This window comes from Oreochromis aureus, linkage group 12, assembly GCF_013358895.1.
Source record: "Oreochromis aureus strain Israel breed Guangdong linkage group 12, ZZ_aureus, whole genome shotgun sequence".
NCBI classification, from domain to species: Eukaryota; Metazoa; Chordata; class Actinopteri; order Cichliformes; family Cichlidae; genus Oreochromis; species Oreochromis aureus.
The window spans coordinates 785622-894813 of NC_052953.1; the positions used below are offsets into that span (position 1 = coordinate 785622).

The window sequence follows — 109192 nt, forward strand, 5'->3', positions numbered from 1 at the left end:
ACGTTTGTAGTTTTGATCATTTCATTTCTTCTCACCTGTGTTGTCTGCATTTCTGACCTCTGACCCCTCACTGAAACAAGCTTCATCAGTATCTGACCAGTGGGGCACTGGGGGAGCCTGGGCTGCAGACTGGAGGACCCGGGGATTGAACCCTCAACCTCTGAAACAATCAAAACAAACAAAAGTACTACAAATACTGCTATAAATACTACTACCAGTACTACAAAATAACCGGGGGACGGTTCGTGGTCAGTGTCATGATATGTATGAATAGTTACTGATTCAGATGTAGTTCATGTGGAAGCCCGGTACTCAGATACTATGATGTACAGCTTCCAGTAACACAATCCATTGATGCTTCCAAAAGTGGCCTCGGTGCTGTCTTACTACAAGATGCCCATCCAGCTGCTTACCCATCGCACTCACTGACAAACTGAACAGCGTTACGCACAAAGAAAAAAAGAGATGTTAGCAGTGCAGAACGTTTCCATCAGTACGAATATGGAAGAGAAGTGAACGTGGAGACGAATCAGAAACCACTATGTACAGTCTCATTAGGAATACACAGACTCCTAATGAGGCTGCAAAAATATCAGGTACAGGTTCAGTACAAGCCAGGAAATGAAATGTACATCACATGGGGGGTGGCTGTAGCCCCTGGAGGAAGGGGCAGGTCACCTACTGATCGGAAGGTTAGTGGTTCAGTCTGCATGTCAAGTATCCTTGGGCAGATACTAAACCCAAGTTGCTCTGTGTCTGAATGGAGTTAGGAAGCACTAAGTATAGAAAGAAAGTGCTATATAAGAATCAGTCCATTTACCATTTACATCACAGACACGTTATCCAGAGAGTATCTACCAGTGACCAGTTCACCTGATGATGACTTAGAAGCTCAGGTGAACATGATGATCTTACCTTTGTCAAGTGCAAAACTAGAAGAATTCAGAAAGGAAACAAGGAGTGATATGATTCTGACTAAACGTACAGAGACAGTTCTGGATCGATGGCCAGAAACACAACAACAAGCTGCAAAAGAAATTCAGTCATATTGGAACTGCAGGGAACAGATTTGAGTAGTGGGTGGAGTTCTGTTCAAAGGAGAGCAGGTCAGCGTTCCTGCAGCACTGAGAGCAGAAATGCTAAAGCACATTGTTTATTAAAAGCTGCAGACACAGAGCGAGAGAAGCACTGTTCAATCACAATAAATCACAGAGTATCACTGAGATGGTGAACAGCTGTGATGTGTGCAGTACTCAGAAGAAACAACAATTCAATTCAATTCAATTTTATTTATATAGCGCCAAATCACAACAAAAGTCGCCTCAAGGCGCTTTATATTGTACAGTAGATAGCACAATAATAAATACAGAGAAAAACCCAACAATCATATGACCCCCTATGAGCAAGCACTTTGGCGACAGTGGGAAGGAAAAACTCCCTTTTAACAGGAAGAAACCTCCGGCAGAACCAGGCTCAGGGAGGGGCGGGGCCATCTGCTGTGATTGGTTGGGGTGAGAGAAGGAAAACAGGATAAAGACATGCTGTGGAAGAGAGACAGAGAGGTCTATTAACACATAGTGAGTGTGCAAATTCCCTGCTGACTCGGCCTCAGGATGGCTAGAGGCAAGAATCAAGCGCACCCAAATGAGCGCATCATTGATCATGTGCGCATCACGCAGAGGGAGAGTGAGAGACGAAAGGTGCAGCGACAGAGCATGGGAGTTGTAACGCAGTTTGTGTGATTTCGTGTGCGTTAATGAATCTGTAAGTTTACCTTTGTTAACTGGTATGATAACTGGTACGATAATAGTCATAGTTGTTTGTGCATGTTTAAAGCTAAAGTTATGCCTCGGTACACTGATATCACGTTAGTAGGTTTATTTAATTATTTAGTTAATTTGCACTACGTTCATACCAGTGGCCAGAATCTCCTCCAACGATTACATCCCGCGGTTAAAGGATTTTTCTGTTATTTATTGCTTAGTTTAGCTGTTGTTAGCTTGCCACATTCTTGCCTTGGTACTAGCAACTGGGAATATATGTGCTATTTAGCCAACTTGTGGTCTTACAGTGACCCCTTGTGGACATTGTAAAATATTGCTGTGTCTGAGTGGATGATATGTTCTGATTGTTGCTTAGTTATTTTTGACCCTGCTAATTATAGTATTACCTCTTTCTGTTTCCAGAAAACCATGCTGATAGTCACCAATACTGCATCTGCCACAATTATAAGTGCATATCTGGCTGTACCACAGTTGGACTTATCATGGCAAGCCCTGCTGTAACCAGTTCTTCTGTGAAGTTTCATTAAAGACAGTGAACTAAAAACTCCTGGACTGCTGCAGTCTTTCTGACCGAAGACTTAGGCCAGACTCGTATACACCGCCCTTCCCGTATATATATATTCTACAGTGAGTGAGAAAGGTGACTGGAAAGGAAAAACTCAATGCATCATGGGAATCCCTGGCAGCCTACGTCTATTGCAGCATAACTAAGGGAGGATTCAGGGTCACCTGGTCCAGCCCTAACTATATGCTTTAGCAAAAAGGAAAGTTTGAAGCCTAATCTTGAAAGTAGAGATAGTGTCTGTCTCCTGAATCCAAACTGGAAGCTGGTTCCACAGAAGAGGGGCCTGAAAACTGAAGGCTCTGCCTCCCATTCTACTTTTAAATACTCTAGGAACAACAAGTAGGCCTGCAGTGTGAGAGCGAAGTGCTCTAATAGGGTGATATGGTACTACAAGGTCATTAAGATAAGATGGGGCCTGATTATTTAAGACCTTGTATGTGAGGAGCAGGATTTTGAATTCTGGATTTAACAGGAAGCCAATGAAGGAAGCCAAAACAGGAGAAATCTGCTCTCTCTTTCTAGTCCCTGTCAGGACTCTTGCTGCAGCATTTTGGATTAACTGAAGACTTTTCAGGGAGTTTTTAGGACATCCTGATAATAAAGAATTACAGTAGTCCAGCCTGGAAGTAATAAATGCATGAACTAGTTTTTCAGCATCACTCTGAGACAGGATATTTCTAATTTTAGAGATGTTGCACAAATGGAAGAAAGCAGTCTTACATATTTGTTTAATATGTGCGTTGAAGGACATGTCCTGGTCAAAAATGACTCCAAGGTTCCTCACAGCATTACTGGAGGCCAAGGTAATGCCATCCGGAGTAAGAATCTGGTTAGATACCATATTTCTAAGATGTTCAGGGCCGAGTACAATAACCTCAGTTTGATCTGAATTAAGAAGCAGAAAGTTAGCGGCCATCCAGGTCTTTATGTCTTTAAGACATTCCTGCAGTTTAACTAATTGGTGTGTGTTACCTGGCTTCATGGATAGATAGAGCTGCGTGTCATCTGCATAGCAGTGAAAATGTATGCTATGTCTTCTAATGATGCTGCCTAAGGGAAGCATGTATAATGTAAACAGAATTGGTCCTAGCACTGAACCCTGTGGAACACCATAATTGACCTCAGTGTGTGAAGAGGACTCTCCATTTACATGTACAAATTGGAGTCTATTAGATAGATATGATACAAACCACTGCAGTGCAGTACCTGTAATACCTACAGCATGTTCTAATCGCTCTAATAGGATATTATGGTCAACAGTATCGAACGCTGCACTGAGGTCTAGCAGGACAAGCACAGAGATGAGTCCACTGTCAGAGGCCATAAGAAGATCATTTGTAACCTTCACTAAAGCTGTTTCTGTGCTGTGATGAGCTCTGAAACCTGACTGAAACTCTTCAAATAAGCCATTCCTCTGCAGATGATCTGTTAGCTGTTTGACAACTACTCTTTCAAGGATTTTTGATATGAAAGGAAGGTTGGAGATTGGCCTATAATTAGCTAAGACTGCTGGGTCTAGAGATGCTTTTAAGTAAAGGTTTAACTACAGCCACCTTGAAGGCCTGTGGTACATAGCCGATTATTAGAGATAGGTTGATCATACTTAAGATTGAAGCATTAATTAATGGCAGGACTTCTTTGAGCAGTTTTGTAGGAATGGGGTCTAAAAGACACGTTGATGGTTTGGAGGAAGTAATTATTGAAGTTAACTCAGAAAGATCAATTGGAGAAAAAGAGTCTAACTTAACATCGATGGTACTAAAAGTAGCTGTAGATAATATTACATCTGTGGGATGATTATTGGTAATTTTTCTCTAATGATAAAAATTTTATTTGTGAAGAAGTTCATGAAGTCATTACTAGTTAACGTTAAAGGGATTGTTGGCTTAGTAGAGCTCTGACTGTTTGTCAGCCTGGCTACAGTGCTGAAGAGAAACCTGGGGTTGTTCTTATTTTCTTCAATCAGTGATGAATAGTAAGATGTTCTGGCTTTGCGGAGGGCTTTCTTATGAAGCAGCAAACTATTTCTCCAGGCTAAATGATGATCCTCTAAATTTGTGACACGCCATTTCCTCTCCAGCTTACGAGTTATCTGCTTTAGGCTACGTGTTTGAGAATTATACCACGGAGTCAGGTACTTCGGATTTGAGACCTTAGTTTTCACAGGAGCTACAGTATCCAGAGTCGTACGTAGTGAGGAGGTAACATTATTAACAAGATAATCGACCTCTGTTGGAGTAGCGTTCAGATAGCTGCTCTGCTCTATGTTGGTACAGGCCATTGAAGATGATAACAGTGGGTGGATTATATTCTTAAACTTAGTTACAGCACTTTCAGAAAGACATCTACTGTGATAAAGTCTACTCTCCACTGCTGTGTAATCAATTATTGTAAATGTAAATGTTATCAGGAAATGATCAGACAGCAGAGGGTTTTCAGGAAACACTGTTAAATGTTCAGTTTCTATGCCATACGTTAAAACAAGATCTAGAGTGTGATTAAAGTGGTGGGTGGGTTCTTTTACATTTTGAGAGAAGCCAATTGAGTCTAATAACAGATTAAATGCCATGTTGAGGCTGTCATTTTTAGCATCTACATGGATGTTAAAATCACTCACAATAATTATTTTATCTGAGCTGAGCACTAAATCAGATAAAAAGTCTGAGAAATCAGAGAGAAACTCTGTGTAAGGCCCAGGTGGACGATAGATGATAACAAGTAAGACTGGTTTCTGAGTTTTACAGCTGGGGTGGACGAGGCTAAGCAACAGACCAAAGATCCACGACATCCACACAGAAACACCCTGGCAGGAGATACGTGTGGACCTTTGACCTCCTCTCAGTGGATTACTATTCCAATTTCATTGAGGTTGAGTGGCTGAAGTCAGACACAGGAAGTGCAACAGTCATCACTTATGTTAAGTTACAACTGGCCAGACAAGGAATTCCTGAAACAGTGATTTCAGATAACAGACCAGAGTTCAGCTCCCGGGAAGACTTTGCAAAAGAGTGGGAGTGTCTCACAACACAACAAGCCCCCACCACGCACAGTCAAACGGGATGGCAGAGAGAGGAGCACAAACAGTTAGACTCTTGTTAAAAAGTCAAACGCTGAGGGAACAGATCATTATCTGTCCTTACTCTGAGGAGAAGACTGTTGGAGGATGTTGGAGCGTCATCGGCCCGGCTGTTAATGGGTCGACACATGAGGTCAAGACTTCCAACAACATCACAAAGGCTGAAATGCTCACTAACACACTGCAGCAGTTATTAGAAACAAGGCAACAGAAACTGAGAGAATACTTGAATCGAAGAACCAGAGAAGTTCAGCAACTTCAGATTGGCCTCAAGGTCAGAATGTGGCCACAGAGCGTGTGGAGTCCAGCCCAGGTGTGATGGCTGCACCTACAGCCACACAGCGGTAATATCCACCATGTTAGTGTAGAGGCTGATACATAACACTGCATTCTAAAATAAGTGTGTACATTTTAGTTTACACTGTTATGTATGATTTAATCTTTGTTTTCTGAGGTACCTTGGTTGCAGCTGCTCCAGTCCCTTGACTGAGGAGCCAAGAGGTGGAAAAGGGGCAGAGCGAGCCTTGATGGAAAGCTGCAAATTGGGTCATTCCGTAACTCTTGACCATGGGGGGGAATTGGAGTTCATTATATATGTTTTATATATATAATGTTCATATATGTTCATATGTTAGTTTCAGTTAGGTTTTTTGTGTTTTACCCCTTTTTGTGGGCTAATCAGCCACTATTTAAGATTCCCTTTGTCTTGTTAAGTGAGGTCAGTTTGTTTGTTAACTTTGAGCAGAGCTCTGTTATTTTGACCTCTTTTACGGGCCCAAGATTTTGATCCTTTTTGCATGATTTAACCAATTATGTTTTTGGGTTAAAAAAAAAAATTCTTTTTTTGTACTTTAACCTGTGCCTAAGTTTGCTTTGCTGCTCGGTCCATCACACCAGATAACGGGTCTCTCTGAACATCCAAGATCCCGTGTGGTTCAGATGCCTGATGGACAGCAGGAACAGAGAGTTTCTAAAGCAGTCAGGGCAAAGAGGAACACATCACAACGCAGAATGTGTGTGTTAGAGCAGCAGGAAACGGTGAGATGGACATGCAAAGAAACACACAGAGATGTCAGTCCTACAGCGCGTGGACGTGCTGTCTCACTGAGCAGTAAAATGAACATCATGTTTGCAGCAGTTGGTTGAAGTTTGAAAAAAAGGAAATGTGTTCATGCCAAGCAGCTGTTTTCTCTGTTTCTCTGCTCACGCACACTGGGCTGTGACGTGGGTCACTGGGTCAGGTGTAGTTCATGTGGGAGCCACAGCAGGGCGTGGTAACGCATAGAAATGAAAAGTGTGGCAAACCCTGAGGACACGGTCTCACATCAACTCGGTAAAGTCAGTCACGAGTGTTTAACGGATCAATTATTGGCTCACGGTGACGTGACGTCACTGTCCTCTGTTATTGATCAGATAGGAGGCACGCCCACAGCGCCCACGTCCCTTCACCTCGGTTTTTTCACCTTTTAGGGAGCTTCCGTACTGCGCATGCTCCGTGTGACACGGTTAGCGTCCCGTTACTATAGCAACGTGTCAGTGCAACTCCGCAGGACACGGAGAACACGGAGCGGAACTCAGGTGGGTGAGATGATGTTTTTACCTCAGATTTAACCTTCGACACACACACACAGACACACACACACACAGACAGAGACACACACACAGACACACAGACAGACACACACACACACACACACACACACACACACACACACACACACACACACACACAGACAGACACACACACACACACACAGACACACACACACACAGACACACACACACAGACAGACACACACAGACACACACACAGACAGACACACAGACAGACACACAGACACACACACACACACACACACACACACACAGACAGACACACACACACACAGACAGACACACACACACACACACACACACACACACACAGACAGACACACAGAGACACACACACACACAGACAGACAGACACACACACACACACAGACACACACAGAGACACACACACACACAGACAGACACACACACACAGACAGACACACACAGAGACACACACACACACAGACAGACACACACACACAGACAGACACACACAGAGACACACACACACACAGACAGACACACACAGAGACACACACACACACAGACAGACACACACACACAGACAGACACACACACAGACTGTTTCTGTAAAATTTCTTCATGTTTTCGTTCCTCAGAATCAAATCTTCACGCCTGCTTTGATCTTCATCCTCTGACAGGAACCATGTCATCATCACCGAGGGTGGGTGTGGTCAGACGCTCGATGCTGACTGACCCGCTGCTAATCAAGGTAAATGGGGGGGAGGCTGGGAGGTCAGTGATTGGCTGATCCACTGCAGGCTATTTTTACTGATTCTGAACTTTTTCCTGTTCGGGTCGCTCAAATACTACAACTACAAATATTAATAACAATAACAATTTTCTAAAGTTTGATCTGAGAAACCACAGACTGTAACTAATAGATGGCTGTAGTGTCCTCAAACTTGCATTCATGTTAACACCAATAGAGGGCGATGCCTCTCATTTAGTTCCTCCCCTTTATGCAAATATGGCCATGTCCAGTTTAAAGGAAGAGCGCTGATAGAAAACATGATGATGTCATCAACCTTCTTGTGTGCAGGCGCCTCTTGGGCGCTCGCGGTCCAAAGGTCTCGCCGCTCCTGGTCCGGACTTCACTTTTGGAACCAGCAGTAACTTGCTGAGGGATGGAGGCGTAGCCGAAGGTAAGCCCCACCCACTATAAACACACTACAGTATTAGCACACTGACAGTTATAGAGTGTGTGTGTGTCTGTGTGTAGGGCTGTGCGATATAACCAGAATCTCATATCCCGAAATGAGACACTTATCGCCCCGACAACGATATATTTCACAAATATTTTACATTTTCTGTAAATTCTGTGAATCTCGGGTACCTCGACCTGTGTGATGTGTTTCCAGCTAGTGTACCTGGAGTCGAGTGGTTTGACCGATGCGTGAAACGATACACTTTCTTTGTGAGTATTTGTTACACGGTGTGCTGCGGGGAAAAGCCTGTTCGTTTGACTCTAAGGTGTATTTAGAGCACCTGACGGCTCTGTTTTGCTTCTCTTCCATAAACTCTCTCCGTACTCTGTCACATGACTCTTGTGTAGGTGGTAGAAAAGTTTTCTGGTCCGTGTCAGACTTTTCATAACCAAACCATGTCCATGCTACAGAGGTAGCCCCTCGTCAGGAATAAGGTCCTCGATGTGTTTGGACTGGTCCTTCTGTTTGCCGTCATTTCAGTTTATTTTGAAAAATCTCAACAGGATCATCAGCTTTATTGTGAAAGGTTTATGTGGAAAATAAACAAGCGGATGGCAGGGGCCATGCGCTGGGTTTACCGCCGTTGTTGCAACACATAAAAACAGTGGCTTGTCCGTCCGTAGTGTGGTTATTTTAAGTATAAGAGAAAGAGAACAAATGAATACAGCCACTACAGTGACCATCAGAACCATGAAAAATGTCGCCGTAAACAGTTTATTTTGCAACACAACGAAACAAATGATAGACGTTTTCATATCGTCATCAGACATATATCGTCATAACAGCCCTATGTGTTTGTAATGCTGGCTCTCTTGGTGGTCAGTGTTTGTGTCATGAAGGACAAATGAGCGCCGCCTGGTGGACACTGGCGGAACTGCAGCTTCACATCCTAATTGGCTAAAACCAGGCTGAGTGCTGAGGTGCTGGGATTATGCTAACAGGAGGGGTGTGTGTGTGTGTGTGTGTGTGTGTGTGTGTGAGGCAGTCAGCTGTCAGAGTGTGTTTGCATGAAGTTAACATGCCTTCAGGCTGCAGTCACTGCTGTCAGTCAAACACACACACACACAACATAAGACCCCTCTCATCTGTCAATCACACACACACACACACACATACACCCACACACACACAGCTGTCTCTGTATTTTCTGGTGGTTGGAGTTTAAAATAAGGAGCTGAATCACTGATGCTGCATGCCCACTAAATACAGTCCACCTCGGGTTTTGCCCCTCTGTAGGCTTCCAGAGGTTGTCCATTGTGCACAAAGTGGGCCTTTAGTGATATAAAGAAGGATTATTTTGAACTGTGACTCATGCACAGCTGAACCGCAGTCCCTCGTCACAGACAGAGACAGGTGTGTCAAAGTGGGACTTTGTGTGTCGCTGTATGATTGAAGCTGGCTGATCTCACCCCGACCCAGCGTCTCACCTGTCGGGTCCGAGGTTTTGGGCCCATGGGCATCCCCTTACCCGTCACCTGTGCTCTGTCAGCTCTTTCCAGCTGGAACGTTCAGCCGCGGCAGGAAGAATCTGCCACTCAGCTTGCAGACTTTGTGTCACTGAACCGCGAGGCGGTGAAGTCCGGCATGGTGACGCCCAAAGAGCTGAGTCAGTACCGGGCTCAGAGGGCCCAGAGCTCTGCATCCGAACTGCGGCATGGCCGGCTTCCACGACGCCGAGATCAGGTTCCTGACATCACGTTTGGAGTCAGAAACAGGTGGGAAAACCTCACGATGATCAAATGATATCTGATCGATAATATTGAATGATCGGTGACCAATCGATGTCTCCATCAGGCCGTCGTCTCCGATGTCGGATGTCCTGTCTCATCAGTACGTTCAGCGCTGGCTCCATGATCAGCTGAGCAAGAATCAAACCAACAACCTCAAATGCAAGGTAAGAGAGAGAGAGAGAGAGAGTGAAGCTCGAATGCCCACAGGGTGTGTGTGTATTATCTTCACACTGTGTGTGTGTGTGTGTGTGCAGATGAAACCAGGGTGTATTCCTGACACGAGAACCACCCTGCTGAGGAGGAGTAAATCTCTGCCGGTCATAGAAACACCACCCAAACCAGCTCGCTTTGCACAGGTAACACACACACACCTGCACACACACACTCACACACCTACACACATACACACACACCTGCACACACACAGACACGCACAACCCCATTCAGCTATCTTAGTGAGGACCTTCATTAGCATAATGCCTTACCCTAAACCTAACATAACCTAATTGTAACCCTGACACTAAAACCACATTTTGAGCATCAAAAAGGCCTTCAAACTTGTGAGGACCGGGTTGTGTGTCCTCACAAGTGACTGTTGGTTCTCACAAGTATGGTAGAATGCAGATTTCGGTCCTCACAAAGATAGCTAGACAGGAACACAGCTGCACACACACAGACACACACACACCTGTATACTTTACCGGCTCTTCTTTGACTCTGCGGTTTTTAGATGATCTTCATCGGTTGTCATTTCTCTGTGTGGAATTAGCGTGTTGGCGTGGTAACACCTGGCTGACGTCTTTACAGACATGCTCAATGACAACATCGTCTGATGCTCTCTGTGCTCTCTGCAGGTCGGTCCGGCTCTCGACACCTTCAGGGACCAGGAGACTCGTGTGCGGGCGTTTGGGGCTCGTCGCTCCAGCTCTCAAACCCAGCGTTCAGTTCTGAGGACCGCCCGTCATGAAGAACCTGGTGGAAAACGGGCGAAGCCACTCTGAGGATGTTTTCAGACAAATGCAAATAAAAGATGAAAAGTTCTCACAGCAAGACGACTTAAAGTTTCCTCCAAACAACACGTGGTCAGAGAGGAGTCCCCCAGGGCTCTGTACTGGGACCCGTTCTGTTCTCCTTAGAAGTAAATGCTGATGATACTTTTCTGTTACCAGATAACTTGAATAAAATGTTGAGCTGTTTCTGCTGATTGTCAAACCCAGAATCGTTTCACAGAGCTGAGGTAAAACCCTCGATCTGTCACGGTCTGTGTTGGCAGACCGTGGGGAGGTGGGGAAACAGGACCCAAACGCCGGACTCTTCAGTGCAACAGTGTTTATTTACAGAGTGGTGAAGTACGAAACAATAAATTCCCCAGTTTCCCAGACTCCCGTGTTGTGTCTTCTTCCCAAAAAGTCCCTGTGTAGTGCTCTCTGCTTCAGTGTCCCTGCACTCCCCGTGCTCACTGCTCCTTCTCATCCCACATTCCTCCTGAGGGAAAACAATAGAGGCAGTCGTTACACACTTTATCCAAGCAGGCATACACTCACTTTCTCTGACTCTGATTGAAGACTGACGTGAAGTCAAACACAATAATCCAGCGTTGGTGGAAGCTCCATCTCTCTTCTAAATAGCTCCCCCGACGAGCCCAGATGAGGAGCAGGTGTGCGGCAAGGACTTTAGGTGTGGCCAGTCCTCAAGCCAGGCCACGCCGCTCAGGCCTGAAGGTGCCTGTAACTTGGCCACAGAAAACAGCAACACACACACACACACACACACACACCTGCCTACATACGTACGTGGACAGAGATAAGAGGCAGTGCAGAAGACACACCGAGTGATAATAATCATAATGCCAATAACAATAATAATAATAATAATAATAACAATAATAATAACAACAACAACAACAGTCATAGTCCCCACTGCCCACGGACCCCGAGTCCCCAGAGCCGGGTCCGTGACACGATCTGAGTGTTGAGTACTGGAAAAGAAGCCAGCTGGACTTTTGTACGTCTGTGAAGACGTTTTAAAAGCAACAGCTACTGAACAATCATGGGGGGGTGGGGGGTCCTGACTCATTATCCTCTGTGAGACACTGCCCCGCCCACCGTCCTACGAGGACCAGAGGTCACCAGCTGTGATCTGATCTCAGGATTGCACTGTAGGTGGCTGATAGGTGGTGTCATAGGCCACCACCTCAGTTCACAGTGCTCTTTTAAGAAGTTCTCCTTGAAGACCAGTATCTGCAATGAGTGATCTTTGACCTTTAGGTGCAGGTGTACAGGTATAGTTAGGTCCATGTATATTTGGACAATGGCAAGTTTTGTCTTTTTAGCCATTTACTGAAACATATTCCAACTACAGTTATATAATGCACATGGACATAATGTGTCGACTGTCAGCTTTCGTTTGAGGGAATCCACATTGAAAGAAAGTAAACACAGAGGGTTCACTGCAGGGTGCAAGCCACCCGTAAACCCCACGAATAGAAAGGCTAGACTGGACTTTGGAGTCAGCAGTCAGCACAGCTCTGGACCAACATCAGCCTCTAGCAGAATGATGGAAGAGAAAAGTAACAAAGAACACACATCATGTGTAACACACGGGGAGGCGGTGTGATGGGCGTGGCTTTGTCTGATTACTTCAGAGCGCCTGACATAAGGAGGTTGTGTCAAACACGTTTTAGTTCCAAACATCGTCTTTTTGTTTAACCCATTGAACGTGGCTCAGGGGGTTGGGAAGGGCACCTGTAACCGGAAGGTCGCCGGTTCGATCCCCGGTCTCTCTGTCCTGGTCGTTGTGTCCTTGGGCAAGACACTTTACCCTACCGCCTACTGGTGTTGGCCAGAGGGGCCGATGGCGCGATATGGCAGCCTCGCTTCTGTCAGCCTGCCCTAGGGCAGCTGTGGCTACAACCGTAGCTTGCGGTTGTGTGAGCGTGAATGAATAATGTCATTGTAAAGCGCTTTGGGTGCCTTGAAAAGCGCTATATAAATCCAATGCATTATTATCATTTCATTTAAAATCCACTGTGCTGATGAACAGAACCAACATCAGAAAAAGTTGTGTGTCCACATATTTATGGCGCTGACTGTCAGTGTGGTTCTGCTGTTGGAGGGTCGGGTGGGTTCTTCAGGTGGGTTCTTCGAGTGGGTTCCTCTGCTGACTGCCTTGTGTTTGGGTGGAGAGCTGAAGACGCCTCGTGGACGACGAGCAAAATATCTTGACGGACGTCTGGTTCCACACGCTGCCCTGACCTCAGAGCTGCTGATGGTTCATGGACTGAACACAGGGACGGCGCGCTCCAGGTTAAATCTGGTCTGACGCTCACGGACTTTTAAACGACGCCACCTTCACACCGTTACAGAGACACAACTTCCTGTTTTCTTTTACAGACGTCTGAATGTGTCCAATCAGGGACGAGCTCACATCTGACGAAGAGGGAAAGTTTAGCACCAAGCTGCTGTTTAGAGGAGGACAGAAGGGGGAGGAGGACAAGAGGAGGTGGAGGAGGAGGAGGAGGAGGACAGAAGGGGGAGGAGGACAGGAGGAGGTGGAGGAGTAAGAGTGTAACTCTGTCTTGGCGCTGAGATCAGCTGCTGATCAGTTTCCCTCGGATCAATACTCTGATTACTCTGACAACTTTATTTTAAACCTGTTTTTTTTTTTTTTTTTTTTTACATAAAAATGACGTCAGAGTCAAACTAACGCGTTTCCGGCTGCTGTGGCTCCACACCTGCCTGGTCAGACACACCTGAGTCCGGGCGGAGATGGAGGTGTCCGCCTCCGGCTGCTCCGGGTTCCGGATCGACTCTCTGCTCTCGCTCGGGGCGCTCCTGCCCCGGGCAGACCCTCCGGAGCTCAGCCCGGGGAACAGCAGCGGCTGCTCGGCGCCTTCATCCCCGTGGAGGGAGCCTGCTCCCCGGCTGGAGCCTCCGCTGCTGCCCGCTCCGCTTCAGCTGCGCTCCGCCTGCTCCTCCTTCCTAATCCGGGACATCTTAGCAGACTCTCACCCGGGACAGGTCTACTCTGAACCGGGACAGCCCGGACTGGAAGCCGAGCCATTCCGGTCCGGACAGGATGAAGATTTCCAGGATAAAAGTCTCAGCAGCTCATCTTCAGACAGCGAAACAGGTAAAAACAGAGAAAATAGTTTAAAGAAGGCGAAAGTAAAGTTTCAATCAAAATAAAAACGAGAATAACGCGGATTTTATTTTCATTAAAGACATCAGAAGGTTATTTTCTTCTTTCAACGAACAAGAAACCAAAAATATTTTTCACTCATGGACAGAAATAAAAACCAGATGAATAAAGTCAGTGAAGGCTGAGCGGGCTCAGTCTGAAACCTTGAAACAGAGAAACAGTCTCATTGTTACAATTTTTTGTGTTTTAATTTAGAGAAATCAATCCGAGCGTTCATTTAATTATTAGTCGAATTATTTTAAAGCGAAAATAAAGCGTCTGAGCTTCTGCGTTACATGTTTTTCTCATTTTGAAACAGAAATGAAATTCATAATCTTAAAGAGTCTTTATCATAACTTTTAATCGGTGATCGGGGTATTGATGATGATCTGGAATATCTCAGATTCTCTATCATTAATCAGTGAAAACACAAAGACATATCTGCAGCAGCCTCCTGCCCGCTGACTCTGGATCATTGCTTTTATTTTATGATGCGTTAGAGGACCTGCATGTTTGGTTGGACTGGTCTTCTTTCTTTCACTCAGTTGAAACCGTGACTGATGGAGTCACGGTGATCCCGGAGGAATCACATGAAGTTAAAAAAGCAGCTGTGCACTACTTTACATCCCTGCTCTGAAACGCACAGACAGGTCTGATAAAATGTGTCTGTACTCAGGTACGTGTACAGCTCATGCACGATGTTTAAGCAGAGAGGATACATCAGACGTGTGCAGTTTTTCAAAATAAAAGTTAAATCCAGGTTATTGAAGCTTATTGGTCAAATTTTATAATAATTGAACTCAGGAAATGTCAGCAGAGTTGTTGTTTGTTTTTGTTTGTTTGTTTTTGTGACCCATACAGAGAAACACAGCCTCATCAGCACCGATTAAAATCACGCAGGAATCTCCGTCACAGCGTCTGAACCTTGAAACTTTTAACCGGCTTCAGTCGCAGTGAGCTGGCGCTGGCGGAGCCATCAGACCTGTGGATGGTTCATATTTTTGTCTTTGCTGCACAGTTTGAAACGCGGCTTCGTTGTTTTGTGTTATTATTGTGTATTTTCAGGGTTTTTGTTCAGCTGCTAATCTCAGCAGAGTTCCCGTGGGTGTGGGTGTGGGCCACATGAAAGCACCATTAAAGTCAGTTAACTTAAAACATTGTATTTGTTCATATTTAGTTTTAAACGTTGAAGCAGCTCCTACCTACTAAATATTACTAATGCCCGTTATCACTGCACGTTTGTCGACGGTCACCGTGTTTCATCATTAAAGCTGTGAAATGAAATTATTCCCACGCAGAGATGCTTACCTCAGTACAAATGATACTCTGACCATATTATCTTCAATTCAGTTCATCTTTAATTGTAAAACTCAAAATCATATCGTGGCAGTTTCATTAAATTTGGCAGGCGAATGCAGACCGAGCACATGTGATCACATGATTCAAAACATTTTTAATCTGACAGCTCTGACGGAGATAAAACCATGATTGAAATCATTTAAGAAGCACAACGAAAAGAAAGGACGGTAAAGAACAGCAGGCCGGGTTCGGTTTATTCTGCAGCCTTACGGTCACGTCTGATACTTTTATCAGTTTCAAACCACAGACACAGACTGTGGTCGTGACGGACCTCGGGTAAGCCCAACACAACAATCTGATAAATGCTGTCAATCAATATGAGCTTTTTTATTGATCACTTTCATCTGCTGCTCTGATTAAAAACAAGAACCTCGGCTATGGGCAGAAATCTGTGCCATCAGAAACTGAATTTGAATAAGTTAAATTTTAATTTTAATTGCTCAGATTGAATCTGAATTGTAACTTGAATAAATGCTTTTGAAAACTGAATTTGAATTAGTCTAATTTGAAATTGAATTTATGGTTTGAAAATGATCATCACTAAATTGAAATTGAATTTTATATATTGAAAATGAATTCATTTGCTTTGAAACTGCATTGGCCACCCTCTTCCATGTTACTGTGTCAGCATCTATTTGGGGTTGGGAGTGGAACAGAAAGTAAGGAAATCCAAAGTGCCATTAAAACCAGGAGAGGTTCTTATATTTCAGAAGAAGGGATTAATTCAAAAGAAATGACCTCAATGCCATATTTTATTTAGGAACCCTAGAGAGCACTTTGCAAAATAACACATTCTTATAATTTCACCCTCAGATGAGCCAAGCTACGACTGTCAGGGAAGGTGACGTAGGTACAGAGCATGTGAGAGTGGTTAATGTCTCTTGTCTAGATGAAGGCGTAGAGATTCAGTATCTTCAGTCTTCAGTGGACACTCCATTTCTGGCACAAAACACCTGTAAAAGATGGTCGATTTAGGAGGTGACCCGACACCTTCAGCCTGTCAAACATAGCAATGGAGCAGTATGTTTAAAAAAAACAACTAATTAAGCATGCACTCAGTACCCTAAGAATTATTATGGTAGTTAAACACAGTGATAGTCACATATCATATCACTTCAAACAGAGGTGATCCAGTAATGCTGCACTAATGAATTAGACTAACTATTCACTTTAGCTAAAGTTATTAAGTTAGCTAAAGAGTTGGGATGCTGTGTAAGACATAAATAAAGCTCAAATACAAAGGTTTGGACACTGTTTTGCATGTTTCCTTACTGTAGGGGTCTCTGCAAGCATACAGGGCTCTGACAGGGTACAAGATGACAACTTTGGAATTCTACTAGAAACAGTCGATCATGTTTGTTTGTCAAAGCTGAATCCAGGGCAAACTAGGCTAAATTAGCGTTTTTAGCTAACAGCTACAATAAGCATAAAAGTTACTGTACGGCTATCAATTGTTAACATGACGCTTGTTCTTATACATGTAATACATTTATTACCAACCTGAGAGTTTATCCGCTGGTCATTCGACATGACGAATGACTTCTGAAGTCTTAATTCAGCTCCAGACGCTGTAGATTCCCGTCAGTAACACTTTCGGTCCGCTAGTAAAACATAGTCCTATTAATCTGCGCTCGTTTACTCTTGAACCGGAACCGGATGTAAGTTCCAAAAAACTGAATTTTGGAACTGAAATTGAATTGTGAGAGTGAAACTGAAATTATTCGAGAGCTGAATTTTTAAAGGATAAAATGCAGTTTCAAAGCAAATGAATTCATTTTCAAACCATAAATTCAATTTCAAATTAGACTAATTCAAATTCAGTTTTCAAAAGCATTTATTCAAGTTACAATTCAGATTCAATCCGAGCAATTCAAATTCAAATTTAACTTATTCAAATTCAGTTTCTGATGGCACAGATTTCTGCCCATACTCGGCTTTTAAAACAGAAACTGAATCATAACTAGAAAGTGCATTTTCTGAAGAAACTGCAGTGTGAATGCTTGAATCTGAATGTATGCACTGAAATGAAATAATTGCTGAATTTTAAGTTAAAAATGTTGAATGAGATGAAAAATACAGAAATTTTCACCTGAAAACAAAAGTGCAGAACTGCTAAAAGCTGACATCCACACAGAAGTTGGAAAATAGCTGAAAATGTTTTAATTGTAAATTAGAAAAACCTAAGAAATGAGAAAAGAAAATTTAGAGTCAGAAAACATCTGAATGAATATTAAAAGTTCATATTCTTTGAATCCCTGAATGACTAAAATGTGATCCCTCCACTTGGATCCACAGAGTTTTAAAGGTTTACATCTCTGAGCTTTGAAAGACACGGTGTTGGAAACAGAACAACGATGGCGACGTTTTGAGGGTAAAATGATGGCTGTAGAGCAAACACTGTGGACACAGCAGCAGTTGAAAGACAAGTGTTTAAGATGAATCTTGGCAGAGTGAGAGACAGAGCTCGTTAGGCAGGCAGGTGTGAGCCTGGTTGCTATAGTGACTGCACCCAATGGCTCCATACACACGCGCACAGACATGCACCTCACTTTTGCTGCTTAAAATGAACAGAAAAGTCAGCCCCAAACAAATGGTTCCCAAAAGAAAACGACAACTTGTATTGACAAAATTCTTTCACCGTGAGCGGCAGCAATGTCTAGTCTACTGAATTCTCAGTTTTCATGCCTGTGGAGTTTATTATATGGACGTGGTGACAGTGTAATGACAGCCTGTACTTCTGATTTTCAAATGAACCTTCTGAGCCATTTTAACATTAGAGTCTATGGAGGAGTTGGAGGGAGGAGGCTGTGCATTGGTGACATTTATGAAAGAACCATAACACCTATTACAATAGTAAACACACTGGATGAAAGAGGATAGCGATGGCTACGTTTTGAGGTTAAAATCATACCTGTAGAGCAAATGCTGCGGACACAGCAGCAGTTTTAAGAAAAGATTTTAAGATTAATTCACCCCCTCCTCTCACTCTAGCAGTTGAGCTGTCTCACTCTAGCCCCAACAGTCCGTCCCATACACACCCATTATAAACTCTGAAACGGCTGAAAAAACATCATGAAACTTAAACTGGAACTGAAGAAAAAGTATAACAGATATTGAAAAGATAAATACAAGTTGAATAGTTGAATGTCTTGGCTTCGTTTTAAAGTTTGAATGGTGGCTCTATGTCAATGTATGTGGAAGTAGAGTTGAAAGAGGAGTGAGTTGAAGGAGAATTTGAAGGGTCTCCCCATTGAAATACATGGGACATTTTTGTAGAAAAAAGTTGACTAATTTTAAAAATATAAATGTTAAAAATTAGAAAAGTAGAAGCAGTCATGTCCAAAAGAAGAGGAATCTAACGGTGTTTGAATGGTTTTTCTAAGTTGAACGGTTTTGAAGGAATTAGATGCCAAAAAACGTACGGAAAAGAAAATAATAAAGAGGCAGAAGAACAATACTGTGAACGCTTTTCAAGCATTCACACTAATAAATGATCATCATGAATGACCGACCAATCAGCTTACAGGACTGATGTGATGTCATTCCTACCTCAGTGCAGAGCGGTGGCTCCGACTCGGTGACGTCATGCCTCAAGAAACCTCGTAAGGCACGGACGGCGTTCAGCGACCAGCAGCTGGCGAGGCTCGAGAGAAGCTTCCAGAAACAGAAATATCTGAGCGTCCAGGAGCGGATGGAGCTGGCGGCTTCGCTGCAGCTCAGCGACACGCAGGTCAAGACCTGGTACCAGAACCGCAGGTAAATACACACACCTGGTACCAGAACATGAAGCAGATTAACGGTCTTCCTGGTCCTGGACTCGTGGTTGGTCATTATTTTGTTTTCTTTATTAAAAAACTGTAAAGTTCACTGACATGAAAGTTGAACCTGATCACATGACCACGATGTGAGCGCAGACTGTGATCATCTCAAGGACGAAGACCGCGGTGACCCTGTGAACGAAAATCTCAGCAGCCTCAGTTTTTTTCTACTCTCCAATCTTTGTGATGTCATAGAGGGGGGGCAGAAACCTTGCCCACTGTTCTGTTAGTGAGGGGCAGCCAATCAGATGACAGCTGTCTTGAAGGAGCTAAGATGGCTAGTTTCAGAAGTCGCTCATGTGTTTTGGGCGTTAAAGCCTGTTACGCAACTGGAGGAACATCTGCTTCCTGTCTGCAGGTTCTGATCCAATCGGGTCGCCTCATGTCTGCTGCAGTCTTTGCGATCATCATAGACTCACATGTGCTTCGGGTCAGCTGGAATCAGTGATGGATGGAGGGAATTTTACTGCACATGCGCTGACACGTGCTGATTGGTTCAGATACAGTCACATGACAGCAGATTGTGGTAAGGTGTGTTTGCGGTGAGTAATGTGTGCTTCATTTTTCCTGGCAGGACCAAGTGGAAGCGTCAGTCTGCCGCCGGCTTGGAGCTGCTGGCCGAGGCCAGCAGGATGTTCCTGCCCACACACTACCTGTACCCTCCTGCCCCGCCCACAATGAACCTATACCTGTATTGAAGCCACGCCCACCAACACCACCCAGCACTGCTTCTGCTACCCCACATCCTCATCCACACTCAGCCCCTTCCCCGCTGACTAGGACTGGTTCCCTCAGGAACGGACTGCTGTGGCGGTGCCGGGGCTCAGGAGGTGGGGCTCAGGCAAAACGTCAGAAAACACAACAGTGACGTTCACGTCTGGACAAACCAGCGAGTCCAGGCAGGAGTGTAGAGCCGTAGTCGAGCCACAAACTTCTCTGTGCGTTTCTGTAGCTCTGACTTCGTTTTTTACATTTTCAATAAAGAAAATAAAGATTCTTATTGTTGTTTTCCTTTGATTCAAAGTGAAAGCGATGGCTCGGATTGGTTCCCAGGCTTGGTTTAGAGCAACTCTGTCTGATGAGCAGGCGGCACTCTGCTGGTTCCGACTGGGACCCACCTACCCATCCTCCTCCTCCCAGCTGGACCTGAGAGCGGCTCTCCTCTGAGCTCCTCGCCCCGCCTCTATGGCTGAACTGGCTTTGTTCCAGCAAGTAACCATATGTGGTCGAGATCAAAATTTAAACCTCAATACAATAGAGACCCCGTCCCACCCCATGTCAGAGTGTAAACATGTTTATTTCTGCTTTACACTTTGAACATAAGAGTCTGTGGGACTGACTCACGTGTGTGTGTGTGTGTGTGTGTGTGTGTGTCCCAGTCCCACTGAGGATGTTTGGAATATTAATATTGATGCTGTTAAATTGATGACACATGAGGCGAGGGAGCGAGTGCTCGGCTCGTGCAGCTTCAAAGCTTCGTCTGCGCCGCCGCTCACCGAGGACACTGCTTTGTCTGCGAGCTGCGCTGACACTGAAGCGTTACCAGGCCGACGAGGATCTCGTCTGCTTTGCTTCAACAGTGAAAACAGCTGGAAGAGCACATCTGCACACAAACATCAGCACATAAACATCTGCTTTTATTAGCACAGGTTCATGTTGGGGACGCAGTACGGTGGCTCCTAAGGACAAATGACACAGATGCAGTCAGGAACACAGCGGGGAGTCGGGGGCGTGTCCATGAGCAGCACTCGGGTTTCAAACTCGCAGCCCGGAGCGACAGAAACATGCGTGAAGCGGTGAGGGTGGAGCGGGCTGATGGTCGTTACTCTGCGACCGTCTGAAACGCAAACATCACGTCACAGACCGACGAGCACAGCGGCCAATCAGATGCAGGAGGAGAAGCTCGCTCACATGTCTTCATCATGTTCCATAAATTCACCATCGCTGCAGCTGCTCAACATCAGAGTCTTCTTCATCACTCCTCCTCTCCTGACTGACTGAACGCCTCCTTCTTCTTCTTCTTCTTCTTCTTCTTCTTGGCGTCTCCGCCCTCCAGCCCGCTGGAGAACTCTGAGCGGAACAGCTGGACCTCCCTCTGACCAAACCTGAGACACAGAGAGGAAGATGAGGATGAAGGTCGCCATCAGCTTCTCTTAAAAATACTAAAACTCCCCCCGTTGTCATGACAACAAACACATTAGTTTTATAATGTTTTATGTCTTTATATACGTCACACACACACACACACACACACACACACACACACACACACACACACACACACACACACACACACACACACACACACACACACACACACACACACCCCCCTACCTACCTACCTTTGACCACATGACCACAGACTGTATATGAAAGCTGGACATCGCCGTGGCGACATCGTGCTGCGTCGAGGCCTCGCCTGAGCGCTTTTACTGTCGCCATCTTTGTGTTTGAAAGCGCTCGTGCTTCCTTCGCTTACACCAAGCACGTCGGGGCCGTGTGCTGACAAACGGCCCCCGCCTCACTGTTTCTGGGCTGATACGCCGCACCCTTTGACCTCCTGACACGCTGTGTGTCTGTGTTCTCTCACAGGCTTGTCTAGAAGCCGTTGAGCAAACTTTTGCTTCAGCGATGGAGTCGTGGAGGTGAGCGTGCGCTCAGCTGGTGACTGCATCACTTCAAACAGTCACACCAGCTGGTCCAGGTGTGCAGCGGGTCCATCCCGACTCTGTGTGTGTTTCAATTAAGGTTAGGACCCTCGGCTGCACATTCCTCACTCACCTCTTCTTTCCAGTCAGCTTCTTCTGGTTCTGCTTCCGGGCCTGGTTCTGGTTCTTCCTGTGGCCACCGGAGGCCCCGGGACCGGCGGCGGCACTCAGACCCTGCGGAGCGTCTCTGAGGCCGAAGCTCTTGGCAGCGTGGCCCAGGTGGAGCGAGCGGATGTGGAAGATGTGTTTGAGGTGAGCGGGGTAGGTGGTGTACGCTCGCAGGAAGGACTGCAGTGCTGTTGACATCACAGTGACAGGTTAGCCAATAAAACAGCAGCACGTTCTCATCACTCTCGTCACGGTCTCGGCGTCGTTACCTTTCTTGGCAGCCTGTAGTGACCGAGCGTCCGCGTGGACAAAGTTCTCAAATTCGGTCTGAAGGACGGTTGCTCGCTCGCGGACTTCCTGCTCCAGAGCTTTGGACGAACTCTGACAGGAAGAAGAAAAAAAACATGTCAGACTCGCCCATGCTCCGGAAATCTGCCGCCTGCGCCTTGAGCTCCCTCGCCTCAGCGCTGGACGGGTTTAATAAAGCACCACATATGACCAGCGGGGGGCGCTGCAACGGAACGAGCCTATTTTTATCATGGACAGCTTTGATTTTCAGTGTGGTGCAGCGCCCCCTGCTGGGCTGCGTGGTCTGTGATGTCACTCATTGCTCTGACCCGTGTCAGGTGAGGACTTCAGACTGGGGTCATGGGAGGGGCTACTGTAAGGTGCAAACCTGCACAGAGGGCGCGCTCGTCACAGCGCTGCTGACACTGAGCATGTGTGAGCTGTGCAAACACAACAAATGATTATTTTTAGCTCCTGCGGGTCAAACGTGCGAGCGCTCACGTCCCTCACTGATTTACTCCTGTTTACTCCGACAGAGAAGAATCCAGAATTCCTGAATTTGGCATCATTTCATTGATGTGTTCAGACTGTGTTTGACTCAGCGGCTCTGCTCCTCCATCAGCACGAACATCGTCCCCACCGCAGCGTGCGAGATGCACCCACCTACCACCTGATGTCTGCTCAACAGATGTTTAAATAAAGGTCGACGTGGAGAGAGAGCAGCTGAAATCTGTTCTGACAGCTTCAGCATGACGACACAAGCATCAGGTCGTCGCAGGTCACGCGTCATGGAAGCGGAAACATCAGAGGCTGAACCCGCTTCACACACGCTGTCGCCGCGGCGCTTTTGACTGGCTGACAGGAGCGACTTTAAAGCGGCGCACAGCAGGCGGTCTGGGCCAGGGTCACACTCTCTCAGAGTCCTAAAGCCTTTTAAAAATACTACAAGAGCCTCATTAAAAACACAGCGACACACAAACGGGGATCGCCCGGCCGCCCCCGCAGGCGGGCTCCAGGCAGAAACGACACGCTTCCAGTGTCTGCAGACTAACGAGCAGGCTGGCGCCTCATCATCAGGGCACGATCTGCTCGCTGCTAAACACACCTTGTTTTTTAACCACAAGCGGTAAACTCCTGCTCACGCTCGCCTCACAAAGCTGCGGCACCAATCGCTAAGCCGATACCAGCTGGTCGGCTCGGACTGGTTGTTGTGGAGGATTTCTTTGGACAAAAACCAGCGACCAGCTTCTGAAGCAGGTCACAGGTGGAGATCGGAGCCGGTGCTTGACTCAGCATGCCCTGCACCGCGCGCTAACAGCATCAGAGCTGATGGAGACCTCCACACTGTCCACATGGCCTAACAATGCCAGGTCTCCATGGCTACACATTCAGAGTCCATGATGGGAGCCTACATCCAATAACGTCAAAGGAGGCACCGCCTGCTGGTGCTATTCAGCTATTACAAGTTACCAGAGTTAAGTAAGATGCAGAGCTTGAATTGCTCAAGATGAAAAAATGTCAGAAATAAAAAAAAGATTTAGTGTCTCAGCCAATCACATCTGATCATCCAGCCTGACCTGCAGCCTCCTGACAGAAGTTTTCGGAAGTGACCTACCTTGCTATGGTACTTGCCCCGCCCCTTGTAGACATCATCGAACATCAGACTGGACAGGATGTCCTGCAGCTTCATCTCTGATAGGCTGAAACACAGAAAGCCCCACCCAAATGGTTAAAACCAGCACTTATACCACCCAGCATGACACTGCATGTCAGCAAACCTGATGTTGTGATTGGCCAGCTCGGTGATGAAGGCGGTCTCAGCGGGGGTGAGGAAGAGGAGGCTGCTTCCTCGTGCTCCAATCCGAGCTGTACGTCCGACGCGGTGAACATACTCAGCCGCTGCGGTGGGAGGAGTGTACTGGGAAAAACCAAAAAGGTTATCAGTCATGTCCTGCTCGCTGATTGGCTAGATTCATTATGTAGGTGCTTGAGTATCGCGATCTGAGCCTGTTTATTCTGCACGCTTCCTCCTCCCCTCTGCTGTCTCGCCGCTCAGCAGCAGAAGCAGCTTCTTGACAGACAGCTTGTCTCCATGGAGATGACACCGTCTCTACTGAGCTGACCGGCTTTACGCTCAAAGCTCTACAGAGCAAACACTTGGCGGCCATCTTTGCGGCACCTCTGAGCAATTACTTCAAAATTATTTCTGCATAAAACCCCTAGTGGACATTAAACAAACTGCAGTGCTTATATAAGCCAATGATCTGGCTCCTTCACTCATCAGACTCGCACAGACCAGGAAACCTGGGTTAGCGTACTTGTTTACAAACCCCGTCTTCTGCTGACAAACGATTCAAATGACACGTATCCGCCCCACACATGACCTCACTGCAGAGCTGCCACCCGATTGGCTACATCCACAAACCCATCACCACAAATTATTAATAAAGGCTCATCATGTAATCTGGAATCACAACCCCTGCTAACCCAATCTTAAGTCTTACAGTCGTGACTCACTCATGCCATCCTTCTCAGACAAAATAAATCACTCCCCACCTGCTGCATCCTTCTGATTCATTCAATAACATAAAGTCACCTGAATAATCCAGGTGACCTGGGGCAGGTCCAAGCCCCTGGCTGCCACATCCTGAAACAAAGAGCACACAAAGGAAGCTTACATATGTATTACATACAGTGTTGGGGAGTAACGGAATACATGTACCGCCGTTACGTATTCAGAATACAAAATATGAGTAACTGTATTCCGTTACAGTTACCGTTTTAAAAGGTGGTATTCAGAATACAGTTACTTTGTTGAAATAAATGGATTACACGGCGGTACTTCCCTGTTTCATATTCTCGCGGGTCAGGATTGTTTGGGTTTGTTTGACAGCTACGTTCTGTTGTTCCAGGCGGCAGCATTACGGTTGCCATGGTTACAGGGTGACGCGCTCTCTCTCTGCGTGTTTCCTGGGTGAGAGCGCGCTTTTTTGTTGTTGTTGTTGTGCTAAGCTAAAAGGCAGAATGCTACAGGCATAGCTCTAAAGAATGTAGCATCATGGGCAGTGTAGTCCGTGCTGCAGGGAGAATGGACTACCATACACGTTATGTGTCTGTGAGCGAGGGAGGGAGAGAAAGGAAAAGTCCGAGCTGTCACGGAGCAAAAACGGGAGCTGGAAGCATGTAAATATAATAACCACTGCAGCCAAGAAGAGTGCCTGAGGAGCCCATTTGTAAGTAAGCTATTAAGACTCAACTGTACACTGTGTTCGTGTTTTCCTCCGGAAAAAATAAGTTCCGTTGGAGAAGCCTTTCAACTCCCGCAAGCAAAGTTGACCCAGACAACAAAGTAAAGCTAGTTTTCGGCTACCAGCCCGACACGGAACCCACCGTATTAGCCAGAGGTCCCTTTACTACGTTTCGGAGCCGCGGACCTTCAGTAACAGTAATAAATCACAGCAATAGGACATTCACGTAGTTGTAAACAGCATGATAATATATTAAGTAATCCAAAGTATTCAGAATACGTTACTCTCATTGAGTAACGTAACGGAATACGTTACAGAATACATTTTGGGGCATGTATTCAGTATTCTGTAGTGGAATACATTTTAAAAGTAACCTTCCCAACACTGATTACATATATGTACAGTCATGTGTTGTGTTTAAAATACAGTCTGCCCCCTGGTGGTCACAGCACACACTGCAGGTTAAAGGATACCGACCGTACAGAGCAGCACTCCCGACTGTGACACCGAAAACTGCTGGAAAGCCTCTGTGCGCTCCTGGTGGGGAAAACAAACACGCATTTCACACTGAGAGACTGACAGCAGCAGAAACGGCAGCAAAACGGCGGCATTACCTCCTGCTTCATGTTGCCATGGAGACGCAGGAACATCAGTGGAGGTTTGTGATTGGCTGAGGGCCTGGAGAGGACAGCGATGAAGAGAGAGTGGAGGAATTCGACAGCCTCGCAGCTCGAGATGAAGACGATGAGTTTGTCGTTCTGAGAAAACTGAAATGAAAACATTGAGGACCAATCAGATTTTAGCTTTCGCTCTTCAGCTGCACATTCGGCGTGCCTTGTAGTTATCGTTACGACCACTTCCGGACTGTTCACCTTGCATTTGTCCAGTATGAAAGCAGCCAGGCAGACCAGTCTGACCTTACTGGGAACCACCACCACAAACTGCTTCAGAGCCTCAGGCACAGCAAAGCTCTCTGATTGGCTGGCTGCTTCGGGGTCACATGTTACAACGGAGGTGGTGGTGAGGTCAGATGAGGGAGCGCTGGACACGTGGATGCTGACCGGGTTATTTAAACACACGTCTGCTAACCGCGTCACACCTGAAACACACAGAGGAAGTTATACCGCCCTCTACAGGCCGAGAAAGGAACTACAGGAGGGGCAGCACAGCAGTGGACTTGCCATTTGTGAGCGTCGCAGAGAGTAGCACGTTCTGTCGGGCTGGTCCCGTAGAGTTCAAGCTGTTTAATATGACGGTCAGGTCCTTCTCAAAGCCGAGGTCCAACGTCCTGAACGCACACACGGACATAAAATTAAGCCCACGCTGCAGGAGGGACCGATCAAAGGGAATCGGAGTCAACTACGCCTAAGGGTTACCGATCAGCCTCGTCCAGGACCAGCCAGCGGACGGCGCTGAAGGCGATGCTCAAGGTGTGTTTGATATGATCCACCAGACGTCCAGGAGTCGAAACCAGGATGTTGATTCCTTTACGGATCCTGAAGACAGAATAGTATTGTTACCACAGCATCGCTTCAGACGCCACAGAGCAGCTGAGAACAGACTCCAGCAGCCCCGAAAGCTTCACATCTCTAAAAGCCTGGATCTGAGCTCTGCTGTGGTTTCACACATCTGAGAGCGCCACACAGCTTTGCTCTTTTTCCAGAGCTGATGGACGAACGTGCTTTGTGATCATACCTGGCCTTCTCTGCTTTCCTCTTCTCTCCTCCCATCAGGACACCTGGGACGATCCAGGTAAACGGCTGCAGAGAGAGAGACACACACCTGAGAGAGCGGATCACGCAAAGCTCTCGTTTCTCTGTCAGCTGCTGATTTTTATATCCACATGCGAAGCAGGAAGTTGTTGGTGCTACAAACCACAGCAAGCACACACCTTTGAAAAACGCAGAGCTGGGGCCGTGAAGTCATTACTGAATTTTCAGAGCCACTGATTCTGGTGAATATTTGGACTTTGTGCTGGGTTGGTGGGACAGCTGTCCCTCAGGAGTCTATACTGGGACCCAGCCCTGCTTTGGGATCTATGCTGCCATATTCTCTGCACGACTATGCTGATGCATTTACTGTAAATGCAGTGAAGGATTTCCATAATCACCACATCCAAAGCACTATTTCATTCTTACAAAATGAATGTGGCCTTATCCCACAGTGACACTCACTGGCTGACCCACCGCAGTGACGCGAGCACTTCCCGAGGCCTCCGGCTGTCATTCCTGCTCCTGTGTGGACGTCAGGAAACCAACCGCTGTGCAAACATCGACTGCAGCGCTAAGCACACTCAGGTTTGTTTGGCTCGTCCACATATCGGGCGTTGCAGGGTGGTAAGCTACGCTGCACACTTCCTTCATTACTTTGGTCGACAATTGAAACAGAATGAGGAAAATCAGCTGGTGTGACGTGCTCTCGGCTCAGCGCCGCAACCTGGAATTTAGCCCGATGCACAAACCACATATTTATAAAAATCTTTGTAATGGCCACCGCTCCCTCGGTGGGTTCTCTGACGTTGTACCGCGTTCTAACGTTTGACTCTGTTTGGTGGGTTTGCTGTGTCTGTGGTGGGACTGGAGCGTGTCCATGTGACAGAGGTAACACCTCGTTTAGCACGAGCGCCTCCATCTGCTTTAGGGACTTTAACCATAGAGTACAATACGAAACAACAGCTGTGAATACTGTGTTACCTTCAGAAGTTTCTGGAAGGTCTGGAAGGTCTGCTGGGCGAGCTGACAAACAGAAGAAGAGCCAACCTTCAGCGTATGAACAGGCAGTCACGGACGACACTACAGTGAAACGTGCTGATCCGACCAAACCTCTCTGGTGGGGACGATGACGAGAGCCAGAGGACCATCCGACCTGCTGACCTTTGGCTGAATCGACTGAAGACTCTGGACCAGCGGGACGGCGTAGGACAGAGTTTTACCTGCACACACGTTTGGGTGGCTTTCATTAGGACATGTTGCTAAATGACTTTCCTCACAGTGTAATCGAATACAAATCTTCTTCCTCGTTACCAGTGTTGGGCAAGTTACTTTGAAAAAGTAATTCAATTATATTTACTAGTTACTTCTTCAAAAAAGTAACTGAGTTACAATATTCTAAAAGTAATTAATTACTTGAAAAGTAACTATTGCGTTACTTTAAAAATAACGTTTAACCCCCTGGGGTCCAGGGTATAATTGGCCATTTTTTTACCACTCTTGATTTTCTCTCCACATTTTACCTGTAAAAACTATTTACTTTGCCTTGTTTGGTATCATTCTTTTTAGCACAACCTCGCGTGCCTGAATTTACAGTTATGTTCTCATTTTGTCATACTGTATAACCAGAATTGATCTAAAATCAGACAAAAAACATAAAATCAGAGTAGAAAAAGTTATATTTTTACTGTAACAACCACAAACATGTTTAATAGGGATGGGTATCGTTTAGGTTTTATCCGATACCGGTGCCAAACAGGTACTTTTGAAACGGTGCCGGTGCTTAAACGGTGCTCAAACCGGTGCTTAAAGAATGGAGAACACAAAATTGGTCCAAAAACCTCTCATGTTTAACTGTTTTCCACTTTTTCTTTGGTCATTTTAGCCTTTTTGGCCAGGGTGAAGGGAGTATCTGCCATCAAACAAGAAGACAGCCGCATGTAACTACAATGGTGTTTGCTAGTTCACCTTACATGCATTAATGTAATAATGTGGTTAGCGTACTCAACGTGAATTACACACGAACAACATGAAGCTACTCACGCAGAGAAGAACGGCTGCTGCTGCCATCATCATCCTCATCATTTCTGCTACGCTGACAGGGCTAGGGGCCAGGACTCTACTCTTCGGGGTTTTGGGGGGATGTTGCTAACTCCGGGTCCGATAACAGGCACCACACCCGCAGTAGATGTGCACGGTGTGAGGTCTCGCAGCAAGCTAAATACGGCGCATTTCTCGGCTTTAAAAAAAACGCTATGCGTCGCCAGGTGTTTCATCGGATTCGAGGTGTTACCTCCTTTGACAGTATCACAGTATCAGCTTAAAGCACTTGTTGCAGGCTGCTGAGTTTGCATCTTTTGCTGTGAAGTACAGCCAGACTTTGACCGCTTCGTCTTTTTTAATCTGTAGCTCTGCTCTAAAAGAACGTACGTACCTGAGCCCGCCTACTTTCCTCGGAAACGTAAAATGATTGGCTAGAATTGGCTCAAGAAAAAAAAAGCACCGAAATAAAGCACCGAAATGTGCGCTGCTTTTCGGTCTGGTTACTACCGTTTATGTCAGAACCGGTGCCATCATGGCACCGGACACCGGTACCCATCCCTACTGTTTAATGAATCATATTTCATAACTTCAAATGCAAATATTAATTGTCAATTTTAAAATCCTATGCACAAGTTTTGCAAACAACAAATTTATTTGCATCCATTTACCTTTTACCCTTTTTTAAAATAACCATTTCAAACTATTTACAGAACAATCAGCTGTTCTTCAATAAGATGCCGCACAAATTATTTGTGCCACTCCAAAAAAAATCATTTCTGTCCACTATAAAGGAGAACATCACAGCCTGATACCTGCAGGTCTGACAGCAGCAGGTGTATCACTGCTGTTTCTACCTGGAGACAGCAGTCGCCTTATTGTTCTGACACACAACACAAAACTATCCACAACACTACACACTAACTACACAAGACGACACATTAACTACACACTCCAAACACGCTAAACGTCACAAATCTCACATCTCAAAACTCGCTCTCTCTCTTTTCCTGCTCTCTCTCTTTCTCTCTCTCTCGCCCTCTCTCTCTCTCCCTCCCTCTCTCTCTCTCTCTCTCGCCGTCACTCCTAAAAGTTTTTTTTGTTTTGTTTTTTTGCTCATAAGCAGAGAGTGCTTGCTAGCGCTAACGTGACAAAACTATTGAGGAAAAAACGCCGCGTATATATTGTTGATCATGACTCTGGTTTTACGTGGCCGATCAACACAGTTTATAAACTGGTATATGTCACCTTGTTGCTTTGTCTTTAAGTGGTCATGTGATTGACTTACCACGACTACTTTAGTCTTCCTCAGTCAAACAGCAGCACTCGATTGTTTTGCCTCCTGAGCTCCAGGTGTTGTGCTAGACCAGGGGTGTCAAACTCAAATACACAGTGGGCCAAAATTCAAAACTGGAACAAAGTCGCGGGCCAACATTAATATTTATTGAAAAAAAAAAAATCTTCCTCCAGATATAAGAATGAATCTTTTCTTATGGACTCAAACAAGTTTTGCTGAAAAACTGAATATGGAACAAGCAAAGCTTAATACTAAAAAATATTTATATTAGCTGTATAATACCAGTAGGCCAGCATTAATAGTAATTTGGTATGGCTTCGCGGGCCAAATGTAATTAGGGGCCAGAGTTTGACACCTATGTGCTAGACAGTGCTCGTGATTACCGTCCGCGGGAGCGCGCAGCTGCTTAAAGCTGTAGCGTCCAGATTACTTACAGCTGCTTCCTGCAGCTGATATAAGATGCGGTAAGCTGAACACAGCTTCAACCGTCTGTTTGTTGAAAAATAGTAACGGACCGCGTTTCCTTGTTAGTAACTGTAACGGTGTTGTAACGATAGGAATAGTAATTAGTTAGATTACTCGTTACTGAAAAAAGTAACGCCGTTACTTGTAACGCCGTTATTCCCATCACTGCCCGTTACAGAGAGTAATTCTGATCCTGCATGTTCATGTTTGAACATGTGACCTCCAAAAACAACACGACGCTTCAGGAGCTAAACTGGGCTGCATCGATATGCACGTACAATAAACACCCACAAAAGGCCCGCAGACACACGCATTAACAAGCCCGTCGGTCATCTGACCACAAAATCACCTGGACGCCTCCTGGCTCAGGTGACGTGTTTCATGTCCACCCAGAAAGAGACCCTCTCACCTGAGAAAACCTCAGTGTGACTGATCGACCCACAGAGACCTGCTGCAAGTCTGGCTGTATCAGGTACGACAGGTGACTCACCTGATCCTGTCTGAGAGCGGACCACAGCGTCACGTCCCGCCAGGAGAGCTGGGATAGTCTGCTTCTGTACACTGCACACACACACACACACAGTAAACAGCAGGACAACGTTAAATCACTATGTGTGTACTTGTTTAGCTATCATTGTGAGGACCGACCTCTCTGTTGCGGACATGAGACGCCTTATGTTTAAGTATTTAAAAAACAAACAAAACAACAACAACAACAACAACAACATTGCAATGTTCCTTTGAATAGTTTATACTTGTATTTCTGTTACTGTGGGGACTCAGCATCTTCTCAGGTCCGCACAGTGTTGATCATCAGGTCACAGTCAGGTGTAGGTGTGTGTGTGTGTGTGTGTGTGTGTGTGTGTGTGTAAAAACCAACCTGGTGAGTGTAGAAATATTCATAACTTTGTTCAGAGTTGCCACCTAGAAGAGAGAAACAGTCAATCAGAGCAGCTGACAATGAAGCAGCGATGCTGAATGTGAGACAGACGAAAGTGTGTGTGTGTCTGTGTGTGTGTTACCAAGTGAGGGTGCAGGTCGAGGTCTGAAAACAAGTCAGAGGTAAAAATCTTCTCCTTCAGCTGAGCGACGGCTGGTCTGAAGGAAAGAAGACTCCGAATTACTGATTACTGATCATTCAGGAACGTTCTGCAGTCTGAGCCAATCAGAACCAGCCGAGAAGCTGGTTCAATGAGCCAATGGGAGGCGGAGCTGCACCTGTGGATGTCTGGGATGTCAGGGTTGTGTTTGAACAGTGAGGAGGTCTTGATGCCGCCACGTCCTGTTTCCTTCGCTCCATCCTTCTTCTTCTTCTTTGGGGTCCCGTCTGTCCCGTCACTGGGTGGAGCCTAAAAAAAAAAAAAAAAAAAATATCAGACAGTGCAGGGAACTGCAGCCTTTATTCTGTGGCTCTGTGTGGTTGACATGAGCGAAGGCTGTAACTAAAAAGTGAGGTTAGCGGGTTAGCAAGCTATGATGTCATGAAGGCAGCTTCCGTTTGACCTGTTAGATCACCATGGTAACTGCTTCTGAGCACATCACCTGGTTCAGAGTTTGCCTCTCAGTGTGACAATGTTTCCTACATGAATCGAGTCACTAACGCCACTGAATCAGCTGTTCCTCTGATAACAGTGGGCGGAGCTCTGCTGACGCTTTTAGTACAGAAGAAGAGCGAACAGTCCAGAGGCTGAAGCAGAAGGGCTTAACAGTGTCAGCGGTTTGGATTTACTGAGCCGGCTAACAGAGGACACCTGGATCAGCACCTGCAGGCTCCTCCTCCTTTGCTGCCACCTGCAGTATGAAGGTGCTCGTCGGAGGAGGAGCTGAGCCTCCTCTTCTCTGCTTTCTGCGGCTCCTCAAAGTCACAGAAACATCAAATGAACGCACTGAGAGAGAGACAGAGAGAGAGCTCACCCATGGCTGCTGAGCCTTCTGACGTTTCCTTCTGCGGGATGGCGGTGATGACGTCACGTCGCTGGAGATGTTCGGACACAACTGTTCATCGGATGATGACATCATCAGAGGTGTGCGTGTGTCCACAAACTGCAGGTAAACACAGAGCTGTGAGTCACTCTCACACCAAACGCCATTCAGAAACAGTTTGAAGAAGAGCTTCTCTTATTGGTTCAGCTGCGCAGGAGTTTACCTTCCGTCAGGTGTAAAACAGCTATGAGTTAGGCCCACGAGGAGCTTAACCCACCACAGAGCGGCGTGTTTAAAGTTCGACACGAGAGAGCGCGCGCGCGCACACACACATGTGTCTGTGTCGCCCAGCGCGGCTGCTACCGTTGGCCTGATGCTAACAGCAGAAGCTTCCGGTCTGCGAAGACCTTGCAGATTAAAAGAAAAAAGAAATTAAAGAGGAAAACGAGACAAATAAACACTCACCGTGAAACTCTCCACACGCACAGACACGCGTGATTAAGGCTTCCTGCTACGTCACAAACCCCGCCTTCTCCGCTCAGCAGCTGATTGCGTGGACATGCGCAGTAGCGTCATCTCGTTCCGGGTCTGCACGCTTGAAATCATTGGCTGTGTCCCAATTCAGGGTCTGCACGCTTGAAGTACGCACACTACGCGTACTACGTACGGTGCGTACTACAAGTACGAGAAGTGCGGAAGTGAGAGGCTTGTAAAATGGGACGGTCTAGCCTTCGTCGCGCTGTTCAGGTTGCCTAGCAACCATGATACTAACAGCGAGAAATGTTTCATACAGCTTTGTGTGACAGAAATGAAGGAGAAAAAATGTTTTGTTGGTCATTCATTTTTGTCATGACATCACTTTGATTAGTTGAGACCACAGGACTGTAAAACATGATACTTGGGCTTCATTTCTGTACTGAACAGTCATTTCAAGATTAGTTAGTAAATAATAATTAGCTAATGTTGTTCATGAGACTAAAGTCATCTCACTGTGGTAATGTTAATATAATATGGAGAATATTATATGTATTGTCAGATTATATATATATATATATGAGCTTGAACTCTGGGTCAAAGATGCAAGTAGCAGTTAATTATATTTCCTATCACCTTAAATCTTCACTCAAAGACAAGTATCTCTGACAGTGTATATACAGATGTATTATATATAAGAGACAAACATTGTTCTTTCAATATGTTGGCATTACTAAATTTGGCTCAATGCTTACATATATGTGTAAAAAGAAAATGTACGAGCTGTGATAACTGTGTCTGATAGAATGAAGATCAGACTGATATATGAAATATTCCTTTATTGGGTGAGAAAATCAGACCATGTCATAACTGCTTTAAGTCATACAGAATAGATATCAGAGCCTTAAACAGGCTGACTTCTGCTAAATGGATCAAACTGGGCAGAAAGTATACAAACACATAACATCCTTATAGAATATGATGTAACACTATAGATCAACTTACCTCAGAATATATAAAGCATATAAACAATTACAGCAATATGATGCAACAAACACAGCAGTGCTACTAATCCAAAATACTCAAAGCTTCATAGAACTGAAACAAACATTTATTTTTAGCTCCATTCTGCTGCTGATACATACTTTAGGTTTCTGAATATTAAACTTGTTGCTGCCTTTCATAGTGTGTAACTTGAAGGCCCTGAGTACTTTCTCCCACACTGAAAACACTGGGATGATCACATTATTTGAACATTACCTAATAAGACTGATTCAGGACAGACAATTAGTTATGTTAAACTTTCCTAGCAGTCCTTCACAAACAGGGAACAGTCTGTCTATTCTCCATCTGTCAGCTGCTGCTGGCTCTTCCTCCTCCTCTTCCTCACACACTGCTGAGTTTGTCCTGGTGGATCATCAGGGTGCAAAGCCTCACAGATGATGTGCAGCAGTGGGTCCCTCAGTCTGTCCTCACTCTGGACACTTGCAGTTGTCACATATGGAAATCAAATGTGTGATAAGCTGCAGGATTCAAACACAAGTGTAACTTATAAATACATGTTCATACTTTTATTCCACAATCAGAGAGAAAGAAACAGAGAGAGAGTGCAGGACAGACAGACAGGTGACAGTCTCAGGTGTACACACTGCTACAAAACAGCACAAGAGAAGGAGGATTTAGTGTTTGTGTTATTACGAAAAGCTAAACAAGAAGAGTTCCCAGATGGTCCAGTGGACACATGTGTGACTCCTGTGATTAAAGCATCTTTCTTTCAGCTTAACGAGTGAACCGTCAGCTCGTTCAAACACACGTTAAAGTCCGTTTGGCTCGACACCACCGAACAGAGGCAGCAATATAACATAGCTAACATTAACAGTGCAGTGAATCCTGCTTGTGCCGTCATATTCAGGACTGCAAACCGAGCAGCATCACTGACTTTCAGCTTGTTGTGTTTGTGGATATATGACTGACTTTAATTATCCATAAAATCATCACATTCTCTGTAAGATTAAGGTCGACTATTGTATTATTATATTTTAAAGGCTTTAAAACCAAGTTACCGCTGAAAGTACAAACATCACTAATGTCACATAACTTTGCCGACATGTGACCAACAGTAATGTTTTAATGTCCTTAAACATTCGCACATAAATAAGTGACATAATATTCAGTACTTACTTTTGACAGTTCACTCTTCGGCCGCTCTCTTCTGCCGTATTTTGCGGCAAAATTATCCACACCCACCGCCGCGCTATGGATTGTGGGATATATGGGGCCACGAAGCGTGCACCGGACCACGCTTGATATTTGGGAATCGACGGTGCATTTGGAGTACACTTTGAATTGGGACAGCCGTCGTCGCGTGGCGGTGACGTAATCGCACTTGAAATGCGTACTTCAAGCGTGCAGACCCTGAATTGGGACACAGCCACACATTAGTAATAAGGAAGACTCCCTGCGTGTAAGAAACACTGACATACTTTGGATGTTATTATAAACATTTATATCCTTAAAATATTTCAGGGAGTCAATCAGAGGGAGGAACATCCTGCTGTCAGTGAGAACACTGTGGAGGGTCGGGCGGACGGTGCAGCAGGTGTGGTTTGAGCCTCCACCTCACACTGCAGGTGAGCCTGAGCCGAGTGCAGCTCCAGCCTCCTACAGCAACACTACTCAGAGATTTTATTCTTTCCTTCAGGGGCCGCCACAGCAGACCACCTCCATCTCCTCCGCTCGCAGCATCCTCGTGGCTCTGGCGTCAGAATGGTTTCAATAACTGCTCCAAAGCAGCAGCCGGCCACACTGCTGACCCGCCCACAGGGAGCTCCTGACACACACGTGACCTCTGAAACTGAAGCGCATCATCAGAAGGGTGGAGAGGCTCCCTCGGAAGGTTCTCCGCTCAGCTGCAGCACCTGGTCCAGATTCTCAAGGAGAAACTTTCCTCCAATCAGTGCCGTCAGGTCGGCTCCAGGTGGGGACGGGCGCCGCGCTCAGGACTTCATGGAAGGAGGAAGAGGAAATGAGGACAAACTGTCCATCACCCATCAAACGTCCCCGTTCCCTCCCGCTCCACTTCCTGTTGTCAGCAGGAAGGCTTAAAAATAGAGCTGTCAATCAAACGGCACGCCCGGCCCCGCGGGGCCTCAAACCACCGCGGCGGAGGATTAATTATAGTCATTTACCCAAATCAGCGCTTTGAAACGGCGGCGAGCGTCTGAGCGAGGTTTCAATCTCGACTTCAGAGGTAAACGGAGATATTTTAACATGAAGGCATCCTAAACTGTGATTACTGCTCTCACACGGGAGGAGACGGCGGCGAGCTGACAGAGACGTCAACGGCTGTCAGTCACGCCGAGGCCGCCGACACACGCCGCCATCACAGTACTGATACACTACTGATGCTACTGCATAGTAGTCAAACTATTACTTGTACTACAATGTACTGATAGTCGTAGTACTGAGCATGCTCAGTGCAGCTGAGCGAAACTGTTGTTGATCTGTGAGATCAGCTGACTCGGACACGCACAGGTGCTCAGTGTGTGTATGTCTCTGTGTGTGAGTCTGTGTGAGTGCGTGCGTATGTGTGAGGGTGTGTCACAGTCGTGCTCAGGTTTCCTTTAAACTTCCATCTTTATTTGTTTCTGTGATTTTAGTAAAATGTGTTTCAGACTTTTACTGGAAAATAAAACACATGGGCGAGTGGGCAGAGTCAGTGAGAGCACAAACACAGGGAGGAGCAGTACATGCTTTATTTTTACAGACAATTATGTGACCACAGCTTGTTCAGTTGAGTCCAGGTGAGTCAGAGGTCACTCAGAGGTCAGCCTGCTCGCCACGGCCTCAAACACAGAGTGAGGGTCCTGATCAGCATCGATGTGAATGGCCTCAGGATACACAGACTGACACACACACACACACACACAGTTTATTCAGTGTGGTTGAGTTTGATTTTCACCTGTGAATCATACGTGTGCACCTGTGGGTTACAGCTCGTCTTTGCTGCTTGTTCTGATCTTATTATCCATGGATTTAAATCATAGCTCTTTGTTTTTGTGCGATCTACTGTACAATATAAAGCGCCTTGAGGTGACTTTTGTTGTGATTTGGCGCTATATAAATAAAATTGAATTGAATTGTTTTTGGTCGCGACCATATGTTCTGGACACTCGGGTAAAGAGAGGGGCTGAGCTGTCAACTGATCACCACCTGGTGGTGAGTTGGATCAGATGGCGGGGAGGACGCTGGACAGACCCGGTGCACCTAAACGTAGTGAGGGTGTGCTGGGAGCGTCTAGCAGAGGCCCCAGTCCGTGAGATCTTCAACGCACACCTCCGGCAGAGCTTCAACAGCATTCCGAGGGAGACTGGGGACATTGAGTCCGAATGGACCATGTTCAGCGTCTCCATTGCCAAGCTGCTGCAGTGAGCTGCGGCCGCAAGGTGGTTGGTGCCTGCCGTGGTGGTAACCCCCAACCAAATGGTGGACACCAGAGGTGAAGGGAGCCACCAGGCTGAAGAAGGAGTCCTATCGGGCTTGGTTAGCCTGTGGGACTCGGAAGCAGCCGACAGGTATCGACAGGCCAAGCGGAATGCGGCTCGGGCAGTGGCTGAAGCAAAAACTCGGGTGTGGGAGGAGTTCGGAGAGGCCATGGAAAAAGACTTTCGGACTGCCTCGAAGAGATTCTGGCAAACCGTCAGGCGCCTCAGGAGGGGAAAGCGGTGCTCTGCCTGCACTGTGTATAGTGCTGGCGGGCGCTGCTGACGTCGACTGAGAAAATTGTCAGGCGGTGGAAGGAATACTGAGGACCTCCTTAATCCCACTGACACGTCTTCCGAGGGGAAGCAGAGTCTGGGGATGAGGGAATGACCCGCCAATTTCCGGGGCGAGGTCACTGAGGCAGTTAAACAACTCCTTGGTGGCAGAGCCCCTGGTGTTGATGAGGTCCGCCCGAGTTCCTGAAGGCTCTGGACGTTGTAGGGCTGTCCTGGTTGACACGCCTCTACAATGTTGCGTGGAGATCAGGGCAGTACCCCTGGACTGGCAGACCGGGTGGTGGTCCCCATCTTTAAGAAGGAGACCGAGGGTGTGTTCCAACTACAGGGGATCACACTCCTCAGCCTCCCTGGGAAAGTCTATGCCAGGGTGCTGGAAAGGAGAGTTCGTCCGCTAGTCGAACCTCGGATACAGGAGGAACAATGCGGTTTTTCGTCCTGGTCGCGGAACACTGGACCAGCTCTTTATCCTCTCAAGGATACTTGAGGGTGCATGGGAGTTTGCCCAACCAGTCTACATGTGTTTTGTGGACTTGGAGAAGGCATTCGACCGTGTCCTCGGGTGTCCTGTGGGAGGTGTTGCGGGAGTATGGGGTGTCTGGCCATTCGATCCCTATACAACCGTTGCAAGAGTTTGGTTCGCATTGCCGGCAATAAGTCGGACTCGTTCCCGGTGGGTGATGGGCTCCGCCAGGGCTGCCCTTTGTCACCGGTTCTGTTCATAATTTTATGGACAGGATTTCTAGGCGCAGCCAAGTGGCGGAGGGCTTTCACTTGGTGGCCTCAGAATCTCATCTCTGCTTTTTGCGGATGATGTGGTTCTGTTGGCTTCATCAGGTGAAGGCCTCCAGCTTGCACTGGAACAGTTCGCAGCCGAGTGTGAAGCAGCGGGAATGAGGATCAGCACCTCCAAATCTGAGGCCATGGTTCTCAGCCGGAAAAGGGTGGAGTGCCCACTCCGGGTCGGGGATGAGTTCCTGCCCCAAGTGGAGGAGTTCAAGTATCTCGGGGTCTTGTTCGCGAGTGATGGGAGAAGGGAGCCGGAGATCAACAGACGGATTGGTGCTGCGGCTGCAGTGATGCGGACGCTGCACCGGTCCATCGTGGTGAAGAGGGAGCTGAGTGTAAAAGCGAAGCTCTCAATTTACCGAGTCGATCACGTCCCTACCCTCACCTATGGCCACGAGCTGTGGGTAGTGACCGAAAGAACGAGATCGCGGATACAAGCGGCAGAAATGAGCTTCCTCCGAAGGGTGGCTGGCCTCTCCCTTAGAGATAGGGTGAGAAGTTCGGCCATCCGGGAGGGGCTCAGAGTAGAGCCGCTGCTCCTCCACATCGAAAGGAGCCAGTTGAGGTGGTTCGGGCATCTGACAAGGATGCCTCCTGGGCGCCTCCTGGGTGAGGTGTTCGGGCATGTCCCACCGGGAGGAGGCCCAGGGCAGACCCAGGACACGCTGGAGAGATTATATCTCTCGGCTGGCCTGGGAACGCATTTGGTGTTCCCCGGATAAGCTGGAGGAGGTGGCTGGGGAGAGGGAGGTCTGGGCTTCTCTGCTTAGGCTGCTGCCCCCGCGACCCGGCCTCGGATAAAGCGGATGAAGATGGATGGATGGATGGATGAATTGTTTTTGGCCTTTTAGTCTTTGTTGTTGTTCCTAATGTTTTGCCTCCATCTCTCTCCTGTGTGTGTGTGTGTGTGTGTGTGTGTGTGTACCTGCAGGGCGGCGCTGTGGACCCTGTACTGTTTCAGTCTCTGTGTTACAGACTCCATGCTGTCCTCGGGTCGGGTCTTTAGTCTGTGCTGAACCTCAGAGCTCGGAGCCGGCCGAGTCACATGATGGAAGCTGTGTGTGTTACATCACAGGGCTGACAGGCTGATGCAGACATGTTCTCCCTGCAGTGGGAATTTTCCCGTCACAGGTATATCTGAAGGCTGGAGAAGGTTAAAGTTCCTGACCTCTGACCGCTGACCGGGTCTGTGGCTCTCAGACTGAGTCTCTCCAGGCAAACGTCATCGGTCAGCTCCAGGAAGAAAACCCTGACAGTAAGAGGAGGACGAGATGAGAATGCGAGCAGGTTAAAAGGATTTTGGAGTTTTCTGGAGAACGGCTCCGTGAGTACAGTGAGCCTGTACCTGTTGGGCTGCTGGTGGCTTTCCTGCAGGCTCCGGGCCTGCTGCAGGTCGCAGGGGAAGCCGTGGAGGATCCAGCCCCCGTGGGTGCAGTCGGGTCGGCTCAGCCGGTCCTCCAGGACCTGCAGCAGCAGCGAGTCTGGAACTGCAGCCACAGCGGGGTTAGTGACGCCCTCTGGACACACACGGTCACAGCCGGCCCTGCCTCGGCAGGGGACTGTCAGAGGCTTATAGCAGCTCTTACTGTCTCTGCCCCCTCCCTGATTTCTTTTTTGCACATTAGTCACACCACAAATATATCCCAAAAACATCTGGATGGTCCCTGAGACTTGTGGGAAACCTTGTGTGGACTGACGCGAGACAAGCGGCACTTTTTGGAAGGTTTGAGTCCCGTTACGTCAGAATAACAGGTTTATAGAAGTTGTGTCCGAATTCATGGGCTGCATCCTCCTGAGGACCCGGCCTTCGCGGTCTACGTGGGCCGGGTCCTCAGAAGGTCGGGTAGGCCGGAAGTAAACGGCTGTGAAATTGGATGGTCTGGCCTTCTGGTTAACGTCACTGCTGTCTCGGTGGAGTTGAATAAACTCGGCCGCCTGCTCCTTGCTATCTAAAATATAACAGGACGCTGGCGTAAACTCTCGACCATCTCACACTTTTGTTTAATCAGTTTTCTGTTTGACGTTTAGTCAGCTGTGTGAAAACCACCCGGGGGATTAATAAAGTTTTATTTAATCTAATCTAATCTAATATCTTTAATCTCAGCCAAACCGATTTACTCACGAACAAATAAAACACTGAAAAAAGCCAAACAATAACATTTTTAGGTTGTCTAAGTGACTTATATATTACGTTTAACCTGAGTAGCGAAAGTCCGCGGTGATCTGAAAATGATGTGCGGGGAGTTGTGCCGTTCTCGGCGGCTTCAGTGACCCTCGAGCTCCCGGCTAGCTATCGAGCTGGTGGGTAACAGATGTCTCCGAAAACGTCGAAGCACTTTTGCAAATATGCGATGTCTTGATAAACTGAGCAGATATTTGAAGTTTACACAGCTACTTTCTCGCCTGAAAATATGTTAAAAGTTTATTTTGTGACCCAGAAAGATTAATAAGACTAATTTTAAAACTTAGTAGCGGCCGCCATTGTTGGAAACTGGAATTGGCTGGGCCGCGCTATGAATTCTGGGATATGGTGGGCCACGAAGGACACACCCGACCCATCCTTCAAATCTGGGGAAAAGGAGGACGCATTAGTCGGCTGGATTCGGAGGAGTCTACGAATTTGGACAGCCTTCGGCGCGTCGCTGTGACGTAATCGGCCTACAAATGTGGCCTCAGGAGGATGCAGCCCATGAATTTGGACACGACCAGAGACAACATCACAGCCGCAGGCAGACATGGTGGTGGGAGTGTGTGCTCACCTGGACGTCCATCATCCAGGTATGCCTGGACCTCTGCTCCTCGAGTGGAACCAGCTGCAGCTACAGACCTCAGCAAGCGACCGCAGCTCACACACACACACACACACACACACACACACACACACACACACACACACACACACACACACACACACACAGTAAAATGTGAAAATAGTCTTCGTCATGTGACCTTTGGCCGTTCTCATCACTTCCTCCACCTGAGCGAAACCTCAGATTTCACTCTGACCTATATGTGACCTGACAGGACATGCTTTTCATCAGTGTGACCTCTGACCCCTGAGTCACCTTTAAGGTCTCTGTCATATCTTTACATGCTACAGAGAGACTGTGGTAGGTGTGTATTTAGCAGCTGCTCGCCCGGAGCTTCCTGTTGAATGCACAGTGAGCCTGAGCTGGTGTCCCTCAACTGTGACCCCATCCTAGGTGCGTACCGTCAACCATCCTGTACTTCTCTGACAGCAGCTGGGCTTGACGGCTTTTTCCAGACCCCGGTGGTCCCAGCAGGAGGATTCTGGGAGTTCTGGAGCGCTGACGAGTCCGGACGAAAGCCAGCACTAAGACAAAACGCACACACACACATGCACCAGTTAATGCTTTACCTGAATCAGCAGGTAGATCACAGGAAGAACGAACTCAGGTGTACAGAGCACACCCGAGGACAAGATGCTGGAGCTGCCTGCTCTGTTACTGGTCTGTAAACCTGCCTGTGGCTGTTTCACTGAGGCATCATTAAAGAACAGTTTCATTCCTGCAGCACCGTTCATAAAATTCATAAAGCCAAGTGCCAAGTATTTAGATGTGTCCGAGGCTCCAGCCAGCAGGCCCTGATCACATGACCTCTGGGACCGGCAGGATGTAGTTCAATCATCATGGAGTCCAGGTCCCCCCAGAGTTCCTGACAGAAGATTTAGTAAACCGAGCAAGGGGACCAAGAGCCTCCGTCAGGTACAACTCTGTCAGGGGTACGAACAGGGCCTCCAGCTTCTTCTTCATTAAGATGGAGAAAAACTGTCAGTCATCCAACTTTTAATAGAGTCCAAGCACCTCTGCAGGATCTGTACACACGTCTCGAGGCTTAGAGCAATATACACCTGAATGTCATCTGCATAGCAGTGATGAGAGATGTCCTTAAAGCTGCTCAGAATGTGCTGAAGAGGAGCAGAACCAAAACTGTGGCACACCGTAGTAGGGCTGCACGATTAAAAAAATCGTGATCTCGATTCATACTTATGTGCGATCTCATTTCCGTTTTTTTTTTTTCTTTTCTTTTTTTTTTAACTAAGGGAGGATTCAGGGTCACCAGATCCAGCCCTAACTGTATGCTTTCGCAAAAAGGAATGTTTTGAGCCTAATCTTAAAAGTAGAGATAGTGTCTGTCTAGTGAATCGAAACTGGAAACTGGTTCCATAGAAGAGGGCCCTACAGGAGCATGAACGACTTCCTTATGAAGAAGATCAGCGACTTGGACGCAGAGGACAGTAAAAAGGACACCTTGGTGGACATCGTGTTTAAAAAGGCTCTGAAGGAATTTCGTCTTAATATCTTCAACTCCTACTCCACAGCACTCGCAATGGAAGTTCATGAAGTCACTACTAGTTAACGTTAAAGGAATGGTTGGCTCAACAGTGCTCTCACTTTTTGTCAGCGTGGCTACAGGTCTGAAGAGAAACCTAGGGGTGTTCTTATTTTCTTGAATCAGTGATGAATAGTAAGATGTTCTAGCTTTACAGAGGGCTTCCTTTTTTTTTCTTTTTTTTCTTTTTTTTTTTTTAACCTGTCCCGTTTGGTTCTTTTGCCATCAGAATTATTGTCTAAAGGCGAAGAAAGATGCCCAACGGATTTACTTTACCAAGTTGACCATCCCAGCCTTACCCTAATGGTCCATTTGATTCACCTTTTATTGTTTATTTTATTTTCACTTGCTGAATACGGGACAGACTTGACTGGGGAAGGAAGGGGAGAAAGAAAGGGGAAAGAAAACAGCGGGGAAGAGGGACGGGGAAAAAGGGCAAAAAACCAAAAACCAACAGAATAAGCAGACATAAAATACATATATCGATCACCTGGATCACCTGTTGAGAAAGAAAGAGAAAGTAAGCAGAAGAAAACGAGAGTAATAAACATCATCACAATCATCTATGGGAATATGTCAGTAAATACTAAATATTAAACATTATTGTGCAGCACGTAAGATCGACAGCGCACAGTGTGCTTTGAGGTAGGAGCCAAAAAGGGTGTAGTTTGTGTGTGTGATCACCTGTGTGTGCACCTGTGAGCATGAGCGCGCTTGTTTTTTTTGTGTTTTTGTTTTTTTTTGTTTTAAAAGGTTCCTTCATGTAATGACCTGCTAGAGGGTGTGGGGGGCCACTGCCCCGTCCTCCAGGGCATGAAGCAGGTATGGAGGAGATCAAAACTCCAGACATCCAGAGGCCCCCAGAACACAAGAGACCAAGGAAGACCAACAGAGGGCAGCCGCGCGCCACTATCCCAGAAAGAGCTGAGGAGAGTCCCAGATGAGGGGTCACTCAGCAGCCGCGGAGCAGAAGCCAGGGGGTTGCAGTGGCGTGCCCGTGAGCTCCGCCCGGCAGCCAGCTGTGCCTGAGTGACCGAGCCCCAGGCCGAGGCCGAGGGCACCCGCCTCCAGTGGCCCGAGCGAGCCCCAGGCTCCAGGCCCCGATAAGCAGCCGCCAAGGAGTGAGCCGGTGTGTACCTGGGCGCCCACCCCCGGACACAAAGAACCACCAACGCACCGATGTCTGAGGGCGTCTGCCACCGGCAGGGGAAGTGGTGGGGGGAGATAGGCCTCCATACCTTGGAGGGCCTGAGATGTCCCCAGAGAGGTGGCGTCTGATACCCAACCTGACATATAGACACAGACATACAGGCACACACAGATACAAACATCCATTCCCACCCTCATGCTGTCATATGCAATTACTCAGCACTCAACCAACGCGGAGACAGACATAAAGAGACGCTGTACACACAATCACACTCCCCAAGCGTACTCTAAGAACCGGGTCTAGGTACCCTTGCCCCTGGAGGGGGAAACTGCACCCAGACTCAGGTGGTGTTACCCTTTTCCCTGCGGTGGGGAGAAGCAGACCGCCCCGACTCCGTAGCAGCAGGGAGGCCCCACATTCCAGACCCCAGTCGGACGGCCAACTCCTCCTCCTAGCCCCCCCGCTCCAGCAGGCCGCAGAGAACGGGGGTGTGTGAAGACTCCAAACCTCCCTCCACCCGCTCATATGTAGTGTTGATGTATGTGTGTTCTAAGGTGCATTTAAAACCCAGGAGGACATGGAGCTACCTGCCAGAGAGCAGCAGGTAAGCGTATAGCCCCTCCTGCTAGCCCTCAATGTCTACGTGTATTTAAAATTGAGAGGTGGGCAACGACACCAGGGGTGAGGTCATACACCCTGATGGTAATTTGGATTCTGTGTGGCGTGCCCACCCCCAAGATCCTATATGTATGTGTAATGAGAGTGTGAGTAATGTGAATGTCTAAGTTGTGGGATAAAATTGAGGCACAGGCAGCCAGAAGGGGACAGAGGGGGGGGGGATGCCTCCCCTGCACCCTGGTGACACACCCCTACCCCAAGGCCCTGCATGTGTGGGTGATTGTGGTGGAGCGGGAAGAGGGAGGCAGCTGGAGATGGGGGGAAGGAAGGAGGGCAGTAACCCCTCCCTGGGGCCAGCTCCCCCGCTGACCCCAGTAGGCACCCCCATACTCCGCAACCCGCCAGGGAAAGGGGGGCCCAGGCCCATCCGGACCGGGACCCAGTGCGGCAGCGCTGCCCAGCCCCACAGAACCCGGGACAGTCCACCCGACCCCACCACAGAGAAAACTGCACCCAGCCCATCATCCACTCATCTTCCAGACTACACAAGACAATAGACGCCCAGGCTGAGATCTTCCTCCACCTCTCCTGTATCTCCCCCCTCCTGCAGAGAGAGTTCATGAAGAGAGGAAAGCTCCTGCAAGATGTGACAACCTCCCCCACCAGTTGAAGAGCCCCCCAGGTGGCTCGATTCACCGGCGGCACCCTGCGCCAGGGCCGGGCCCCCATACACCCACCCGCCCACAACCCCGGCAACACACCAACCAGGACCCAAGCCCCTGAGGCCCGGCCAGGGCCCCAGCCCAGAGACGGAGCGCCCCCAGAACCTCACGCCCGTCCCGGACCCACCCAGGGGCAGCCAGGCTACCAGGTCAGTAACCCACGTCCGTCAGCACAGACCCTCCCCTAGCCCCGCTGCACGCAGCCACGAGGAAACCGTCACCTAAGAGCCAACAGAGCCCTTAATTGGCCATGACCGCTACCCCGGGTTGAGCCCCCCCAAGGAAGATGCTCCTGGGGAACCCCCCGATGCCCTAAGCCTGTCCCTACCCCCACACCAATCACAACAGTGAAGGCGGGACCAAACTATGACCCCCCACCCCCACTAGGTGATGGAGCTGATCAAAGGAGCCCAGAGCAATTGATCTGATGTGGTGTGGTGGTGCGATCTCATTTCCAAATGACAACGATTTAAAAAAAAAAAAGAAAAAAGAAAAAAAGACGACGACGATTGTACCGCATTTTGATCCGGGACATAATCTGCATGAAAACAAGCGCTCCCTCTTCCTGCTCAACAAATGACAAGGGCGGAGCCTTATACCACGTGATACAGAAGCTGTGCTGTGATGCTCAAATTGGCAGGAAAAAAACAACGGAGAACACGTCAGGGATGACGAGAAAGTGACAGGAGAAAATTCATCCCGGTCAACCACCCAAACATCAATAACGGGAACCTTATACAGCGCTTCCCTATACACGTCGAACTCCCACAGGCACAAAGAAATTACGGAGGCTATTACTTATCACCTGACCAAAGATATGGCTCCCATCAACACTGTGCAAAACGAGGGATTTAGGAAAATGATCAACACCCTAGACAAACGCTACACAGTGACGTCACGCAACTATTTTTCAAACGTTGCACTACCTGCTCTATACACGCAGTGTCGAGCAACGGTGGAGACGGAATTACAAGCAGTACAACATTTTGCGGCAACCACAAAATGTGAGGCATTTATTGTTTTTATGTTTATTTATTGTTTTTATGTTCAGTTTCAACTGTTACGAAGTTGATGTGCAGTTAATAAGTGCAATAAATATTTATATTGGAAAAGAAAATCGTGAGAGAATCGTGATCTCAATTCTAAGCAAAAAAATCATGATTCTCATTTTATGCAAAATCGTGCAGCCCTACACCGTAGGTATGAGAAGAAGGAACCTGAACCTGGACACAACCACAGAAAAGCATCATTCACACTGATGTGATGCAAACACTCCTCACTGACCAATCAGCATCTGTGTGTGTGTGTGTGTGTGTGTGTGTGCGAGTGTGTGTGTGTGTGTGTTCCTGCGAGCCTGTGTGTATGTGTGCCTGCGAGCCTGCGTGTGTGTGTGTGTGTGTGTGCCTGCGTGTGTGTGTGTGTGCGCGAGCCTGCCTGTGTGTGTGTGTGTGTGTGTGTGCGAGCCTGCCTGTGTGTGTGTGTGTGTGTGTGAGCCTGCCTGTGTGTGTGTGTGTGAGCCTGCCTGTGTGTGTGTGTGTGTGTGTGTGTGAGCCTGCCTGTGTGTGTGTGTGTGTGTGTGCGAGCCTGCCTGTGTGTGTGTGTGTGTGTGTGTGCCTGCCTGTGTGTGTGTGTGTGTGTGTGAGCCTGTGTGTGTGTGTGTGAGCCCTGTGTGTGTGTGTGTGTGTGTGTGAGCCTGCCTGTGTGTGTGTGTGTGAGCCTGCCTGTGTGTGTGTGTGTGTGTGTGTGTGAGCCTGCCTGTGTGTGTGTGTGTGTGTGTGAGCCTGCCTGTGTGTGTGTGTGTGTGTGTGTGAGCCTGCCTGTGTGTGTGTGTGTGTGTGTGAGCCTGCCTGTGTGTGTGTGTGTGTGTGTGTGAGCCTGCCTGTGTGTGTGTGTGTGTGTGTGTGAGCCTGCCTGTGTGTGTGTGTGTGTGTGTGTGTGAGCCTGCCTGTGTGTGTGTGTGTGTGTGTGTGAGAGCCTGCCTGTGTGTGTGTGTGTGTGTGTGTGAGCCTGCCTGTGTGTGTGTGTGTGTGTGTGTGTGCCTGCCTGTGTGTGTGTGTGTGTGTGTGTGAGCCTGCCTGTGTGTGTGTGTGTGTGTGTGTGTGAGCCTGCCTGTGTGTGTGTGTGTGTGTGTGTTTGTACCTTGCAGGTAGACGTCGGCGTGTGGTTGGTCGCTGTCAATGACCTTGAGCATGTGCTGATAGGCTGATCTCAGACCCGTGACCTCACAGCGGTAACGGTGCAGCTTAGCAAGTCTCTGTTGGTCTGTCAGACTCCTCCCCTTCTCCAGACGCTTAGTGATAATGTCATCATCTGGCAGGATGAAAGTCCGATGGTAGACGTCTGCAGACAGGAAGTGACGTCACAAGGAAAGAACATATTCACTGATGTTTGATTATGGGCGTGGACTCACCCCCAGTGATCGCGTCGACCAGCCGTCCGCAACTTCTCTCCATCAGCACGTCATCCGGCGCCTCGAGCATCACTGATGACACACACCACAGTATGATGTCACACAGGAAGCAGACATGCAGGGCACAAAGCATGATCTCACTTCCTGTTACTTACCAACGTGCTCGGGGATGACTCCGCCCGCCTGCAGACTCAGAGCCTGCAGGCGAGTCTGAGGGATTCCCTCCAACACCCAGCCCTGCAGTAACACACACACACTGTTTGTGCTTTTAGTGTTGCTGTGTTGTGTTTAGCTGTGTGAATGTGAGGCTCCGCCCATCGCCGCCTTATTAGTGAGCTCATTAAACTAAGAGCAATTAAGTGATTTGAGGCTGAAAGGCGAGTTATAATTCCTCAGTGCTGCCTGCCAGGCTGAATCAAGCTGCACACACAAACACAGATGTCAGGCTGTGTGTGTGTGTGTGTGCTGGTTCAGAAGTCAGCTGTGGTCATATGATCCTGTGCTGATGAGCAGGTGACGCGTTCAGTCTGTCTGAAGAGTACATTCAGAAGCCTCTGTCAGAGCTCTGACTCCGAATTTCTGCACGTCTTTGATTCAGTTCAGCTTTATTGACACAGAGCTTCACGGAGAAACCCACCAATCAGACTCCTCCATATGAACAAGCATTTGGTGACAGCGGGAAGGAAAAACTCCCTTGTAAAAGGCAGAACCGGGCTCAGGGAGGGGCCGCTATCTGCCAGGACTGGGCCTTCACCTGTCCCGCCCACACCTGCACATAGGTGTACAGCTACGTAAATATGAGCAGTGCACAAAGAGCAGAAACAGCACGGCGCTGCTCGCGTCACATTTCAGAGGGCACAACGATGGCTGCACTTTGTTCTCTGAGTGCTCCTCCCATTGTAAAGGGTGCACTGTTAGGGGTGTGGCCTGTAAGACTGACAGCCTGCTCTCTGTTCTGTCCCGGTTCTGTTGGAAGCTCTTGGAAGTGCGTACTAACGGTTCATCTTCATCTGCACATCCATGCTGCTGCCGGACGCACAGGTGCACGATTTAATGTGACAGCAGGAGGCGGCGTCCTGATGGGACCTGTCAATCATCCTCAACACACACAGACACACACACACACCGACAGAAACATCACACAAACACACACACAGACGGTCCCTGGTGTGTGTGTGTGACGAGTTTAGCCTGAAGCCAAAAACAGCTATTAGCAAATCAAAGAAGCTGCTAATCACACACACACACACACTCTGTGACGGGTGGGGCTGTCTCAGTGAAATCCTCGCAGGAGTGAGTCTCACATGAGAAGCTGAGATGTGACGAGCCGTGTCCATCTTTCGTTTACAGTCTGAGGTGTAAACAGCTTCTGTTTGTTCTGCTTCTCTGAAGTTTTGACACGAAATGTTGTTAAAGCTTTGCTCACTAATGTTGCAGCACAGCAGTTAAGTATTGGTGTACCTGTCGAAACCAAGTGAAAGCAGGGTAATAACGATCAGCCGACCTGTGGCGGTGGCTGAGGGTAACCGAGGGCAGACAGGTATGTCCTGAACCAATCACAACACATGGTTCTTTCCTTCATTACATAAAATGTTCACCCGAACTATACCAGACAAAAGTCTCGAACACCGCTCTCTTTCCTGACCTTGTAGAAAAATCAAGGCAGTGTATTTTGTTTTGAATGTACTCTGATTGTTACACATGGAATAAACTTCCTGTCTGCCATGTTTGATCAGACGGGTCCAGCAGCTGATCCACGTCTGTGGCAGTTTCTGTTTATCGTGTAGAAACACAGACACGTATTCTTGAACACGTAGTTGAACTTCTTCACACTGAGCAACAATAAAGATGAGCTCGTGAAGGAAGCAGACTAGAAACCCTCCTGTGGGACTCCAGTGACCTCAGCGGACACCACAGACACCCTCCTGAACCTGTGCTGCGACTGGGTCCTGCTCAAAGGTGCTGGAAGTACAAAAGAAGGCAGAATTCTTCCACACCTCCTGCAAAACGCCCCGCCCTCTCAGACCTCCCAGCAGAGCAGGTAACCTGGGACAGGTGCCGCCGGTCTCGCTTGCAATCTTTATTTGTCGGCTGTCTGGATGCGTTTTGAGCACGATGCCGCTTGAAGGCGTTCAGTTTGTGTCGCTGTTGTTGTGACAGCCGCTCCTCCGTCTTTCATCACCTTGAACTGATCTGAAAGCAGCCCTCGCAAACGGGACGTGATGCTAACGAGGAGCGTCAGCGAGGAGCGGCCCATGTGAAAATAACACACGTGATGTGACAGCAGCATCCCTTTGATCAGCCTGTCCTCGGGGAGAACGCTGCTTGGCCTGCTGGGAATCGTAGTAGGACACAACGGAGACCAGAGCGCTAATTATCATCAATCACAGATGCAAGTGAGGTGGGTAACAGGGGAGACGTTTCTAACGGGGGGGGGGGCGTTTCTAATGGGTTGTGACATGTGGCACCGACGATCTTTGACCCAGGTCTGTGCGAACACGGCATGAATGTTTAATGATGCTTTAAGCTAACCGGACTGTGAGGCTGACTCACCCGGTGGAAGCAGTCCATCTCCTTCAGCCTCTGCTGAACCAGTCCAACCAGCACCTCCTCCGAAAGCTCCTAAACACGCAAAACAACAGGTCACGTGACCTCTCAGGTGGACACGGGCATCAGGATGATGCACAGAATGAACAAACAGGCTCTAGACAGGAGGGCCAGGAAGGGGTCGGGCGGTCTGGTCACAAAGTGACGACACTGAGGTCAGACTTCATCACACCGCTCAGAGTCTGAGGGTGGCGGGGGCACGCACTGACGTCAGAGCAGCCAACAGTGAAAAATCACATGATCAGATACAGACATCAGGAAAAAGCAGGTGTACCTGCTCGGCGTGCACGCTCAGCTCTGATCGGTACTGCAGTAAACTGTCTTCGGTCACGTGAACAGCTCTCAGGTCGGCGCTCAGCTTTTTGGCCTGAAAAAAACAAAACAAAAAAACATAAGACGAAGAAGAAGAAGAAGAAACATAAACAAGCATGCGGGGGTCAGCTGAAGGTTTCCCACACTCACTTGAACTCACCACAGTGTGTTTGCCGACAGCAGGAGGTCCCAGCACAATGACCCTGGGGACTGACACAGATCAGACGTCAGAAAACAAGCTGGTCACATAACCTGCAGTCTGACTGTTTCCTGCTGCAGATGCTCGCCAAAGATCACCACCGATAGGAGACATGAAACGCCTTACTGTCCTTAAACACAACACGCTGCATTCAAAGTCTCATGGACACATGAGCACATTGATATTTCAGAAGAGCGTTGAGAGCGACGTCAGAACAAAGAACCACGACCTATCATTAGCGGTTTGTGCTGATGTTTCTGGAGTCAGAGCGCCCCCTGGGGGCGGCAGCATGTTTCTGCCTCGGCTGTGCTTCGGTCCTCCTCCTGGCTGTCCTGCAGCTTGTTCTGAGTCACATGCAGTTCACACACTTCTTTGACTTTATGATGTCAAATGTATTTGTTAGTTTGTGCTTATTTAAGCTTTTTACTGCTCATTGTGTAGCTGACGTCAGAGAACCTCGTGTGTTTGTGTCTTCATCATGACTTTGCGTTGCCGCTGTTTCCGGTGCTGAACTCTAATCCTAACTGAACAACAGTTCAGGACTGACACTAAACATTTCAGATGTGCATAAAAGTATCTGTAAAACGTGGTGTCTGATGAGCGCCATAGTTACGTCTCGTTTTTAATAACGTCAGAATAAATTCCTGACTCAAAGCTTTACAGGTGTGCGAGCGTTTCGTTGGATTTTCCAGATAAAGCGCAAACGTCCTATACGTGTTCCTATGATAAAAATGATGAATTAAGGCTGAGATCATTTTAAGGCTTTATATTCTGTCCGGTCTGTGTTTAAAGACAATTTTAAAGGATTGCTTTAAGTGATGCTAACAAATAAAAACCATCAGGGACACGACGGCATCCTCACCATCATCGCTGCTCCTCTGCAGCAGCCCAATCAGGTAGCAGATCGGATCATCAGGCTGATCGATCACCAGACTGCACAGCATGCTCTGAAACACACACACAGTGAGTGTAGAGCAGCTTCACGCGTGGGAAACCTGCAGCTGCACCTTTACCTGCACCAGCTGGGAAACGTTGTGTTTGTCGGCATAGACGAACATCTGAGGAGGAATCCTCAGAGGCCTCACCGTCTCATCCATCAGGAAGGCCCTGAAAGCACCACCAGGTCCACCACACACAAATCAAACACTGATATTCTGTCCCGACTGCCCTGAACGCAGCACACAGCACCTAACCCTAACCCTACCTGAATACACAACATACACTAAACACACAACTCTTCAAACATTTTCTGAAAACGATAAAACATGAATGTTTTAACGGTCAACCTGATTTTATCTTTTAAAAAGCTGACGTCCGCTTTCAGAGCTCCACTTCCGGCCTCTCACCTGTCCAAACACCTCTCACCGTTTCCCGGGAATTTTCTGTTGGCTGCTGAAGGGCGGGAAACATTAACAAACGTCTCGTGCTCAGACGTATCCGGTAAAATCCGAACTTTGGCACAAAAACGACGTTAAAACCGAAAATAACGACAACACCAAAACCCTTCCCGCCGCTTCGCTCTCAGGGACGGTCGCTACGACGCGTTGGCCGGTTGCTAGGGAACGACGTCATCACTGCGCGTGCAGGGCAAACGGTGCAGCGTTCACGAGGGGACGTTTCTTGAACGGTTATCTAAGGACGATCGATCGGGACCCGACTGACGTCAGAAAAGTCTCATTTCCGCACGTTTGGCGCATTTTTACACCTGAGCCAGAACCTGGAGAAAATACGTCAGTGAGGAAAACATCAGGTTAGTTTTCCCTAGTGTCAAACATTCAGATTAAAATACCCCTTCCGGATAATCACCCCCAAATTACATATAAAAATAATATAAAACAAAGATTAGTAATAAATGTCATATTCATGGTGTCAAATATTAATAAGAGAATACATTTAGAAACAAAGTTCACAAATTTCCTTAAAATAATGTTAGTTTTCAAATATATTTTAAAATGTGTGGAAAATCTTTTTAGACAAAGAGAATTGAAAAGTGTGACGACTTTAACAAAGAACGCACAAACAGACGTTTACATCTTTATTTCTGTCAGTGTTTCAGGAGCACGTCCATAATGAAAACAATCATCAGTCGCAGCGTTTAATTTGGCATGAAGCACTTTTTGGCTTAAAGAGGAAAATCAGCTAACACACAGACTGTAGATAAAAGACGGACAAAGGCACATCACCGACTCTGAAGCTTCAGCGTTAGAGTTTCAGCCGCGTCACTTTCTTGTTTCCAAAGGCCATTTTTGGACAAGATGGTGAAGAAAAAAAAAAAAAAGGATGAAATCCTGGAATTTGATTGTGTATAGGAATTTCTTTTACTTGTGTATTAATCACATTATTTTATTGTATAATGCCTTGGTGCCACTGGATTTTAACATGTCTGACACCCATACTGTAAGAAGGAAAGGAAGAGTCTTTTGTCTCTTCGAGGACTCTGGGAGGTAGCAAGGGAGTGTGAACCTTAAGGTGTGAAACAGCTGTACTGCCTTTTGTTCCTGGAGAAGGTATTTAACTGAGAGCCATGCTAGGCTCAGAGAGACTCTGCTGACCTGCCCCGCGGTCATGCAGGCTCTCCACAAGCTTGGTTTTCTGTTCTGTGTGTGTGTTGATTAAAGAATGTTAGCTACCGCTCACCGCTCATCTGCAGGCTTTATTTCAGTGTGTGAATGTGTGCGTGAATGGGTGGATGACTGGATGTGTAAAGCGCTTTGGGGTCCTTAGGGACTAGTAAAGCGCTATACAAATACAGGCCATTTACCATTTACCATGTAATGGAAAACTTCCACAACAAAATGGCGACGAGGATGGGATGGTCCGTGTGGTCGCTGAACAACGGTTCCGTGGACGGGCTGATCACCCCTGAGGAAAAAGGTACCTTTGTCCTATCAGCTGTTGAAGCGAAGGAAATGGAGGAGTCACGGAGCCTTGAGTTTTAGCCACCACCGAGACCATCAACTTTGAGGGGACTCCTGCAGATGGGTGAGTGATAGCTAACTTGTATACAGTCATGGAGAATTTTGTCTGGCCGAGGGGGGAACACTGGCTGACCCCGGAGTTCGAGTCTCCGGAGGCAAAATCCTGGCGGTTTGAGGCCCCAGGCTTGTGTTGGGAACGGCCCATCACAAGGACATTGGCTCGAGCGCGCTGTTGGGGAGAAGCCGGCCCAGACCTGTGTTCGGTCCAAGTACGCCACAGGAACGGCGGTTCGGGTACACTGTTGGGAATCATTTCTGCGTACTACAGTGCGTGAAATGACGGTATTTTAGCACTTTTCTGCCGGTAAGGGAAGAAGGCCATTGCAGAGGACGCTCTGAATGTAAAGGGAAACTGGATCCAGTAAAGCGGCAGGCCTTCCACCAGGCGGCCAGGGACAAAACTCAGTGTGTGACTGTATGGTAAGAACTGGGTAAATGTGTGGTGTGTAAGATTGCAGAGAATGGTTGTGTGGGAAAAGTTGATGTGTGTGTAAAAACAGTGAAAAATGGGGTTCAAAATGTTGAAAATGGGGAACAAAAAACAAGAAAAGAAAAAAAAAGACAGGAGTGTAGAAATGTGTGTAAAAGTTTCCAAAAGTTGAATCTGTTCATCTGGACGTAGCGTTTTGTGGGAGAAACGTTTCGTCACTCATCCAAGTGACTTCTTCAGTCTCAGCTGACTGCAGGTTTCCCCAAACCTTATAAACAGTACATTTGCATAATGACTGAAACCAGCCCACTGAAGGAACAATGGGCTGTGAGGTCAGTTCCTTAATCATAATTATGCAAATTCCCATGACCATTGATCAACAATCACTGACCAAAACCCACTGATCAAAGAACACTGATCAATGGCCATGAGTCCCATTCACAGAGAGTTGGGGAATGGCTGCAATCACAGCGTTGTAAGATGGTGACAGATGTACCCTTAGGCCCCTCCTCGATTCAGAGATGGTCTTTCCTTTTCACGTAAATGGCCTCCTTGACTCGCGCTCAAACCAGCGTTCCTCCCTGTCCAGGATGTGTACATCCTCATCGTTGAAAGAGTGTCCACTGGCCTGTAGGTGTAAATAGACTGCAGAGTCCTGGCCTCATGAGGTTGCTCTCCTGTGTTGTGCCATCCGCTTCGCTAGAGGTTGTTTGGTTCCCCCGATGTATAAATCCTGGCAATCCTCCTGGCACTTAACAGCGTACACTATGTTACTCTGTTTGTGTCGGGGGACCCGATCCTTGGGGTGGACCAGTTTTTGCCACAGCGTGTTTTGGGGTTTAAAAGCCACAGAAACCCGGTGTTTAGAAAAAATGCGTCTCAACTGCTCCGATACTCCTGACACATATGGGATCACTACAGGTTTTCGCTTGGGCAGCGGTTGTCCTTCTCTCCTGGATCGGCTGGAGCTTTCTTTAGGTGCCTTCCCAGCTTTGACAAAAGTCCAGCTGGGATAACCACATTTACTCAGGGCCTGATGAACAGATTCAACTTTTGGAGATTTACTTTCCTGGATGATTGAGAATGCATCAAGACATGTGTAAAAGTTGTTTCCAACTAGCGGAAGAAGGTGGTACTGCAGGCCACCAGCTCCACTAGGGTGGACACACACAAAATTTCTTTTTTACCAGAATTGTTGATAAAAATAAGCAATAAAAATAGGAAGAGGGTTTGGTGATTTTCAGTGTAGAACAACTACAATCTCTCTGGGTTTTTAAGAACGGGGAGTTTCAGAACTAGAGAGAGGAGACGTGTTGTTTTAAGCAATGAGAACAATGATCAACATGTCTCAGTGTGTCACTTGCAGGTGAAGAACAGACCCGGATCAATTTTCCACAGCAGTTGGAAGAAAATTATAGGTTAACATCATTAGAAACACTCAAGCCAAGTTTTGGCTGAATTATTTTACAGCTTAACTTCCATGTGTTTGTCACCCTGAGAACACAAGCTCCAAGAATCTCTCCCTGAAGACAAGAAATGCAGTTCCAGAACAACGAGATGGATATCAAGAGCTCACAGCAGTGTCCTGAGCAGTGAAGAAAAGGTCCAGCAGCAGCAGCAGCTGTGCAAGACAGCGACAGCAAGGAGAAAAATGGCATCATCATGACTGGATGGATGGATGTGCATTTCCAACGAGCTGCAGCTTCACTGTGTGTGAATGGACCTTTGAAAAGACTGCCTGAGTTGGACATTTGCCACTTTTGGAGCAAAATGGCAAAATGAGACAGTGGAAAACAGGAAAAAGCTGAAAGACAACTGACTCTCACTGGACTGCTGCAAGGGGGGGAGATGAGATGAGACCACAGTGGAAGGAGCAGGGGAGGACATGGCTGTTTTAGTGTGGGAATGAAATTTGGGTTTAGGAAACTAGGAAGAAAAAACGACTGCCTTGCGTGGAGAATTGAAAAGTGTCTGGAGCACCGCAAAGAGGAGATGAGTGGAGACTAATAGATTATTGAGTTTGTGGTTTCTGATGTGTGGGGGAGGTCTTATCATGGCACACATCTGGTTACATGGGGGGAAAACAAAACTCATTATCTAATAGAATATTGTTGTGTGAGGTGTGACTGGTGGATGAAAGTTTGGGAGATTTACTGATGCATTTTCTTTTGGTACCATTTTGAACCTGCCAATTAGTTTTGTTTTGATCGATCATTCTGAGAGAGTATGCTTAGACAACTTCTAAAAAGAGGCCTTCATATTGTTTTGATTTTTAACAGTGCACTGAGATTTTTTGTTTGGCAATTTCCTCGTTTTGAAGCAGGCCTGCAAAATCAGGATCGAAAGCGCTACACAACATGTTGAACAATCGCAAGTGAGCTTCTCCCAAAAAAATTAGAATGGGCTCAGGAGAAAGCCACTTATTTGGGACAATCAGAAAACAAGTCCCTGCCAAAAAGGATTCGGCGAGGTAATCCAGTCTAAAAAAAAAATTTTTCTTTTTGAAATGATGTCATTGCTGGCAGTAGAAACTTATTGCGTCACGAAAGGTTCTACTGTCAGCAAATAAAAAATGGGGACTGACTGGACTGACAAAAGCTTTCACTGACTTGACACCAGTATGCAAGATTGCACCTCCACCTTGACCTGACAAAAGGGTGGATGTATGTATGTTTTTTTTTTTTTTTTTTTTTACAGGAGCAGAAAGGTGACAGCAACAGGTTGCATGAGCTTTTGGGCCGTGCTGAAACCTCTTAATTGCCACTTTCTGTGTCTTTGTGAATTTACCAGCGGTGTGTTATTCATGACCTTATACTGTTTACAGTGCAGAGGTCACTGTGAGAAAGTGTGCATACAGATGCGCTGCGCTAACATCTAATTTTTTCCACAGCAGAGGGTTAATCATATGATCCAATCACATGATTTACAGCAGGACACACCGCTGGCTAATGTTTTCTTACGACAGGGCCTGGAGTGAAACTACTCCAGGGTAGAAGCCCTGGGAATTTTTAAGAGACAATGCACACCATTATTGGGCATGTCTAATTGTGCTAAGCTGACAAGAGGGTTTTCCGGGGAGCTTTCATTTTTAAATTTCAGGGACCGTGACATGAGGGATATGGAAGGATTGACTGAGGTGCAGATACAGACCATGACCAGGAGAGAAGGCTACACCAGGACCAGTTAGAGCAGGGACCATCTGCAGGACAGCTGACAAACGACAGTGGGCTGCACCACTGGGCTTCCAAAGGATTGTCACGAGGAGATTTTGAACAGCAAAATCTTAAAATAAAATGAAAGAGTTTCGCCGTTGATGTTGAGGAAGACAACTAAGGTGTACGACGTGCTCTGCCTTAAATCTACAGCCCCGTTGGAACAGAAATCGAGGGATGAAGAGAGCGTGCCAAGCTCCAAAGTTGACAGCACAGAGGAAGATCAGCGTTGGAATTATGACTCTGTAAACAGCACAGACACCAGGAGCCATGACTGTGACTGGGAATGACCACCTAATGCTGCTTCACTTTGCCATGCAAAGTACTTTGACACTCTGGAGAAGACCTTTCCTCTGTATCATTGTTGTTGCCATTTGCATGTGAGAGTTTAGATTGTGGGGAAGATTAAAGATGAACAAAGGTGTGAACCTTAAGGTGTGAAACAGCTGTACTGCCTTTTGTTCCTGTGGAAGGTATTTAACTGAGAGCCATGCTAGGCTCAGAGAGACTCTGCTGACCCTGCCCCGCGGTCATGCAGGCTCTCCACAAGCTTGGTTTTCTGTTCTTTGTGTGTTTGGATTAAAGAATGTTAGCTACCGCTCACCGCTCGTCTGCAGGCTTTATTTAATGGAAAACTTCCACAACAATTGGCTGACGCAGGCGGCTGTAGCTGGTAGCTATCTGCGAGGCTTCACCTCAGCTAACTGGAGTCCCTGAACTTGACTCCTTTTATTATAACTATGGATTACTACTATGGCTGAGATTATGGCGGCACTAGCAGACCGCCCAACAGACCACTCCCATCAGCACTGGATAGGAGCGACTGTCCTTTTGATTGGATGCTACTTATTAGAGGGCATTTTTGTTTGTGGATGCTAGCCAGGCTAGCTGTAGATTTAGTTCCCCTAATAAATAACAATCGTTACTGAAAGTTTGCTGATCTTGGATCAGCCTGCTTATTGCCTTATCATTATTATCTTTATTGCTCTTTTCCAGAGTGAGGGCGGAGCCCCAAGGACCCCCCCTATTGAGTTTCAGGTAACTGAACACAGGTGAACAAACTCGTTGGCGGTCTCCGCCCACCTCCTCCTCCCTCAGATGTCGGGCAGTGTCTCGTCGTAGTCCATGATGCTCAGTTCGTGTCTCCTCTGTTGGACGGTGAGTGTCAGGTCTACGGGGGCCACGACGGGGTCTGTGGCTCGGCTCAGCGGCTCAGTCTGAGGACTTCCTACAAGGAGTGTGGCCTCCTCCACCTCCTGACCGAGTGGAGGGCTTGCTGGCTGGATATTCACCTCCTCCTCCTCCTCCTCCTCCCCCCCGACCTCCACCTCCTGGTTCTGATCTGTGGGTCTGAACAGCTGTCGGGCTCGTTGCTCCAGGAAGGAGCCGACAGCCAGCGGGGAGTCGATGGGGGAGAGTGAGAGGGACACGGGGGAGGTGGAAAGGACCTCCACTGCTCCGTTCATGATCCCAACAGCAGAAGAAGACGGGGGGAGGGACTTTTGGCTTCCCTGAGCATCAGGTAAGCCTCCGCCGTCGGATCTGGAGGACAGTATGACACGGAAAGGCAAACATTTATCAACAAAGCACACATGGAGAATAAAAGCACAGACATTCGTCCTGCTTCTGCCTGTCTCATTAAATCATTTTGGACATCTCTGTGGGATCGAGGCGTCCTTGGACGATGGCCCTGTTTACCTGCTGATGTCCCGCGGCTCGCTGTCTGGGTGAGCCCCGCCTCCCGCGATCTGACCGTACAGCTGAAGCATCTCGGTCTGCAGCGCCTGAGTAACTCTCCTCAGAGCAGCACAGCGGCTCTCCGATGCCGACAGCTCCGCCCTGAAAGCGACAGACGCAGTCTGAGCCCGACGCTTCCCGTGTGGAGAGTTCCAGAAGGTGAAGCTGGACTAACCTGTTCTGGTTCTTGGTGTCCTCCAGCAGTTTTTTCTGGCTCAGGATCAGCTGGTCTTTCCTGGCCAGCTGGCTCTCCAGCTCAGTGATCCTGTGATTGGCTGCTTCCAGCTTCTGTCTCTGCTGGACATCGTTGTCCTTCAGCCTCAGGAACTCCTTACCCACGCTGCACTGCAGCATGGACGCCTCCTGACACACAGCAGAGTACATTTAGAACAGCGCACACTCTGTTCATCATAGTGACCACATGTGTCGCACTGCATTACCCAAAAGGGTCAGCAGAGGGCGTGTGTTGTTGAGAGAGTCAACTCCCCGACTTACGTCTGAGGAAGCGTAAAAGGAGTGCTATAACTCTGTACGTGCTTTTAGTGAACTGTCTTTAATAATAAACAAAAATATAATCAAAATATATGTTGAAGGAGAAACAGAGTCTGAGTAATGATTGTGATGTGCTGACCTCGGCAGGTTAGCGTGGAAGGGAAAACGTGTCTCACTGAAACGATGAGAAACACACAGTCGTAGTTTAGATGTGATTCTGCTGAAAGCTCATCAGATCCTGAAGCTCTGCATGCAGTGGCATGTCTGTGCTTTATCACCCACTCGACTCGTTCTCCGCTACAGTCGAGTAGCACCTAACGTGCGTGAGGTCGTCATAGCAACATGGCCAAAGGGAAAACGTGTTTTTACGAATCTGAGTTAAAAACAGATCCTGTTGAAGTGAATACTGACGTGACGGCGATAACGATGAGTCATGTTCAGGTACGACGTAGAAAACAAGAAAATGTGATTTTAATGTTTGAGCTTTAGTCACAGAGAGAGATGCAGCAGGATGTGACATCACAGAGAGGGAGGAGAGAGAGGAGGAGCCATGTGGGTGAATGAGGATGAAGGAGCGCTTGGTCTTTGAACACTGTGGACCAACAAACTGGATTTATTTATTTGTCTGTTTCTCATTCTTGCCGTGTTACAACTTCCAAGGATTTGGAGTTTATCTACACCAAGGGTCTCAAACTCGTGGCCCGAGGGCCACTCATGGCTCACGTCACCCCTACTTGCGGCCCGTACATGATGTGAAGAAATATAATGCAATTTGGCCAGAGGGCAGGAACATGCTGAGGCCGTTAGTCACGTGTACACGTATGTCTGCTCTATGATTTAGTTACATACGAACACAACGACAGCAGAGTGCTGCCACGTGTGGGACAGACACAGAGGAGCCATGTGTTTGTTTGGTCGTTCAGTGAAAGGCTTCAGGTAGTTAAGTTATACAAGCACAGTCGTCTTATACAAGTTTGAAATTTAAAAAACAAATAAAACATTTTCAGAAATATTTGAGACGACAGCAGTGGCCCTCAGCTCGTTTATGTTTGAGGCCCCTGATCTACACTGAACAGAGATACATGCCGAGGAGAGCCATCCTCTCCTTCAACCTCCTGAAGTCAAGATATAAATAACTACATATAATTTAACTTGTGGTAAATTGACAGTGTAAATTATGGACATTCACTTTCTAACAACCGAGAATAGAATAGAATAGAATAGAATAGAATAGCCTTTTATTATCATTGCACATGTACAATGAAACTGTGGGCGCTCCACAACAACTGTGCCTGAATAAAATATAAAAAGTAAGGAATAAACGGCTAACAGGAGAAATCTGTTGGCACAGATTGGAGAAGAAAATAGTTGCAAAGTGTTTAGAGAAGACTGAACAGTCCATGTGTGAGTGATGTCATAGCAATACACAGGCAAAAACCTGTGTGTTGCTATGACATCACTCAAAGGGCTCTCACAGGTTAAACTGGGCCACTACACTTTAACCCAGTTAGTTACCAGGTAAACCGGTTTAAAGGACAGCTGCTGATAACAGCTGCAGCTGAAGGGATTTGGGATTGACCAGCGAGCCTTCAGAGAGAGCATGAAGCTGACTGAAGCTGGATGAAGCTGGTGTGCGGGTCTTACCGTGCAGCGCTGTGTCTCTCCACCCTCCAGCTGTTGCTGCAGAGCTTTGTTGGTCTCTCCGAGCAGGACCAGCTGCTGGTTCAGCAGGAACATCTGTTGATGCAGCTGCTCACTGCTGCACAGCTGGAAACACACAGACACACAAACATCTGTAGAACAGGACTGAGTGGGAGCAGCTGCATCAGGACTTCAGCGGTTTTTACTGTTTTTGAGCCACAGATTGACGAAACATGTCTGCCTGCTTTCACTGTGGGCTCGTCCTCCTTCATTATTCAGAAACAGAAAAACTGGCTCTGTCTCCAGTTTCTCTGCTGCTGGTTTGAACTGAAACAGTCTGAACACACACAGACTCGTTACAGACTCGACGGATCTATGAGTGTCTGACAGGAAGTGAAACCCCTCTGACCCACATATCTGCCTCCTCTCGGTGTGTATTTAGTCGTCATGGACGGTGATGCTGCGAGTCCACACACAGAGAGAAGCAGCTGGGCGCCGTGCTCCTTCAACGATTCGACTAATCGGGACTCTCCTCACCTTGAGTGACAGCTGGGTCAGCTGGTGCTCAGCATTATACGCCCTGTAATTGGCTTTCTGAAGCTCCGCCTCCAGATCCTGCAGTCCGCTCTGGCACTCCTGCAGCTCACCCTGCAACAGCCAATCAGAGCACAGGATGTGAAGCTCTTTGCTGATGGTGTGTGTGTGTGTGTGTGTGTGTGTGTGTGTGTGTGTGTGTGAGACCTGCAGTCTCTGGCTCTCTCTCTGCTCATCTCGTTGCAACTGCAGCAGATGTGCGATGTGCGTGTGCAGCTGCTCGCTGCGTGTGTGTGTCTCGCGCTGCAGCTCCGAGTATCGACGCTGCTCCTCGTCCAGACTCGCCCTCAGACTCCGGATCTCCTCGTCCTGAACGCCGAGCTGAGACTTCTGTGACCAGCAGCGTGACGGAGGAGAGAAAACATGAGAGGAGGGGCTACGTGGGTGGTGTTCAGCATCATTATGAGGTTGACGTGTGCGTTACCATGGCAGCGCTCTGCTCCTCCAGCGCTGTGGTGTTGATGACCCTCCGCAACAGCCGGCGGTTTCGGACGGCATGCTGTTGCCGCTTGAAGCGCTCGTACTGGAGCTGAGCGTGGACGAGCAGCAGCTGATTGGTCAGAGACTGAAGCTCCTCCTCCTGGGTGGAGCCTGACACACACACACACACGCACACACACAGTTCTAATGTGCTGATGCAAACCCGGCAGCTTCACGCCACAGCTCGTCTGAGGGTCATTAAACGAGCTGGGCGTGGTCAGCACGGCGAATACGAGAGAACTGGAGCACTGCGTCCCACAGCTGCCAAGAACCAGAACCAGCGTGGATCCCGCCGCAAACCGCTTCCTCATCAGCCTCAAGACGTGAAAACTGAACCCAAGAACACCAGCCGGCTAAATCAAACCTGAACGCAGATTCAGGACGGCGCCCGCAAACAGCAGCGAAACAAATGTGACGACGAGCTGAAACAGCGGCGCGGGTTCTGGAGCTTGTCAGCTCCACACAGTGAACCAATAAACTGCTGCTTACAGCTTCATTTGCATATGAGGTTAATGAGAGTGATGAGGCGAGTGTTCAGGTACCTTTGCTTTTCATGCTCTGCTGTTTACCTCCAAAGTGACTCCGATCCACCGACTTACTCCCGGCTGATAACCTGTGAACACCACAGAAGAAGAAAGAGGTGACGCAGGTTAGCACGTTTTACACAACATCAGACGGGTCTCTGATGACACGTGTGCAGATGTTTCAAATCTAAGGACACGGTTTCATCGACGGACTTGATATCGACGATGGCTGCACCTCGCTCCATCGATCAGCGAGTCCTCAAAGAAGCAGCGGGAATACTCGCTTCGTGTTTAATGTCTCGTTTTGTCGCCTCACCCCGACCGGCCTGTCCTCCCTCAGCCTGGCTGTGCTCCAGGTTTCTTCCTGTTAAAAGGACTTTTGTCTTCCCACTATCGCCAAAGCGCTCGCTCAGTGGGGGTTTTTGCGTTACAATATAAAGCTAGGCGACTCACACCTTTGATGTGATACTGATTGGTGTGTTTTGGGCGTGAGGCGCCATTCTCCCTGATAATGCCCTCTGATAACGTCCTGCGGCTCACCTCCTGCTGAGGCAATCATGGGCGTCGTTTCCACGGGCGATCAGCTGGTCCAAAACCTTCAGAGGGGAGACAGAGGTCACCTCCTCCTCTCTGTTCTCCCTCTGTGGTCCTCCCCCCTTCTTCTCCAGCACCTCCTGCAGGACACAGCACGTTACTGAGCACGCTCACAAAAACCACCTGTGGCTCGGTCCACCTGACCTTACCTGGGTCGTCTTCCCAACGAACAGCATGGCCGCCCGGGGCAGAGCGAGCTCAAACAGCGGGTCATACGGAGAGCTGGGGCTGTAGTCCGAGAGGGCGGAGCCTGGCTCTTCAAATCTGGGGTGAGGAGTGGTGAAGGAGGGAGGCAGGGGGACACCTGAAGCCTGAGTGGGGGTGGAGGTGAGGAGGCGGGGCAAAGGCTGCTGGGACTCGTCTTTAACATCTGGAGACAAAGAGAAAATGAAGAAACAGCTGCAGTGACATCACCGAGATCGATCAGCTGATCAGCTCACCTTCTCTGTTGTTGTTAACGAGGTCACTCAGGCCTCGCTCCTCCCCCTCAGTGATTGGCTGACAGGTTGACCCCTCCCCATCTTTGACCGTCCTCACCTGCAGGGAGACAAAGCAAAACTCTTCCTGCTGCCCCTTCACAATAAAAGCATCCCAGTTAACTCCCAGTTGTTTAACTGAAGTCTTTAACTCACCTGGCTGCAGTCGGGGTCCTTAGTGGGAGGAGCCTCAAGAATGGAGGCTGATGAAGGCAATTTCTCACCTGTGTCCACACGCGTGCACACACACACACACACACACACACACCATTATTATTAATACACACACACACACACACACACACACACACCATTATTATTAATACACACACACAGATATGTGAGGTCACCTGAGATGGAGGTGCTCCTGCTCAGTGGGTGGGTGGAGCCTAAAGCAGTGCGTTCAGAAGGGGGTGTGGACAAACCACAGTGTATGGCGGGGCTCCATGTGACGTCGTCAGGCTGCACACAAACAGGAAGTGTTAGTGCTTGCTCATCTGCCGCACAGATTAGACAGACAGGTGACTTACCTGCGTGCAGGTGGCGGTCGGGTTCAGCTGAGGCACACATCTGGATCCCGAAGGACAGACTGAACTTCCTGTCAGCAAACACAAACACTTAAATAAAAACACAAATAAAAAACATCCGTTTCCTTCTGGTTTCACTTTGACCTTTGACTTCTGTTACAAACTGCACAGGAGGTCACATGATCTCACACTGCTGTTACTCACCTGAGCTGCTGACAGCATCTGTGACCGGAGGACTGCAGGTGAGGTCCAGGTGAGGGAGGACAGTCAGGGGGAGAGGTGTGATCAAAGAGGAGGACGAGCAGTAAACGTCCTCCTCGCACGAAGACTCCAGAGGATCCAGGGACACTCTGGAGCACTCGATCACAATGTCATGGACTTCGTAACACCTCCACCTGAGTGGGAGGAGGGGAGTGTCAGTCTGAGCTCAGCAGGGAGCAGCTCGCTAACTCCAGCTGCTTCTGCTCACTAACAGCTTCAAATAAAATTGCCCAGTAAAGGTGTCCCACAGGGCTCAGTGCTGGGCCCATTACGACACCAGCAGTCTGAGGTTTGGACACAGCTTCTCATTTGATGACTGTTTACATTGTAGATTCTGACTGAAGGCATCAAACATGTGGAATTATGTAGTAAACCCAAACTGTGAAGTAACTCCAAACATGTTTTATATCCACCCTGTGCTTTGATTCCTCTCATTCTCTCCATGAGCTTCGTGAGGTTGTCTCCTGAAATAGTTTCCAACAGTCTTGAAGACGTTCCCAGAGATGCTGAGCACTTGTTGGTCCTTTGCCTTCACTCTGCGCTCCATCTCATCCCAAACCATCCCCACTGGGTTTAGGTCAGGTGACTGTGGAGGCCAGGCCTCCATCACTCTCCTTCTTGGTCACAGAGCCCTCACACAGCCTGGAGGTGTGTTTGGGCTCATTGTCCTGTTGGAGAATAAATGATGGGACGGCATGTTGATGCAGGATGCTGTGGCAGCCATGCTGGGTCAGTGTGCCTTCAGTTTGGAATAAATCTCCAACAGTGTCACCAGCAAAGCCCCCCCACACCATCACACCTCCTCCTCCATGCTTCACAGTGGGAATCATGTAGAGACCATCGTTCACCTTTTCTGCCCAAAGACACAGCAGGTGGAACCAAAGATCTCAGATGTGGACTCATCAGACCAAAGCACAGATGGTCTGATGTCCACTCCTTGTGTTTCTTGGCCCAAACAAATCTCTTCTACTTGTTGCTTTTCCTTAGTCGTGGTTTCTCAGCAGCTGTTTGACCATAAAGGCCTGATTCACACAGTCTGCTCTGAACATGCAGAGATGTGTCTGCTACTGGAGCTCTGTGTGGCATCTATCTGGGCTCTAATCTGAGCTGCTGCTACATAATCCCAGATGTCTTCAGTTTGTAGCTACAATGTAGAAAGTAGTACAAATAAAGAAAGCCCATTAAATGAGAAGGTGTGTCCAAACTTCTGACTGGCAGTGCAGATTATGACAATGACACTTCTTCTATGTTACTGACTAAAATCTAACCCAACTTGGCCTCTGGTGACCCGGACCCTCCTGTTTCATTTGCACCAGTCTGAAACTTAAATCAATGGTCAAACGCTCTCGGTCACGTTGCAGTTCATACTTTACTCTGATTGGACAGCAGAGGTCATTTTTTACTCATGCTGTGCTTCAGGTCGCGTCTCAGAGGACACACTGTCAGTTTGGATACTGACGTTCATGGTAGTGACGAGCGCCACTCTCAAGCGATATGCTCTCTTTACCTCGCTTTTGTTTATTATTTATAGACCTTTCGATTGGTCGCAGTCGTCTTTACTTTCCTGTTTCTACAGAAACATTTTACGAGTTTTTCCACTCTGAGTAGTAATCGCCATGTTGTATTTTGTTAGTTAACGGTGGTCAGTTTACTGCCACCTTCTGGCAGTAAGTGTATATTACATCCTAGCAGACAGCGGTGAAGAGAAAACATATTTCAAACAGAAAACAGTCAAAGTATTCTTTTCATTTTAAATGTTTGGAGTTAGAGACGTCAGAGTCACGATACCCAACTGAATGCAAGGATAAGAAAACCAAACAAAAACGTGCAGTTCATGGGTAACTAGGCTACACTGCCTTTCTTATCAGTGTGAGAGGGCGGAGCTATCACAGCAGGTACACTAGTTGTCGTGTCACACGCGTAGCTTCTGCGTCTGAGCGACCTCCTTCGTCTTCATGATAGGAGACTTGTAGCTGCACGCTGCCCTCTTCACTTCCTGAAGAACTGCAGGATCAGAGTTTTGGAATCTCCCAACATAGAATATCTGAAAAATCCTGGCGATCCTTAATCTTCGGATGGATGCTAAAGAAGTCCCACAAGCTTTCATTCTAGGCCCATCGTTATCTAATCTGTGTATTTAGCTGTGTTATGTGTATTTCTATCCTCTCGTATATTACTGATCAAACTTGGCTGACCTCCCTCAGACTAACAGCTGCTGCAGACGTCCCTGTTTTTTAAAGCTGGTTACAAACTTAGAGATGAAATGTGTTGCTGTAAGGCCACGTCGTGTGTGTGCCCGTGTTGTGTTATTTGAACCTGCTGACCGATCCGAGCGCATCACTTCCTGTCATTAGCTGGGATCGAGTGGCGGGCTTCGTCGTTCGGATAAAGGAAAGTTTGATCTCGAGCTCCGGTAAACACGCCTCTGTGCGATGTGAACTCAGCTCGATAGGATACTTTAAGAAAACTCAATCTGATGCTATTTTGTTTCTTTATTGTTGATTTGCATTCGATTGAGCTCAGTGCTGGTTTCATTCTGTCAAAGGACCTGCTGACCTGGTTCAGCAGGCTCAGGTGTGGTTTCTGTCTCCAAGCTGGACTCACCTGGACGGGTCCAGTTCGTAGTCCTGAGTGCCTGTAATGAGCTCTGGGTGAACCCGGACGTGTTCCAACATCGGCTGACGGGACAGGACAGAGTGTGAGGTGAAACTGAGGGAACACCTGCGGTCATCACATCAGTGCCGCCCCCTGCAGGTGTGCACTCACCTTGATCACCTCCTGGAAGGTGTCCAGGTTCTCCTTCATGCTGTAGTGCAGCCGCAGGTAGGAGATGAAGCTACAGGGGAACATCCCATACAGGCGGTGGAACAGCGAGTACGTACCGGCATGGAGGTGCACCAGGTGGGCCACGGGCTCATGACCTGCACGAGCCAATCAGAAAACATCTTAACAACCACTCAGAGAAGCAGACTGACCAATCAGAAAGCATAAGGAGCTGCTTCCTGCAGCGCCCCCTGCTGTGTGAGTGTGTTACCTGGGTTTCTGCAGCTGCGGGATGCAAGGCGCCCAAACACGTCGAAGAAGTCGTTGATGTGCTGCTTCCCAGCCTGAGGAATCATGGGTAACAGAGTGACCAGGACCAGGACTCCCGTGATAAGCACGACCACATCGCTGTCCGTCTGAAAAACAGGAAGTGGAATTCTGAGGTTACAGCAGCAGGAATCAGACCTGTGAGGAGGTCACGTGATCGACATCATGACAGAATCTGAATGTGTAGGAGGACAGGTGTTTCTCAGGTGTGTGTGTGTGTGTGTTACCTTGAGGCAGCGCAGCAGTGAGAGCAGCAGCGGCGAGCGGCTGATGTGATGAACCCACGGCAGCTGTTTCCTGATCATGTGACCCAGCAGGGTGAGGGCGCCCAGCCTGGTCCCGGATCGACTCACAGACTCGTTGAGCTTCTCCAGTAGCACCTAGTGGGCGGGGCCAACAGGTGTTAGAGTCACAAAGAGAGTGTAAAGAACAGGAGATCTGCGAGCAGGCGGGGCTCACTTTGTGATGCGGCTCCCTGATGGAGGAGAGGAGGAGCAGGGCCTGAGAAGATGACGAGTCCAGGTAGTACTCCACCACGGAGGAGAGGACAGCGCCCCCTTTGTCTGAGAGGAGAAACATGCATGCTGGGAGCTCTGCACTGATTGGCCGTCACAAGTGATGTCAGACTGAGTTGATAAGGTTGCTTTGCTGGACGTCAGCAAAACTGCAGCTTCGTGATTGGTTCACGTGGTGAGCGCGTCACAGAGATGCAGACCTGCGTCATTCAGTCGTGCTGCATAGGTGAACTCACCTGTACTCAGCTGCTGGTTGACTGCGGCTCTCACTCGCTCCGCCTCCTGCAGCTCTGAACTGTCCAGTGAGAGCAGGAGCTCGCTGATGCTCGCCTGCTCCCTGGACATCGCGGACACCTGCAACACGGCCAGACAGTGAACGCATCATAACACAGGCCAGACAGCTGAACGTCACGTGAGGTCACGTTGACGTCATCGTGTTCAGTTCTCTGTGACAGAGGAACAAAATCAATAATCGATGATTATCTGCTGCCGCTTTTTCTGTCCCCACACAGTAATCAATGTGTGCTGGCCTAACACTGCGCAACCTTGGACCTCACGCCTGTTGTGTAACAGCTGCTGTCACGTCACTGCTAGCCCTCCGTTAGCAGCTGATGCTAATCTAACATGCTAACAAGCAGCGTAGCGGCCGCATGCCAGCGGCCCGGGACCCGACCCCGAGGAGGAGCCTCCGGCCGGGATACGGAGCGCAGACAGCCGCTCACACCGGACAAAGAGCCGCAGAGACGGTTACCTTCAGACCTGCTGATCCCAGCACGGAGCAGCCATCTTCAGCTACAGCAGGACCCGCCCACCGCGGTGACACGAGCCTCAGCAGCCAATCACACACAAGAGGCGTTCAGAGCCACCCGTCAGGATGGGAAAAAGGATTTGTCATCATTATGTGTGCCTATGCCAAGAGGCACACATATTACTATTCGTCGGATTTATTATTCTTATTATTGTGTGGATGCCCTAAAAGGGCTTCCACACTATTGAGATCCTGTTTCTCTTTCTTCTTTATTATTATTCTTCAAGTTGCTTCCGTACGTTTTTTGCCGTTTAACTACTGCCTCAGTTTTCAGCCGATTTTCTCCGTTCAAACTCTATACTGTTCTGCTCTTTCTGCTAATGTTTGCTATGACTTTTGGTGTTTATTACTGTTATACTTTTTAAAATATTACACTTTTTTTTCCTTTAATTTGTCCCATTGAAATGAATGGAAATCTTCAGAAATTCTGCTAAAACTTGCTTGTTTTGAAACTTAACTACTTTGTCATACTTTCACCTAGAAACTCCATTCAAACTTTAAAATGTTCTCAGACTATTGGGCTATTGCTGTGTGATTCAGCTTTTTCAGATCTTCTACCGTTTTAATTTTATACCTCTTTAAGTTTTCAGTTGCAAAATTGGGATTTTTCAGAAAATACATGCGTTGTTATGGTTGCTATGCAATTAACTCAGAGTGTGCGCTCGTCCTTTCTGAATTTTCTCTTCATGTCTGAACGACTTCTTGCTACTCGCTCAATTTCCACTCAACCCCCACAAATTATACATCAAAACGTAGGTATTTTTGCTGGCTTTCAGAAAATGTCACCATCATTGTTGTGGGACTTATAGATTTTTGCAAATCTCCTCAGAGTAACATAAAGTATCAAAACTCTCCATAGAAACTCAATGGAGAGTTTCTTCAAAATCAGCGCTGGAATTCTCTAATGAGAGGCATTTTCAAATCGTCATATCTCCTTAACGAAACAAAGTTGAGACATGAGGCTTGTGCCCATATATCTTCAGACATCCCTGATGCTCACAATTCAAGAATTTTTTTCCCACCTATTACCGTTTTGAGATGAGTTACACTTGTTTGAGGGTAGGAAATTCGTGCCTTGCTCAGATCTCTTCAGATTTCAAACTCTGGAAATGAGGCACTTTTTTTTCTCTCGTCATATCTTTTGATGGATTTCAACAGAGACCTGAAAATTTCCATGACTGTTCACCAAAGCCTGCTGTTTCTTACGGTGAAAGAATGATTTTGATGCTCCATATAGATTTAGAGTTACAAAACGTTGTTTGAGGGCAAGTCAAGGCAGTTTTGCTTTGCCTCTACTCAGTTACAGTGTGTTACAAGTCATATATCTTCAATAATTTATATTTTATCTCTGAATTATGAAGACCTGCAGATTCCCCATCTCTTCTGAACAAAAGCGGTGTCAGAATGACCGTTCTAGCTCCTACGGTTAGGAAATTATGGCCATTTGTTCGAGGGGAATCCTGAATGTGAGAAATACACTGCAGAAAACTTATACCTCTCTCTGTGTCTGTGTGTGTAAGTGCTGATTACAGCAGGTGCAGCCAATTTAGCTGACCTAGATATACCAAGCACAGACTCTTAACAGCCACTGTACACTTTGCTCTCTGTGTATGTGTGTGTGAGTATCAATATTTCTCCCATGTTAAAGTATTACTCCTCCATAATAGTATTTGTGCTAAATCAAAGTACTTCTACTACATGTTAGTACTTCTGCTCAATCATAGTATTTCTGCTAAATCGAAGTATTTTGACAAATCATGGTATTTGTGCCAAATCATGGTTTTGGGGCAGAACCATAATATTTATTTAATGTTATGAGATTACTACTAAGTGGAGGAATGTCTGTTATGTTATAGTATATTTGCTGAATATAGTATATCTGCCAAATCATAGTATTTATCCCAAATCATAGTGTTTATGCAAAATTACAGTATTTCTGCTAAAAAGCAGAAATAGTACCTTTAGCAGAAATTTCTGTCAAAAGATATTATTTATGTTAAAACATAGTATTTCTGCTAAGTCATAGTATTTCTGCCAAATCATAGTATTTGTACTTATTCATAGTACTTGTGCCAAATCATAGTATTTGTACCCAATTATAGTATTTCTGCCATATCATCGTATTTGTGCCAAATCATGGTATTTTTTTGCCAAATCATGGTTTTGGGGCAAATCATGTTATTTGTGTCCAGTTAAAATTTCTGTTATATTATAGTGTTACTACTAAGTCGTAGAATTTCTGTTATGTTATAGTATATCTGCTGATTATAGTATATGTGCCAAATCATAGTATTTATAGCAAATCATAGTATTACTGCCCAAACATAGTATTTCTGCCAAATTGTAGTATTTGTGCAAAAACATAGAATTTCTGCAAAATCATAGTATATCTGTTATGTTATAGTATTACTACTAAGGCATAGTATTCCTATCAAATCATAGTATTCCAAATCATAGTATTACTGCAATTCCATAGTATTTGAGCGAAATCGTAGTATTTGTGCAAAAACATACTATGTCTGCAAAATCACATTATATCTGCTATGTTATAGTATTACTACTAAGGCATAGTATTTCTACCAAATCATAGTATTCCTTCAAAATCATAGTATCACTGCAATTTCATAGTATTTGAGCGAAACTGTAGTATTTGTACTAAATCATGGTACTTGTGCCAAATCATAGTATTTTTGCAAATCATATTATTTGAACCAAAACATTGTATTTGTAACGAAGTCATAGTATTTCTTCTAAATCATGGTATTTCACCCAAATCTCAGTAGTTGTGCTAAAACCCAGTATTATTGCCAAATCGTAGTATTTGTACTGAAACATAGTATTTGTGCCAATAAGAGTATTTGTACTAAATCATAGTACTTGTGCCAAATCATAGTATTTCTGCCATATTGTGCTAGTTGTGCAACAACATAGACTGTCTGCAAAATCATAGTATATCTGTTATGTTATAGTATTACTACTAAGTCACAGTATTTCTGCCAATTCGTAGTATTTGTACTAAATCATACTACTCGTGCCAAATCATAGTATTGAAATCAAAATATAGTATTTGTACCAAAGCATTGTATTTGTAATGAAGTACAGTATTTCTGCCAAATCATAGAATCACTGCAATTTCATAGTATTTTGAGGAATCCCTTTTGTTATAGTATTACTTCTAAGTCATAGTATTTCTGCTTTGTCATAGTATTTGTACTGAAACATAGTATTTCTGCCAAATCATAGTATTACTGCTATTTCATATTATTTGAGTGAAATTACAGTGTTTCTGCAAAGACATAGTATTTCTGCAAAATCATAGTATTACTGCTATTTCATAATATTTGAGTGAAATTACAGTCTTTCTGCAAAAACATTGGTTGGTATTGGTTTTAGTTACCTTTAGCGTATCGCTAGTTAGCAATAGCTATGGCAGCCCAGTTATTTTATTGTTTTGGGCTTGTTCCTGCTTTGTTTTTTTCCCCTGCAAATTTATGTGAATTTGTACACTGTAATATCGCTGTATTACGTAATGGCTAAGTAGGAGGCTGACTGTTACTAAGTGCATCAGTGTACATAGGTCATCTCTTGTGTTGGAGTGCCCTCTTGTGGCGCCTTTTGGGTAGTGCCTTTGTAAACGTGAACACTGCAAAGAAGTGGTATCAGACTGGTTTGTAGTGGAGGAATTTGTTGCCAGTTTCTTTCATCTTTAATCCGTATTCATGTTGTAATGTAGTAGTACCACAATATGGCAGAAACACTATGTTTTGGCACAAATACTTTGATTTGGTATACTTTAGCTTCTTCACCCTGTAGGCAAAATTTTCATTTTTTCACCCCTTTTCAGCACAAATTCCAGCTTTTTGGCTGTTTTCAGAAAAACAAAACTCTTTTGAGCAGAAACTCTGCTGATTCATCTCTTTTCAGCGCAACTTATTGCTTCTTTAGCTCTTTTCTGCAGAAATTCTGCTGATTCACCTCTTTTCTGCAAAATGTTCAGCCTTTTCACCTCTTATCAGCACAAATCTCAGCTGTTTTCAGAAAAAAAACTCTTTTGAGCAGAAATTCTGCTGATTCACCTCTTTTCTGCAAAATTTTCAGCCTTTTCACTTCTTCTCAGCACAGTTCTCAGCAGCTTCTGCTCATTTAGCAAAATTGTCAGTTGCTCCATCTCTTGCTTTTTGTGAGAATGAGTTTGGTTCAGTGAGATGAGCAGCTACCTTGAGACCAGAAGGGCCAGGTTCAAATCCCGGTCATGGCAAAAGCTGTTTTCAGTTTTCTCTTTTGTTCTGCCTCTTTTCTGCAGAAGTTCTGCTCATTCACCTCATCTCTTGTGTTGGAGTGCCCTCTTGTGGCGCCTTTTGGGTAGTGCCTTAGTAAACGTGAACACTGCAAAGAAGTGGTATCAGACTGGTTTGTAGTGGAGGAATTTATTGCCAGTTTCTTTCATCTTTAATCCGTATTCATGTTGTAATGTAGTAACTTTTGTGGCACAAATACCACAATATGGCAGAAACACTATGTTTTGGCACAAGTACTTTGATTTGGTATACTTTAGCTTCTTCACCCTTTTCAGCAAAATTTTCATTTTTTCACCCTTTTCAGCACAAATTCCATTTTTGGGGCTGTTTTCAGAAAAAAAAAAACTCTTTTAAGGAGAAACTCTGCTGATTCATCTCTTTTCAGCGCAAGTTTTGCTCCTTTGCCTCTTTTCTGCAGAAATTCTGCTGATTCACCTTTTTCTGCAAAATTTTCAGCCTTTTCACCTCTTATCAGCACAATTCTCAGCAGCTTCTGCTAATTTCAGCAGAGTAAGTAATGACACGTCTCTGCAGTTCAAAGGTCGTATGCGTTCAATCCCACCTTGGTCAACATTTTTTTCCCTACAAATTTATACACTATCACAGACCTCTAATTTATATTGCTAATTTCTTTCACTACAAATGAGTAGTGCAAAACATACTATGTCTGTCTGCAACATCACAGTATATCTGTTATGTTATAGTATTACTACTAAATCACAGTATTTCTGCCAATTCAAGGAGGCTGACTGTTACTAAGTGCATCAGTGTACATAGGTCATCTGTTGTGTTGGAGTGCCCTCTTGTGGCGCCTTTTGGATAGTGCCTTAGTAAATGTGAACACTGCAAAGAAGTGGTATCAGACTGGTTTGTAGTGGAGGAATTTGTTGCCAGTTTCTTTCATCTTTAATCCGTATTCATGTTGTAATGTAGTAGTACCACCATATGGCAGAAACACTATGTTTTGGCACAAATACTTTGATTTTGTATACTTTAGCTTCTTCACCCCTTTTCAGCAAAATTTTTTTTTCACCCTTTTCAGCACAAATTCCAGCCTTTTTGGCTGTATTCAGAAAAAAAAAACCCAACTCTTTTCAGCAGAAACTCTGCTGATTCATCTCTTTTCAGCGCACGTTTTATGATTTTAGCAGCTTTTCTAATATGGACCTCAGATTCTTGTTAATGCTCCATGGCAGAAATACATACAAGTACCCACCTGATGAAGCAGACAGAGCAGTACCTCTGATTTGTGAATTTGAGCAGAAACAGGTTGTTTTACCTCTTTTCAGCAGAAATTCTGCTGATTCACCTCTTTTCTGCAGAAGTTTGAGCAGCTTCTGCTCATTTCAGCAGAATTATGAGTCTCTCCACCTCTTCTTTGCAAGAGTGAGTTTGGCTCAGTGAGATGAGTGGCTTCCTTGAGACCAGGAGGGCCAGTTTCAAATCCTGCTCACGGCAGTATTTTTTTTTTTCACCACTTTTCAGCACAAGTCCCTGCTTTTTCAGGTATTTTCAGCAAAAACATCTTTTCGGCAGAATTCTGCTGAAAATTCTGCTTATTCACCTCTTCTGCAAAATTTTCAGCCTTTTCACCTCTTATTAGCACAAATCTCAGCTGTTTTCAGAAAAAAACACTTTTGAGCAGAAATTCTGCTGATTCATCTCTTTTCAGTGCAACTTTCTGCTTCTTTACCTCTTTTCTGCAGAAATTCTGCTGATTCACCTCTTTTCTGCAAAATTTTCAGCCTTTTCTCCTCTCATCAGCACAATTCTCAGCAGCTTCTGCTCATTTCAGCAAAAGTGTCAGTCTCTCCACCTCTTCATTGGGAGAATGAGTTTGGCTCAGTGAGATGAGTAGCTGCCTTGAGACCAGGAGGGCGGGTTGAATCCTGCTCATGGCAACATATAGGACGGGTTTCTTTCACCACTTTTTTTTAGCAAAATTTCGCCGTCTTTACCACTTTGCAGTAGAATTTTTGCTTTTCACCACTTTTAAGCAAAAATCTCCTTCTTCACTTGTTTTCAGCGGAATTTTCAGTTTCTTCACCACCATACAACTTTTTGCAACTTTTCATCTTTTTCAGCTTTTCAGCAGACAGCTTCAGCGTTAAGGCATCCACACAGCATTTTCGCAGGAAATGCAGATTTTTCTAGTTATTCTAGTTGCCACTTTTTGCACTTTTTTGGCACTTTTCTACTTCCACAATTTTCAGCCGATTTTCACCGTTCAAATTTTAAACTATTCTGCTATTTCTGCTAATGTGCGCTATGACTTTTGGTATTTTTAACTATTATACTTTTTAAAATATTAAGCTTTTTTCCTTTAATTTGTCCCATTGAAATGAATGGGAAACTTCCGCAATTCTGCTAAAACTTGCTTGTTTTTGAAACTTAACTACTTTCTCATACTTTCACATAGAACAACCATTCAAACTTTAAAATGTTCACAAATTATTGGGCTATTCATGAATGATTCAGCTTTTTCATATCTGTTACAGTTTTACTTTTATCCTTCTTTAAGTTTTGAGTTGCAAAATTGTGATTTTTCAGAAAATACATGCGTTGTTATGGTTGCTATGCACTTGGGTTCCAGTGTGCCACTGTAGGTTTCGCAGTCTTCTCTTCATGTCCGAACAACTTCTTGCTACTTGCTCAATTTTCACTCAACTTCCACAAATTATACATCAAAACGTAGGTATTTTTGCTGGCTTTCCGAAAATGTCACCATCATTGTTGTGAGATTTATAGAATTTTGGCAAATCTCCTCAGACCAACACAAAGTCTGAAAACTCTCCATAGAAAGTCAATGGAGAGTTTGTTCAAAATCACCGCTTGATTTCTGTAATGAGAGACATATTCGAATCGTCATATCTCCTTAACGGCGAAGTTAAAACATGAGGCTTGTCCTAGTATATCTTCAGACACTCCTGACGCTCACAATTCAAGAATTTTTTCTCACCTATTACCGTTCTGAGATGAGTTACACTTGTTTGAGGGTAGGAAATTTGTCCTTCGCTCAGATTTCTTCAGATTTCAAACTCTGGAAATGAACCACTTTTTTCTCTCGTCATATCTTTTTGATGGATTTCCACAGAGACCTGAAAATTTCCATGACTGTTCACCAAAGCCTGCTGTCTCTTACGGTGAAAGAATGATATCAATACTCCAAATAGATTTAGAGTTAGAAAGCGTTGTTTGAGGGCAAGTCAAGGCAGTTTTCGCTTGCCTCTACTCAGTTATGGTGCATTACAAGTCAAATATCTTTAATAATTCATATTTTAATGATAAATTGTAAACACTTGAAGATTCCCCCATCTCTTCTGAACAAAACGGTGTAAGAATGACCGTTCTAGCCCCTACGGTTAGGAAATTATGGCCATTTGTTTGAGAGGAATCCTCACTATGAGAAATACACTGCAGAAATCCTGTCTCTGTGCTCTGTGTGTGTAAAAACGGCTGCACCTGTTTTGGCGGGAAAAAGTACACAGCCTCTCTGATTGGTGGATTCAAATTTAGCAGCTCCCAAGCTGCTTGACTGACCTAGAAAGTTGCTCTTCTCTCCCTGTGTGTGTGTGTGTGTGTGTGTGTGTGTGTGTGTGTGTGTGTGACAAGAGAGAGAGAGAGAGAGAGAGAAAGCCTTTTTATGGGAGCATCTTATTGTATGATTTAAATTCAATATATTTAGACTGGTTGACTGAATTTGATCCTGTGTGTGTCTCTCTGTGCATGTGTGTTTCCATATGTGTAGATATTTGTGATTGTGTGACTGTTATACTTTTTTTTGCTGATTTTTTTCATTTAACAATTACATTTGAAGGATCCTTAGCATGTTCAGCATTTTTTCAGCTGTCCATTTTGCTTTTCCAATTTTTCTGTTTAAGTTATTACTATTGTGCTAAATCATATTATTTCTGCTATTTTATAAGATTTGTGGTAAATATAGTATTTCTGCCAAATATAGTATTTCTGATAAATTATAATTTTTCTACCAAATCATAGTACAGTGTTTTTGCTTTTTATTAGGATTTTTATAGGATATTTATATTGCTTAATATAGTATTTCTGCTTTTTATAGGATTTGTGCTTAATGTAGTATTTTTGCTTTTTATAGGATTTGTGCTTAATACAGTATTTCTGCTAAATGTAGTATTTATGCTTAATCATACTATTTCTATATATTTTTGCCAGGTCCTCTGTGAGGACTGAGACATTCAAATTTACATATCAGGGCCTGCACGGCTTCCCAGCCAGCCAATCATATCTGAGGTCTGCCGTTTCTTCTCTCGTCATATCTCAGCGACGGATGTATAAAGAGCAATGAAAATCGCAGTCAAAGGACACCAAAGTCCGCTGATTCACCCAGTACAAGAATTATGCTTCTAGTCCACCTAGTTTTTGAGTTACACGACGTTTTGTAACTCCAAAAAACGTCGCTCTTTGCCTCTCACCGCGATCTAATTCTGACTGCTCATCAACCTGTTTTCAAGGAGCTCACTGTCTTTCCCAGTGGCGCAGCTGGTAATGACACGGGTCTGCAACTCAAAGGTCGTGGGTTTAATTCCGCCTTGGTCAACATGTTTTTTTACCTACAATTTACTACACTATCACAGACCACTAATTCATATTGATCATTTATTACAATTCTGCAAACTTTTATGATTTTAGCAGCTTTTCTTATATGGACCTCAGATTCTTCTTAACACTCCATGGCACAAATACTGTTCCCTTTAGGCTCTGTGTATGTGTGTGTGTATCAATATTTCTCCCATTTTAAAGTATTACTCCTCCATAATTGTATTTCTGTTAAATCAAAGTACTTTTACTACATCTTAGTACTTCTGCTCAATCATAGTATTTTGCCAAATCATGGTTTTTGTGCCAAATCATAATATTTGTGTTATGTTATAGTATTACTACTAAGTGGAGGAATTTCTGTCATGTTACAGTATATGTGCTGATTACAGTATTTCTGTATAATAGAATTTTGGCAAATCTCCTCAGACCAACACAAAGTCTGGAAACTCTGCATAGAAAGTCAATTGAGAGCTTGTTCAAAATCACCGCTGGATTTCTCTAATGAGAGGCATTTTCAAATCGTCATATCTCCTTAACGCAGCGAAGTTAAGACATGAGGCTTGTGCCAATATATCTTCAGACACTCCTGACGCTCACAATTCAAGAATTATTTTCTCAACTATTACCATTTGGCCATGAATTGGGTTTGTTTGAGGGTAGGAAATTTGTCCCTCGCTCAGATTTCTTCAGATTTCAAACTCTGGAAATGAGGCACTTTTTTCTCTCGTCATATCTTTTTGATGGATTTCCACAGAGACCTGAAAATTTCCATGACTGTTCACCAAAGCCTGCTGTTTCTTACAGTGAAAGAATGATTTTGATGCTCCATATAGATTTAGAGTTACAAAACGTTGTTTGAGGGCAGGTCAAGGCAGTTTTGCTTTGCCTCTTCTCAGTTAGAGTGTATTACAAGTCATATATCTTCAATAATTTATATTTTATCTCTGAATTATGAAGACCTGCAGATTCCCCCATCTCTTCTGAACAAAACAATGTCAGAATGACTGTTCTAGCCCCTACGGTTAGGAAATTATGGCCATTTGTTCGAGGTGAATCCTGAATGTGAGAAATACACTGCAGAAAACTTATACCTCTCTCTGTCTGTGTGTGTAAGGGCTGATTACAGCAGGTGCAGCTAATTTAACTGACCTAGGTATACCAAGCCCAGACTCTTAACAGCCACTGTTCCCTTTGTGCTCTGTGTATGTGTATGTTTGTGTGTCAGTATCAATATTTCTCCCATGTTGAAGTATTACTCCTCCATAATAGTATTTCTGCTAAATCAAAGTACTTCTACTACATCTTTGTACTTCTGCTCAATCATAGTAATTCTGGGAAATCATAGTATTTTTGCCAAATCATGGTATTTGATCCAAATCATGGTTTTTGTGTCAAATCATGATATTTCTGATATGTTATTGTATTACTAGTAGGTGGAAGTATTTCTGTTATGTTATAGTATATGTGCTGAATATAGTATATCTGCCAAATCATAGTATTTATCCCAAATCATAGTATTTATGCAAAATTACAGTATTTCTGCTAAACAGCAGAAATAGTACCTTTTAGCAGAAATTTCTGTCAAAAGATATCATTTATGTTAAAACATAGTATTTCTGCTAAATCATAGTATTTGTACCAAATCATAGTATTTGTACTAAGTCATAGTACTTGTGCCAAATCATAGTATTTGTACCCAATCATAGTATTTCTGCCATATCATCGTTTTTTTACCAAATCATCGTATTTTTTTGCCAAATCATGGTATTTGTGCCAAATCATGTTATTTGTGCCCAATTAAAATTTCTGTTATGTTGTAGTATTACTACTAAGTCGTAGAATTTCTGTTATGTTATAGTATATCTGCTGATTATAGTATATGTGCCAAATCATAGTATTTACAGCAAATCATAGTATTTGTGCCCAAACATAGTATTTCTTGCCAAATCGTAGTATTCGTGCAAAAACATACTATGTCTGCTAAATCACAGTATATCTGTTATGTTATGGTATTACTACTAAGGCATAGTATTTCTACCAAATCATAGTATTCCTTCAAAATCATAGTATTACTGCAATTTCATAGTATTTGAGAGACATCGTAGTATTTGTGCAAAAACATACAATGTCTGCAAAATCACAGTATATCTGTTATGTTATAGTATTACTACTAAGGCATAGTAATTCTACCAAATCATAGTACTTCTTCAAACTCATAGTATTTGAGCGAAATCGTAGTATTTGTACGAAATCATGGTACTTGGTTGGTTGGTTGGTAATTTTTATTTCAACATGTGAACAATATACAGGTACATTTAGAAAAGAAAATAAGAGAGAGAGAAAAAAAAAATATATATATATATACACTATACAAAATACATACAAAAACACCCCCAAAGAACATTCTGATTAATTTACATGTTGAAATACTTGTGCCAAATCATAGTATTTGATGCAAATCATAGTATTCGAACCAAAACATAGTATTTGTACGAAGTCATAGTATTTCTTCTAAATCATAGTATTTCAATCAAATCTCAGCAGGTGTGCTAAAACGTAGTATTAATGCCAAATCATGGTATTTGTACTGAAACATAGTATTCCTGCCATATTGTGCTATTTGTGGAAAAAAATAGGCTGTCTGCAAAATCATAGTATATCTGTTATGTTATAGTATTATTACTAAGTCGTAGACTTTCTGTTTTGTTATAGTATATCTGCTGAATGAAGTATATGTGCAAAATCGTAGTATTTATAGCAAATCATAGTATTTGTGCTAAAACATAGTATTTCTGCCACATTATAGTATTTGTGTAAAACCAGAATGTCTGCAAAATCATCATATATCTGTTATGTTAAAGTATTACTACTAAGGCATAGTATTTCTGCAAAATCATAGTATTTTTTGGAGAAACATAGTATTTCTGGTAAATCATAGTATTTCTACTAAATAATAGTATTTCTGCCAAATCATAGTATTTGTTTCAAATCATAGCATTCCAACCAAATCATGGTATTTGTGCCAAAACATTGTATTTGCACAAAGTCATAATATTTCTTCTAATTCATAGTATTTCAATCAAATCTCAGTAGTTGTGCTAAAACGCAGTATTATTGCCAAATCATAGTATTTGTACCCAACCATATCAGTTCAACTTATTTAACACTTCTCAAGACCCCAACACCTCTTCTTCATCCCGTTTCAGCAGAATTGTGAGTTTTTTCATCCCTTTTCAGCACAAATACCAGCTTTCTCGGTTGTTTTTAGCAGAAATCTCTTTTTTAGCGGAAATTCTACTGATTCACCTGTTTTCAGTGCAACGTTCTACAACTTTCCCTCTTTTCAGTAGAAATTCTGCTGATTCACCTATTTTAAGCACAATTTTCAGCCTTTCATCTCTTATCAGTACAAATCTCAGTATCTTCTGCTCATTTCAGAAGAAACTTTTTCACCTCTTCAGTACAAATTTGAACCTTCTTACCCCTTTGAAGCAGAATCTTTGCATTTTCAACTCTTTTCAGCAAAAAATTCTGCTTCTTCACCTGTTTTCAGCAGAATTTTTCAGTTTCTTTTAGAGATGGCACGATACCACTTTTTTATGTCCGATACCGATACCGATATCATAAATTTGGATATCTGCCGATACCGATATTAATCCGATATAGTGTGTTTTTTAATCAATAAAACTGTTTTTTTAATATCTTGCTGCATTTTGTATAAGTTCATACTCAAGTTTAAATAAACAACAACACTAAAGCTATTCTGTTATACCTGTATGTAAAAAATACACTGCGCCCAAAATATTTCATAGTTCAGCAATACTGATCAATCTAATAAACTTAAACCTACTCCATCCTTCCTATTCTGGTATTTTAAAGAGTACTTAGCAGAAATATTAAGCAACCTAACTAATAGGGTTGCAAACTCCCAGCAAAAAAAAAAAAGGGAACCACCCCCCACCCTCCACCTCATGATGCTTAATCAACGTAATCAACTTTAATTTGATGCAGTGTGGAAAAAAAATGCACAGAAATAAATTATTTTTCAAGAATAATTAAATAGATTCAACATCTTTCTTCTACAGAATTGCAGACTGCACAGATGGTATCTTCCCAAAGGAAAAAGTACTATAGCATACTAGGGTATATTAGACTTAACAGTTACTATATACAGTAATGGACTTCTATACATTTTACATCAGATTAAAACTTTGGGTGTAAGATTCAGATAATTATTTATTAAAAGCTAGACATTTTAAATGAGAATAAGAAAGAAAAGTATGTCTTTGTGCCCCCCTTTTCCCTGTTAATGCCCTATCGGCCCCCCTGGCTAAACTTTGCTAGATCCGCCCCTGCACAGTTACCAGCCGTCAGCTACGTAGAAAAGGATCCTGGTCTAGAAAGTAATATTAAATAAATTCTAACGACAGCTTATCAAGGTAAAACGTGCTGCTGTTGTTCAGCCGCTGGTTTCCTCTTTCTGGTGCAAAGTGGGCCAAAAACAAAGAAGAGAGACGGACTCGCGACAGAAAAGCCGATCAGCTGATCATTAAGCAGTTTCATGAAGTAGAGGGAGGAAGAGAGAAGAGGCAGTCGCTCCATATATCGGTTGTTAAGCTTAACGTAGGTACGCTTTACAAACATTCAGAGATGAACTTACACACTTCCTTTACTTCTCTCTGGGATAACTTCCTCGGAGATGAATTGCTGGTTTGCTAGCGAGGCTACAAATACACACAGCTGCTCTATCAGGTGAGCACACTGCTCCGACGTGCTACGGTTATGAGTTACGCCGTGTTGCAAGTTTTGTGAGGTGCTTTTTTGATATTTAATGGATCGGATTACATTTTTTATTTCTCACCGATATCCGATCCAGCAATTTACGTCAGTATCGGACCGATACCGATACCTAATATCGGATCGGTCCATCTCTAGTTTCTTTACTGCCATACAATTTTTTGCAGCATTTCATCTTTTTCAGTCATTTTCAGCAGACAGCTTCAGCGTTATGGCATCCACACAGCATTTTCGCAGGAAATGCAAATTTTTCTAGTTATTATTATTATTATTATTATTTTCCTTTTTCCGCCTGAAATTTTGCAGTGTATCTCGACCCGCAGTTTTTAGACAAGCTTCATATATGTTACCTCATTTTGTGCGGCTGGATCTGGAATGGTGTGCTATGACTTTTGGTGTTTATGAATATTATAGTTTTTAAATATTAATATTTTAGTGAAAATTTCCCCGCTCCTCTGCCAAACAGTTTTGAGAATAGGGGTACATATGTTACATCATTTTGTGCGGCTGGAGCTGGGCTAGTATGGTGTGACTTTTGGTGTTTATAACTTTTATAGTTTTTGAAATATTTAGATTTTAGTGCAAATTTAGGCCAATTTCTAGGCTCCTGAGAAAGATTCTGCTTTTGGCACCAGAGAAACAGACTTCATTTGTGGTGTCTTGGCTCTCTCTAGTGGTATACCGGGAGTAGTACAGCCGAAAAGATTTATCCTTGTGTTGAAAACTCCATATCCCACAATTCATAGCACGCCTCTACAGAGTGAACAATGGCGGCCACCACTTCGTTTTATATGTCTTTTATTCGTGTTTCTAGGTCACAAAATAAGCTTTTAAGATATTTTCAGGCGAGAATGTAGGTGTGTAAACTTCAAATATCTGCTTGTTTTATCAAGACATCCCATATTTAGCGACAGTGCTCTGACTATGTCGGTCCTGCCTGACAGCTAGCCGGCTACCTAGCTAGCTGCCGCACTTGGCTGCAAATGGATAGCGAGGGGACTCTCTCTCTCTCCTTTCACCTCCCCGGTCTCTCGCAAATGCTCGCATAGAATCGGAGTTACAGCTGGATGTGGAAAAAATAACTGAGTTGTTTGGTGGTGGAGCTACAACAGAGGGCAGCTACCCACCGTGTGTGACAGAAAGGACATGCCGCCAACGAGACATATGAGGCCGGGCAGGCGATTGCTAACGCGGTGGTCAATCATGGATCAGGGAAAGCGAAGGCAGGAGCGTGAGGTGAACTGAATTTCAGGTAAGACGTTATGAACTGCACTCTATTTGGGTCAGATATAAACAGAGTTTAGGTGTAGTTTATTTTCGTTGTGCTGACTTTTTACAATCGTACTGCGTGCTAGCTAGCACGACGGGAGTTTATATACAGCTGTGTGCGCTAAGTTACTGACGTTGGACTTTATTTTATTCATAATGGTCAGTTCGTAGAGTTGCCGTACAAACGGAATCGTGCCACATTCAGAGAAAATATTACGATTTATTCTGTCGTTACGAAGCCTCCCTGTCATTCTCTGCCTGTTGAAACTTCAGTCATGAAACTGATCAATGATCGGCTTTTTCTCTTGTTTGTTTATCGCGCTAAACAACAGCAGCACGTTTAAGCTTGATCAGCTGTTGTTAGAATTCATTTGCTTTTAATTTCTAGTATCAGCTGATGTTTGCTGCAGCCACAGCTGTAAAACGGCTGTTCCAAACCAGATATCCTTACTGAATCATCAGAGCTGAACAGGTGATGGAGAAACAGGTTTACCCTTAGGTGACATGAATGAGTTGAAGGAAGTTATGAACTGTTTCTGAGAGACAAACACCAAGCTCATTTTTTTGTGTAGCTGACAGCTGGTAACTGTGCAGGGGCGGATCTAGCAAAGCTCTTGCCAGGGGCCAGGTAGGGCATTAACAGAGAAAGGTGGACACAAAGATATACTTTTCTTTCTTACTCTCATACAGGAGTGCAGAATTATTAGGCAAGTTGTATTTTTGAGGAGTAATTTTATTATTGAACAACAACCATGTTCTCAATGAACCCAAAAACTCATTAATATCAAAGCTGAATGTTTTTGGAAGTAGTTTTAGTTTGTTTTAGTTTTAGCTATTTTAGGGGATATCTGTGTGTGCAGGTGACTATTACTGTGCATAATTATTAGGCAACTTAACAAAAAACAAATATATACCCATTTCAATTATTTTTATTTTACCAGTGAAACCAATATAACATCTCCACATTCACAAATATACATTTCTGACATTCAAAACAAAACAAAAACAAATCAGCGACCAATATAGCCACCTTTCTTTGCAAGGACACTCAAAAGCCTGCCATCCATGGATTCTGTCAGTGTTTTGATCTGTTCACCATCAACATTGCGTGCAGCAGCAACCACAGCCTCCCAGACACTGTTCAGAAAGGTGTATTGTTTTCCTCCTTGTAAATCTCACATTTGATGATGGACCACAGGTTCTCAATGGGTTCAGATCAGGTGAACAAGGAGGCCATGTCATTAGTTTTTCTTCTTTTATACCCTTTCTTGCCAGCCACGCTGTGGAGTACTTGGACGGCGTGTGATGGAGCATTGTCCTGCATGAAAATCATGTTTTTCTTGAAGGATGCAGACTTCTTCCTGTACCACTGCTTGAAGAAGGTGTCTTCCAGAAACTGGCAGTAGCACTGTGAGTTGAGCTTGACTCCATCCTCAACCCGAAAAGGCCCCACAAGCTCATCTTTGATGATACCAGCCCAAACCAGTACTCCACCTCCACCTTGCTGGCGTCTGAGTCGGACTGGAGCTCTCTGCCCTTTACCAATCCAGCCACGGGCCCATCCATCTGGCCCATCAAGACTCACTCTCATTTCATCAGTCCATAAAACCTTAGAAAAATCAGTCTTGAGATATTTCTTGGCCCAGTCTTGACGTTTCAGCTTGTGTGTCTTGTTCAGTGGTGGTCGTCTTTCAGCCTTTCTTACCTTGGCCGTGTCTCTGAGTATTGCACACCTTGTGCTTTTGGGCACTCCAGTGATGTTGCAGCTCTGAAATATGGCCAAACTGGTGGCAAGTGGCATCTTGGCAGCTGCACGCTTGACTTTTCTCAGTTCATGGGCAGTTATTTTGCGCCTTGGTTTTTCCACACGCTTCTTGCGACCCTGTTGACTATTTTGAATGAACGCTTGATTGTTCGATGATCATGCTTCAGAAGCTTTGCAATTTTAAGACTGCTGCATCCCTCTGCAAGATATCTCACTATTTTTGACTTTTCTGAGCCTGTCAAGTCCTTCTTTTGACCCATTTTGCCAAAGGAAAGGAAGTTGCCTAATAATTATGCACACCTGATATAGGGTGTTGATGTCATTAGACCACACCCCTTCTCATTACAGAGATGCACATCACCTAATATGCTTAATTGGTAGTAGGCTTTCGAGCCTATACAGCTTGGAGTAAGACAACATGCATGAAGAGGATGATGTGGACAAAATACTCATTTGCCTAATAATTCTGCACTCCCTGTAAACACCAAGCTCCTTTTTTGTGTAGCTGACAGCTGGTAACTGTGCAGGGGCGGATCTAGCAAAGCTTTTGCCAGGGGGCCAGGTAGGGCATTAACAGAGAAAGGTGGACATAAAGATATACTTTCCTTTCTTACTCTCATATAAAATATTTAGCTTTTATTAAATACTTATCTGAATCTTACAACCAAAGTTTGTATAATAATACACAAGATTGGCTGTAGACCATTGTTCATCATTCAGAACACTGTGTAAAAATAACAAAAACAAAAAGTGAATGCATGTGTGAAAAGTGGTCCATAATGTAATGCTTCAAAGCGTGTTCATGCAAACATTGTCGGATCTGCCGTGGTACAATGGGACTTCTGCTCATGAACCTGTGTGCACAGCGTCTGCAAATCGGGCGCTGTCTGAAGTAACTTCATCTTTACACAAAACTGTAAGCTGTTATCTGTGAAGCGTGAGCGGTGTTTGTTTTTACCATAGTTCATGGTGGAGAATGGCTGCTCTTCTGAGTTTTGCTGTCTGTAGCCGTATGAATGGCAACTACAGTGATTAGCAGCGGCATAGGCACACATAAAATTTCTTCTGAAATTTTCGCTTTCTAGTTATTATTATTATGTGTGCCTATGCCAAGAGGCACACATATTACTATTCGTCGGATTTATTATTCTTATTATTGTGTGGATGCTGGAGGCATCCACACTATTGAGTTCCTGTTTCTCTTTATTCTTTATACTTTATTCTAGTTGCCACTTTTTGCACTTTTTTTGGCACTTTTCTACTTCCACAATTTTCAGCCGATTTTCACCGTTCAAATTTTAAACTATTCTGCTATTTCTGCTAATGATGGCTATGACTTTTGGTATTTTTAACTGTTATACTTTTTAAAATATTAAGCTTTTTATGCTTTTTTTTGTCCCATTGAAATGAATGGAAAACTTCCAAAATTCTGCTAAAACTTGCTTGATTTTGAAACTTAAGTACTTTGTCCTACTTTCACCTAGAACAACCATTCAAACTTTAAAATGTTCACAAATTATTGGGCTATTCATGAATGATTCAGCTTTTTCATATCTGTTACCATTTTCATCTTATCCCTGTTTAAGTTTTCAGTTTCATCTTTGTGATTTTTCACAAAATACATGCGTTGTTATGGTTGCTATGCACTTGGCTTCCAGTGTGCCACTGTAGGTTTCGCAGTCTTCTCTTCATGTTCGAACAACTTCTTCCTACTTGCTCAATTTTCACTTAACTTCCACAAATTATACATCAAAACGTAGGTATTTTTGCTGGCTTTCAGAAAATGTCACTATCATTGTTGTGGGATTTATAGAATTTTGGCAAATCTCCTCAGACCAACACAAAGTCAGAAAACTCTCCATAGAAAGTCAATGGAGAGTTTGTTCAAAATCACCGCTGGATTTCTCTAATGAGAGGCATTTTCGAATCGTCATATCTCCTTAACGAAGCGAAGTTAAGACATGAGGCTTGTGCCAATATATCTTCAGACACTCCTGACGCTCACAATTCAAGAATTTTTTTCTCATCTATTACCATTTGGCCATGAATTGGGTTTGTTTGAGGGTAGGAAATTTGTCCCTCGCTCAGATTTCTTCAGATTTCAAACTCTGGAAATGAGGCACTTTTTCTCTCGTCATATCTTTTTGATGGATTTCCACAGAGACCTGAAAATTTCCATGATTGTTCACCAAAGCCTGCTGTCTCTTACGGTGAAAGAATGATATCGATACTCCAAATAGATTTAGAGTTAGAAAGCGTTGTTTGAGGGCAAGCCAAGGCAGTTTTCGCTTGCCTCTACTCAGTTATGGTGCATTAGAAGTCAAATATCTTCAATAATTCATATTTTAATGATAAAGTGTCAACACTTTAAGATTCCCCATCTCTTCTGAACAAAACAGTGTAAGAATGACTGTTCTAGCCCCTACGGTTAGGAAATTATGGCCATTTGTTTGAGAGGAATCCTCACTATGAGAAATTCACTGCAGAAATCCTGTCTCTGTGCTCTGTGTGTGTAAAACGGCTGCACCTGTTTTGGCGGGAAAAAGTACACAGCCTCTCTGATTGGTGGATTCAAATTTAGCAGCTCCCAGGCTGCTTGACTGACCTAGAAACTTGATTTTCTCTCCCTGTGTGTGTGTGTGTGTGTGTGTGTGTGTGTGTGTGTGTGTGTGTGAGACAGAGAGAGAGAGAGAGGAGGCGAGAGAGTTTTTATTGGAGCATCTTATTGTATGATTTAAATTCAATATATTTAGACTGGTTGACTGAATTTGATCCTGTGTGTGTCTCTCTGTGTTTGTGGGACTTTTGCAGCTGTTCATTTTGCTTTTCCAATTTTTCTATTTAAGTTATTACTATTGTGCTAAGTCATAGCATTTGTGCTGCTTTTCAGTATTTGTGCTAAATACAGCATTTCTGCTAAATCATACTATTTCTGCTATTTTATAAGATTTGTGCTAAGTACAGCATTTGTGCTAAATCATACTATTTCTGCTATTTTATAGGATTTGTACTTAATATAATATTTCTGCTTAATTATAGTATTTGTGCTAAAACATAGTATTTCTACTAAACGCAGTATTTCTGGGTAATCATAGTATTTCTATGTATTCCTGCCAGCTCCTCAGGAAGCCAATCCTCTGTGAGGACTGTAATTTTCAAATTGACATATCAAGTCATGCACGGCTTCCCAGCCAGCCAATCATATCTGAGTCCTGGCACATTCAAATTTGCATATTGGGACCTTCATGGCTTCCCAGCCAGCCAATCATATCTGAGTCCTGGCACATTTAAATTTCATATTGTTCCTTCATGGCTTCCCAGCCAGCCAATCATATCTGAGTCGTGGCACATTTAAATTTGCATATTGGGACCTTCATGGCTTCTAAGCCCACCAATCATCTATGTCATATATCTCTAATATTTCATATTTTTATTTTAAATGTCTTCTGAATAAAATGGTCTAAGAATGACTGTTTTAGTCCCTACGGTTAGGAAATTATGGTCATTTGTTTGAGGGGAGTCGTCATTATGAGAAATAGACTGCAAAGTCCTCTGTCTCTCTGTGCTGCGTGCACCTGTTTTGGCGGGAAAAAGTGCACAGGCTCTCTGATTGGTGGATTCAAATTCAGCAGCTCCCAGGCTGCTTGACTGAGCTAGAAACTTACTTCTCTCTCCTGTGTGTGTGTGTGTGTGTGTGTGTGTGTGTGTGTGTGTGTGTGTGTGTGTGTGTGTGTGTGTGTGTGTGTGTGTGTGTGTGTGTGTGTGTGTGTGTGTGTGTGTGTGAGAGAGAGAGAGAGAGAGAGAGAGAGAGAGAATGCCTTTTATGGGATGATCTCATTGTAAGATTCAAATTCAATATATTTAGACTGGTTGACTGAATTGGATGTGTGTGTGTGTGTGTGTGTGTGTGTGTGTGTGTGTGTGTGTGTGTGTGACAGAGAGAGAGAGAGAGAGAGAGAGAGAGAGAGAAGCCTTTTTATGGGATGATCTCATTGTAAGATTCAAATTCAATATATTTAGACTGGTTGACTGAATTGGATCTTGTGTGTGTGTGTCTGTGTGTGTGTGACACAGAGAGAGAGAGAGAGAGAGGGCGAGAGAAAGCCTTTTCATGGGATGATGTCATTGTAAGATTCAAATTCAATATATTTAGACTGGTTGACTGAATTGGATCTTGTGTGTGTGTGTGTGTGTGTGAGAGAGAGAGAGAGAGAGAGAGAAAGCCTTTTATGGGATGATCTCATTGTAAGATTCAAATTCAATATATTTAGACTGGTTGACTGAATTGGATCTTGTGTGTGTGTGTGTGTGTGTGTGTGTGTGACAGAGAGAGAGAGAGAGAGAGAGAGAGAAAGTCTTTTTATGGGATGATCTCATTGTAAGATTTAAATTCAATATATTTAGACTGGCTGACTGAATTGGATCTTGTGTGTGTGTGTGTGTGTGTGTGTGTGTGTGTGTGTGTGTGTGTGTGTGTGACAGAGAGAGAGGGCGAGAGAGCCTTTTTATGGAAGCATCTTATTGTATGATTTAAATTCAATATATTTAAACTGGTTGACTGAATTTGGTCCTGTGTGTGTCTCTCTGTGCATGTGTGTTTCCATATGTGTACATATTTCTGATTGTGTGACTGTTATACTTTTTTTTGCTGATTTTTTTTCATTTAACAATTATATTTGAGGGACCCTTAGCATGTTCAGGATTTTTTTCAGCTGTCCATTTTGCTTTTCCAATTTTTCTATTTCAGTTATTACTATTGTGCTAAGTCATAGCATTTCTGCTGCTTTTCAGTATTTGTGCTAAATACAGCATTTGTGCTAAATCATACTATTTCTGCTATTTTATAGGATTTGAGGTAAATATAATGTTTCTGTGTAACTATAGTATTTCTACCAAATCATAGTATTACTGCTAAAACTAAAAGTATTTCCGCCAAATCTTGATAGTTCTGCTATGTTATTGTACTTGTAATTAATTATAGTATTTGTGCCCTAGCATAGTATTTCTGCCAAATCTTAGTATTATTTCTAAATCATAGTTTTTGAGCAAAATCATATTATTTGAGCATATTCATTCTATTTGTGCCATAGAATAGTATATTTGCTGAATCACAGCATTTCTGCTATGTTGTAGTATTTGTCCTAAATCACAGTATTTCTGCAGTGTTTAGGTATTTTTGTTTAAATAAAGTATCTCTGTAATCTTGTACCATATTTGCTAAATTTCTGTATTTCTGAGAAGTTATCATGTTTCTGCTAAGTTACAATATTTCTGCTAAGTTCTGCTAGGTTATTTTATTTCTGCCAAGTATTATGTTTTCTTTACGTTATTGCAGTTCTGCTAAGTAATTACATTTTTGCTAAGTTCTTATGCTTCTGCAAAGTTATTACAATTTTTTGCAAAGGTTTTACAACTTCTGCAACTTTTCAGCTTTTTCAGCTAGTTTCAGCTGACAGCTTCAGCTTTACAGCATCCACACTGCATTTTCGCAGGAAATGCAAATTTTTCTAGTTGTGTGGATGCCCTAAAGGGCTTCCACACTATTGTTTTCCTGTTTCTCTTTCTTCTTTATTATTATTCCCCTAGTTGCTTCCGTACACTTTTTGGCACTTATCTACTCCCTCAGTTTTCAGCCGATTTTCTCCGTTCAAACTCTAAACTGTTCTGCTCTTTCTGCTAATGCCGGCTATGACTTTTGGTGTTTATTACTGTTATACTTTTTAAAATATTACACTTTTTTCCTTTAATTTGTCCCATTGAAATGAATGGGAAACTTCCACAATTCTGCTAAAACTTGCTTGTTTTTGAAACTTAACTACTTTGTCATACTTTCACCTAGAAACTCCATTCAAACTTTAAAATGTTCTCAGATTATTGGGCTATTCCTGTCTGATTCAGCTTTTTCAGATCTTCTACCGTTTTAATCTTATCTCTTTAAGTTTTCAGTTGCAAAATTGTTATTTTTCAGAAAATACATGCGTTGCTATGGTTGCTATGCAATTAAGTCAGAGTGAGTGCTGGTCCGTTCTGAATTTTCTCTTCATGTCTAAACAACTTCTTGCTACTGACTCAATTTCCACTCAACCCCCACAAATTATACATCAAAACGTAGGTATTTTGCTGGCTTTCAGACAATGTCACTATCTTTATTGTGAGATTTACCGTTTTTTTTGCAATTTGCCTCGGAGTGACACAAGGTCTCAATACTCCCCATTCAAAGTCTATGGGAGGTTTTGAAATTCAGAGCTGAAATTCTGTAACGGGAGGCATTTTAAAATCGCCATATCTCTTTAACAAAGCAAAGTTAGGACATGAGGCTTGTGCCAATATATCTTCAGACACTGCTGACACTCACAGTGGAAGCAGTTTTACAATTATCTTACCGTTGAGCAATGAATTACGTTTGTTTGAGGGTGGAAATCTGTCCTTCTCTCAGTCTTCAAACTCTGGAAATGAAGCCGTTTCTTCTCTCGTCATATCTCCGCGACGCAGGTAGAACGAGCTATGAAAATCGCAGTCAAAATACACCAAAGTCCGCTGATTCACCCAGTACAAGAATTATGCTGCTAGCCCTCCTAGTTTTTGAGTTACACGACGTTTTGTAACTCCAAAAACGGCGGCGTTTTTCGCCTCTCACCGCGATCTATTTCTGACTGCCCAAGTATCTGTCTTTCAGACCGCTGCCCCTTTCCAGGTGGCGCAATCAGTAATGACACGGCTCTGCAGCTCAAAGGTCGTGGGTTCAATCCCACCTTGGTCCACGTTTTTTTTTCACTACAAATTTATACACTATCACAGACCTGTAATTTATATTGCTAATTTATTACAATTCTGCAAAGTTTTATGATTTTAGCAGCTTTTCTGATATGGACCTCAGATTCTTGTCAACACCACATGGCAGAAATACATACAAGTAAACAGCCTGATGAAGCAGACAGAAGCAGTACCTCTGATTGGTGAATTTGAGCAGAACCAGGTTGTTCTGCCTCTTTTCAGCAGAAATTCTGCTCATTCACCTCTTTTCAGCGCAATGTTCTGCTTCTTTCCTCTTTTCTGCAGAAATTCTGTTGATTTACCTCTTTTCTGCAAAATTTTCAGCCCTTTTACCTCTTATGAGCACAATTCTCAGCAGCTTCTGCTCATTTCACCATAATTGTCAGTCTCTCCATCTCCTTCCTTGTGAGAGTCAGTTTGGCACAGTGAGATGAGTAGTCGCCTTGAGCCCAGGAGGGCCAGGTTCGAAACATAGACTGTCTGCAACATAACAGTATATCTGTTATGTTATAGTATTACTACTAAGTCACAGTATTTCTGCCAATTCGTATTATTTGTACTAAATCATACTACTCGTGCCAAATCATAGTATTTGTTGCAAATCATAGTATTCAAACCAAAATATAGTATTTGTACCAAAGCATTGTATTTGTATGAAGTACCGTATTTCTGCCAAATCATAGAATTACTGCAATTTCACAGTATTTTGAGGAATCCCTTTTGTGATAGTATTACTTCTAAGTCATAGTATTTCTGCTTTGTCATAGTATTTGTACTAAAACGTAGCATTTCTGCCAAATCATAGTATTACTGCTATCTCATAGTATTTGAGTGAAATTACAGTGTTTCTGCAAAAACATTGTATTTCTGCTAAATCATAGTATTTCTGTTATCTTAGAGTACTTGTACTCAATTATAGTATTTGTGCCAAAGTTTAGTATTTCTGCCAAATCATATTTATGTGAATTTGTACACTGTAATATCGCTGTATTACGTAGTGTCTAAGTAGGAGGCTGACTGTTACTAAGTGCATCAGTGTACATAGGTCATCTCTTGTGTTGGAGTGCCCTCTTGTGACGCCTTTTGGGTAGTGCCTTAGTAAATGTGAACACTGCAAAGAAGTGGTATCAGACTGGTTTGTAGTGGAGGAATTTGTTGCCAGTTTCTTTCATCTTTAATCCGTATTCATGTTGTAATGTAGTAACTTTTGTGGCACAAATACCACAATATGGCAGAAACACTATGTTTTGGCACAAATACTTTGATTTGGTATACTTTACCTTCTTCACCCCTTTTCAGCAAAATTTTCATTTTTTTCACCCCTTTTCAGCACAAATTCCATATTTTGGGGCTGTTTTCAGAAAAAAAAACTCTTTTCAGCAGAAATTCTGCTGATTTACCTCTTTTCAGTGCAATGTTCTTCTTCTTTCCATCTTTTCTGCAGAAATTCTGCTGATTCACCTCTTTTCTGCAAATTTTTCAGCTTTTCACATCTTCTCAGCACAAAACTCAGCAGCTTCTGCTCATTTAGCAAAATTGTCAGTTTCTCCATCTCTTGTGTTTGTCGGAACAAGTTTAGTTCAGTGAGATGTGTAGCTTCCTTGAGACCAGAAGGGCCAGGTTTAAATCCTGGTCATGGGATTTGAACACCTGTTTTCAGCACAAATCTCAACTTATTAGCTGTTTTAAGCAGAAACCTGTTTTACGCAGAGAAACTTTTTAACTCAATTTCAGCTTTTTCACCCCTTTTCAGCAAAATTTTCAGTTTCCCAGCTTTTTCAGCTATTTTCAGCAAAACATCTTTTCAGCAGAATTCTGAAAAGAGTTCTGCAGAACACTTTTCAGCAGAACTTCTGCTGACTGAACTGTTTTCAGCAGAATTTTCACCTCTTTTCAGCCCAAATTCTGCTTGTTCACCTCTTCTGCAAAATTTTCAGCCTTTTCACCTCTTATTAGCACAAATCTCAGCTGTTTTCAGGAAAAACTCTTTTAAGCAGAAATTCTGCTGATTCACCTCTTTTCTGCAAAATTTTCAGCCTTTTCTCCTCTTACCAGCACAATTCTCAGCAGCTTCTGCTCATTTCAGCAAAATTGTCAGTCTCTCCACCTCTTCTTTGTGAAAATGAGTTTGCGTAATTGAGAGTGACTTTGGCACAGTGAGATGAGTTACCGCCTTGAGACTAAGAGGGCCAGGTTCAAATCCTGCTCAAGGCAACATTTTTTTTCACCACCATACAACTTTTGCAACTTTTCATCTTTTTCAGTTTTTGAGCAGACAGCTTCAGCATTAAGGCATCCACACAGCATTTTCGCAGGAAATGCAAATTTTTCTAGTTATTATTATTATTCTCCATCTTCCGCCTAAATTTCGGCACGTATCACGCCCCGCAGTTTTGAGACAAGCTTCATATATGTTACCTCATTTTGTGCGGCCGGATCTGGAATGGTGTGCTATGACTTTTGGTGTTTATGAATTTTATAGTTTTTAAAATATTAATATTTTAGTGAAAATTTTCCAGCGCTCCTCTGCCAAACAGTTTTGACATTAGGATTACATATGTTAGATCATTTTGTGCGGCTGGAGCTGGACTATTATGTTGTGACTTTTGGTGTTTATGACTTTTATAGTTTTTAAATATTAATATTTTAGTACAAATTTAGGCCAATTCATCTTTTGGCCAAATAAACAGACTTCATTTGTGGTGTCTTGGCTCTCTCTAGTGGTATACCGGGAGTAGTACAGCCGAAAAGATTTATCCTTGTGTTGAAAACTCCATATCCCACAATTCATAGCACGCCTCTACAGAGTGAACAATGGCGGCCACCACTGCGTTTTATATGTCTTTTATTCGTGTTTCTAGGTCACAAAATAAACTTTTAAGATATTTTCAGGCGAGAATGTAGGTGTGTAAACTTCAAATATCTGCTTGTTTTATCAAGACATCCCATATTTAGCGACAGTGCTCTGACGACGTCGGTCCTGCCTGACAGCTAGCCGGCTACCTAGCTAGCTGCCGCACTTGGCTGCAAATGGATAGCGAGGGACTCTCTCTGTCGTTTCACCTCCCGGTCTCTCGCAAATGCTCGCACAGAATCGGAGTTACAGCTGGATGTGGAAAAAATAACTGAGTTGTTTGGTGGTGCTATAACGCGGAGCTACAACAGTGGGCAGCTATCCACCGTGTATGACAGAAAGGACATGCCGCGACCGCCCGATCGACCGGTGTTTGCTAACGCGGAGGTCAATCGTGGATCAGGGAAAGCGAAGGCAGGAGCGTGAGGTGAACTGAATTTCAGGTAAGAAGTTATGACCTGCACTCTATTTGGGTCAGATATAAACCGAGTTTAGGTGTAGTTTATTTAGCAGCAGTTCTCTTATGTGTTGCTGATAGCCGGCTAGCTAGCTAGTGCCGCTAGCATAGTTAGCTAGCACCGCTAGCGACCCTTCGTGAAAAAGCACCCAGGCTTGGCTTATATTGAGGCGGGTGAAACTCGTGTCAGCACCGGTCGTCGCCGACAGTATGTGTTTTAGCTGGACTTATTTTTCGTTTATATGGACCGATGATTTATTTATTTATTCATTTTAGTAACGGTATAAACAGTGAAAGGTGGTGGATTGGCCAGATGTAAACTTCAAATATCTGCTCGTGTTACCAAGACATCCCATATAAGCTCTGATGTTTTCGGTGCCTGCAAAGAGCTAGACAGGTAGCTAGCTAACCCGAGCTGGCTGTCTTTTGACTCAGGGTCATAGCTGGACTTATTTTTCGTTTTTATGAACCGATGAGGGGTTTTTTTTAGTAACGGTACAAACAGTGAAAGGCGGTGGATTGTCCAGATGCTGGTCTATGTGGAAAAAATAACTGAGTTGTTTGGTAGTCGCTGACGCGGAGCTACAACCGAGGGCAGCTATCCACCGTGTGTGTCAGAAAGAACATGCGGGGAACGAGGCGGCGGCGACCGCCGATCGACCGGTGGTAGATCGTGGATCAGGGAAACCGAAGGCAGGAGAAGCAGGCGGCTGCCGGTCGGAGCGTGAGGTGAACTGAATTTCAGGTAAGAAGTTATGACCTGCACTCTATTTGGGTCAGATATAAACCGAGTTTAGGTGTAGTTTATTTTTGTTGTGCTGACTTTTTACAATCAGTTATAATAACTCGTACTGCGTGGTAGCTAGCACGATGGAGTTTATGACAGCCTCCCCTGTCATTCTCTCGCCTGTTCAAACTTCAGTCATGAAACTGATCAATGATCGGCTTTTCTCTCTTGTTTGTTTATCGCGCTAAACAACAGCAGCACGTTTAAGCTTGATCAGCTGTTGTTAGAATTCATTTGATTTTAATTTCTAGTATCAGCTGATGTTTGCTGGAGCCACAGCTGTAGAAGCGGCTGGTCGAAACCAGGAGATGACCTTACTGAATCATCAGAGCTGAACTGGTGATGGAGAAACAGGTTTACCTTTTTTTAGGTGACATGAATGAGTTGAAGGAAGTTATGAACTGTTTCTGAGAGAAATAAACACCAAGCTCCTTTTTTATTTAGCTGACAGCTGGTAACTGTGCAGGGGCGGATCTAGCAAAGCTTTTGCCAGGGGGCCAGGTAGGGCATTAACAGAGAAAGGTGGACACAAAGATATACTTTTCTTTGTTACTCTCATACAGGGAGTGCAGAATTATTAGGCAAGTTGTATTTTTGAGGAATAATTTTATTATTGAACAACAACCATGTTCTCAATGAACCCAAAAAACACATTAATATCAAAGCTGAATGTTTTCGGAAGTAGTTTTTAGTTTGTGTTTAGTTTTAGCTATTTTAGGGGATATCTGTGTGTGCAGGTGACTATTACTGTGCATAATTATTAGGCAACTTAACAAAAACAAATATATACCCATTTCAATTATTTATTTTACCAGTGAAACCAATATAACATCTCCACATTCACAAATATACATTTCTGACATTCAAAAACAAAACAAAAACAAATCAGCGACCAATATAGCCACCTTTCTTTGCAAGGACACTCAAAAGCCTGCCATCCATGGATTCTGTCAGTGTTTTGATCTGTTCACCATCAACATTGCGTGCAGCAGCAACCACAGCCTCCCAGACACTCTTCAGAGAGGTGTACTGTTTTCCCTCCTTGTAAATCTCACATTTGATGATGGACCACAGGTTCTCAATGGGGTTCAGATCAGGTGAACAAGGAGGCCATGTCATTAGTTTTTCTTCTTTTATACCCTTTCTTGCCAGCCACGCTGTGGAGTACTTGGACGCGTGTGATGGAGCATTGTCCTGCATGAAAATCATGTTTTTCTTGAAGGATGCAGACTTTTTCCTGTACCACTGCTTGAAGAAGGTGTCTTCCAGAAACTTGCAGTAGGACTGGGAGTTGAGCTTGACGCCATCCTCAACCCGAAAAAGGCCCCACAAGCTCACCTTTGATGATACCAGCCCAAACCAGTACTCCACCTCCACCTTGCTGGCGTCTGAGTGGGACTGGAGCTCTCTGCCCTTTACCAATCCAGCCACGGGCCCATCCATCTGGCCCATCAAGACTCACTCTCATTTCATCAGTCCATAAAACCTTAGAAAAATCAGTCTTGAGATATTTCTTGGCCCAGTCTTGACGTTTCAGCTTGTGTGTCTTGTTCAGTGGTGGTGCGTCTTTCAGCCTTTCTTACCTTGGCCATGTCTCTGAGTATTGCACACCTTGTGCTTTTGGGCACCCAGTGATGTTGCAGCTCTGAAATATGGCCAAACTGGTGGCAAGTGGCATCTTGGCAGCTGCACGCTTGACTTTTCTCAGTTCATGGGCAGTTATTTTGCGCCTTGGTTTTCCACACGCTTCTTGCGACCCTGTTGACTATTTTGAATGAAACGCTTGATTGTTCGATGATCACGCTTCAGAAGCTTTGCAATTTTAAGACTGCTGCATGCCTCTGCAAGATATCTCACTATTTTTGACTTTTCTGAGCCTGTCAAGTCCTTCTTTTGACCCATTTTGCCAAAGGAAAGGAAGTTGCCTAATAATTATGCACACCTGATATAGGGTGTTGATGTCATTAGACCATACCCCTTCTCATTACAGAGATGCACATCACCTAATATGCTTAATTGGTAGTAGGCTTTCGAGCCTATACAGCTTGGAGTAAGACAACATGCATGAAGAGGATGATGTGGACAAAATACTGATTTGCCTAATAATTCTGCACTCCCTGTATAAAATATTTAGCTTTTATTAAATAGTTATCTGAATCTTACAACCAAAGTTTGTATAATAATACACAAGATTGGCTGTAGACCATTGTTCATCATTCAGAACACTGTGTAAAAATAACAAAAACAAAAAGTGAATGCGAAAGTGCATACATATTTATTTTATGTGTTTGATGTGTGTCGGGCGTGGTCTGCAGTGCCGCTGCAGGGGAGGTGGACCCACGGGTGTAAAGTCTGTGCTCTCTTGGCTGTTTTTGGGTGTGTGTTGGGCTATGAGTTGAAAAGCTACGGCTGCCTGTGTGGGTACACCAACCATGTGTGAAAAGTGGTCCATAACGTAATGCTTCAAAGCATGTTCATGCAAACATTGTCGGGGTCTGCCGTGATACAATGGGACTTCTGCTCATGAACCTCTGTGCACAGCGTCTGCAAATCGGGGCTGTACTGAAGTCACCTCATCTTTACCCAAAACTGTAAGCTGTCATCTGTGAGGCGCGAGCGGTGTTTGTTTTATCATAATTCATGGTGGAGAATGGCTGCTCTGCTGAGTTTTGCTCTCTGTAGCCGTATGAATGGCAAACTACACTGATTAGCAGCGGCATAGGCACACATAAAATTTCTTCTGAAATTTTCGCTTTCTAGTTATTATTATCATCATCATTATTATTATTGTTTTTGTTGTTGTTGTTGTTATACTTTTGTGTGGATACAAACAAACAGCTGTGTGGTCTTTTTCTTGGTTCAGAATGGTTTTTTCTTAGCTTGTGTTTTTTTTTATGTCAGTGTTTTCACTGATTTTATGAAACTACTTTTCTTTTGGCCTTTTCTTCTTTGTGTTCGTGATGTTTTTCTCCAGTAGACGGGTTATAAGTATAGAGATGTCTTTGTAAACCTTGTTATTTCTCTGATGTTGAAAATGTTTGATTTCTCAGTAAATCTTTAGTGTTCCTTTTAACTGCTGAAATATTGGACAGTGTTAATATCAACACTTCACCGAGTTCTTTTGATTCCTCAGAGGCATCCGATGGAAGACAACACACTGCTCAGTAGACCATTTAACACTTTATTTCTCTTTCACATTACGTCTAGAAGGGAGATGCGTCCTGCATGACACGCTGCTGCGGATCTCAAAATGGTGGTGTTGGTGTGCCCCTGACAGTTTTATTACAGAAGCTCTCTCATTCTAGTCTAAACAACAGTGTCTCAGTAACTTTCCACTAGTGACGGTCTCCTCTTATCTACATTTTTCCCAAGCAAGCGTGAGCGAGAGTCTGCAGCTTTCTACTCCCCAAGGACACACGGTCTCATGCCTTTATTTTTCAGGGCTGTGTCAGCTTAATACTACTCTATATAACTTTATAACACTTATTAATAAAAAGCATAGCATTATTGAGGCACTGAAACATTATTTATTCCCAACAACAGTGTCTTTTACACAATCACTATACACACTGTACATGTATGCAGCACTACCTCTGCACCACACTCTAACAGTATTTTTACTCATCTGTGTTTATTTATTCCACTCTTGTTTTATAAACATACATTTTCTTTATTTACATAAGTCAGTGCTGACGGGCTCTGAGTCTCAGGATTTCATTGCAGCAGCAATTTGCCATTGTTAGCTGTAATGACAAATAAAAAGGAAGCCTTCTTCTTGTTAAGGTCTGAGGTGGACAAAGGTATTTGTATTTAAATGTATGCCTCAGCTGAGAGTCTGGATGTTCCCTTTGGTCTTTGGAGGCTCCGAGGCTGACTCCTCCGGACCGCGCTGTGTTTGATTCTTTGTTATTCTTGCGTCAGATGAAAGAACAGGAAGGAACGTCTGCTGCTGATCGTCCTGCTGTGAAGCAAACGAGCTGACGAGTTAGGTTTAGGTTTAGGGTTAGGCATTCATTTTTAATGGTTAGGGTTAGGGTAAGGGGCTAGGGAAACCATTATGTCAATGAAGGTCCTCACTAGGATAGCTGAACGGGGTTGTGTGTGTGTGTGTGTGTGTGTGTGTGTGTGTGTGAGTGTGTGTGTCTCTCTGCGACCATCAGAGTGTGAGTGTTAGAGTGAAAGCACACAAACAAGAGTGTGAGTGCTCAGTTGGGTCCATTTACCCTCCATGAGAGGACAGGGACGAGAGACGGGGGGGGGGGGACGAGAGACCATTAACACAATTTTATTGACAGCACATTAAAACAACAAACATCAACATCATTAAATCCCCCCCCACACACACACACACACACACACACACTCGGAGATTAAGCACGAGTGTCGCGTCTGCTCCTGTTTACATAAACGAGTCCAGATTGTTAGTCAGAGAGTAAAAAGCAGACAGAGCAGATCTGACCTTACAGCAACATGTCAGCCCGTTAGAGCACTTCACTCTCACTGTGGGCCTGTCTGATTGTTGGGTTTCTCTGACTTTGCAGGAACGTCTCCTCACAGTGTAAAGTGATCTGGTGCCGTATAAAGAAAAGTGTAAGCGTCTCTTGAAGCCTGGAATAAAAACAGGAGGCTGTAAATGAACAGACTGAAGTTCAAAAGTCAAAAATACAAAAACTGCTTAAAAAAACGAAACGAAACAAAATGTGGAAGTTCAGGTTCTGAAAAGCGCGGAGTCCTGTTTTCAGTCAAGACAAACCACACAGGCCACGAAGGACGCCAGGCTGCCACCAGGGGGCGTCGTAAGACTAAACAGTCCTATTGCAATTATCGTCTCAGCACATGGAGGAACAGGTGGTTCAAAAGTGAAAGAAAACTGTGAAAAAGTCAAAGCAGACGCTGAAGCTGCCAAAACAGCTCTGTTAAAACTAACGCTACAAAGTGACAGCATGAGGAAGCAGCGCAGCACTCAGGCAAAGGTTCACACAGCCCGTTAGTTCTGCATTACTCATTGCAACAGGCAGGAAACACACATGACACATTCAACGTCTCTCTGCATCACACTCACACCACAGACTCACAGAGGGAGGGAGCAGAGGAGAGGAGGTGAACCACAGAAGGAGCAGAGGAGACGCTGAGAGTCTGCACACTGGACCGATCGAGCTCCTTCAAAGAGAACAGACGAAGAACGAGACCAGAGAGGAGCAGGGAGGAGCAGGAAGACGTAAAGGAGAAGTTCAAACCTGAACTACAAAAGTCCGGCGTAAACACTACGCAGAAGAGAAAGAGCTGCGAAAAGCAAACAGACGAAGAGGAGCAGGAGGAGAACGTGGACAACCAGAGGGGGAGACCGTACCCTCACCCTTTAAGGAGCAGGGAGGAGGATTAGACATATAAGGAGGCGAGACAGTAGGGACGCCAACATCGACAAAGGTGGAGCAAAAAGAGGAGCGGAGAAAGACGAGGTGAGGAGAGGTGGAGCAGCGGTGTCGTCATGGAGGAGGACATCAGGAAGCAGGGGGTGCTGTACCTCCAGCAGCAGAGGTTTGGAAAGGTACCCACCTGTTCACCTGTTCACCTGTACTGCTCTGTCATTGGTCGCCTGTGTCACCATTAGTCTTATTCTTCCTCTGCTGTGGTCACTGTCCAGAAGAAGAATGTTAGCACACCTCCCGTCCTGAGCCGTGGTCCCCTTTTAATACTCATGCGTGTTGGCATTTTTGTGTAACGTGTATTCTCCTGCGTGTGTTTACAGAAGTGGAAGCGGGTGTGGTGCGTCCTGTACAGAGAAAGCTCCTGCTCCATCTCCAGGCTGGAGTTCTACGAGTGCAAAGATGGAGGCAACGCCGAGAAGAATGACAAAACCCTGCGCAAGCAGCAGGAGCACAAGAAGGTGCAGCAGACTCTACTGTGTCGTGCCTGCCGATGCTCCGCTGCTGTTCGTCTTCTTCTGCTGGACTTTACTCTCACTCCGTCGCTACTTTTTGTCGGCTTAGCATCATTCCAGGTTATTACCATAGCAATAATGCATACTGGTACCCAGGTGATAGTGTGTGTTTACGTATGCGTCCTAGGTGATCCGCCTGGCGGACTGTATCCGGGTGACGGAGGTGGAGATGGAGGGATGTCCCAAAGACACCGGGTCCTTCCTGGTGGAGACCACGGAGAAGATCTACGTGTTCGCCGCCGACAGGAACCATCTGGATGACTGGACACACAAGCTGTGTGAAATCGCCTTCCCTGTAGGCACACACACACACACACACACACACACACACACACACACACACACACACACACACACACACACACACATGTGCACGCACACACACACACACACACACGCGCACACACACACACACACATGCGCGCGCGCACACACACACACATGCGCGCACACACACACACACACACATGCGCGTGCACACACACATGTGCACACACACACACACACACACACACACACACACACACACTTGGTCTGCTCTCACAGTCACAGGAAACTGTGAGACAACCTCACCTACAGTAATCTGTCATAGGCCAATCAGAGTAAAGAGCAGGTGATGCTGACGTTGCTCCTTCAGGTGAATCTGTAATGACCGTCTGTGTAAATCACAACTACATAATCCAGTGGATCGTGTTATCTAATCGGAAAACTTTTGGAATACTTCAGCGTCAGACATCGAAAGTGTGCTTGGGATCGAAACGGGTTGACCGTCTCCGGGTTGTTCTTTTAAAACGACCGATGGCTGGGTCCGACGCTCACGTGGCCCCGCCCTAAGCCTTCCCCTGCTTCCTGGTCCTCCATGACTCTAAGAGGAACATCATTTCCAAACCGAAGGTCATGTTTATGGTTTGGGTCCATTCGGACGTGAAGCTGATACGTAGTAAAAACAGGAAGATAAAGATGTCGTCCATCCTTTAATTACTTTTAAAACTTTGGATTCATTTCATTGTCTGAAAACATCGTTTTGACTGTTCGGGAGTTTTTATAAACCTCCAAACGCCACGGTGATGTAACGGGTCTCATTTTTAGCTTATTTAGGGCGGTGGCTCTGTGACAAACTGACCCCTGACCTCGGGACGGTTGGTAGGCGCCTGAATGAAGGTGTGATGTCACAGTGATTGTAAAAAGTGCCCAGAGACAGGTCAGAGGTCAACCTCAGACTGTGCAGGTGTGTTTAGGTGTGTGTCTGTACTCGTGTGATCATGTGTACATATATACTGGCTGCAGGCGGGCCTCAGGCTGACGAGGACGCGGTTCCTGTTTCTCATAAGTCGTCACATATGTGAAACTGTTTTACTTTTAAGAAAAGAAGTTTATATTCACCCGCAAACTGTTTCAGCGCTGATGTTGTAACATCGTCTTCCTGCCGACCTGAGATAACTTCTCCATTCTCTTCTAATGTTGATGCTCTTTGTAACTGACAGAGACTCAATCAGTGTTAAAGAACAGCCTCCTGTTTCTGAGTCCATGTGAGGGAGCTGATGTTGTGTTGGGTCATGTTGGGTCATGCTGCGTCCCTCAGGGATCAGTTTTAGGGCCCTTTGAAAGCGCCTCCATCATTTCACTCCATGGCTATGCTGATGACACCCTGCTTCATGTCTACTCTCACTGCCCGCGATTCACCAGCATTTTCATGTGATCTAACAGTGTGACGGGAAACAACACGTCTGAGCACCAGCACAGCAAACAGCCTGAAACATGATGCCTGTGAGCCTAACCCCCGACTTCTATTCAGTGCCACGAAGCGACAGCCACGCTCACTGCTGCCCTACAAGCACCATCGTTGTCCTCCGACCTCAATGTTAGCGCCGGAGGTTTTAAAATGAACCGTCCGTTGGTCATGTGACGATGTCTCTCTGCAGCTGAATCTGTGTTAGTTTAAGACCACAGAGTACAGGCTGAGGAAATAAGACTGTACCACCAAAATAGCAGCTGATTAGCATGACAGTGTGAGCTGTCACTCTGTAGTTACACCACAAGTCAATTAACAACTTTTCAGCATGCAGAAAACTTAAAACAGGGTATGAAATGTTCCACACATCGTATCACAAAGTCTAGTCTTAATCACACGAGTCTGCCTGCAGCTTAACGGCCGCGGTCTGCAGGGCGAGGTGGTTGGTTCTACTCTAATGGTTTCTATGTAACTATGTAACATCGTCCAGTTAACAGAAACTATTGCTCGTGATCACATGATCTCAGTTTTTTAGGCTCCTCCGTCAGAAATGTGGGCGTCATATCTGAGAGCTGAGTCTGCACACGGCTGGTTCAAACATCTGTAACCTCTGCTGGTGTCAGAGGCTGAGCCTGAGGTGATTCTTCGTGCTTTGACTTCTTCTGTAACGGTCTTTTTACTGGTTTCAACCAATCAGCGATGGATCGCCTTCAGACTGCACACAACGCTGCAGCACTAACAGGTCGTCACATGTTACTCCAGATTTGGCTTCTGCTCATTGGTCGCTGCTAAATTTGAGGTTTCATGTAAAATGTTAGTTTGACCTTTTCGAGCGCTGCATGGTGAAGCTCCACAGTGTATCTCTGACCTGCTGAGGCCTCCTGCTTCTTCCCGAGCACTCGGGTCCTCAGGTCAGAGGTCACTGTTGGTCCCACGTACTGGGTTCAAACCCTGCGTGGGTCCTCATCCACCGAGGCTGTCGTCTTTACGCTGTGCACACTCCACTGACTCGTTTACAAAGCAGCTGAACACATTTCTATACCTACAGGCTTTTAATGAATTTCCTCATGTTTTATATTATTTTAGTTATATTTGTGGTTTTATTGTGACGCACTGACAGTGCTGTATAAATACATTTGACAGGTTTTACACTGAACACATCATCAGAGCGTCTCTGCTAAAAGTGAAAATATGAAACATTTATAGAATATGAAAATCTAAAATCTAATATTTACTTTCATTTTAAGAATACTTTTGGGAGTACTTTTATACTTTTTCATCATCATCATCGTTTATTTGTATAGCACTGTAAGAACACACCAGGCAGACCAAAGTGCTGAACAACACAGATCAAAACAACTACCAAATTAAAAATACCATAAAATCATTACATACAATAAAATAAATAAGAAGGTGTCAGTTTCCTAAAAGCCAGAGAATAAAAATAGGTTTTCTAACATGGAGGGGAAGGTTATTCCAGAGCATCGGAGCCGCAATTGAAAACGCTCGGTCTCCTCTGCATTTCAGCCGCGACTTAGGGACCGACAGCAGCAGCTGCTCAGCTGAACGGAGCGAGGAGGAACATGTGGCTTCAGCAAATCAGATAAGTAGACAGGAGCCAGACCATTTAGAGATTTAAAAACCAATAAAAGGACTTTAAAACGAACCCTAAATTCAATGGTTTTGTTTTGTTTCTCAGTGTTTACTAAAAAGTATATATATGTTAGCGCTGGGCCCTGCCCCTCTGCAGGCTTCCTAAAGCTGCCAATCAGCAGACAGAGAGGGGAGACTTCACCAAGGCCTGTGAGAGACACAGAAGGATTAGTTTGATGTGTGAATCATGCAAAGCTGCTTTAGGAGAGTGGAAGACTAAAGAGGAGATGAGCTGAAGCACTGCGATCGTGCTGTTGTTTGTCTGAATGATGAGCAGGACCGGGTCAGGGTGAGGAGGTGTGGCAGCATGCTGCCGCCATGACAACGCCGCGGCACAGCTGAGGGCTCATTACAGACCGACGGCCATTTCTTCTTCTCCTGCTGCTTTGCTCCGTCACGTTGAAGCCGTGGGTATAAATAGCATCGCGATGGCAGACAGCTGACTGTCCTGACTCACAGCTCCACTTCCTCTTTCAGGCTCTGTGTAACAGGAAATATAGTCCTCGAGCAACCAGCCAATCAGAGTGCAGCTTCTGAGAGGAGGAAATAAAAACATGCACCGAAAAGAAGCCGTGCATGAAATAGTTTCCTCCTTTTTGCAACAGTGATGCTCACATTTGCTGTTCTCTTTAACAAAAATCTTCCAGGAATGAAAAATAAAAGCAGGCAGTAAAAGAGAGGCGTGGCCTCTAACGCAGGTGGCTGTAGCTGCTAGCTCGGCGTCTTAGCATTCCAGGACTTTGATTGGATGTTACTGATTAGGACACTGATAAAAACATCACATTAAACTAACGTTTTTGTGGCCCTCACAAAGTTTATGATAAAAATACACATTTATCATATTTCAAGAACAATAAAAACAAGGAAATACAAAGATACGACCACACAGTGAGAGTTAATATCTGTTAGCACACTAAAATATGTGAACATCCATCTTCATAGATACATAAATAAATGAATAATTTAGACTTAGAAAGGGGTCGATGACTTTCTCGGTGAGATAAACCCTCCCTCCGTGCAGCTGATCCATCTGGTGCAGTGACGGCTTTCTGCACGCGGCTGTTGACGAACACGTTTGACCCACTTTTCAATAAACTAACTCTGAGCCGGAAACTTGAACCCGCTCTCGCTTTGAACATCACCTCTGAAGAAGCTCTGTCCTTTAAAAGACTTTTATCTTGAAAAGCATCTGAGAAGGAGAACTTCCTGGATTCAGTAACTTTTGGAAAAGTACATATCTGGACTCTGAGGCTGTGCCTGGTGTGAAACCTCTGTTTTCAAGTGTCTGTGCGTCTCTGTTTATGTGTCAGGTCGGGTCTTAGACTCCACCTCTCTGGGAACATCTCAGCCCCCCCCCCCAAGTATGGGGGCCTATCTACCCCGACCACACTCCCTGCAGGTGGCTGATGCCCCACCCCGTCGGTGAGTTGGTGTTTCTCGGTGTTTGAGGCTGGGTGCTTGGGTGTGTGCTGCCTCGCTCCTGGCGGCTGCTTGGCGGGGCCTGGCCACTCTGGCTCTGTTAGGACATGTTGAGGAGGTGATTTAGCCATTTGAATCAGCTGTGTTGGCTCAAGGACACATCTAAAACCTGCAGGACACCGGCCCTCGAGGCCTGGACTTGGACACCTGCGGTCTTTTCTCTCGTCTCTCTTCTTCTCTGGTTTTCTTTCCTTCTGCTTTTGTTGAGTCTCTTCCCAACTTTTCTTCTTCTTTCTCTTTCTTGTCCCTGGTCCTGTCCGTTCTGATTGCAACAACTTAAAGTAGAAAAATAAATAGTAGTAAAGATCGAACAAACTATGACAATCAAGTGGACCGGTATGGCGAAGGTGCAATGGTTTAATTCAATTCAATTCAATTCAATTTTATTTACACAGCACCAAATCACAACAACAGTCACCTCAATCATATGACCCCCTATGAGCAAGCACTTTGGCGACAGTGGGAAGGAAAAACTCCCTTTTAACAGGAAGAAACCTCCGGCAGAACCAGGCTCAAGGAGGGGCGGGGCCATCTGCTGCGATTGGTTGGGGTGAGAGAAGGAAGACAGGATAAAGACATGCTGTGGAAGAGAGACAGAGATTAATAACAGATATGATTCAATGCAGAGAGGTCTATTAACACATAGTGAGTGAAGAAGAAACACCCAGTGCATCATGGGAATCCCCAGCAGCCTACGTCTATTGCAGCATAACTAAGGGAGGATTCAGGGTCACCTGGTCCAGCCCTAACTATATGCTTTAGCAAAAAGGAAAGTTTGAAGCCTAATCTTGAAAGTAGAGATAGTGTCTGTCTCCTGAATCCAAACTGGAAGCTGGTTCCACAGAAGAGGGGCCTGAAAACTGAAGGCTCTGCCTCCCATTCTACTTTTAAATACTCTAGGGACAACAAGTAGGCCTG

General features: G+C 45.0%; 6 protein-coding genes across 15 annotated transcripts in view; 3 read left to right on the top strand and 3 right to left on the bottom strand.

The window, feature by feature from the left end:
- Nucleotides 1-6865: 6865 nt before the first annotated feature.
- On the top strand, nt 6866-11361 carry cfap77 (cilia and flagella associated protein 77). 2 transcript variants are annotated; one of them, XM_031744617.2, is made up of 7 exons: nt 6866-7003; nt 7684-7754; nt 8085-8187; nt 9740-9965; nt 10045-10144; nt 10235-10336; nt 10835-11361. In XM_031744617.2, exons 2-7 carry the CDS (start codon nt 7689-7691, stop codon nt 10979-10981), a joined length of 744 nt encoding a protein of 247 aa, XP_031600477.1. In that variant the 5' UTR covers nt 6866-7003; nt 7684-7688; the 3' UTR covers nt 10982-11361. The 2 variants fall into 2 exon arrangements, with proteins under 2 accessions (XP_031600477.1, XP_031600476.1); XM_031744616.2 differs by having other exon boundaries at nt 6879-7003; nt 7642-7754.
- A 1559-nt stretch (nt 11362-12920) lies between these two features.
- Nucleotides 12921-20433, top strand: barhl1a (BarH-like homeobox 1a). Of its 2 annotated transcripts, XM_039620564.1 has the most exons (4): nt 13522-13538; nt 13675-14111; nt 19073-19274; nt 19911-20433. In XM_039620564.1, exons 2-4 carry the CDS (start codon nt 13748-13750, stop codon nt 20032-20034), a joined length of 690 nt encoding a protein of 229 aa, XP_039476498.1. In that variant the 5' UTR covers nt 13522-13538; nt 13675-13747; the 3' UTR covers nt 20035-20433. The 2 variants fall into 2 exon arrangements, with proteins under 2 accessions (XP_031600472.1, XP_039476498.1); XM_031744612.2 differs by having other exon boundaries at nt 12921-14111.
- Nucleotides 20434-20952: 519 nt separating this feature from the next.
- Nucleotides 20953-33695, bottom strand: ddx31 (DEAD (Asp-Glu-Ala-Asp) box polypeptide 31). 4 transcript variants are annotated; one of them, XR_005615174.1, is made up of 21 exons: nt 33588-33694; nt 33114-33242; nt 32418-32548; nt 32222-32297; nt 32080-32123; nt 31690-31760; nt 28511-28620; nt 28382-28423; nt 27384-27448; nt 27065-27184; nt 26870-26976; nt 26561-26787; nt 26303-26455; nt 26166-26225; nt 25037-25087; nt 24219-24358; nt 24056-24140; nt 22422-22533; nt 22118-22340; nt 21248-21441; nt 20953-21173 (listed from the first exon to the last, which is right to left on the bottom strand). XR_005615174.1 is itself a non-coding variant. In XM_031744611.2 (20 exons), exons 2-20 carry the CDS (start codon nt 33216-33218, stop codon nt 21312-21314), a joined length of 2052 nt encoding a protein of 683 aa, XP_031600471.1. In that variant the 5' UTR covers nt 33219-33242; nt 33588-33694; the 3' UTR covers nt 20953-21311. The 4 variants fall into 4 exon arrangements, 3 of the variants coding, with proteins under 3 accessions (XP_031600471.1, XP_031600470.1, XP_039477081.1); XM_031744611.2 differs by having other exon boundaries at nt 20953-21441; XM_031744610.2 differs by lacking the exon at nt 33588-33694 and adding an exon at nt 33346-33581 and having other exon boundaries at nt 20953-21441.
- Nucleotides 33696-37306: 3611 nt separating this feature from the next.
- ak8 (adenylate kinase 8) lies at nt 37307-53436 on the bottom strand. Of its 4 annotated transcripts, none has more exons than XM_039621334.1 (15): nt 52821-53362; nt 52548-52641; nt 52397-52481; nt 51496-51545; nt 51298-51390; nt 50970-51038; nt 48572-48653; nt 48417-48488; nt 48146-48346; nt 42375-42497; nt 41923-42012; nt 40509-40650; nt 40332-40412; nt 40089-40218; nt 37307-37501 (listed from the first exon to the last, which is right to left on the bottom strand). In XM_039621334.1, the coding sequence occupies exons 2-15, from the start codon at nt 52629-52631 to the stop codon at nt 37412-37414; spliced, it is 1392 nt and encodes a 463-aa protein (XP_039477268.1). In that variant the 5' UTR covers nt 52632-52641; nt 52821-53362; the 3' UTR covers nt 37307-37411. The 4 variants fall into 4 exon arrangements, 3 of the variants coding, with proteins under 3 accessions (XP_039477268.1, XP_039477267.1, XP_039477269.1); XM_039621333.1 differs by having other exon boundaries at nt 52881-53361; XR_005615228.1 differs by having other exon boundaries at nt 37334-37501; nt 40089-40268; nt 52881-53436.
- A 5240-nt stretch (nt 53437-58676) lies between these two features.
- Nucleotides 58677-69926, bottom strand: tsc1a (TSC complex subunit 1a). Of its 2 annotated transcripts, none has more exons than XM_031744615.2 (22): nt 69837-69926; nt 69322-69439; nt 69030-69133; nt 68798-68950; nt 68515-68659; nt 68247-68401; nt 68085-68158; nt 65424-65614; nt 65223-65290; nt 65043-65154; nt 64849-64916; nt 64657-64753; nt 64366-64586; nt 64163-64296; nt 63668-63711; nt 63043-63209; nt 62766-62948; nt 62562-62672; nt 62028-62150; nt 60067-60254; nt 59853-59993; nt 58677-59696 (listed from the first exon to the last, which is right to left on the bottom strand). In XM_031744615.2, the coding sequence occupies exons 2-22, from the start codon at nt 69428-69430 to the stop codon at nt 59249-59251; spliced, it is 3036 nt and encodes a 1011-aa protein (XP_031600475.2). In that variant the 5' UTR covers nt 69431-69439; nt 69837-69926; the 3' UTR covers nt 58677-59248. The 2 variants fall into 2 exon arrangements, with proteins under 2 accessions (XP_031600475.2, XP_031600474.2); XM_031744614.2 differs by having other exon boundaries at nt 63641-63711.
- Nucleotides 69927-101987: 32061 nt separating this feature from the next.
- dok2 (docking protein 2) overlaps nt 101988-109192 on the top strand; it is an 18062-nt gene continuing 10857 nt past the window's right edge. The window contains exons 1-3 of the mRNA XM_031749008.2: nt 101988-103017; nt 103219-103356; nt 103538-103705. Coding sequence (XP_031604868.1) covers nt 102958-103017; nt 103219-103356; nt 103538-103705 — 366 coding nt within the window. The 5' untranslated portion in view covers nt 101988-102957. The remainder of the gene's footprint in view (nt 103018-103218; nt 103357-103537; nt 103706-109192) is intronic.

What these genes read in the sequence shown, in the direction of transcription:
- cfap77 (XM_031744617.2), top strand. Translation starts at nt 7,689, where the DNA reads ATGTCATCATCACCGAGGGTGGGTGTGGTCAGACGCTCGATGCTGACT. An exon ending in CTGACCCGCTGCTAATCAAG is followed by an intron (nt 7,755 to 8,084) that starts GTAAATGGGGGG and finishes TCTTGTGTGCAG; the next exon opens with GCGCCTCTTGGGCGCTCGCG. An exon ending in GGATGGAGGCGTAGCCGAAG is followed by an intron (nt 8,188 to 9,739) that starts GTAAGCCCCACC and finishes GTGCTCTGTCAG; the next exon opens with CTCTTTCCAGCTGGAACGTT.
- barhl1a (XM_031744612.2), top strand. Translation starts at nt 13,748, where the DNA reads ATGGAGGTGTCCGCCTCCGGCTGCTCCGGGTTCCGGATCGACTCTCTG. An exon ending in ATCTTCAGACAGCGAAACAG is followed by an intron (nt 14,112 to 19,072) that starts GTAAAAACAGAG and finishes TTCCTACCTCAG; the next exon opens with TGCAGAGCGGTGGCTCCGAC. An exon ending in ACCTGGTACCAGAACCGCAG is followed by an intron (nt 19,275 to 19,910) that starts GTAAATACACAC and finishes TTTTCCTGGCAG; the next exon opens with GACCAAGTGGAAGCGTCAGT.
- ddx31 (XM_031744611.2), bottom strand. Translation starts at nt 33,218, where the DNA reads ATGATGTCATCATCCGATGAACAGTTGTGTCCGAACATCTCCAGCGAC. An exon ending in AATATTTCTACACTCACCAG is followed by an intron (nt 31,761 to 32,079) that starts GTTGGTTTTTAC and finishes GTGTGTGTGCAG; the next exon opens with TGTACAGAAGCAGACTATCC. An exon ending in CGGGAGTGCTGCTCTGTACG is followed by an intron (nt 25,088 to 26,165) that starts GTCGGTATCCTT and finishes TCTTTGTTTCAG; the next exon opens with GATGTGGCAGCCAGGGGCTT.
- ak8 (XM_039621334.1), bottom strand. Translation starts at nt 52,631, where the DNA reads ATGGATGAGACGGTGAGGCCTCTGAGGATTCCTCCTCAGATGTTCGTC. An exon ending in GCAGAGGAGCAGCGATGATG is followed by an intron (nt 51,546 to 52,396) that starts GTGAGGATGCCG and finishes GATCTGTGTCAG; the next exon opens with TCCCCAGGGTCATTGTGCTG. An exon ending in CGCCGACGTCTACCTGCAAG is followed by an intron (nt 42,498 to 48,145) that starts GTACAAACACAC and finishes GTTTTGTCTTAG; the next exon opens with TGCTGGCTTTCGTCCGGACT.
- tsc1a (XM_031744614.2), bottom strand. Translation starts at nt 69,430, where the DNA reads ATGTCCAGGGAGCAGGCGAGCATCAGCGAGCTCCTGCTCTCACTGGAC. An exon ending in CAACCAGCAGCTGAGTACAG is followed by an intron (nt 69,134 to 69,321) that starts GTGAGTTCACCT and finishes TTCTCCTCTCAG; the next exon opens with ACAAAGGGGGCGCTGTCCTC. An exon ending in CGACCGCCACCTGCACGCAG is followed by an intron (nt 65,155 to 65,222) that starts GTAAGTCACCTG and finishes GTTTGTGTGCAG; the next exon opens with CCTGACGACGTCACATGGAG.